The 122007-nt window shown below is 45.2% G+C and overlaps 1 protein-coding gene across 5 annotated transcripts; it reads right to left on the bottom strand.

The window, feature by feature from the left end:
• Positions 1 to 483: 483 nt before the first annotated feature.
• On the bottom strand, positions 484 to 73549 carry SEPTIN6 (septin 6). 5 transcript variants are annotated; one of them, XM_037069150.1, is made up of 11 exons: positions 67734 to 67816; positions 58652 to 58766; positions 49836 to 50031; positions 34792 to 34978; positions 30850 to 31011; positions 21439 to 21535; positions 17183 to 17351; positions 14142 to 14274; positions 11131 to 11321; positions 8900 to 8944; positions 4171 to 4890 (listed from the first exon to the last, which is right to left on the bottom strand). In XM_037069150.1, exons 1-10 carry the CDS (start codon positions 67791 to 67793, stop codon positions 8941 to 8943), a joined length of 1314 nt encoding a protein of 437 aa, XP_036925045.1. In that variant the 5' UTR covers positions 67794 to 67816; the 3' UTR covers positions 4171 to 4890; positions 8900 to 8940. The 5 variants fall into 5 exon arrangements, with proteins under 5 accessions (XP_036925044.1, XP_036925046.1, XP_036925042.1 ...); XM_037069149.1 differs by lacking the exons at positions 4171 to 4890; positions 8900 to 8944 and adding an exon at positions 484 to 1525 and having other exon boundaries at positions 67734 to 67817; XM_037069151.1 differs by lacking the exons at positions 4171 to 4890; positions 8900 to 8944; positions 67734 to 67816 and adding exons at positions 2037 to 3627; positions 73278 to 73549.
• Between the last annotated feature and the right edge of the window lie 48458 nt (positions 73550 to 122007).

Below are 122007 nucleotides of genomic sequence, written 5' to 3'. Positions count from 1 at the left end.
CATACACTGATATTTCTCTCCTTCTCTCCTTCCCTTCCCCTCTAAAGATAAATAAAATCTTTTAAAAAAGAAAGAAATAGAGCCTTTATTTTTTAAAAAAGATTTTTTTTAAAAGAATGCCTTTTGAGTCGTAAAGAACAGCCAGTCATGAATTTCCGGGATGCTTACATCACAGGATTAAATGGGAGGAGAATCTTGTTTTGTGGGATCTGATACGCTCCTTCTTCCATCTATTATCCATGCTAATAACGGAAAAGTAGAGGAACTTCCTGTCCATCTCCACCTCACACGCCCATCCAGGAGAATTTCAAGCTCAGATGGAGGGAGGAGGGGACAGGACAGCCCACCTAGGAAGGTTGCATACCGGCTGAAGGTGCCTCCCTGAGACCCTCAAATCATCCACTTGGAAGGTAGCCACCCGCTCCTAAAACAAACCGTGATGAGTTGCATCACCTAATGGTTTAAGATCAGATCACACAGCCATTGAGCATTTCTTTGAATTTTATTGAAAATTGACATGGACATTAGAAAGGTATCAAGCTAAACAGTGCTGGCTTTGGGATGTTTCTCCTGGCGAATGGAAGCCCCGGAGGGGCAGTGAGTGATCACACCTTTCAGCAAAAAGAAAGGAGAAGAAAGAAAAAACAACACAGATTCTGGAAAACATGCAAAGAGGCTCTCTCAAGAGACACTGGACAATGGGATGGTGATGGCTGTAGGGATATACGGGAATGAGCACACTCACATGGTATTCTGATGCAAGTTAAACCAATGGATTCAAGGCAGATTTTCAACAGGAAAGCTCTCCAGCCAGATCCCAGGTTGAGCAGAAACCTCTCTCAAAACTTCAACTGGCTTTAGAAGGTTGAATGGATTAATTTTTCTCACTAAACTTAACCCCCCTCCCATCTTTCCTTTCCCCACTGAGTGTTAGTGGATCCATTGTCACCCTTGCTGGGGGTCAGCAGGAGGTCTGTGAATGCTGAGGAAGATACAGATGTCGCTCGACTTTCCCTTCCATATTCAGAAATGTTTAATAGTGGCTGTAGAGAGTCAACCCACTGAACTGGAGAATTCGTGTTTAAAAAGAAAAACAAAAAAATTCAACTGAAAACTTGAGAACAGCACTTCCACACCCACAGCTGAGGTCTCCTGCCCCAGTCACTTACACTTGGGTGAGTTATCCTGTGGTTGTCTCTCTGAGGTTACACTTGGTCCATTCTCCAGCTCTGTTGGTTCTTTTCCTGCCTTGTTAGGTTAGGACAAGACACTTCCGTTTAAAATACCATGTAAGTCAGGAGAGAGCTTCTTGCCTGGACACAGGGACATATGAACACTTGCTGAGTGTGTAGAGTGTGTAGTGTGTGTGTGTGTGTGTGTGTGTGTGTGTGTGTGCGCGCGCAGTTTGGGGGAAGAGGGGATTGATTGGTTTCTGGCTTGAAACAATGTGGAACCCTAACTCTTCCATAATGGCAGTCTTCTCCTTTAGATTTAATGCAGCTGCTGAAGACAAGATTAAAAAAAGCTGGAGAGGGAGAGAGAAAGAGAAAGAAAACACGGAATTAGCCATAGAAAAAGAACATTCAAAGTAAGACAGGGCGATGGGAGGGGGCAGTGTGAGTTAGAACAGATTATACTTGCAGAAGACAGGTTAGAAACGGGGTCACTGATGGACCATCACCACTGGGAAATAGGCTGAGAAGGTTTTAAGAACACCACACACCGGTTTGAAGCTTCTTGTTTTAATTAAAAACAAGCACATATTAACAGCCACATGGGAGTGCCAGATGATTAAAAGAGGAAACAAAAACAAAAAAAAAAGTGATATGCACTGAGGCTAGGAAAAGCAAACTTCTTGGCTTAAGAGAAACCAGGTATGTGTGTGTGCGCGTGCATGTGTGCGTGTGTGCATGTGTGTGTGTACACATGGGGATTTTTCAGGAAAGCTATTTCATTCCAGTCTGGAAAAATAAAAGCACAGACCATTTCTAATGACTGGTTTTGTTTCACCAGAACTAAACAGAGTAGTTAGGATATTTTTTTTTTAAAGCAACAACCGTACTCATTAGAAAGCCTTTTCACCAAAGGGAAAGGGGAATCTTTCTCTCTACAGCAAGAAAACTACCACTAACCAATGTCACCCCAATAATAGATGTAATAAAATAAAGAAAGAAACTACCCAATAACATAACAATTTTAATTCTTTTCCATAGTGTGGATCAACTTCCTAAAGGCCTTAAGCTCACTCACAGGTTAGATTTTCGTTTACCAAACTTTCTTGATTATAAGGATCATCTAGGGCCCCTGTTAAGCAAAGCATGCCTGGGCCCCATTCCAGACTTCCAGGAAAGCTGGCCAGGCTCACGGCTGCTGGTGACCCCTACTGGCAGCAGAGGCAATCAGTTCAGGAGCTGGTCTGAAGTCTTCTGCTTTGCCCGCCCCTACCCACTCATCCTTGGATATTTTTCTATGGGGAAAAATGTAAGAGGCCTCTAATACTAACTCTTCAGGTTCTCTGAGCATCAGAAGACCTTGTCTCTAAGAACACACAGGAATGAACAGACTGAATCCCTTAACGAGGTGGATCAGGGGTCGGGAGATACTGAGCTTGGCTTGGCTTCTGCCACAAAACAGCCCTGGGACCTCTGGCAAGTCCCTTCACTTCTCTAGGCCTCGATTTTCTCTTACAAAAAAAATGTGGGTCATCTCTGTCTTGCGAACCAAAAGTTCTCATTTAATACAAAATTCCTGCCTCGTCTCTGAAGGTCTCTCAAAGGCTGCGTGGCTCTAAAACTTTTGAAGTTTTCAGAGCTGCGGAAGCCTCGAGTACTTAATCCGTAAACACATGCAAATGAGGGGGCTGTGTTTGAGATGCAAATAATTACCCTGGGGGAGGAAGACTGGTTGGTTGTTTTATGTTTGGGATTTTGGGGAAGCAGCTGTGAAACTGGACCTGGAAACTTCAAAGCTGCAAACAAGACGCCTTTCCCCAGAAGGCTGGCCAGCCCTAACTTAGCATCTCTCTGAGCTACTGGATGAGTGTCCAAGTTTGTGTTTTAAAAGAAAAAAAAAAAAACCCTGGAAGGCATAGGGTCTGCTAAAATGTTCTGCTATGAAACTTGGATTTGGCAGCAAGCCCTTCATACTTGCCTGTGCCACTAACAAGTCCGCTCACCCAACAACAACGTATCAAAACTGCACTCTTGCTTTACCAACGTGAAAAGATCAAGAGTGTGCATGTGTTTGATGTTCATTTTCTGTACATTTCACCTCTTATTATTATGATCTATTACTGAAGAGAGAAACTCTTCCCATTCACAATGCTTCAAAAAAGCCTGAATATTTGGCATAGCCTTGACAAACAGTGTTTTGAAAGAAATTAACCCCCCCCCAAAAAAAACCTTCAAAAATTAAAAAGAAGTTGTTCACAGTCAGTGCCAATGAGACTGGGAAGCAGAACTCAAAAGGAGGGAGGAAGTAGGAAGTACATGGCAAGGGCGAGGGGCCCAGCTTCCCGGCACCCTGCAGGAAAGCTGTCAGTTAAAATTGGAACCTTGGTTTAAAAGGCTAAATGGAGTCCAGTCCAGCTGTAGCAGGGGATACTATTCAGTACACAGCCATGGATTACTGCAAAGGAAGGGCAGAGAAAGGGCATGTTAGCCACAGATTATTGCCAGCTCACCTCCAGCTCTCACTCTCTCACTGGCCGCACACCAAAGGCCAGGGCGCCTGACAATGGAGGCCTCTCTAGTTCCAAGGATTTCCCAAAGCCATTATCGGATAGCCCCCTTGATCTAAATTAGGACGGGGATATTTATAAACCAAATCTGGAGACTGGAGACAAAGTTAGGGAGCTCCCGAGGAATAACACTCATCCTCTCCAGTTGATAATCTCACCTCTTCTTATTGGGAGAAGCCAGTCTGTATGCAAAATACAGATTAAAACTCATCATCACATTGCCCAAATAGACTGGAAGACTCATCAAAGCAAAATTGAAAACACTGATTCTTTGACGGCTCATTTCGGCAGTTTGTGACATGGAGTTATTATACCCACTATTCCACTGACCCTGCCTTTGGGGAATGGTGTGGAGCCCTAAGGGAGATTACAGAGGAGATGCCGAGACACCTCAGAAGAATTCCTTAAACCTATCATTCAAGACACTAGGCTGGTAATAACATTCAGGTTTATTTCCCTTCCTGCATCTGTGGGGTATCCAGAATTATAGAGAGAGGGAATTTATGCCATTTTCTTCAGCAGTCATAGCAGTCATGTTTTCTGGGAGGGGCTTGCTGTAGATAAACTTATTCTGGAATTTACACACAGCTTGAGTACAGTTACTTTGAGCAAATCAAAACCGGGAAGGGCTGGGCTGAGAGGCCTAAAGGAAAAGGCGGCAAGGATCTCCTTCTAGAGCCTTCTGAGAAGGAGCTGTGGCTCTGCTGGGAGGCGGCAGGTACTCAGGGAAGCCCAATGACTAGGCACTAAGGGGGAAAGCCTTGTCGACTGGTGCTTGCTTACCCAGCCACAGTGGAGGCAAATACCTCAGGGAAGCGAGCAGCCATCAGAGTGCGAACAAGGAAACTGGTGGTGGAGAGCAGCAGACGGGAGCCCTGAACATGGTACAGTCTGGCAAAAATGGAGATGGGAAGTGGCTGGTGGGAAGTACTGGGAGGGGAAGCGGGATGCATGATGCATGTCTAAGCCACATGGCTGCTGGCTTCCTGACCAGAGGCCAGACACCATCCTCAGACTCTCCGGCTTCTATGAACTTTGGCAGGAAGAGAGTGAGGGGCACCGGTCGTGCGCCCGACTCATGTTAAGGGGTAATTAGAGAAAGGGAGGCCCAGGTCTGTTGTGCAGGAAAGGGCGTCTACCGGAAGCGCAAACTGAAAATAAAAAGAGAAGTTGGGTTAATGAATGGATGGATTAATGTACGAAAAAACAGGTTAGAAGAAAACTGTTTCTCATAATGACTAATGGATAAATTAGACTATATGGCTATGTTAGATGATCTTAAGGTCCTATATTGCATTAGCTCCTGGGAACATGCTTTCTTGCTTGTGGTAGCAGTAGTGGTATTAGCTAGCAAAATAATTATCAACTGTCTCAAGAATACTTTCTTCTTGCCCTGGCTGGCGTAGCTCAGTGGATTGAGCGCGGGCCTGCAAAGCAAAGGATTGCGGTTCGATTCCCAGTCAGGGCACATGCGTGGGTCGTAGGCCAGTTCCCAGTGGGGGACACATGAGAGGCAACCACATATTGATATTTCTCTCCCTCTCTCCTTCTCTTCCCCTCTCTCTGAAAAAAAAAAACTTTCTTCTTAATTACTAGGTCCTGACTAATGCCCCCCAACCAGGCACCTTGTACAGAAATAGCTTCAGGAAATCTCCAGGGGGTCTCAGGCCACTGGACAGAGCACCATGCTCTCAGCTACCGACTGCCTTATACTACAGGGAAAGCACATAGTTCAGGTTTCACCTCAGGTAGCCTTTGGAACAGCCTTTCAGCTAAATAGGTACTCTGGGGCAAGAGCTGTCCTAATCAGCTAAGTAGCACCCTGGGGCAATAATTGTTTGGGAAGTGTCTGTTTCAGAACAGTCACCTGAAAACCTGAACTATGGAAATCTATTACTGGTTTGTGTTCACCTGGCACTTTGACCTTTCCTTCAGTTAAACTTCATCTTTGTGACATAAACAGGGCACGGAGTATCCATCCCCACTTCATATATGAGGAGACTGACAAACACAGGGAAATCAACTGTCTTGCCCACTCATAAAGAAAAAGACAACCAGAATCAGAGCCTGAATTCCTTGGCTGTTTAATTATACCACAGTGTCCCTGAGAATGCCTTGGCTGTGGATCTAAGCCCCTGTTTTTTACCTGAAGACTACATTTATCTCACTAAATAAAGACTATTAGATATTTGGGAGGGATAGTTAAAAGCATTATGCATATGTATGTTTTTGTACAGTTACTTCCTCAGAGTGAATACATCCATACACCTACACACACACGTTGAACGGCAATTTATACCAAAAAGACGAGTTCTGCCCTGGCTGCTGTGACGCAGTGGATTGAGCACAGGACTGGGAACCAAAGGGTTGCCAGTTCGATCCCAGTCAGGTCACCTGGCCAGGTCCCCAGTAGGGGGCGAGCAAGAGGCAACCACACATTGATGTTTCTCTCCCTCTCTTTCTCTCTCCCTTCCCCTCTCTCTAAAAATAAATAAAATCTTTAAAAAAAAAAGAATAAGAGTTCTACATTCTTGTTCCAGTCCTGCCACTAACTCACTGTGTGATCCTTGGTTAAGTCTCTTAAATTCCTCCTCCGTGTACTCATCAACTGAAGATTATTCCTTCCTTGCCTCACAGGATTGTTGTAAAGGCGAAGTGAGATACCATAGGAAAAAACACTTTGAAAAGTATTAGGATGTTACATGAATGCTCATCTCTTATTTAATTTTTTGGTCTACTTCCCAAAAGAAGGGAAACCTAAACAACACTGCAATAGCCTATGTCCTGGACTTCACAGGAAGGCTGACGTATTTTGATACATGTACACTGTTGCATATACCATGCAGCCTCCAAGAGACGAGGGCCAGTAACCACTGAGACACAGTTATCTACAACTGTGTACAGGTCACAGAAGAATTGTTTGTCTCACAGTTTCAGACAACCACAAGTAGTGTCTCAAGCAATTTCAAGGCCAGTAAGGAACAGTAAGCCTCACTCTCCCTACTGAGAGGTGGCCTTTGTGATCCGCCCCAGGAATGACGGCTTTGGGGAGGGAACAGGCTGCCTTTGCTGCTTTCAGGGCCCACAGAGCCAAGGCCTCCCTCCCTTATTTGGTTTGGAACTGCTTTTGTGGTCTTCTGGGGAGAAGCCTGCCAGGAAAAAACTCAACCTACTTGGGTTGAGGTTGGCTGTTCCTGCTGTTTGCTAATTGCCTCTCACTTATAAAGTAAGGCTTTAATTATAGTTTTGCCAGAATCCATTTCAGTAATGGCCACTAACAATGATTTACTCATTGGAAATGTAAACCAAATTGCGTCAAACTGTATTAATTCAGCCTCAGTAACTGAGATCTAACTTACCAGAATAAATCATTTCTACTCTCCTCATTAAAATGGGGGAACAAAGAGGACACACGTGAACTGAGCTTCTACAGGTTATCAGACACACTGCAAGGCACTGGGACCACCACAGAGGACAGTCTAGGAAGTGATGGTCTTCCTGAATGGAAATCTGCTGCTCAACTCCAGTCAACTAACAGGGGCTCTAAAGATTTGCCATTAGGCTAGACGATAAATCATTTCATTGTTCTTTTAGGGTTGTTTCCTTTGGCCCAGTTTCATGGGCCTTATGTTTCTGATGCCTCTACAGACTTCCTCTCTGGGACTTGCTTGAAAATAGGATGTTTTGCCAGCTGCCTAAAGTCCCCAGTGCAATAGCTGCAGCTCTGTTTGGTGATGAACAGTGGGCTCTCCATTTAAATCATAAGCTGCATTAGTAAGTGGGGAGAAACCCTTAATATTTTATATTCCTCGATCCAAACAAACCAAATGCGAAGGCATTTATGAGACAAGTGGGGTATTCTGAACACTATATATATGTTAATGAATTGTTAATTTTGTAGGTGGCCTTGTGGTTATGTTTCCTTTTAAGATTTTATTTATTTACTCTTAGAGAGGAAGGGATGGAGAAAAAGAGGCGGAGACACATCTCTATGAGAGAGAAACATCGATCAGTTGCCTCTCTCAAGCCCTCCACTGGGGACCTGGCCCACAACCCAGGCATGTGTCCTGACTGGGAATCGAACCGGTGACCTTTCGGTTCACAGGACAGGGTTCAATCCACTGAGCCATGCCAGCCACGGCTGTTTGTTTTAAAGAGTCATTACCTCTTAAAAAATACATGCTGATGTATTTACAGATGAAATAATGTGAGTTTTGCTTTATAATAATCCAGCAGGGTTGGGGTAGTAGATGTAACAGGATCAGCCCCATGCTGACAGTTGTTCGGGGGCCGGGTTGTGGGCGACTGGGCTGCACTCTGCTGTCCTCTCTCTCCTTGTGTTCCTGTTTGAAAGTTTCTTTGGTAAAGTGTAAACAAGAGTAATAAGCGTAATTGTGTGAAATTGAACGTATTTATGTTCCCTCACTATCTACTACCTGAGCCTCATAGAACAGGTGCTTCATCATTGCTATAGTCCACCTACAAATGACGTGATGCCAGGACCTGCTTTATTCCCTTCTGTAGGCACAACGCATAGCACTAAGGAACCCATCTCACCAAAGGGAGGTGTTCATGAAACTGGTACCTTGTAGAATTAAATGTAAGGAATTCTATATATAATATCTGAGAGCTCTGAGTTTCTTCCACTTTCACTATAGTTTTGGTGGGGGCGGGTACAGAGCCAAAAAAAAATGGGAGAACTTGAACCCTTCGGATAAGAAATTGCCCCCAGAGGGAATCGCTCAGAACACTCCCAAACCTGGGGGGCAATGCTGCTGTGACAGCTGCAAAGCAGGGCTGCTAAATCCAACCATTTCCCTCCTCATCACAGTCTAGTTAATTTTGAAAGTGATGCTTAAGGCTCTTGGAGAAAGAAATGGCCAAGACTGAACCTCAAATATTGATCCACCTATGCTACCCAGCTGTTCTCTCAGCAGAAGTCTGAAAACACCCCACTTTTAATCAGGCAGGGAAACATTCCACATGTGCACTTGAGACCACACCAGACTACTTCTTAATATTCTAAGTCACAGGAGGGAACCGGTTAGGACAATGAAGCAGCTTGTTTTATGATTAGATATGTGTGGTGAGAAGGGGTGGATTTGGGGAGACGTGTTCTAGAAGCCACCGCCAGTTCTATTTAGAGTTAATAAAGCTTACCAGGACCCTGGGTCTCATGCAGCATGCAGCAAACAGCAGAGTTAACTGTAAAACAGTAAGAGCTGATGAAGATGGAGTGAACTTGAGGAGAAATCAAATATTACGAGTTCACACAAACAATGAAGAGTTAGAGGTCAAAGGAGGTTAGGAGGAGTAGGAGGGGAGGTGGGGAGGGTGGGCTGGTAGGGATCCCTGAAACACAGGTACTCTTTCTTAACGGCTAAAGGCAGCCAAAGGAAATTCTAAGTACGTGACTCGATTATAGCCGACCACCACCTCTCAATTGGAAATGCCACTATCACCACTTCTACCCTCATACCCCACCACCGCCATCATCACGCTGGGACCACAGTGACACAGGTCTCACAATGGGTATTTCAGAAGTTAGATAAGTGCTTAAGGAATTATATAAGAGGCCCAGGTCTGGGGCCACTCAGACATCTGGAAGTATGAAGGAGGACAGCCTGTTCTGTCAGGTCCTTATTCCTAACATGAGGTGCCACATGCTAGTAAGGTTTTCACCCACTCAGAATTGGAAAAGGGTACCATCCCCAGCCCCAAACGTTCTCGGAGACTGTAGAGAGAGTCTTTTGCCTGGGGGGGGGTGGGGGGGTGGGAGGGCATCAAGTAATCTGAGGCAACTGGGGAAAAAACCTGGGAGAAACTTCCACTCACAGAGGAATAGAGAATATTTATAGTTTAGTGTCTGTCAGTGGGATTCGAACAAATGAATCTTCTAATTCCTGCAAGCAGGCTGTGAAACTACCCCAGGGATTGACTTAATGAAAGCCACAGGGCTATGAAGGCAGCAGGTTACAGCTGGAAGACCAATTTAGACTTTTCTGATCTTAAAAATAGGAATCCGTGCCTGCTGGCACAACTAACACACCATGACAGATCAGTTAATATACAGTGTTCCCAAAGAGGCATTTGTCCTGGCTAGTTGAACTTTAGCCATCATATAATACCAAAAAGAGTTCATTAATCAGTGAATTTTGACATATATGGTTATGGTTCAGTAACACAAATGTCTAGACTAACTGGTGAAAATGTTCAAATTATACTTTTGAATAAAGAATGATCAGGTTGCAAAACGGAGTGCCTTCAAATATAAAATATGTTCATACTGCACAAAAGTCACTATTTTCTTCCTAAGGGATAAGCCAGGCACAAAGGAAAGGAAGAGGTTTCCTTCTTTTGCCAAATATCTGATAATTGAGTCAGGAACAAGTGGCTAAGAACAGAGGGCGATGACTACGGCATCTTTCAGATCCCCAAGCCCCTTTGCGAAGGACATTGTCTAACGCTCCATCTGAGGGCTTCCCGAGTCCCACTGCACAACCACAAGGGACCAGTGGGTCTTTTCCTGCTGTTGTATAGGTCTCATCAGATATATGCTTTTCTCTTCTCTGGTTCTGGGGATGAGGAATGAGATGGGTGAGGAAAACGGGCCCCCATGGTAATCAGGAGCCCATGCTATCCTGCCTTACCAAACACCAGGGAAGAGAGGCAGACTGTAACATCATTCCCCAGGTGGAAGATGGGGCACCCAGAGTACACCAGCACCTGAGGGATCCCCACCAAGGTCTCAGTGCCCCAGGCCAGAAACAACTCAACAGTCAAGAGGGTGGACAGCAAGGGGATGAGAAACCGGAACTGGGCTACAGCCTTCGACAGCAGCAGTTAAACTGCAGGCTGCAGCTAGTGAGAACTAGGCAGAGAGAGGGTTGGCCTGCAAACACAGAGAGGCAAACACCTCAGGCATCGGAGGAGAAAGCAGGCCTGTAAGCCCAATGGGCTCCAACCTCTCAAGGAGAGCGTACCCAAAGGTTTCTGTGAAGACTCTCCCACTACCCTGTCTGCCCCCTTTTGTTCATCTCTTTCTTAGAACTTTGCGGCACTCATTGTTTCCTCCCTTCTTTCTACCCTCTCACAGTCCTTTTGCTTTTCCTCTCCTTTCCCTCCCTCTCTTCCTACCTGACTCTGCAGGACTTTCCTAAGCAGGCCAAACAAAGGGCCTGGGCCTCTATGACTTACTCTCAGTTCCCCAAATTCAGGGATCCGAAGGTCCTGCGGGGACACTGAGACCAGTTATAGGTGCCCAAACTAGTTGAAGTCCACAGCTCACCTCTGCTCACCATCCCTGAGGCCTCTTCAGCCTCCAGGCCCCACCCTGAGGGGATGAGCAGGAGGAGAAAGAAGCCACCACTCCACAGCAGCCTCCCACTTACTTTTTCTTCTCTTTGTCCCTTTTCAGAGTCTGCGAGCCTCCAGCCTGGGAGCCCTGGGACTGGAGCAGCTCAGCCGCCGTCTTTCTCTGTTTGAAAGCATTCACTTCATCATCCAGGGATTTCTTCTTATCCTCCAGCTTCTTCTTCTCGTCCTGGTGTAGTTTCTTCAGACGGTCAAACTTCTCGTGCAGCTGGCAAGAAAGCACAGGGAGGTTGGGGGAGTCCCCCGTAAGCAGCTCCCAGCTGAGCTGAGCACAGACTGACTGGGTACTTCCAACCCTGTAGGACCCTGAGACCTCAAGAGACACTTCTGCTAGAGACAGCTCTGATGGCACCAAAGGCCACTGTGCTCTGGAGAGTCTCCTCCTGCCATTTTACTTCCAAGTTTCTGCTCCTAAACATAGTCAAGGAAGTGTGCATTCTGTTTAATCAAACGTTTTAGTTAAAAGAGTTACCACATGTACCCTGGAGGGTATGGCTCAGCTGGTTGGAGCATCATCCTATAAACTGAAAGATCAAGGGTTTGATTTCCAACCGGGGCACACGCCTGGGTTTCGGGTTCAGTCCCTGGTTGGGGTGCATGTAAGGCAACTGATTGATGTTTTGCTCTCACATCAATGTTTCTCTCCCTCTTTTTCTCCCTCCCTTTTCCTCTCTCTAAAAATCAGTAAAAATGTCCTCAAGTGAAGATAAAAAAATAAAATGAGTTAGCACATGCTTAGTAATACCAATTATAATAGTATAACATTTATTGAGTGCTTATTGTAGACCAGGCACTGACTTTTATAAAAACTTTGTATATATTAATTCATTTAATCATCACAACACTCCTAGGAGGTAGGTTCTTTTGTTATCTGCATTTTATGAGGAAACAGAAGGTGAGAGAAGTTAAGGAATTTGCCCAACCAAGGTCCATCCATTCTACAGATTATTGGATAGTGAGATCTCCCAATGTGTTAGGGGCCCCTGGCATTTTTCATCCCCTCCAGTCAGGGAGGATCAGCATGGATTGCAAAGCAAACTTCAACAAATGCCAAAGCTGGTCGAAGGACATACTTGTTCTTAGACATGGAAAGAGATTTTTTTTTAAAGTTTTACAAACTGGAAGGAGTGTGAAAACCTCCGGCTTGACCAAGGGAGGTTTAATTAGCCCTGAATAGAGTCAGACACCAGCAAGAATATTCTGGCAAGCCATTGTAGTAAGTGATCAAGAGGTATAGGTGATGTGGTTCTGAACTGAACCGCAACTGACCAATGTGGTTCAGTTGGTTGGGGGACATCCCTTAAAGCAAAAGTTCATTCAACTGATTCCTAGTCAGGGCATGTGCCTGGGTTGTGTGTTAAGTCCCCTGTTGCGGTACAGACAAGAGGCAATTGGTCAATGTTTCTCTCTTTCTCCCTCCCTCTCTGTCTCTCTAATAATGAATAAATAAAATCTCTTTTAACAAGAGGTCCTGGTGGTACCAAACTAGAATGAGATAAACTACCTTAAACAGTAATAGACCAAGCATAATTTCACTTTTTAAAAAAGATTTTATTTATTTATTTTTAGACAGAGGGGAAGGGAGGGAGAAAGAGAGGGAGAGAAACACCAATGTGTGGTTGGCTCTTGCTCGCTCCCCTACAGGGGACCTGGCCCGAAACCCAGGCACGTACCCTGACTGGAAATCAAACCAGCAACCCTTTGGTTCACAGGCCCGCGCTCAATCCACTGAGCCACACCGGGCAGGGCCAATTTTTTGGGGGGGATTCAAAAGAGAATTTAGGATTCTGTAGCACTTGCAGCATGCCGTGAGGGAGGTCAGGTCTCCAGGTCCTAGAGGTATTTGGGACCATCATTTAGTAAAAGGTGGTGGATGACAGGCCTGCAGCATAAACCAACTTTCACTAGTTCCTTAGCGGAAGGTAGTAGAAGCTCAGCTGATCAGTTGCCTTAACCTGGCTTTTGTCCATTGGCTTTTCATCCATCTCTCTTCAAGCTCCCCTTACCTCTCCTCCTTAAAGGCCTAGGTGACATTTGTTTTTGAAAAATGAAACTGAAATAAAATCAATACCCTTATTCTGGGCTTCAGTGATAACCCTAGAGAGTCACAGCAGGTTACCAGGAAAGAGACCTGGGAAGTCATTAAGTGCTTCCATCCATCATGGGTCTTGGGCCCAGAGAGGTGAAGCAGTTGTTCATGTGACTGGACTGTAGTTGAGGCCACTGTATTGGGCAGCAGTGGGTGAAGTGGTAGGGGGACCTGGGACGCAAGGCCACAGTTAGAGGATTAACTGTACTCTATCAGGCCCGGTTTGAGTGATGAAAACCCCAGAGGGACCATTAAACTATAGTTTAAAAACTTGCTAGAGCCACACAGATGTTTCTTTAATGTCACCATGAAATGGAACAGAATATCCGAATGGCTAGGAAAGTGCCCCAGCTGTTACTGTTTTAGGTTTCAACAAGGCAACCAGGAATGCCTGGAACCATCTTTCCCCATGGCCATCAGCGCAGTTGGGATGGGGCAGGGTGGCCTAGAAAGTCATCAATTATCACGACTGAGCTCCAAAGTCCCAGGAAGAGAGAAAAGAAAAGTTCTTTTGAAGGCAATGGAAATGTTCTGTATCTGTGCTGTCCAGTACAATAGCCACTAGTCACACGAGGATTGAGCGTTTGAAATGTGGCTAATGTGACTGAGGAACTGAGTTTTACATTTTATTTAATTTTAATTAATTTCAATTTCAATAGTCACATGTGCCTAGTGGCTACATGATGGACTGCACTGCTCTAAAGAATTCAGTAACACAGAACGAGAAAACACCCTGGCTTTGGGGAATGAGGAACCAAGAAAACACAGATGTCCCGCAGCTCCCCCTGTGCCAGCCAAGGCAGGGCTACACGCACTGTGTCCTGTTCTTGCCCCGAGGCTGCAAGGCTCTGGCTGGCTGTGCTTTCAGGGCAGAAGCCCCTGCCGTGCCCAAGCTCAGCCTATTTTCCCTTCCCACCTACCACCTAGGCTCACATTTACCTCTTTCTCTGCCTCTTTGAGTTCAGCTTCTTTCTCTTTGACTCTCTGAACAAACATCTGTCTCATCTCCTCTTCTTTTTTCTGGAGCTCTCCTAGGAACTCGTTCCTTTTGGCCTCATATGTCTCCTGTAAACTACAAATACCGTCAGGTTAATTCCACTGTCTTTGGAGTGGCTCCTGGTTGATGAACACTGACCCCAATGATCTTCCCTGGGTTCTCCTCCCCTCCTTCCCCGGTTTTGGGACAGGTGCAAAAACAGCACCACAAAGCTGTGGGCAGCTGGCTTCGCATGTGACAGCGGAATCACAGGGCTGCTTGAGGGTAACGGCATAGCCCTGGGGACCTTGAGAGATATTTAGAACTGGCAGTGACTTAGAACACTTGCTCCTATACTCTTATTTTACAGGTGAGCAAACAGGCCCAGAAAGGTGAGGTGACCTGCTCAAGACCACAAGCTAGTTAGAATCAGAGGTGGAACCAGAAACTGGGTCTTTTGTCCTTTACTGTGGGTCTACCCACTCTACTTGGCTGCCAGGTCCTACCTCTGAACTGAGCGCATTAATGAACTCTTGTAATAAACACTTGGTGAGACTCCACCATGTGCTAGACACAAGACCAAGTGACACTAATGCTAGTCATTCAACACCTACAGCCAAGAGCCACTGTGCCTGCCATCAGAGAACTCACAGTTGAGTGGGAGACGCCTAGGCTAAGTCTCCCTGCCTCAGGCCTGGACTTGGTTTTAAACAAACAGGTGTTAATCTGGTGAAAAAGAAAAGGAATTGTGCTCCGAGGAGAGCAGCGTGTGGAAAAGCACGTGTGGACAGAGACCGGCCTACTTGAGGAGCCCCGCGCAGTCCAACATGGCTGGAGTAAGCTGTGGAGCGGTGGGACGTGAAGTTCCTCAGTCTGGCGAGAGAAAGCAGATGCTGGAGGCCATACAACACTTGGACATTTATCCATGGCAAGGTTTTAAGCAGAAGGACCGACTGGATTCACTTTGAAAATGAAAAAGACCACTCTGGCTGTTGCACAAAGGACAGAGTTCCCAACAATCCAAGTAAGAAATAGCAGGATCTTACTGTTAAGAGCTGAGAAGGAATGGGGGATGTGAGATACCTGCAGGAACAGTAAGGGGACAGAACTCCCAGGACTTAGGAGGATTCAAAGATTATTCAGGTTTTTTTTTTGGCTTGGGCAAAACAGGCGAATGAATGATGGTGCCATGAGCCATGACAGGGAACACTGGAGAAGAAGTATGGTTAAGAGGGAAGAAGGTGACTTAAATTTTAAACAACCCGAGTTTCAAGAGCATTACCTATGGAATGTCTGAGTGAAAACATCCAGGGTATAGTTAGATCAATGGGTTTAGAGCTGAAACAGAAGATTTTAGCTTGGGATTCACCTATTTCTAGGTGCTAATTACGGCTGTGAGAGGAGAAATAACCAGCTACAAAGAGAATAGAGAGTGAAAGGACCAGAGACTCTAGGAAAAGAATCCTGGGGCACAACGTTTAAAGAAGTAAGCTTAAGAAAATGAGCCCGCCAATGAAGCTGAGAAGGAGTAGCAAGAGACAGAGGACTAAAACCAGCCAAACCAGTGATAGAAAAGCCAAAGGCAGAGAGAGCTTTGGGAGGGAGGCAACTGGAGCAGTATCAAATGCTGACATAAAAAAAAGAGAGAGAAAGCGACACACACAGAGAGAGATGGGACTTAGAGGCTATGGTGTAACTGGCCATGAGCGTATGATTGCTGACCTTGGAGGGAGGCATTTCAGTGGCATGGTGGGGTCAGAAGTCAATAAATACAGAGCAACTCTTTCTCTTTCCTGTAAGAACAGAATTTCTTGACAGGACAGAGGCTGGTGAGGAGGAGCAGTTAAGGGCGAGTTTCTTTAGGATGAGAATATTTGCATGCAACATGAACCAGCAGAGGAGTGCAGAGGGTATTGGGTGGGTGGGATGGAGCAAAGGAGATGGGGAGGGGGCTAGAAGAACAGCTAGAGGCACACCTATTCTTCCACAGATGCAGATTGAAGCTGGTGGAGGGGAAGGATAGAGAAAACTAAGGAAGCGCCCAATGGAGTGACAAGCACACCTTCCTCCAACCCCGGGAGCTCCAGTGGCTTCTGTCCATGAAGGGGACTGCCTGCCCCTCCAGAATGAGGCAACCCTGAAGGACTGGCTATGCTTTACCCCCAGGCTGGGTTTCCACTGCGAGCAGGTACCCTGGATCTCAAAGGCCATGTGACAGCCTTCTTAGCCCAAAGTCTCCCCATGACTTGCTTATCAAGTCCTGACATTTTGTGAAAGGAGACAAAGCTCTGGTAAATAGCAACACACGATCTTTCAAAATGTGAGACTTCTATCAGGTATCATGCATACAAATCAGACACTTATACTTTACACATTGCTCCTATTAGCAGAGTAAACTGCTTTCAAAACCATTCCTCTTCTCTGGAAGCATCTTAGATTCTGATTTGAGAAGTATGAGAAAAAGAAGTATATCAATGATGATTAACATCCTCTGCTCAAAACAAAACTTGCACTTGACAGTGAATGAAAAGCCTCAAGTTCATCGATATACATACAATGACTACTACTTGATCCCATCTGGTTTTGATAATGGGCTGGAGGGTAAAGAACACACTGGATACCAGACAGAGCAGCAGGAGCCTGATGAAGAAAGTGGGGCACAGGCCAGGCACGAGCTGCCGCACTGGGGAAGAAGGCCCCAGCTCAGGGTCCCCCTTCCGTAGAGCTGGCTGCAGCTGCTGTGTGTACACACCGTAGCAGTGAGACCATTGACCTTGCTGGGCCTATGGGCCTCCTGCCTGACCCAGTGCTCACCAAGCTCGCCTGGCCACAACTCTGCCGGGAAGGCAGAGAGGGACTTGCAGGTAAAATTGGCAAGTGACTGAGTTCTGCTGCTCTAGGTCTCAGCACCTGTGTGCTAATCCCCTGTGGATGCTCCAGGGCAAAGCTTCCACATACCCTGGGTTGGCTGGGCTGAGTTGGGCTGAACTGGTGTGAGACATACCTGAAGGGTTTGCTATCCGGGTCAGTGTCCTTGAAGCCCATCTCCTCCAGCTTGCAGCGGCGGTACAGTTCATAGTGCCGGCTGTGGGTCTGCTCCCGGAGGTCCTCCATGTTGACCCGAATTAGCATCTCCCGCAGCTTCACAAAGTCGCAGTGGGCCTCGTTTTCAACTGCATAGCAGGGGTTGGGAGATTAATAGTATATTGAAAGGAAGGCCAGAAGAAGCAGAAATGGTGAAATGAGAGACGGAACGTCTTACAGCAACATCACCTTTCTCACTGTATACAGACCTTGCAAATTTGACTGACTCCCGATTTACTTTTCTACTGATAAGGCAAATGAAAAGTTACAAACAAGAATGATGGTAACGGAAAACTGCAAAACCACAAAAAAGTCTCCCCAGACATTCAGGAGCACCTCAACCCCAATTCACCAATCAGATACTCACAGGAGTGCTTGCCGTGCACCACTTTTAGTACAACGGAATGTGCACATTCGGCAACCTGTCCAATAAAAGCTTGTGGACTCTTTGTTCCCAGTACTGCATGAGGTACTGGGAATTCAGAAACAAAGTCACGGAGTCTTGTCCTCAGAAGTTTAGTGGAAGAACGAGCACAAACAGATAAATTCAATACAATACAAAAATTACAAAAACAGAGGTAGATAGCCCAGGTGCAATAAAATCCCAGAAGAGGAGGGGACCCAAGAACTCATGGGAGAGTGAAGGCTTCACCAGAGAGGCAACCACTACGATGACTCTTGAAGAAAGAATAGAAATTTATCAGGCAGAGGAGGGAATATGTTTTGCAAGGTCTCAATGAGATTAGGCAAGGTTACACAGTTAGTGAATTGCAGGGTTAGGATTCCAATCCAGGTCATATAAAGCAGGGCAAAGGCAATGACCCGGTGCCAAAGTCCCCAAAATCTATGGGGAAAGAACTAAGAAATCAATAGCTGACAGTGACAAGCGGGGGTATGGGACCATCTGGACGGGAGAAGCGTCAAAGGAGGTGTTTTTTAGAGGGTGGATAATGGCCTGATAGGAGCAATAGTGACTGGGACGAACAAATTGGGCCCCACTTTGTAGCCTGAGTGGACAAGCCCCCTCCTCAAGAGTGTGGCAGAGGTCTGCATTTGGGGCAGTAGCTAAGAAGGACAGAGATGTGGACCAAATCGTAGCGATGTGGACCAAATCATATCAATGTGGACTTCCAGGGAAAACACAAGGTTGTGAGCAGTGCTCTGGCACGTGACTCCAAGTACAGCTCCACTGTGTCGGAGTGGGAGTGTCTAGCCTGACCATGTAGGGACGGTGAGGTCTGAGATGATGAACAGGCCTAGTCACCCCAGTTTCTGTCTTGCAGGGTGTGGGAGAAGGTAGTGGGGGCAGGGAGAGGTCTGGGATGACAGGGTGGGCACAGTCACAAGTCAGCAATCTTCCAAAGCCCAAATTAGCTTATATAACCCCTCTGCTCAAGGCCCGTTGCCTTTGGGATAAAACCCCTCATGTCATATAACAGAAGCTAATATCACAACAATTGCTTCAGTCAGGCAACTTTTCAGGACCATCTCTTCCTCCATCTCCGGGCAGTGATCCCTGGTCGTCAGTTAGAAGGAGTGATTCTAATGCCCCTACAGGCTGCTCAAACAATACACAGCTTCTTCCTCACCCGAATACAACAGTGAACTCTGGCTTACAAGAAAAAAACGTTCAAAAACTGTTTTTCATTAGGTGTGCAGTAGTCTAAGTTGGAGGAAGTCATTGGAAGAACCACACCTGCTGGCTTCTCATGTCACCTCAGGTTCCTGTCTCTTCGACCACAAATTCATCCCCTGTGTTGGACTATTGCTTCAGCAACCACTTGCAAATGTTCCCAGTGGAGCATCCCCAGCCACAAATAGCAGAAAAGTCCAAAATCTAGCACAACTCTACCAACCAGTCTCATTTTACCCATGGAAAATTCCAGTAGCGCTGGAGGGTCTCTGGTGTGCCCTAAAGCATGCCGGCCTTTGGACAAGATGTGGCCAACTTCCCACCTGCTTTCACTTGTTTGTGGAGTGTCAGGGAGGAGTCTGCAGTGAACCAGCCGCCCTGTCACACACGGTGCCTCGGCAATCCCAGCTCTAGCTTACAGCCGCAGACTCGGAGGTCCAGGCACCCCTTCTAGCCATGGCAGAGTCCTCGGCCTTGTTTTATCCACTGAATGGACTAGTCCAAGTGGAATTTAATACACGTCAGGAAGACCACATAAGGAACATTCTTGGCTATATATACAATTAAGTTTGTTTTAAAATTACAAAATAATCATGCATACAAAAGAGTGCATGAAATGTGCAATTTAAATGATTTTCATAAATGAACAAAGGCAGAAAATCAATAGAATAATAAGCAGATACACAGATTAGCTAGCTCTTCAGTATGCACAGCTGCTGATGGGAAGAGCCTTTGAAAGGTGGCTGAGGGAGATGAGACGGCTATGTGTGGCTCAAGAGGCAACATATCCACGAGTCCAGTGAAACATTACCAGCACCTTAGAAGAGTTTCAGATTTATCATTCGTTTCTTTGGTTTATAATTTTACAACTTACGTATCAATTTCTAAAGAAATATATATATATCTTTATATATACTACATACATAATTTAGTTCTACTTTTGAAATTCATGCAAATGGAATCATACAACATGTACTCTTCTATGACTTATTTAGCTCAACATTTCTGAGATGGATTCATGTAGATGTAACTGTAACCCATTCATTCTTGTTGCAGTATAGTATCTCATTGCATGTTGCAGACCACTCTGCCTGGTTTTAGGAATTGTATCTCGACCCCTCGTGGCTAAGGGCAAGGGACGACCTTTGGAATAAGAGCCGCAGGAGACAAAGCCTGTCTCTGGTAGCAAATGCTGCCTCAGTTTCCTCTCCCTGCCCCCAAAGCTTGGTTGGAAGTCAATGATGGGTAAGACCCCTCACAGTGGGGGCAACCTAAGCCAGACTCAATCATGTGGGAGGCCATCATGGAAGGGAGGGCAGGAGGGCTGCAACAAAGAGGGAGCAATAGACTCCCCCCCTTCCCGCTTTGTCAAAGCCTGAGTCCCCATGTCCTCTGGGAGAAACACTTCTTGGCTCTAATCCCCTTAAGCCTGAATACCTGTTGGGGAGAGGTGCAGCTCCTTGCCTTGCTAGAGCATGTCCTGGGGAAAAATCTGGCATCACAAAGACTTGCTGATAAACCTGTGAAATCTGCTCTGCTGAGAATGCTTTCATTCATATGATAAGGGTCCAAGAGGAAATGAGTATGTCTCCCAAAGTTTCTGCAACTCTCTTCCTGACAGACACTGACTCAGACTCTGAAGCCCTCAGATATCTTTGAAATGTTATCTACTGTCTGATCCTTGCTGCCCTGCATTCCTGTGTATTACCACCCAATAAAAGGCTATGGAGCAGGGGGCTCGGGGCCATTTTCTCCTTGGAGAAACTGGCCGCTGCTGGCCTTTGTCTCCCCTGAGAAACTGGCCACAGCCCACTCCTCCTCCCCAAGCAGATCCAGCATGTCTCAGCCACATTCACTTTTGTCTGTGGCACCTGGGGGGACTCGCGAGAGAAGTTGCCCCCACAATTACATGATCATCTTGCAATTCATCTAATTTACTTATTTTTTATTTATTTTACTTTTTAAAATATTTTATTTATTTATTTTTTAGAGAGCGGGGAGGGAAAGGAGAAACAGTGGGAGGGAAACATCAATGTGTGGTTGCCTCTCATGTGTCCCCTACTGAGGACCTGGCCTGCAACCCAAGCATGTGCCCTGACTAGGAATCGAACTGGCGACCCTTTGCTTCACAGGCCTGTGCTCAATCCACTGAGCTACACCAGCCAGGTCTCATTTAATTTATGTTTAATGGATATCTGAGTTGTTTCTAATTATTCACTATTAGGAGCAACACTGCTTTGAACACTGTTGTAAGTCCCCTGGTGCACTCAGGCAAGTACACATGCTCTCTCACACACTCCTTCCCACCTTGCTCCAGGTATATTTGTTTTGGTTTTAGGAATGCTTCTTCCATGGGAGACAGACAGCCTACTCATGGCAGAGAATCTGGGAACAAGTTTGCCTACTGGCAACTCCTATAGCTGTTCGAGGCTCAAGCCAAAAGAGTAGAGACTGGGGATGAGTTAGGGACTGGTTCCCCAATGACTGGGGTCAAGCAATGCGACAGACAAAAGGGGATCCCTGTCTCTTGGAAACTCACTCACCCTGCACGGTGCCCCAAGGATACTGCCGGGCCTTCATCATCTTGTTGCCTATCTTCAGTTCTTCTGTGCTGCCAATGACAGCAAAAGGCAGGTGGGCCTGAAATAGAAGGCAAACAAAAGCTGATAACTCAAGGAGAAAGGTACAGCTCCTACAATGCAACTGCTGCTCATCTCCTGGGCCTCAGGCCCTCAACACTACAGTGTAGCTCACTCTTGCCAATGTCAAGAGGCATTTCTTAAGCTCCCAAGCTGTCTGGGGATAAGAGGTCTAGTCCAGGCTTCTGCTATTCAGAAACTCACAAGAAAAGGTAACAATGACATAGTTGAATACATAGGGAACAGACAAAGACAGAAAATCAATAGAATAATAAGCAGATACACAGATTAGCTGGCTCTTCAACGTTCATAGTTGCTGAGGGGAAGAGCCTTTGAAAGGTGGCTGAGTGGGATGAGAGGGGCTACGTGTGGCTCAAGAGGCTAAAGGAGAACAAGAGTACTGGGAGTGCTGGCCCTCCCCCTTTCTCAGAGTGTGAGCCCTGAGAATAGGTATATACTGAAGTCGAACTGCTGACTGAGCTGTATGCTCCTTGTTCTCTTCCTTCCCTGGAGCAAGAGCTCACACTAAACTCTCAAGCCTAGAAGTCAAGTCCATAAATATTCATCCACATGCCCATGACCATTCTGGGTTCTGTTTTAGGTGCTATAAGGGAGACAGGACTTCCAGCCAAGATGGAGGTATAGGTGGAAACACTGTGCCTCTTCGCACAACCAAGTTTAAAGACAACAAAATTTTAGTAATAAAAATGCAACCGAAACACAGAAAATTGAACTGCATGGAAGTCCAACAACAACGAACCATTCAGCCAGGCCGGTAAGAGGGGCAGAGTCAGCAACTGGTGGAGCGGGGTCGGGCAGGGAAAAGCGGCCAGGCAGACAGGCGCGCAGGCAGCGGTTGGCAGGTCCCAGGTGTGGGGTGGCGACAGGCGGACTCAGTGAGGGCGCGAGGCAGCTGGCTGACCGCGGTCACACATTCATGCGCAGATAAACTAAGCCAAGGAGCGAGCAGTGAGACAGACCGCCCAAACCAGGGACTCAGCACCAGGAATTAAAGCCTAAAAGCACCAATTGAAAACACTTTCGGAGTTCAAGGTGCTGGGAGAGGCTCCCAGGCTCAAAGAGAGTTCGTTGGAGAGACCCACAGGGTCCTGGAGGGTACACAGGCTCACATACCCGGGAACCAGCACCAGAGGGGCCCAATTTGCTTGTGGGAAGCAGCAGAGGGAACCGAAATCTGAGAGACAGCAGGGCAAGCGCCATTGCCCCTCTCTGACCCCGCCCCCACATACAGCGTCACAACCCAGCAACTGGGTCACCCCGCCCTGATGAACACCTAGGGCTCCGCCCCTCATACCTAACAGGTGTGAACAGACCAAGACATTATGGCTCAAGCAGAAGAACAGCTCAAAGCCCCAGAACCAATACTTCTGAGTGACCAAGAGATAGCCAACCTATCAGATGCACAGTTCAAAACACTGGTGATCAGGATGCTCACAGAACTCATTGATTTTAGTCACAAATTAGAGGAACAAATGAAGGCTACACTAATTGAAATGAAAGGAAATGCACAGGGAACCAATAGTGATGGAAAGGAAACTGGGACTCAAATCAAGGGAGTGGACCAGAAGGAAGAAAAAAATGACCAAACAGAAAAAATGAAGAAACAAGAATTCAAAAAAATGAGGAGAGTTCCACCAAGATGGAGGCATAGGTGGAAACACTGTGCCTCCTTTCACAACCAAGTTTAAAGTCAACAAAGTTTCAGTAACAAAAATGCAGCCAAAACACAGAAAATTGAACTATACGGAAGTCCGACAACAACGAATCTTTCAGCCACACCGGTAAGAGGGGCAGAGCCAGCAGTGGAGCAGGGTCGAGCAGAAAAGATCTCTCGACCCAGGTGCACAGGCAGCCATGGGTGGGTCCCAGGTGTGGGGTAGCAACAGGTGAACCTAGTGAGGGTGCAAGACAGCAGGCTGACCGTGGTCACACATTCGCACACAGATAAACCAGCAAAGAAGCAAGCAGTGAGACAGACTGCACAGGCCCCAGCAGCGGGCAGCAGCAGTGATCAGAGGAAGCAGAGGGGACCGCCATTGCCCCTCTTGGACCCCGCCCCCACACACAGCGTCACAACCCAGCAACTGAGTTGCCCCGCCCTGGTGAACACCTAGGGCTCTGCTCCTCATATGTAACAGGTGCAAACAGACCAAAACATGGCTCAACTCAAAGCCCTAGAGCCAATAACTCTAAGTGACCAAGAAATAGCCAACCTCTCAGATGCACAGTTCAAAACACTGGTGATCAGGATGCTCACAGAACCGGTCGATTTTAGTCACAAATTAGAGGAACATATGAAGGCTAAACTAATTGAAATGAAGGGAAGTGCACAGGAAACCAATAGTGATAGAAAGGAAACTGAGACTCAAATCAAGGGAGTGGACCAGAAGGAAGAAAAAAATGACCAAACAGAAAAGTATGAAAAACAAGAATTAAAAAAAAATGAGGAGAGGATTAGGAACCTCCAGGACATCTTTAAACCCTCCAACAGATGAATTATAGGAGTACCAGAAGGGGAAGAGGAACAGCCAGGAGTGGAAAACTTATTTCAACAAATAATAAAGGAGAACTTCCCCAGTCTGACAAAGTAAATAGACTTCCAGGAAATCCAGGAAGCTCAGAGAGTCCCAAAGAAGTTGGACCCAAGAAGGAACACACCAAGGCACATCATAATTACATTAGCCAAGATTCAAATGAAGGAGAGAATCCTAGAAGCAGCAAGAGATAAGGGGACGGTCACCTACAAAGGAGTTCCTATCAGACTGTCAGCAGATTTCTCAAAAGAGACCTTACAGGCAAGAAGGGGCTGGAAAGAAGTATTCCAAGTCATGAAATCCAAAGACCTACAGCCAAGATTGCTTTATCCAGCAAAGCTTTCATTTAAAATGGAAGGGCAGATAAAGTGCTTCTCGGATAAGTTCAAATTCACGGAGTTCATCATCACCAAGCCCTTATTATATGAAATGTTAAAGGGACTTATCTAAGAAAAAGAAGATAAAAAATATGAACAGTGAAAGGACAGCAAACTCACAGTTATTAACAACCACACCTAAAACAAAAGCAAACTAAGAGGACAGCTAGATCAGGAGTAGAGCCACAAAAATGGAGATCACATGGAGGGTTAGCAACAGGGAAGTGGGAGGAGGAGAGTGGGGGAAAAGGTACAGAGAAAAAGTAGCATAGAGGATAGGTAGAAAATAGACAGGGGGAAGGCAAGAATAGTATGGGAAATGTAGAATCTAAAGAACTTGTGACATGTGGACATAAACTAAAGGGGAGGAATGGTGGGGGAAAGGGTGTGCAGGGTGGAGAGGAATGAAGGGGGGAAGTGGGACTACTGTAATGGCATAATCAATAAAATATATTTTTTAAAAAGAAGTAGAAGACATACTCCCTCACCCTCTGGGAGCTTACAATCCTACTGGGGCTGTTAGATTTACATATTTCAAAATATATAAGACAGAATATGCCCAAAGGCTCAAATGCATGCTCTGGTGCCCTCCACACAGTAGGTGCTTCATAAAATACTTCTTGAATGTCAGTGGCCATGAAAATAGTAGAGAAGAAAGACCAAGTATAAACAAGGGTCTGAGCTGGGTGCTTACAGAACCTGATGAGGAGGGAGGCCTGGCTAATGAAGGCTTCGTGGGGTCAGAGAAGCGGCAGCTGCCCCCAGTTGGCAGTGTGGGGCCTGGGAAAGCAGCCCTTCTGCAGGGAACAGCCCAGGTCATAAGTGCTGAGTGATCACTGGCCAAATGGAACCACTGAATAACTACTGGTTACAACCCAGGTGATTCTGGGCAGGGCTTTACCTAAAAGGACTTTGTGAGGACAAGTGAAAAAAAAAAAAAGTCCACTGGAACTTTCTTAGCCTGCTTGGAGAAACAGGCCTCGGTTTGTAGGCTCATCTTTCCATTCTATAAATATTTACTGAGCTCTCGCTATGTGCTAGGCATTAAAAAAAAATACAACATTGAAAAAGTTCAGCGCCTGCCCACGGAGAGCGCACAGTCTGGTAAGGGACAGACATGCCAACAATAATACTAGACTAAGGTCCAGATTTTAAACAGAGGCTCAAGGGCTGGAGGAACATGGAGGAGGGAGCAGCTAACTTCATGGGAAGTCAAAGCAGGCTGCACGGAGTAGGCAGCAGCAATTATACTAGTAGTATTGTAGCTAAAGAACTGATATTAGCAGCAGCAATTCACTCAACTCCAGGGACTCCATAGCAGGTGCGCTACATTACATTACCGCATTGAACCTTTACAACAATGCTTGAAGTAGATGTTTTATTATCCCATTTTATAGAAGAGGAAACCGAGGCCCAGCAGGGCTAAGTGACTTGCCAACAAGCACACAGGAGTATGGGGCAGAGCAAGGGGTGGTCTCTCTGACTTGAGGGGCCTGCCGGTCTGCCACGCCCATTTAGAGATTAGAGCGGCAGAGGAGGCGAGTGCTCCAAACCCTAGGGTGAACTGGTTGTGCAAGGTCAGATTGTAAGTGGCAGTTCAATTCTAGGAAACTTGAAGCAAATGTTTTTTGTTTACTTAATCTGTGCACTGATCTCACAGCCAATCCTTCCTCTCTATTCTCTTCTAGCTCTGCACGCCAAGAATGTTTATAGGAGTGGAAAACACAGGACTTAATCAGGAGCTCAGCTCCAGGACATCCGCTCATCCCCCGAGGTACTTGGCCGTCCAGGTGAAGTGGCTGTCCCTCATCCTCTCTCAGCTTCTCTCAGAGTGCCATCGGTTCATCCCTTCCTACTCCACTGACCTTCCCTGAAACAGGAACATAGGAAATAGGGAAAGAGGAGGCCATGGATACAGAAAGTGGGCAAAGGGTGAAGGTGGGAAATATTTTATCAGCCCTACTAGGGCAACGAATCATCAAGAGGGCCATCGCACATGTGACTCAATGGGGTAGGTACTAGGGGTGTACTGAAATCTTGAAAACCCTGCCCAAGAGCCAGTGATCTCTGACTTCTGCCAGCAGTCTTTGCCAGGGGGTCATCCGGGCACAATTTGTTCCCACTCAGGGACCCAAGACATGTTGGGAGCCTCAAAAAGCACCCTGAAACCTTTTCTGGGAAAATATTGTCTTTCCTACAGAAACTGCAAAGCTTTGGCCACATGACACAAGGGGCGTCGGTGGCAGAGGGCTAGACCAAGGGAGGAGGTAAGAAAGAGAAACCACATTGTATCGTCCTCGCACATCGTGGGCTCTCAACTGAAAGTGATGGAGGAGGAGGCTATGTGGAGTGGAAAGTATTTCTCTGGGCTCAAGAGAACAGGAGGGGGTAAAAACAAAAAGAGAATAAAGGAACAAAAAATGTCAATATTCTCTTGGGCCTGTTACTGCCAAGAGACATTGTTAGAATGACAGGGTCACTTACTTCCCCTCTTCCTTAAACTGCTGTCATATTGTCCCTCCCCATTCTAAAAAGGCACAGCTCCTACCCAGGCAACTTCAGAGAGCTACAGAGACCTCCCACGGCACACTCTTTTACACCTGGCACCGAGTTCTATTCTGGGAAGCCTAGGCAAGTATAGCATTTCCCAGTGCTCCCAGGCAGATATCATTTGATTCTCACAACAGCCTTACAGGGCGGTTATGATCAACCCCATTTGTGATTTTGGGGGATTGGCATACAGAAAGGTTAAATGAGAGTTAGGTCCTTAACTCTCATGCCCAAATCTTCCCAGTAAGTAGTGAGGACACCACATTTTATTTTTTTAATGTCTTTTAAAAAAAATATTTAATTTATTTATTTTTAGGCAGAGGGGAAGGGAAGGAGAAAGAGAAATATCAATGTGTAGTTGCCTCTCCTGCGCCCCCTACTGGGGAGGGGGGGCACCCAACCTGGTCCGGAACCCAGGCATGTGACCTGATTGGGAATGGAACCGGGGACTCTTTGGTTTGCACGCCAGTGCTCAATCCACTGAGCCACACCAGCCAGAGCAGGACACCAGGCTTTAGATGCCAGCCTCCCCATGTCACTCAGGGTGGCCTGTGTTCTGCCTCCCGGCTAAACGCATTTGCTGGAAGTCAGCTAACTGTGAATGGCAGAAAGTCATGGGGCCAGGCTCCAGCCCTCATTCTGCCGCTCTTGAAAGACTGATGGCTATGACAACCAAAATAGAATCAAGAAGAGCAGAGAGAAGGTACCCCCAATCGTACTCCCAGGGGCGACACTTGGTATATGTGGAGCCAGGGCAGAGACTCTGACAGAGGCAAGACAGTGCTGCTACTGAAACAGTGACAGGCTCCTACGGGGAGTCTGTGGAACTCTCTCACCCAGAAGACCTCGGGTGAGATGCCTCAGTCTCAGAAAATTTCAACAAGAGCCCTGGCTGGTGTGGCTCACTGGATTGAGCACCTGCCTGAGAACCAAAAGGTTTCCTGTTTGATTTCTGGTCAGGACACAAGCCTGGGTTGCAGGCAGGTCCCCAGTTGGGGGCGTGTGAGAGGCAACTGATTGATGTTTCTCTCACACATCAACGTTTCTCTCCATCTCTGTCTCCCTTCCACCCGTGTCTTTGAAAATAAATTAAAATCTTTAAAAAAAACTTCAACAAGAGATGGCCTCAAGCTTTATCTTATGAGTCTAGTCCCAGATTCACTACCTTTCCTGCCTCGTGTCTACCTAAAATTCTTCTTGGCACGTTGTAAAATTTTTGATGATCCAATTGGCATGAATTATTCTATTCTGTTTCCACTACATCCATTATACTTTGGGAGGGCACATGATCATTCCTCTCAGCCCAGTGAAATAATGACTGTCAGGGCCCTTTTCTCCTCGTCTGACAATATTCCCATTGGGCGCGGCTTCCTCCCAGGGTGGACAGGATTTCCCAGTCATGCTGCTGGTTTTCCTCACCCTCATTTCAGGCCCCTACTGGCAACTGAACGAGAGCGTGCCTGATTCTCTCCCAAGTCGACCCTTGGTGATTCCACAAAAGTTTGTACAAACAACAGAAATGGCACTGCTGCCTCAAGAGAAGGGGCAGGCTTGTGCCTGTGGGTCTCCCTGTGACCCTACAGGTCACCCATGTGACCAAATACCTTTAGGAGGGTCAAACCCAAGACCTCACAGGTGACCAATCAAGTGAGCCAAATAGCGTAATTGAGCTAGTTGCCTAGTCCCTGGCCATGGTTTGAGCTACTCAAAGGACAACAATGGATTTGAACAACACAGCAATTTTTAATATTAAAGTCTACAAACTTGAGAATTATTAGAGCATGGGTTGAAAGTAGAATGCCACAAGATCTTTCACAACATTGTCTTGCCCCCGCAATCTGAAATCAGCATTTTCAGAGCCACCCATCAGTCAAGGGGGAGGCTGAGACTTCATCGCTTTTATTTCCTGCCATGGAAATCCTTAGTGATGAGCAGCAAGATGGCTGTACGGTCTTCTTCACTTAGGCAAGAGGCTTCTACTACTTCTTCCAATCCAGTTCTCATGGTCATTGGCTAGGGGCTGAGGCTGGGGGGCTGGAGTCAAATCCAGAATTGAAAAGCCGGCACCCACTCCTCCTACCACCCAAGCCCCGTTCCCTGATAATGCAATTCTGCATGCCACGGCTGATCCGAAGACCCTGGGGACTTTCCACACAATTGAACAGTGGTAGGCAGGCTAAGCAATCTTCTGTATATATTTTTAGCAGCATCCCCCATCCTGTTGCCCATCACAACACACATAACACATGGCATTCCCAGGCATGCCCCCTTCCCACGACCATGCCCAACCCCAGGCACACTAGCTGGAGGCCAGCCCTGTCTTTCCCACTCAGAAAAGCAGGGTGAAATGCCAGGGAATGCACGATGACTGATGTTTTTATAGAAATAACCCTAAATTCACTCAACTTTCAGTTGTAAAATAATAATGAGTCATACAGATGTAATATACAGCATAAGAAAAATAATCAATATTATTTTAATAACTTTGTATAGTGACAGATGGTTACTAGATTTATCGCGGTGATCACATCATGAGGAATATAACTGTTGAATCATTATGTACGTTATACACCTGAAACTAATATAAAATGGTATGTCCACTTTCGTTTTAAAAAAGGAAAAATATTTCATTTTTCAAAGTGAAATACTAGCAAACTTTGGACTACTGACTCCAACATCCTGACTTCTTGAGAGAATAAGCAGCAATCTTTTTCTCCTGCTCACGACTGGTCAGAGGTGTAATTCTACCTACCACAGGCCACACAGCCTTCCTCTCGGACCAGACTTGTCAAAGATGAGGAGGGATTTCTAACAATATGTCTCAAGTGTACTACTGATAAGTGGAAAGTCAGGCGAGACAATGACTTGCTGCCCTGGCTATGCAAATTTGTTGGCCAATTCATAAGAGGTGGCCACTGGCGCTGGAATGATAACTTGCTGGGCAGCAGCAGCAGGAAGTTTCTAAAAATGGCTTTTATTACCAGGCTTTCCTGAGTTGGGCTATACCCAGGCATTATGTCATTAGGAAAAACTGATGCCTCTCAGGAGGAAAAAAGAAATCTGTTCCCAAAGCAGAGGCTTTCTGAAAGCTATTAGCTGTCTCCTTGAAATCATAACATTGAAGATTTCACAGCAACAGCATCAACACATTGTAAAGAAGCATGAGGAGATGTTTGACTCTCTGCCTTCTTCATTACTCATTCCTGTAGTGGGGGAGGAGTGAGGGAGGAGAGGCAAGATGGCAAGTTGCTTTTTCAAAAAGTCATTCACACTTAAAAAGCCAAAGCACAACCCTGAAACATACAAAACACCATTTTTTCTAATCACCAGAAAAATCGGAAGCCATATATCATTGTTCCTCCCAGGGGCAGAAAGCTTGATTATCGGAGTACAGATTATCCTTGAGTCTCCAAAGCCAGCCAACTTGTTTTAGCCTTTCCTTCATTCGCCGACATCAATGGTCATGGCACTTTGTTTCTGTTACAAAGAACGTTTGCCCTTCCAGCAGTCCCCGGGGGGGGGGGGGGGGGGGGCTGCCCGGCCTAGACCAGAGCAGCACCAAAGAGGAGGATGGAAGGAGAGGTCTGAATCCCCTGCTCCAGACTCTTCCCGGACTCAGTCTTTCCCTCCTTCAACCTCTGCTCTGCTTTGAAGCGGCCACCCTGAGGATCGCGGAGCTATTTCACTCTGCATTCTCTCTCACAAATACCTGAGACTCAGATAACCAAGAACTGACTACAGTAAAATGGATGGTGAAGATGTCTGACAGCTATTTGGTGAAATAAAATAAAGAACAAATGGTCAGCACATTGAACCCCTGTGCTCCCACTCACGTTCATGGTTCCATTGATCTCTGCCACCGACTCGTCATCTGTAGGAAACTGGTAGATCTGGACCCCGTTGCTGACAAGCTCACTGGTTATTTTGATTTTGAACTTCGTTAGCTCACTCTTAGAAATGGCATCCGACTTGGCAATGATGGGGATTATGTTCACCTGTGGAAGAAAGGCGCCATGTGGGAACATTGTTGATAATCTGCAACTGACGGCAGCATGGTTTAGGATTTCCAACTGGCTGCCAGAGGGCGCAGCTCAACCCAGTGGTCTAGGACTGGCCACCTCTGTAACCAAACAATATAATCAATCACAATGAGTGCTTATGAGGAAGTAAGTGCTTTACAGAGATTAACACAATCCTGATAATAACCCTCCCGGGAGGTATCATTACCACTATTCTACCCATGAGAAGCTGAGGCATAGAGAAGTTAAATAACTTGTCCAAGCCCACCTAGCAGGTAAGTAGCAGAACTGGGATTCAAATCCAAGTTTAGCCTTATTCCTCGGTCTACAGTCTTAACCACGAGCCGTCTACCAGCTCAGATCCAAATCGATGAGTTGTGTGACATTTTCACATCAAGGTCACTGGCTCCAGTGATTTGAATCAGAAGATGGCAGTTGGAAATCTTTGGTCGACAAGGGGAGAGATGGGCACTCCTTGCTAACAATAAACTGTCCCAACCCACCCAGTGCATGCTGGCCCCAGCCAGTGGAACGGAGACCCACATGGGAGATGGCAGGAAGTGGGAGCAGCGGGGAGCTCAGTGACAATGCACACATGGCCCTCTTTTTGGCAGCAAACACTGATGAACAAACACAGTTAAATGAAGAAGATCTTCTCAGTTACCAATTTGATCTGAGACATATTCAAAGAGTTACATTGCCTGAATCTCGTGGTTAATTTCTGCATAAAGGAAGCAAGCATAAATGCCCAACTTCAAACAGCAGGATAAAGGCTTACTGCTGCCCCCAAACTCAAGCCACCTGAACCCCTGAGATGATCTTTGATATTCCTCCAAGAAGGGGCGAGGCTTTTATTGCCAGAAGGTTAAGAAACTTGAAATGCACACGGCTTAGTGAGAGAGAGTGCCCTCAAGCTCAGATGTACACGGAGAGCACAGTCATTTCTGCCAACAGCCTCCAAAGGGATGCATGGGTGGTGCTGGGGCACTGAAAAGAATTTGAAAGGGGGTCTGAGAACTTTGGACTTGGAAGACAAACTCTGTCCCCCTTGCACTTTGCCTCAGTACCACCTCTAAAGACTGGACCTTGGAGGCACCTCCCTTGAAGTCTTTTTTTGGGAGGGTTGGGGACCAAAGCCTTGCTGAGGGGGAACAGCAGGAAGAGCCAATTTTTCTCTTCGCTCTTCACCATGTCTCCATCCACACACTCTAAACATATGGCAAAGACTGCTTACTTTACCTGCCCACTCACCAGGCCACCAGCCACGTGGATCTCTGCTGCCCTAGGCCATGCAGGGTGTGGTGACATTTCCAGAGCAGCTTGTTACTCATGAGTGGTGAGCTCATTGCTTCAAAAAATGAAAAATTGCTTCTATTCTGATTATAGCTAAAATTCTGTTTTTATAATGGACATGCTACTAAATAAATGCACATCAGTTAGATTTTTGTAAACAACAACAACAACAAAAACTTGGAGTCGGGGAGATTTCAGTCTGAATCCCAGATCCGTGAGAAGTTGTCTAACACTGACCAAGATTTTTGACTCTCTGTGCCTCTGTTTCCTCACACACAAAATGGGAATAATAATAGTGCCCACCACACTGAATGACTAGAAAGCTGAAATAATTCGTTTTTCTTTTTTCTCTTTCTTTTTTTATTTAACTTTTGTTCAAGTACAGTTTTCTTTCTTGTATTCCCAGCCCTGCCCCCCCCAGTGCTCCCCACCCCCCTCCCATCTCCGCCCCCCGTCTTAGTTATTGTCCATGTGTCCTTCATACTTATTCATGTGAGTCCATCCCCTTTTCCCCTGTGCTTCTCTCCCCTCTACCCTCTGGACCCTGTCAGCACCTTCTGTATTTCAGTGTCTTTGGTTACATTTTGCTTGCTTATTTGTTTTGTTGTTTAGATTCCTGTTAAAGGTGAGATCATATGGTATTTGTCTTTCACTGTGAAATAATTAGTTTTTCTAAAGAATTCTGCGGTCAGTTCTTTTTTTTTAAAGATTTATTTATTTATTTATCTTTAGAGGGGAAGGGAAGGAGAGGAGAGAAATATCAATGTGTGGTTGCTGTTGAGGGCAAAGGGGAACTAGCCAGAACATAGCTGTAAGGAAGCAAAAGGTGTTTTACTAACTAACACAAAGAGGCTCCGGGACACACCCGAAGAGCAGCGTGTGTTCCAGGATGTGGTGTAAGAGCAACAAGGTTAGTCAGGCAGATAGCCATCTGGACAGTTACTAGGGAGGGAAATTTTACCCCTGTGCACAAGCTCAACTGACCAATCAGGTAAAGGAGCACGAGCCAGTGCACGCCCCTGTACACGAGCTCAACTGACCAATCAAGTAAAGGAGCACAAGCCAGTGCACGAGTTAACTCACCAATAATCAGTAACCCTATTGTGCCCCTGAGCCAACCGCTAACCGCCACATCTGCTTCTGTATCTTGCTTGCTTGTGCGCCTCCTTAAAACCCTAAGCCTGTAAGCGTTTGGCGCGACTCTCATTTGCAGCCCTTGCAGGCACCGTGTCTCCGGACACTTTGGAGAGTTCGCCCCTGCGCAGGTTAAACTTGGCCAATAAAGTAACATCTTTGGAACCCCGAAAGTCTCCGACATTTGTTCTCGCGGTTGGTGAATGCAACAGTTGCCTCTTGTGAGTCCCCTGCTGGGAACTGGCCTGCAACCCAGGCATGTGCCCTGGCTGGGAATCGAACCACGATCATGTGGTTCGCAGGCCCATGCTCAATCCACTGAGCTACGCCAGCCAGGGCTTCTTCGGTCAGTTATTTTATCCAGCAAATAATCTTTCTTTTAAAGATTTTATTTACTTATTTATTTCTACAGAGTGGAGAACAGAGGGAGAAAGGGAGGAAGAGAAACATCAGTGTGTGGTTGCCTCTCATGTGCCCTGTACTGGGGACCTGGCCTGCAACCCAGGCATGCACCCTGACCGGGAACTGAACCAACCACCCCCTGGTTCACAGGCACACACTCAATCCACTGAGCCACACTAGCTGGGGCCAGAAAATAATCTTTTAACATGAAGAATTACCGTCTAATTTATATCTGGAGTGGGATTTGCAGGTTTCATTTTCTCTTAAAGCAGGACATGCCTGATTCCCACAGCCATCTTTCTCCAGAAGGGAGACAAAAGAACTTGGTGCCACAGATCTGAATTTGAATCTAGACTCTGCCAATAGCCAGCTACATGACAATGGGCAAGTCACTTAACCTCTCGGAGCCTCAGTTTTCTCCCCTGTAAAATGGGGGATAAGAACAGTGTTTGACTAATAGGGTTGTTAGGAGGATTCAATGAGATGCTCTGTGGTGTACTTAGCACAATGGTGGCACATGAGAGTGTAACACATGTTAGCTGCAATTATAAAAATAAGTATTGATAATAAGAATAATAACTTTCAAAGCCTAGTTTGAATGTTTGATTTTTGTACAGACCAGTTAACATGGAAACAAAAAAACCACCTTGCCAAAGCCTGAACCCCTAGACCAGGGCATCCTTGCATGTACCCTTACGCCCAAGAGGAATCAGGGCAGAAAGATAACTCAGGGCAAACCTGTGCCCTATGCTGGGAAAACACAGTATTTAGCGCAGAATCTGGATCAATAGCCCCATCTTTATGGAGTAAGAGGGAATAAAAGAGAAGATGAAGAAACCTTAAGACCTCTCCTGGAACCTGGCCTCTACTTTGTACAAGAGACCAGTAAGAATGACGCAGCTTACCCAGCTGCCCCTGCTGCCATACCTTACTATCCAGCTTCTTCATTGTCACTAGGTCCAGAGACTTCAGGGAATGACCTGTAGGGGCGATGAAGTACAAGCAGGCGTGGATGCGAGAGTCATGGTAGGTGTGCAGTACCCTGCGGATCTTCAGTTCCTCCTGCAGGTAGGCTTCGAACTGGGCATCGATAAATTCCACGATGGGCTTGTAGCTAAAGGGGAGAGTAAGAAAATGGCCCGGACACTTCAAAATGGTCACCTCCTTGGTCCCCACATGAGCCAACTTATGCCCATCTGCGTGTCTTCATTCTGGAATGCCCATTTCTCTCTTCTCATCCCAATCCTGTTCTTTTAGACCTCAGGGCCCAGTTGAATGACCACCTCATCCATACAGCCTTTGCCAATTATGCCAGAAATTCCTTCTGTGCTGGCTACTCAGTGGAGGCCAGGACCTTGCTGCTAGGAAATCCTGTAAGAACGCACCGGGTTCTGCTCAGCCTTGCAAGGTTTGGTGGCATTCCCCACTTGGCTCTCCTCAGGTCCAGATACTGTTCCACTTCTCATTTCCTCCAAGATTGTGACTTTAAAATCTAAGTACCTGAGCAAATTTGATAAAGATACTACCCTCACCACAGCCTTCAGATATACACACATACCCAAGCTCACAGTCTCCACGCACAGCCACCCTTTGCAGACCTCAGGACTTACTGGGACTTCTTTTTCTTTTTTAACTTTTTTAAAAAAATATCTTTTCAAATATTTTATTTATTTATCTTTAGAGGGGAAAGGAATGAGAGAGGGAGAAAAATATCAATGTATGGTTGCCTCTCGTGAGCCCCCTGCTGGGAACTGGCCTGCAACCCAGGCATGTGCCCTGACTGGGAATCGAACCATGATCGTGTGGTTCGCAGGCCCATGCTCAATCCCCTGAGCTACGCCAGCCAGGGTCTTTTTTAACTTTTTAAAAAAGATTTTACTTCTTTATTTCTAGTGAGAAGGGAAGGGAGAATCAGTGGGAATCAAACCTTCGACCCCTGGTTCTGCAGTAAGTTGCCCAATCAACTGAGCCACACCAGTCAGGGATTTACTGGAACTTCTTAAACAATAGTCACTCCTCAGCTCCTCCCTGTCCTTGGAAGCTTCTCACCCCCACCCCCACCATTCCAGCAGCCCCTGGAGCCTCACCTTTTTCTGATCTTCCCCATCTTCCCGCGTCAGCTTCACTGCAGCCCTACCTCTGTGCTCACCTCCCCATCACCTGCTGCCTCTCCTTCTGGGGCTTCCTCCCTTCAGGCTAGAAGAGGCCTGGGGCAGTGAGTTCGAAGATACCATGTTCAAACATGATCAAAGGAGAAGCAGGGCCCAGACAGTGCCTCCTACCTGCAGCAGCCCCCAACCTGAGCCCTTTTGAAAGATTCCCCTTTTAGAAAAGGTAAAAACAGATTTAAAAAAATAATCACAGAATCCTAGATTCTGGGAGCCACATACAGAGGAGAGATCCAGGCAGAGGGTACCGCTGCAGCCCTAGACAAAAATCTACAAATACAGTCCTTTCTTTCTTCTTTTGATCCCTCCGAACCATTGCTCTGAAGGGCAATCACATCTAAGAATCTTTTTGTTGCAGAGATACTCAGAAGGATTCTGAAGAATGAGGAGTGAGGGTAGGGGATGCATCCCTTAGACAGGTCTAATTAATTTTTGGATGATTGGCCGGTTTGAATTATCTAATCATGGCATTGCTTCACTTTTTCTCCACTACGTAAGTTTTATACTTCAGTTTTTTCTCTACAAAAGGGATCAAAAGAGGAAAGAAACATGTGTGGTTTTCCTTTTTTCCCCTTGAATATCTAGTGATAGATACCCTGGGCCTATCTGTCTACTGCTGACCCTAGCTCTTAGGGTCTTGTGAAGAAGTGTATGAATCAAACCAGCCAAACTAGCCAATACCAACAAAATTTGGTTCTGTTTAATCCTAAATCGGTGATTCATTTTCGTGTCCTCAGTGTCCAGCATGTAATCAGGAATGTGGTAAGGGTTTCACTCCCATCCCCAATGGCTCCTCCTCTCTCCCTCCGCACTCTGTTGTGCTCACTGGATCCCAGTCCCTGGTAAGTTCTGTACTCCCATAAGCAACCTCTTCACAAAATCTTCCTTCCTCCAAGTAATACCCATCTCCTCTTCAGAGAAGTTGCTTCTCTCATATTCTTCTCAACTGGAAATTACTACTACTTTGACACCCAAGTTCCATGGGTGTGAGGGCTAGAGAGGGAACTTTCTCCTAGCTAGTTATTCCCTGGCTTACTATCACCTTTTCCAGCTCCAACATACTCTACCCCTCCTCATAACTACTGTTTATCTTTCACTTTTTAGGGTAGGAGTTCTTTTTCTAAAGGATACTTATTTTTAGAGGGAGAAGAAGGGAGGGAGAAAAAAAGGGAGAGAAACATCAATGTGTGACATACATCCATTGGTTGCCTCTCACATGCCCCAAACTGGGGACATGGTCCGCAACCCAGGCACGTGCCCTGACCCGGGGAGTTGAGCCAGCAACCTTTCAGTGTGCGGGATGATACCCAACCCACTGAGCTACACCAGTGAGGGCAAGGGTAGGAGCTCTTAAACTGCAGTCCACAGACCTCTAAGGTCTGTCGATAGAATTCATAGCACCCATGAGCTGGGACAAAAATAAATGTTTTTCACTAAGTTGTAAACTAAAGTTTAGCATTTTCTTCAGGTATAAACAGAGGTAACAATCTAGAGTCATTTTAGCAGTACCCAAGACTTTATAACCTACAGAAATCATGGCTATTTTTTTGCTTTATTTTACAGTTTAACTAATATCTCAAAATAGCATTTATACTCATCAAACTTTTAAATTATGATAGTTATTAGACCTGTCTACAAGTATGGTTATGTCAGGAATTATTAGAGACATATAAGAATTCCTAAATCACAATTTTAAAATATTTCAGTATTAACTATATTTAGTAAAATGGTGTGTTTTAGGCATTTAAAAACCATATGATTTCACTCATATGTGGAATCTAATGAAGAAACAACGTACAAGGAAAATGGGGACAGACTCATAGATGGAGAGCAGGAGGACCACGGGGGGGCGAGGGAGTAGAAGGATGGCGCAAACAGGAAAAAGGATATGGACATGGACAACAGTGCAGTGATTGCAGAAGGGTGTAAGGGGACTAAATGGTGATGGAAGCAATACAATCAATGTTAAATCAAAAAATAAATACAAACCTTATTCTGAATGAGCTCATAGGTATCACTAGATTGCTAAAGGGTTGAAAGGCACAAACAGCATCCGCTCTAAACACTACTTCTTACTAGTTTCAATTAGTGAGACATACTATGAAGACAATAAAATGGGATGACGGGCCCTGGCTGGTGTAGCTCAGTGGATTGAGCTCAGGCCTGTGAACCAAAGGATCGCGGTTCGATTCCCAGTCAGGGCACATGCCTGGGTTGCAGGCCAGTTCCCGGCAGGGGACCCACGAGAGGCAACCATACATTGATATTTCTCTCCCTCTCTCCTTCCCTTCCCCTCTAAAGATAAACAAATAAAATCTTTAAAAAATGGGATGATGGGATAACATGCGACTTAGGGTTCAGCTACTTCAAATATAGTGACTGGGGAAGGCTTCTCTGAGGATGTGACATGTGAGCTGCAAAGATGAGAATGAGAGAACCACGGAGGATCCGGGAGAAGAGTATTTCAGGCAGAAGAATAGCAGATGTAATGGTTCTGAGGCAAGTTGGAACAATAGGAAGAGTGCAAGGCAGCTGGGAGTTGGTGAACAGAGGAAGAACAATAAACTATTCACAATAACCAAAAAGGTGAAAACAACCCAAATGTCCATCCGCTGATGACTGGAAAAACAAAATGTGGAATATCTATACAATGGACTATCACTCCATCATTTAAAAGAAGAAAGTTCTGATACATGTTGCCACATGAATGAAGCTTGAAAACACCATAAGTCAAAGAAGCCAGTCACCAAAGGACAAATATTGTATGATTCCATTTATCTGAGGTTCAAGAATATGTAAATTCACAGGGACAAAAAAACAGAATAGTGGTTACCAGTGGCCGAGGGGAAGGGAAAATAGGGAGTTGTTAGTGGATTTCCTTTTGGGGTGATGAGAATATTTTGGAATTAGACAGAGGTTGGTGGTTGTACAACCTTGTGAATATATCCAATGCTACTTAATTGTTCACTTTAAAATAGTTAACTTTATGCTATGTGAATTTCACCTCAATAAAAGCAAGAATAATAAGAGATGAAGCAAGTAAGCAGCACGGGACAGATCACATACGGTCTTGTAGGTAGAGTATAGTAAGGGGTTATTTTTTTGCTGTCAATGGGGTCTTCTGCATAATGTTTCTAATTGGTTATTGTTAGTTGATAAAAAGTGTATGCCTTTCTGCATGTTTATTTTGAAATTGGCTTCCTTACTGAACAATTGTTCATAGCATTGGTTTTCAGTCGATTTGCTTGGGTTTACTAAACTGACACATTATAGAAAAACAGTAATTTTATCTCTCAGTGAACACTTCAATTGTTATCTTTTTAAAATCTTTTCTCAGTTTTAAAAAACTCTCCATCATCACTTACCCACCTATACCCTCTTCCACTTCCACCCAACCCCTCCTTGCCTCCACAATTACCACATTATTGTCCATGTCCATGAGTTTCATTTTTAGGGATAATGTTGACCAGTCCCTTCTTGAAACACTGTCCTCTGTCTTCACTGCCACCATTATACCCTACCTCTGTAACTATCACTCGCCCCACATCAGTCAACTCGTGGCTCGTTTCTGAGGTTCCACATTGGACCTCCTTCTGTTGTCCTACGCATTCCATGCATCTTATCCCTGGGCGGTCTCCCTTACTCCCACGGCCTCATGTATTATCGCCTTCCTATCACACTTCCTGGACACCTGGAGGTCATCCTACTCTCCTTCCTCCTTCGTGTGCCAGTCCGTGTGCCAGCACAGCCATCAGAGCCTCCCTGCTGGACACCTACAAGACCAGATCACAGACACTGTATGTGGACACCACTATCTCAGACACCAAAGCCAGGATGCCACAAGGTCACGCCTACTGGAATAAAAGTGACAACAGCTAACTTGCTCTACCACCATGCTTCTAGTCACCTCTTCTTCCTTCTACACACATCCTTATTCTGCTCTGTCCATCATGGACTTCTCCTGCTGCAGCTCTCATCCTTCAAAGACATTTCCACTATGCCCTCTGAAACCCCTGTACCATGATAAACAAAGCTGCCTCCATCTTTGCCACTCAAGAGGTCAAGAGTGTGGTCTTGGACCAGTAGCATTGAGAACTTATTAGAAATGCAAAATCCCCCATTTCCAACCCAGACCCACAGGATCAGAATCTGCATTTGATTAAGAGCCCCCAAGGCTTGGGTGCAACATTAAACCTTGAGAAGTGCTGGCCTATATCATCCTTCTTTTTACAGAACTTGCCTACCTCCTTTTCTTAATGGTAACTTCATTTTCCCTTTCCAGGGTTGGAGATACCACAACCCTGAAGACACCAATACCTACAATACAGGGCAGGCATCTCATTTTCCCACAGCCGGTGTACCTTGGGGTCAGTGGAGTGGGCACTCACATAGACCCTCAGAGGCACTTTTAGACTGTTCCTCCTCTACGTCAGTATAAAACCTTTTACTCGTTTGAGATCTCTTCCATCCTTTTCTGGCAGCACCTGACCCACAGTCTTTCTCCCCACTCTGGGTGATTGCAATGTGCTTTGAACAACCCATCAACCTGCAGCCTCTTTCTTCCTTGATTGTCTCAACTTCACAACCTTTAGCTCCCTCTACTTCAGTGACCTCCACACCTTACCACTAGCCAGACCAGTTTCACCCAAGACATCCTGTAACACCTCACTACCTAACCATAATCTCCCATTTCTCCAGCTCTCTTTTGCCTTCAGCCCTCATAAACCTGGCCTTTCATCCCATCAAGTCCTCTGGTACCTTTACCTCTCCTTTATCTCACAGCGTATCAGCCTTTTCCTGGCCTCATCTCCTTCTCAGCTCAAGTTCAACTCCATAATTGATGACCGGAACCACTTTCTTACCAACAGCCTCATTCCCATTGCACTCTTGCCTTCTACCCCACTTACCTAGCAAAACTGCTGTGCTGAATAAATTTCAGGATGTGCTCTCTGCTCCTACACCACTACTCCTGAAACGGGCTAGAAGCAATCACAAAATTACAGGTGTTGGCATCACTACAGATTCATGGCCTCTGACCTCATATGGACATTTAGAGCAACATGTCAACCCCTTTATTCAGCTTTGAGTGGCTTCCTTCCCATGGCCTTCATTGACCAATCCAAACTTTTACTACTTTCTTCAACCTCCAGAACTTAACTCTTCCTGGTTTCTCTCTAGTCTCTGAGGATGAAGTGTCCCTTATCCTGTCCAAGGGCCATCGCCTCGGTGCACTTGATCTCATTCCTTTCAGGCTCTTAGAACCTTGCTTCTCTCACCTTCTACTGACTCCTTCCTCTCAATTTATAAACCTACTTAAGTCCTCCCTCATCTCAAAAAAAAAATCTTTCCTCAACCTAATCCTCCTCAATCACACATTTCTCCCTAACTACTCCACTATGTTTTCTTTTCCTTTAACAGTCAAGTTTGTCTTCTGCATCTACCACAGGGCTTGGCCTATAACAGGTACTCAATAAATATTGGGTAGATGGAAATGTTTTTTAAAAGAATTAATTTATTCTTTTTAAAAATTTACTTCTCGCCGTGGCTGGTGTGGCTCAGTAGATTGAGCGCCAGTCTGCGAATTAAAGGATTGCTTATTCAATTCCCAGTCAGAGCACATGCCTGGGTTGCAGGCCAGGTCCCCAGTAGGGGGCACATGAGAGGCAACCACAATTGATGTTTCTCTCCCTCTCTTTCTCCCTCCCTTCCCGTGTCTCTAAAAATAAATGTTTTTTAAAAATTTACTTCTCATTCACTGCTGAATACATTATAAATGTTTTCTGCCTTTACCTGGTTAACACATTCATTGGATACTTTAGGTTTTGAGTGCCGAAAATGTAGAGGTATCCTTTTTAGTGTTTTTTTCCCAATGTATACATTTTCCCCAATGTATCTATCATTCATTCATTCATGCATGCACTAACAAATATATAGTGAATACTCACTATATGCCAGTTGACTACCTTACACTCACCCTACAAAACTTCAGGACTTAGTTCAGCCATTCCTGATCACCTCCTCTCAACTCTGAGCAACCTCCGCACTACACTGCCACCACCAGGCTTGGCCAATTGCTACTCTTCCTATTATTCCCACAACCTCCTTATATATGTCTCTGTTATTATACTTACCAAATTATGTAGAATTTGTATATGTACTTATCCCCTCTTCTAAACTGCAAGCTCCTTAACTAAAGACCGTCTTATTTGTCTTAAGACCGTCTTTGTCTTATTTCTTAGTATCCCTGGCATTTGACATTGTACCTGGCACACAGTTTGCATTTAGGGTCTTTCTCTCACATCAGGCATGTGCCCTGACTGGGAATCAAACCAGAGACCCCTTGGTTCACAGGGCCACACTCAATCCACTGAGCCACACCAACCAGGGCATCTGTTTTATTTTTAATTATGCAAACTTATTCGCTGCTCCTCAGAGGTAACTACTATTTTCAGTTTGTTGACTATCCTTGCATACCTTCTTTATGCATAAACACACACATATACGGAGAGAAAGAGAGAAAGAAATGTTTGTTGTTGTATTGGGAAGGGGCAGATTTACACAAATGGTATCATGGTCATATCATTCTGCAACTTCTTTTTTCATTTAACAACATGTCTATATGAATACACATAGATCTTCCTCATTATTTTAAACTGCCAGATGTAATTCTATGGTATGGTTTTACCATAGCTCATTTAGTTGTTCTATTGGTGGAAATTTAGACTGTTTAATTTTTTAAAATTCCATAACGAATGATACAGTGAACATCTTTTCTATAAGCTTTTCATGAACATGGGCAATTGTTTCTCTAGGCTGTTCACCTAAAAGTAGAACTGCTGGATCATAAGGTATACTGCCAAATTTGCCCTAAAAAAAAATCTGCATCAGCCCTGGCTGGTATGGCTCAGTGGATTGAGCGCGGGCCTGCGAACCACACGATCGCGGTTCGACTCCCAGTCAGGGCACATGCCTGGGTTGCGGGCCGGTTCCCAGCGGGGGACACACATTGATGTTTCTCTCCCTCTCTCCTTCCCTTCCCCTCTGAAGATAAATAAAATCTTTTAAAAAAGTCTGCATCAACCCTGGCTAGTGTGGCTCAGTGGACTGAGTGCCAGCCTGTGAACCCAAGGGTCACAGGTTCGATTCCCAGCCAGGGCACATGCCTGGGTTGGGGGCCATGTTCTGGGTAGGGGGCATGCATGAGGCAACCATTCGTTGATGTTTCTCTCCCTCCCTTCCCCTCTCTAAAAATAAAGAAAATAATTTTTTTAAAAAATCTGCATCAATTTACACTCAGAGCAAAATGAATGAAATTATCTGGTGACAGTGGATATATTTTTATCTTTAATTTTTGCAAATCTAATGGATAAAAAATTTTTCAGTGTTTCATTTTGCATTTCCCTATTCACTGATGAAGTCAAATGAGCATTATTTCATGTTGATTGGCCATTTATAGTTCCCTTCTGGCAATGATCAGTTAATTTCTTATTGAATCACAGAAACATTTTTACATTTTAGAGGAAATCCTTTGTGATATAGGTTGCAAATGTTTTGTCCCCATCTGTAATTTGTTTTTAGTTTTGTTTATGTCATCTTTCCATATACAAAGGGCTTTTTTTTCTTTTAATGAATTTAAATTTGTCAGTCTTTTCTTCTACAACTTTTGAATTTGGTGGTACAATTAGAAAAGCCTTATAAACTCCCAAAGTTAAAAAAACTCCCCTATGTTTTCTCCTTATATTTTTAGAAGTTGTTTTTATTCCAACTGGAATCTATTTTTGTTAATGGTATTTGTGTGGGAGGGTCTGTCTTATTTTTTCCTAACGGATGGCCTATTTTCCCAGCACATTTTCTTTAATAGTCAATTCTTTCCCTTCTGATTTATTTATGCTAAATTCCCATAGAAACATGACTTTGATCTTGGGTTCATTTTTCTATTCTAGTATTCTTTTTGTCATTTTGGTGCCTTCACTTCCTCACCCCATTCACTTGAGGCAATCTAGCTTCTACCAACAATTTCTCTGGAATTATTATTCCTAAATATGTTAATGACCTTCTGTTGCCAAACCCAATGGCTATTTTTTGGTCTCTATCATCCTGGATACCATTTATCATTTCCTCCCATACACTATGTGATACAACTCTCCCTTGATTGTTCTACCAATAAGTCATGATCATAACAATATGTTCAGTTCATTAGTTACTCTGTGCCAGGCACTGTTTAAGCTTTTCTTAAAAAAAAAATTGTTGCCCTGGCTGGTGTAGCTCAGTGGATTAAGCACGGGCCTGTGAAGCAAAGGGTCACCGGTTTGATTCCCAGTCAGGGCACATGCCTGGGTTGCAGGCCAGGTCCCAAGTAGGGGATACGTGAGAAGCAACCACACATTGATGTTTCTCTCCCTCTCTTTCTCCTTCCCTTCCCCTCTTTCTAAAAATAAATAAAATATTTTTAAATAAATAAATAAAAAATAAAAATAAAATTGTTATTCTACTACAGTTGTCCCAATTTTTCCCCCTTTGCCCTCCTCCACCCAGCCCAGCCCAGCCCACCCCCAGGCTCCCACAGTCAATTCCCACACTGTTGTCCATGTAAGCTTTTCTTTTTTTAAAAGATCTTATTTATTTATTTTTAGAGGGAAAGGAAAGGAGGGAGAAAGGGGAGCGAAGCATCCCCCGACAGGACCAGCAACCTTTCATTTTTGTGGGATGATGCCCAAAAAACGGAGCCACAGGGGTAAGACCTGTTTAAGCCTTTCATATGCCACGCATATCAACTGTGACTCACCACAACCCTCTAGGGTAGATAGTAGTATTATCATCACCCCCAGTTTACAGATGTGAAAACTGAAGCATAGAGACTTTGTGTTATTGTAGTGTAAGCCCTGACTGTTCCATTTTGTCTTTCTCATCAGTCAAGTGCCTGGCCTAAGCTTCTATTGCCAAAGCATCCACTCCAAAGAGGCATTCACTTGAAAGTCAGCCGTCTGAATAAAGCACATCACCAGCTACTTGAAGAATCAGAATCCCCCTCACCCCCACCCCAAGCTCCTTTGTTTCAGGGTTCTTGGTTGATTTCCATAACTGAACTTTCGGACCACTAGTTTTTCCCCCTTCCCCCACTTGGAATTCTTGCCTTTGTGTTTTAAATTCACCAATAAAGAGAGAGCCCACAAAACCTTAGCCCCGCAGCTTCTACCTAATAGAAGCAGAACTCCAGGCCAAGGGGCTGTCTCTGCTTTACCTGTGATCTGTGTCATATGCTTCCCAGGACCTGTGAATAATAAACCTTCCCCACCCCTGCCAAAGTTGCCTAGTGGTTAGAGCTCAGGGTGCCTTTCAATCGTAAGAACCACAAGGGCCAATCCAGCCACACTGGTGCTAAGACTGGCACAAAAAGACTTGTCCAAGTTCCCTGGCTCATAGAGGCAAGATAGGATTTTAACCAGATCTGTCTGAGACCAAAGCCTAAGTTCCTGAGTCCCCTTCCTGCCAGTCCTTCTGTCTCCCTCTTGGAATCCTTTTGCTCCAACATCCTTTCAGTGGTGGCTTTCTTCGGGATATGTCCTTCATCACTGCTCTTCCCAGTTGTGCACTGGGAGTAAAGCAGGTGTTCTAATGCTCTCTTTCCATGTAGCTGCACTGGCATCGTTTTATGCCCAAATGGCCCTGTCAGTATAGAGGAAACTCTTGTTTTTTTGGTTGGTTTTTTTTTTGTTTGTTTTTTTTTTACAAATCCCTGAAGCTTACTCTTACCTCTGCTCCCAAGCCCAGTTTTAGGGAGGCTTTCCATTTCTACTTATTTGAGTTCTTATTACAGTAGTTCCCCTACATCCCCAGGGAATCCATCCCCAAACCCCAGTGGATGCTTGAATCCACAGACAGTCCCGAACCTTACATAGACTATGTGTTTTCCTACACGGACATACCTGTGATAAAGTTTAATTTATAAATTAAGCACAGGAAAAGATTAACAGTTAATAATAAAATGGAACAATTATATTATACTATAATAAAAGTTATGTGAATGTGATGTCCCTCTCTCAAAATATCTTCCAATACTGTATATACTGTACTCACATTTTCTCTTAAAATCACCTTACAGCTTCTCTTTGGCATATCCAAATTGCCAGCATCCCTATTCTTGTGTTTTGGGGTCACTATTAAGTAAAATAAGGATTACTTGAACATAAGCATGGCGATACTGTGATACTCAATTTCATCACCAAGACAGAGACAGTTACTAAGTAACAAATACGAGCGTAATGAGTACAACATAGATGTCCTGGACAAAGGAATGATGTAATCCGGGCAGCACAGAGTGGAGTAATGCAAGAGTCTATCATGGTACTGAGAACAGTGTGCAATTTCAAAATGTGAATTGCACCCTGGCTGGTATAGCTTATTGGTTTAAGCACTGGCCTGTGAACTAAAAAGTTGTCAGTTCGAGTCTAGTAGGGGCACATGTCTGGGTTGCAGGCCAGGTCCAAGATATTTCTCTCCCTCTTTTTCTCCCTCCCTTCTTCCCTCTAAAAATAAATAAAATCTTTAAAAACTTATGAATTGATTATTTCTGGAATTTTCTATTTAATATTTTCAGACCGTGGTCGACTGCAGGCAACTGAAACCGTTGGAAAGCAAAACAATAGATAAGGGAGACCACCGTATTTTATTTTCTATGAATATATATCATATTTATAATGAGGAAAAACAGTAAGGATGTTACCAATATAATGGGAGTAAATTAGCCTCTAAGAGGCTGTGTGTCAGTTCAGTCCCAAACTACCATCAAGGTGTTTTCCAATTTTATATATGCTGAATGTATATAACTGAAAACTGAGACAAATTTAACTGAGGAGATCCTGAGCAATATGCAATTCAGACTAGGAACTCATATTGTGACCCAAATATCTCCTTCCCTAAGGGTCTAACTCATTCTCCACCAAGTAAGATTAGAACAAAAAAAACCCCAGCACCGGGAGGGGAGGGATGGGGGAGGAAAGGAAGCTGTACTTGAACAATAAAATTCAAAAAAGTATTTTAAAAAAAACAGCATGGATAGAACTGGAGAGCATTATGCCAAGTGAAATAAGCCAGGTGGTAAAAGACAAATACCATATGATCTCATCTATAAGCGGAACCTAGTCAACAAGACAAACAAGTGAGCAAAATAGAACCAGAAATAAAGAGCAATATAGAACACGGGAATAAAGAACAGACTGACAGTAACCAGAGAGGAGGAGGGAGGGGGGAAAGGCTGGAAAAGGGGGAGGGACTAGTCAAAGAACATGTGTGAATGACCCACGGACATGGACAACACGGCGGGGATTCACTATAGGAGCAGGGAAAGGGTGGGCTGAGAGGACGAGGGCAAAGAGGGAAAAATGGGGACAACGGTAATAGATTAACAATAAGATAGTTTAGGCCCTGGCTGGTGCAGCTCAGTGGATTGAGCACAGGCCTGCGAACCACACGATCGAGGTTCGATTCCCAGTCAGGGCACATGCCTGGGTTGCAGGCTGATTCCCTGCAGGCCAACTCCCAGCAGGGGATGCAGGAAAGGCAACCATACATTGATGTTTCTCTCCCTCTCTCCTTCCCCTCTAAAGATAAATAAATAAAACTTAAAAAAAAACAATAAGATAGTTTAAAAAACAAGCTCATAAAAAGCAGAGGTGTTCTTTGTTTAGAATTTCAAATGGAAGACAGAAATAAGTTCAACTTTTAAGAAGCTAAATATATTCATTATATGGAAATGAGTACGGCTATTGTAACTTCAAGGGAAAATAAGATAATTTGGGATAGAGTCCATCTAAGAAGCAAGAGAATCCTCAGAGAATGAGCAGATACTTCACTCAAAATGATGAATGGCTTTTTTCTGGATGAGCATGTGTGGTAACCACGTGACTTCCAGTTAAGTGCAGATGGAGCCTGACCCTCACCCCATCCCTATCCCTGGCCCCAGCCCACATCCCATCCTAATCCCTGAGCTCTCTTTGCCCACCATTCATTCACACACAATTCTCAAACACTTCAGACCTCCTCCTACCTCTCTGCTTACTCCTCTCTGCTGTTCCATCTCTTTAGCATGTCTTTTCCTCTTATTGCTGACCTAGCATCACAAGGTTTTTGTCTTTCGCTTAGCGTTCATCTTGCTCAGCTCTGATGTCTCGGTGATCTTACCCGTGTCAATGGTTGGGACTTAATCACCCACACCTTCTTAACCCAACTATTTCCCTCCCAGACCCTTTCCTGACCTGTAACCCTGTATATTCAGTTGCATCTCTCTGAAGGTCATCATGCCTCTGGATGGTCCATAGACAACTCAAACTCAACATGTTCAAAACAGAGCTGATTCCTGTCAAAGCTGGTTTTCTTATCCTCTCTTACTGAATGCCACCACCATTAGTCTATTCTCCAAAGCTGAAAATACGGGCCTCACTGCAGATTTTTCTGAGCTTTCATAACCCTAGTCCAAGTCTTGTTGATTCTACCTACTTAATATTTATCAAATCTGTCTCCTCACCCTTACCTCAGCACCTGATTTACCGGTGGCCTAGTCCAATTGGTCTAATAGTCTCCCAAATTGATCTTCCTACTCCTCAGTCTATCTCAAAGTACCTTCTTCAGCCCTGGCTGGTATAGCTCAGTGGACTGAGCACAGGCCTGCGAACCAGAAGATTGCAGTTTGATTCCCAGTCAGGGCACATGCCTGGGTTGCAGGCCAATTCCCTGCAGGTCAGTTCCCAACAGGGGATGCACGAAAGGCAGCCATACATTGATGTTTCTCTCCCTCTCTCCTTCCCCTCTAAAGATAAATAAATAAAATCTTTTTAAAAAAGTACCTTCTTCAAAAGCCAATCAGATGATAAGATTCTCCTCTTGAAACCTTTCAGTGTCTCCACACTTGCACGTTCTATAAATCCCTCCAGGGGTTGGCTCTTGCTACCTTTTGGGGATCATCTTCCCCACTTTTCCTGCAGCTTACACCAAGCACTAGTTCAGGGGCAGACCCAGGTTTTGTGAAGTGTTAAGCTTACACAATCTGAAGGACCCTCCAAGAAAGATAATATAACATTATAACTAAAAATTTGTTACAGGGCCTTGAAAGAGGCCTGTGAAAGTGAACACTAAGGCTTAACTTTCATTAGATTCACAGTAATTCTGCCCCTGGTCTGGCTAAACGGAGCAACCTTCTGTTCCCTAGAACATGCCATAATCCTCCACATCTCCTCGCCTTTGTACAACCAGTTACCCCTGCCTGGAATTCCCTTCCCTCTCTGCCCTTCAAGGGCCAGCTCAGTGGACGCCTCCTCTGTGAAGGCTTCCCTGACTTCCCCACATGGAATCAAGTGACCTCTCCTTTATGTTCTCATTGTAATCTGTCCTCTATGTCTTTGTACTCTGCCCTTTACAGAGCATATCACTCTCAATGGAACTGATTTGTTTAAAACTAGTTTTTCCTGTAAGCATGTGAAGGGCAGAGACAAAGTCATTCCTTTTCAGATCGTCAGAGCACAGCAGCACCTGACACAAGGCAGGAGCTCAATGAATGTCTGCTGAATGCAATGGAGACCTCACGGGTATATACTGGAAAGATATGCCTGCTTTTGGCAAAACATGTAGAACAGTTGCTTTAGATAGGGATCCTGGGTGGAAGTGGCATTTATAAGGGATCTGCTGTTTGCTCTCACCATCTTGAGAGGTCTAGGCAGGACCTTGACATCTATGGTCTCTCCAAGATCGTTGTGGTGAGCTATTCCCCATGGCCTCCCACCAGCCTCCCCACCCTACCACCTCCCTTACCTGTCCTCCTTGTTGATCTGGTCCCCAAAGCCAACTGTGCTTACGATTGTGAGCTTTAGCCCCACATTGCTCTCTTGGAGGTCATAGGTATTAGACCGAAGCTGGACACCTGGCTGTGTGTGGGTGGCTGGCTCCCCCTCGAACTTGGTGTTGAACAGGGTGTCCATGAGGGTGGACTTACCCAAACCGGTCTCTCCTGAAAAGCAAAAGGATAAATTATGGTCCATTCACACAGTGGCCGTGAAACCATTCCACATCATGTTTTAGATGCATATTCATTGACGTGGAAAATGTACATGATAAGACACTAAGTGAAGAGCATATAGAAATATGGACTGTTTGATCTCAGTTAAGTGAAAAAATGGAAAGGAACTGCACCAACATATTAGCAATAATCATCCCAGGATCATGGAATGGGGGGGAATTTTCCTTTTATTCCTCTTTTCTTGTTATTTGAAAATTTAGTATGCATTGGGGTTTTTTTGCAATTTTATTTAATCTGTATTGTATTTTTCCATTAGCTTTTAGTCCCCTTATACCCCCTTCCCCCCTCAGCAATCACCACACCGTTGTCCATGTCTACGAGTCCTTTTTCCTTTTGCATTGTGTTTATAGTTAGAGAAAGAAAGTGTTACAGGCAATGATGGAGAGGTAGAGTTATGCCTAGAAAAGGCCTGAAAAGAAAACAATACAGTGCCACCAACAATTGTGTCAGAGTGGTGGGGTTATCTGTGCTTTTCATTTCTTTCTTTGTGCTTTTGTGTATTTTCCAAATTTTCTATGAGGAACATGAATAGCTTTTGTAATGAAAATTAAAAGCTCATTTTAAATTTTAAAAGCAGGGGGCAGCAGTCTGTCACCAAATAAATATCCCCTCAGTCCCTCTGTCTCCTCGCCTCGATGCCAGGACCAGACAGGGCTCTGCAGATGCCTGAATGCTGTCCCAGCAGGGAGCCAATGTGGCTCTTGGCTTGTCCTCCCAGGGGCCTGAGCAGTTAGTGAGACCATTTTTAGCTAATAAGGAGGGAATTTAGCAGGCCGCAAATGATTCTTCCCCTTAAATTTCAAACAAACCAGTCACTTGTTTGTTTAACTAGCAGGCTGCAGGGTGCCAATAAATTAAACCATTGGAATTCCAAAAGTCTTAACTTTCACACCAAGGAGACAAGTGGAGAAAGGGCTGTGGGGCACCGGTGAGGGTGTGGGGAGGTTATTTCTGAAAGATCTAAGGGAGGCCAAGCCACTGCCATAAGCCATGGAGTGTTCAGAGAATGAAGAGCCTGGAGGGAAGCTGGGGGCACCGGACTCAACCACCAGATGTGAGCTGGGCTGGGCACTGTAGCCACTTACATTTTCCTCAGATCCACACTGTATCTGGGTCCTCGTCCCACCCCAAGGGATTCAGGAATACAAGGTTCAGCAGTGAATTACTTTGAATTGCCCTTTGAATACCTAGACTACCCTGCCATTCTTCTATTATCACCTCTCTTCACCCTCCCCCTCCCAACCCTTCAGACGTGAGTGTCAACTGTCTTTACAGCCAAGAGCATGGGTTTGCACTGGGCAAATCCTGACCTGGCAGATACCCTTGTGACTGACAACACACATCCGCAACCTAGGCCTGGGGCTAGAGCTTCACAACCAGTAACTGCAAATGGTCTGTCTGCTCTCCACCCTCTGGGTGTGTCTAGCTTTGAATGTCCCACGCCTCTTTTCTCTCAAAAAATGAGCTATGAATGCAGGAGGTGCTTTTAAAAATATCTGGTGATGACGGAGCTCCTGTGTGTGGAGAGACTGCTGAGAGAGAACAAGGAGAACATTCAATTCTGCCAGCTACCGGCCCCCCAGCCCAAGTCCATAGCCAGGTTTGACTAATGGGGTTGACTGTCAAGGTGAAGAAATATGGTTCCTCTCACAGATCATGTTTCCAGCCAGGGTCTGTGATACCTATCAGCAGCAAAGATTCTCCCAGAAGAGGCCCCTTCGTTCCTCTCTAAAGAACAGGAAGCATTTGGGTCCCAAGAAAAATTTGGTGAGGTGAGGCCTTTGCAATGGGAAGTGACAGACTTGGCCAAGGAACGGAATGTATCACCCGCTCCTCGCCCAAGGTGGGGCTGCAGCTAACTGCAAAAGGGGGCCAGCATTTTTAAGGTGGAAACACAAGGGTGGTTCCCTCACCCTGACCCGCCTTCCCTCTGGGCACTGAAGTTCCAGCTACATTTTAGCCTGCCTTTGAAGACACCGAATGAATTTTCCTGGTGCATTCCCATCTCTGCCCACTCTTCTGGTTGTGTGAGTTCTTTGCTGAATGTCCTGCAGCAACTAGAGAGTGGCGAGCCCTGCCTCCCCAGCACCTAGACCTGGCTGCCTGGCTCTGTGATCCTGAGGATTCTCAGACACCAGGGGAGGGGACAGCTTCCTGTACTCCAGAGAGTGCCCAGGACAAGCTTACACAGGCCTCAGGAGCAGGACTGCAGGGCGAAAGGCCCACCCTGTTTGCACAGCTGAAGAACTAGCAGCCCGCCTGCAGGGCAGGGCAGTAAGGAAAATGACCATCCAAATGCCTGCCAGCAGAAAAGGGCTGTGGAAACTAGATGTCCAATGACAAACGTCTGGACGCAAAGAACCTGTGGGTGTCTAGGGAATTGTGACAAACACAAAGTGAGAAGAGGGCAAAAAATCAAGTGAGCTCATCCAATGGCTACTGAGCGCTGCCATTCCAGCTCCCCATCTATGTGGAGCCTAGGGGGCGGGGGCTGTAAGGTGGGCACTCTCTCTCTCAATGGCTGGCACAGGCTCAGCCAGAGCCTAGGGTGCTATCCCCCACCCATGCTGTCCCAGGCCCAGTATTGAGTGGGAGGGCGGGCACCTGTAGCCTAATTCAGATCAGGTCAGCAGATTCCACTCGCCTGCAGGAAGGTGGGGGCTTGGTAATTAGATTCCAGCAGGAAACCTGAGGAGTCCCTAGGGGTCAATTTCTCTCCACCCTCCTCCTCACAAGGAGCAGGGTTCCTTAACCCTTTTTAAGTCATCACCACCAGCCAGGAGGATTTCGACTCACTGTGCTTAACGCAGAGAGCATTCTGGAAACATCGGATTACTTAAAATAATAATTTCAATTTAAAACATGTACTATAAAATACACCTTCCCAAAATACACTCCCTGGGATAGTCCAGTGTTGACCTCTGTACCCTGAGTTAAAAATCACTGTAACAGCTCTGGCTGGTGTTGCTTGGAGGGTGGAGCTCCGGCCTGTGAACCAAAGGGTCGCTGGTTCAATTCCCCGTCAGGGCACATACATGCCTGGGTTGCCAGACAGGTCCCCAGTAGGGGGCGCGTGAGAGGCAACCACACCTTGATGCTTCTCTTCCTTTCTCTCTCCCTTCCCCTCTCTCTAAAAGTAAATGTTTTTTATTTTAAAAATTATTTAATTGTTGTTCAATTACAGTTGTCTGCATTTTCCCCTCACCCCAGCCAAATCCACCTCCCTCCCTTGCCTCCACTCCGCCCCTTGCTTTTGTCCACGTGTCCTTTATAGTTGCTCCTGAAAACCCTTCCCCCCCATTACCCCCTTTCCCCTCCCCTCTGGTTACTGTCAGATTGTTCTTAATTTCAACGTCTCTGGTTATATTTTGCTTGCTTTTTTCTTTTATTGATTAGGATCCTGTTAAAGGTGAGATAAATAAAATCTTTTTTAAAAATCACTATAACAAAGAAAAGCTTAGCCCTCTTCCTCACCTGCTGTTGATATTAGTGTTCTCTGGACCCTTATGCAATGAAGTTCTTGCAGTGATGAAATGTAGAGTGACAGTCAGGTTATCACCAAATGACTGTGTGACGTGAGCAGAGCCCTTTCCCCTCTCTGGGGCCCAGTCTCTTTTGCCATAAAATGAGCAGGTTAGAATAACAATAATAATAGCTATCATTTGTGCAGCACTTACTAGGTACCAGGCACTGCTGTAAATACTTCATATTTCCTTATTTAACTCCCCAAATAAGCCTAAGAGGTAGTAGAAACCACGATTTGTTCTTAATTTACAGATACGTTAACCAAGCCACTTCCTAGCTGTGTGCATTTGCTCCCGTTCTCAACCTCGCTGCACCTTACCTTCCTTATCTATATAATGTAAATGAAGTAATTGGTCAAGTAGTAAGTGGCAGAGTCAGCATGTGAATCAAGGCAGTTTGACATCGGAACCCCTGCTAATAATCAATATGCTCTAGAGCATCCCACGGGCATGATATGTTGGTTCGTTTGGTCATTCAGCAAATATTTACAAAGCCTTTAATAGGAGCCAGGCACAGTTTTAGGGGTTGGGGATACAGCAGTAAACAAGACAGCCCCAATCCCTGTTCACATGGTACAGTCCACAGTCACATGGAGCTAAAGTCTCTTGCAGCTCCAAATGGTGGAATAAACCCAAGAGCAATGTCCAAGTTCAAAAGGGAGGTGTCCAAAAGGAAACTCACCAGGAACTCCAGTTGACCAAGGGAACCTATGGACAGGGACAAGGTCGTGTCTGGCTCGGTGACCTTGCCTTCTCTTTCCTGATCTTGCAGATCCCTGGTGCACTACTGTGCTGAATCTGGCTCGCCCAGCTTCCTGCAGCTCTTCCCAAGCCCATGTGCAGTGACATCAGGTTGGCAGCAAAAAGCCGGCTATGGTGGAAGCAATGACACTACGGATATCAGCAACTTGCAAACCAGGGCAATTTTTCTCCTGAGCGCAGGTTTTGAGACACTGACCAGCACACCAGCACTGTTGGCAGCCTGTCTTAGGTGAGCAGCTGCCTTTCCCAATCGACCCCTGACCTTGATAGAATGTTTAGCTGCCCTTCCCGTCCTCGTTTAGTGAACCTCAATCCTGCTTCTCTTGTATGGTTTTTTCCAAGTTCAACAGAGCCCAGTTGCGCCTGGAATCCCGAGCAGCTTCAAAGTAAATATTATCATTATGACCCTTTGTGCTCCTCACAGGAATCGCTGTTGCTGGCACATCTGAAAAGCTGAGTCTCTTTGGGGCTCTTGCACAGCAGAGCACTTGCACTGCCAACTCTGGTGGCTCCTCTGACGCCTCCTGTACTGTATCTAGGATGACCGTGAGATCCTAGCAATTTCCAAAGCCAAGCAACGAGTAAATACTTTTATGGGGGGAGGGGAACCTCACCCTACTCAGTAATTATTGTCAACCCTAGAGAATCTAGGCTATTGAAGAGGAGTCATAATATGCTCACACCCATGTGCTAGCCCTCTACACACAATCATTGCGGGTTCCATTTATTGGCTCCCTGACATATCAATGCGGCTCTGGATTCATAAAAATCCCCTCTCCCGATCCCAACACGCACATAGGCAAACATGTACATACACACACCAGGCACCCAGTGTGCTGGGCTTGAGCCTGATGCTCAGCAGGCCAGCACCAAGAGAAATGATACTGTGCCAAAAGTAGCCTAGGCCTCTTAATAATGGAAGCTAGTGCTACCATAATTTTACACTTAAAAATGCCCTATTAGAGAACAAAAGAAAGTTCCTTCAGGGAACATATTCTATGCCCAAACAGTCATTAATGGAGTAAACCTGACAGTTATGCACAGGCGGTAGACCGGCATGAAACCATGGTCACTGAAAATCCTGGGAGAGAAAAGATCACCTTCAGCAGCCAAGCTCCGAACCCTTCGCCAAGTCAGCAGCAGGACCGAGCCTATAGCCGCGCCAAGATTGCAGCCTTCGAGCCACTCTAAACTGCTTGTCACCTTCGCCCAAATTGTGGGCTCTCTGAGCAATGACAGGGTCGAAAGCACAGACAGAGAGTAGAAAGAATGCATGACCTGTAGGCTTTTTTGGATCAGGGATGAAGAATGAAATTAAACCGGTCCAGGCTACTGCATTGAATGGCTGTATTTACAGGGCTAAGAGGGGAGCTACCAGGGCAGCCACTTTCTGAACTTGACATGACAGGAAAGAAAGAGACAGGGCGACTGTTTGGGGATGAGAGTCTCCTTCCTAGCCCTCCCCTGTTGGGGGGTCTTTCCCAGGCAGCAGAGCAAGGCCATCCCAGCAGGTACACACCAGAGCAGTCATAGCTGTACGCTGCCTGGGCGGGCGCTCAAGGACAGGGCTTCACTATTTCTCCCACTTGCTTTGCCGTGAGCTTGGCTGCCCCTTCCTCTGGTCCAGAGGGGAGCCCGTGACCTGCATGTCCAATTACCCCACAGGCCTGCCTTCAGAGAGCTATTCTAATTTACATGGCCCCCTCCTAACACTTTACTGACCCATGTAATTGGTCGAAAGGTTGCTTGGTGTGAGTGTCTCATTTCACTTCTCATCTCCTTAACTCCACTGTAGGTCATAGAGAGCTCTGGGAGGAATGCCAACAGAATCCAATATCTTTGTGTGGAAATTTTCAGTAATCAAATATTATGTAAAATAAGTTGGCCACCAGCCAAAGATTGGAGAGATTTGGCAGTGCTGATATTAGATGTAATAGCATTTGATCTTGATGTCAATCACCAGGACTTCTATTTATTTTGTATCCTTCTCCTAATGGCAACTAACCATAATCATCAGAGGATTTCTGGCATTTGATGAATTAAACAACCTAGATCTGGACTCTTTAAGTCCCATGATACGAAATTCTGTGAAGCACAGACTGGGCTGGCCAAAAAGTTCGTTCATATTTTTCTGGCCGATGGCTCTAGTAGCACTTAGTTGTCTTAAACTGTATTCCAAACAACTTTGTTAGATCGTAGTACTGTGACAGCTGTCATATCAGCATGCATGCGTTTTTAAAAAACATGAGAATTGGTGAATTTCTGTGTAGCTATTTTAATACTGAAGATGGAAGAAAATAAGGCACATTTTTGGCATATTGTGCTTTATTATTTCAAGAAAGTTCAAAACACACAAAAAAAGATTTGTGCAGGGTAAAGAGAAGGAGCTGTGACTAATCGAACATGTCAGAAATGCTTTGCAAATTTTCCTGCTGGAGATTTCTCGCTGGACGATGCTCCACAGTCAGGCAGATCAATTGAAGTTGATAGCGATCGAATTGAGACATTAATTGAGGACAATCATGTCATACCACGTGGGAGACAGCCGACGTACTCAAAATATCCAAATCAATAACGCTATTGGTGAAAATGAAAAATGCATCTTTCATTTTATGGAAAAAACTGAACAGACTTTTTGGCCAACTCAGTATTTTCGTTTCATAGGTTCCAAAGCTAGTGTGTGGAAGTGAGTCACTCAACTACTGAGTGGGCCTAGCTGACTGCCTGCCACCCATGTTTGGAAGTGACTTTGTTGTGCCCTACCTGCCCTTAAGTGTGCAGTTATTCTCCTACAGAAAATGATGTGGAAGTGCTGGGGATGGAGAAGAAAAAATAGAGTCCAAGAAAAGGAATGACATCATTTAGAAAACAGAACTTTAGACTACATTAAAGAGTAAAATATCCCGTTCAGGAGTGGCTCAGATCCTCAACATGAATGACTTCCCCATGTGCTCTATACAAAAATAAGATGAGAAAATTAGCAGAAGTAGTCCAACCAGCGTGAAAACTGGCTTCATTATGGTATTATACAATTATTAAAGGTCTGGAAGTAGATCAATGAAAATATGCAGATATGCTTTACAGCGGTGTGTAGTGAAAATTATATGTTATGATCATGTTTGCAAATTTGGGATTTTTTAAGGTCTAAGGAGAGATTCTTAAAGAATGGGAAGGAACTTTTGTTCCTCGTATTTGGTTGGTGCTTGAGTTTCCAAAATGCTTTTGTGTTCTCAAGACACGTTGCTAGCGGCAGTTAGAAAAGCAGAGGGATGAACAAAGGGTCAGCCAGACCTGGGTCCTTCTCATGGCTCTAGTACTTATTCTGTGTTGCCTCAGATAAGTCCCTTACCCTCCCTAAGTTTCTGGGCCTCCATCTGTTCGATGAGGATACAAATGCTATTCACTCTGCTCACTTTGCAAAGCCCTAGTAAGGACCCAAATTGCTAATATGGAAAAGTGTTTGAGAAGCATAAGTGGTTCATGTGGGGCATGTATTTTGCTGTGGATAATGCACACTGCTTTGCCCAAATTTTTGAGGGAAAAATAAGGATGTGCATTGTACAAGGGTATAATGATTATATACCATGGGGATAATAGTGGGTATAATAATCCTGTGTATAACACGCACAAAAACGTGGGTGCGCATTATACACAGCAAAATACGGTAACTCGTTCATTCCTTTCACGAGCATCATTGAACTCTCTTTGTGCTATGATTAGTATATCAGAGGTGACTAAGATGTGTTTCCTACATTTGAGACTGAAGTCCAGAGATACACATAAAGGGAATAAAAGAACTTGGCACACAGCTGTGTGATCCTTGCACTTGATCTTGAACTGTACCTAGCATAGCGGGGCTGCAGAGGAAACTGACAGAACCAATTCACTGGCCACAGCTGGTGGGCAGGCACCTTTCTGCAGCCATTACCATCCTCCCAGTTCTACCGTGGCTCCTGTTTTCTGCAGTCAAAATGAACCTGACAGCAATAGCTGAGCCAGCCAGCTCCCTTGCAAAATTTCCACTGGGTAACACACAGCTCAGTTTCCCCCAAGGTATGACCACATATTCTTGTCTAACCGGGGAAAATATCATTACAGCCAGCTGTTTACAAAAACAAGCAGAAGGATAAAAGAAGAAAGAGGGGGAAACACTCTTATAAGTAGATCAGAATGACATGCTATTTAACCTAATTACCTGCAAAGCCACATCCAGCCATTAAGGATCCATTTGCTCTAATAGAATTTTCTGCTATGGAAATACTCACCCACACACAGGATGTTAAAGCAGAAGCCCTGGCTGACTGACTTATTCACCAGCTGGTCAGGCAAGCTGTCAAACCCCACATGTCCAGCCAGGGGGGCAGTTCGGCAACCTTCACCCTAATTTGGAAGAGGAAGGGGGAGAGAAAATAAAAATGTGCTTACAAGCAATCTGGGCCTCACTTCTCCATCCAAATAATCTCCACACTAGGAAGTAACACCCACCCAGGCCTCATAACAAATGTCACCATAGTTCCAGACAAAGCAAACTACAGAGGGGCTTATAAAGGGCAGAAGGGAAGGGTCAGGGGATGAGACTGCTAGTGCCAGAGGTTCACAGACTTGGGTTAACTCTCAACTCAAATCATTTAAAAGCTGGGTAACCTCTCAGGGCCTCCATTTCCTTCTCCATCTATCATAGGAGATATTACTTTTCTTACAGGTAATTGGGAGACTTAAATGTGCCCATACATATAACAAACTTAGAACAATGCCTGGTACATGCGTAAGTGTTCAGTAAGTATTACAAAGGGACTTCAATTACCCTTCTCTCTAGGGCATTTTGGAGATCTCCAATGGTGGTCCTGTGTAGATGTTAAGAGACTAGGCTTTGACAAGATATGGAAGCAGCCCAAGTGCCCATCAGTAGATAAATGGATAAAAAAGCTGTGGTACATTCACACAATGGCACACTACTCAGCCATAAGAAAAGAAGGGAATCATACTTTTTGAGACAACATGGATGGACATGCAGAGTATTATGCTAAAGGAAATAGGCCGGTCAGGGAAAGACAAATACCATATGTTTTCACTCATATGTGAAATCTAATGAAATAAACTAACAAACAAAACAGAAATAGACTCACAGACACAGAGAACAGACAGTTGTCAGAGGAGGGGGTTTGGGGCTGGATGAAAAAGGCGAAGGCATTAAACAGTACAGTTTGGTAGTTACAGAAGAGTCACAGAGACGTGGGTTACAGCATAGGGAACATGGTCAAGAATATCGTGATAACTGCGTGTGGAGCCAGGAGGGTATTTGAAGCAGTGGGGGGACTGCTTGTGTGAAGTATATGATTTTCCAACCACTTTATGCTGTACATCTGAAACTAAAACAGAATAATACCGAATGTAAACTGTAATTGGAAAAAAGAGTGTAAAAAAAGAAACTAAACTTAGAAATCAGGCAGGTCTGAATTACAGTACCATCTCCTCTACCTCCTGACCTTGGACAAGTTGCTTCACTTCTCAAAGTGTCCCCACCTGTAAAATCAGGAACCAGTATTACTACCTCACAGGACTGTGAGGGTTAGGTAGGGTAATACTCCTCAAGCACCGAGCACGTGGTGAGCATCCCATCAACAGGAGCTGCTGTTCTTATCACACCTGGAGGTTATCCTTGCACTCAGACTCCCCCAGTAACATGTGACGCCACAGCACACTTGCTGCAGCTCACTCCGGTGAGAGACCTGCCTCCTTGCTTCCACTGGTCCCCTTGTCTCCATCAGGGTCAGCCTAACCATTCACAGCCCTAGAAGGCAGGCAGCCTTTGCTTCGCAGGCAATTCCCAAAGCTTCTTCCTGTCAATGGTTTTACAAAACAGGGGGAACCTCAAACTGGGGCAGGCTTCCAAGGAGCCAGGGGCAGGGACAAAAGGGGGCTGCATGTACTCAAAAGAATGTGTTAACTGCCAATAGCAGCGAGGGAAGGGAAAAGGAAAGAGAAGGAAAGCTGGAGACAGCCAAGCTAGACAAGAGGGGTGGGCTAGGTAAACAGTCAGTTTCTGTTGGGTGGGGCTACACCAAGCTTTCCATAACCAGAAAGGTGCCAAGAGTAATCCAAGAAGGACATGGTTAGTGCCAAGAAGCCTATGCCAATATCCCAGGCTGTTAGCCTGCTTTTAGACTAGGTCCATAATAAAGGCATACTTTCACACTGAGAGGGATGCGCTGCATTGGTGGGGAACCTCATAGCAGCTGAGAGTGTCGGCACTGGTTTCCCAGATAGCCACTTCACCCAGTTTGGGATCCCACTTCCATTGGTTTCATCGGATACTCCAAGAATGAGACACAGGGCTAAGTGCCAGTGACTGCTGCCTGGCAAGTTCATTACCCTGACACATCTCACCCCACACACACACCCAGTGGAGTATTCTTGAAACACAACCATCTGCCATCCTTCAGACCAGGCTGGGGTTCTCTGGGCCCCAGTGGGGCACCTGAAGACAGCTGGGTTTCGTGAGTGGCCCACATCACGCAGGGTTTGTTCGACATTCACCCTTTTTCACCTCCCTTCACCCCTTTCTCCTTATTCTTTTTATTAAAGCAAACAAAAAAGATGTAAGTTTCCCACTGTTCATTCTTGGTCCTCAACGCAGCAGGGAGACAAGACTTATGAGCTAAATCTACTTTCTCGATGGAGCCTCCTGCATAGCAGGCATCGGAAATTGGGAGGGACTCAGAGCTGAGGTTTCCTGAACCATATTTTATCGCCCCTGGATGCCTCTTCCTGTCTCCAACTGCAGCACCATGAGACTTCAAGTGCTCCAAGGTCTCTGGTCCAAGTGCCAAAAGACGAGGAAATGGAATTTTCAAACTGAATACAGTGGAGGGCAATGGGGAGTATACCATACCTTGTCCTTAAAGATTTACTTCATTGGCAAAGGCTTACCAAGCACCTCCCATGTGCCCACCTATTGCCTCCCACTTAGCACAGTACTGAAAAGAGCTCTAAACAGCAAAAAGAAAAAGGTCTGGGGGGCATTTTGAGTGTTTTGAGCAGGGAGGGCCACTCGAGTTGCGTTTTCGAAAGATCGTGCCAGAGGCAGGTTGCTGAAGTGATTGAAGGAGAGAAAGGGCAGGAAGACACATTAGCAGATGACTCCAATAACGTGGAAGTGGTAGAGTGGGATCCAGGCACTCTAATAATATAAGCTGTGAAGTGAACTGATTTGACTTGAGACTCAGGAAGGAGAAACAGATTTGAGAGATGTCCTACCGAAGGGAGGAGGGAGGAGACTCAATGAGTGATTGGGCAGAGGGAATGAGGGAGAAATCAAATCTCTAAGGCTGCAATGGTCTAAGCCTGGGAGCTTGGATTGACGGCACCATGGCCAGAAAGAAGGAAGCCAAGAAACGGGCACCTTTAGTGGGGATGTCAAGGAGTCTGGTTTTAAATAAGCTACTAAAAGAAAATACACTTGTCAAGTTGTTTTTTTTATTTTACAAAAGTAATCAATGTTCACTGTAGATATTTTAGAACATGGAAAATTGTGAAGGAGAAAATCACAATCACCCATAATATCACTCTCCAGAAATAAACACTGTTAATGTTTACATGTATTTCCCTCCAGTCTGTACATCTTTTTTCTGACAAAAAAGGGATCATTCGGTATATTCCTTTTCACAAACTGACTTAATAATCTGACACTCAATATAGTATGGATGTCTTCTTGAGTATTTAAGTATATTTCCTTTCAACTTTTTATTTTTCAATTACAGTTGACATTCAACATTATTATACATTTGTTTCAGGTGTACAGCATAGCATTATTAATATTAAGCACACTTAATATAAATCTGTCAGATTAAGTAAACTTCCAAAACATTACTTTTATCGGCACCCAGCATCCCTTTGCAGGAGTTTACCAAATTTTCTTAACCAGTCTTCCACTGCTGGACATTTAGCATGCTTCCATGTTTTCAACAACATAAATGATAATTCTTGTTCTTATAGATTAGCGTATCTGATTATTTCCTTAGGTGAAATTCCTAGAACTGAAGCCCATTGGACCAAAGGGCACACACATTTGAAAGATTTTGGTACACACTGAGAATCAGTCAACAAAGAATAATACAAATGTCTGTTCCCACCACCAATATACAAGAGTATGTGTTTACCCACACATAGACCGACACTGAGTTTCTGAGGCTTTTTAGCTATTGTGAATTGAGTCACTGAAAAAGTCATCATGTCATTTCATTCACATTTTATTATTACTTTTATTGTTTGATATATGTATGTTGTTATATATACCTATATGTGAGTTGTCTGTACATGTCCTTGCCCATTTTTTAAATGGGTGTTTGTCTTTTAAATGGGAATTCGTAAAAGATTTTTATATATTCATGAAAATAAGATAGTTTTGATTTTATGTGAGACATCCAAGAAAAGAAATTCAATAAGTACTTAGTAGCATGGGATTATGGGCTCCAGGGAAATTCAGGACTGGGATATAAATTTAGGAGTCAGAGGCATGAAACTGGGTATGTTCTCCAAGGGATAGTACAGGGAGAAAAGAGCTAAAGATTGAATATAGGAAATACCCACAAGTAAGGAATGGGAAGATGAAGAGGATTTTTTCAAAAGGAGGAAATGATCAGGTAAGAGATGACCCAATAGTTTTTTATCCCTGGAGGCCAAGGTTAAAGCCAGGAAGAGTTACAGAGAAATAAATAACCATTGATCTGGGTTTGGTGAAGGTCACTGGTGATGTTTGGAATCCTTATTTCTTCTATATTTTTTACCCAGTGTCCAATATACCTAAATTAACTGAAAAGTTCAGGGACTAGGGAACATAGAATCTAGTTAATGTGGGGTTTTGTTTGTTTGTTTGAGCAGCAAACTTTTTGTTTCAATGCTTGTTGAGAAGGCTTCAAAAATGTATTATTTGTATATATAGTTCCTGCTTTAGGAAATCCTGTCTAGTGAGTACCATTCACTTTCACTTTGATGAATCTTATAAAATGTGAAGGTCACCTTTATGAATATCAGCCCTCATTGTTCAGAGCTAAATATGTAGAAGTAAAAAGGACAGGACACTGACCTCAATGTACACTGGTCCCAGAACAGCCCCTGGAAGTTTCTTCCCCTCCCCCTCACTAAACCTCTGGTACCTTCTCTCTTTCCTCTTTCTGCATAAGGTGGCCTGATTAATTGAGGTCTTCATTACTTTGACTGTAATTAATTGAACGCTCCCTGGATTACAATGTTTATAAGAGGAGATAGAACTAGCAACTTGGCCCAGCACGTCCAACACTAAAACCTCAAGTTATCATTTTGAGTAGCAAGTGGTGTTCAAGACTTGAACTGAGATGCTAGAAAGGCCACAGTAACCAATAAATAGGTTCAATGACCCACCTCTGGGGGCCCTGAAACTTCCCCTGGGAATCTATTCTACAGAAACTCATGTCTGTACAAAGATCCATGTACTACAAGGACATTGATATGACTTTTTTTATAATACTAAAAAAAAAACTAGGAAAAAGCATAAATGTCCAATAGGAAAATATTTCATGAAATTGTGGTACATGCCTATTCTGGAATGCTCTGTAGCAGTTAGGAAGAATGCAGTAGGTCTATAGGTACTATTATGTGACTATCTCCAAGATGTATTATCATGTAGATCAAATAAGTTCTAGAACAATAAGCACAGTAGGAGCCCGTGTATGCAAAAAAAACCCCTAAATATGGGCGTTTGCACATAAACGTATGGGAGTGTCTAGAAAGGGGCCTGAAAAGACACCTCCAAACCTAGAGCCGTGGCTACTTCAGGGGAGGGGAATGGAAACAGGAGCTTACTCAGGGGAGCAGTCAGTAGGCTTCCATATTGTTTGATTCTTCTACAGCCTGAATGTATTCACACATTACCTATGTAATTTTAAAACATTTTTAATACAGAGAAAGAGCGGTCTCCCCCAGCTTTGCAGCAGGGGCGATTAAGAGGCACAGTCCGAGAGGAGCTAAAAGGAAGGCAAAATGAAAGAGCGCCCCTGAGAACTGGGAGCCCCCGCACTCCCCTCCCCAATTACATTTCCTGTTTTCTCTTCATCTGCAGTCACTTGCGGTTTTGAAATCCGTTATACCACATTTCATATCACAGGCAGAAACACCACTCTCTTTCTCTTCCTCCTCCTCTCCCCCCCCCCCCCCAGGACACACCAATTTCATTTTTTAATTGAGTAGTCAGAGGCTCATGTTATGAATAATGAGTTACGGTGGTTCCAGCTGTGCACCTTTCTCTCATTACAGTTATTCTGGAAACGGAGTCCCTTGAGCACCGAGTGGGCGAACTCTGTGCCCCTCAACCTCCAGCCCCTCTCCGACCTTTGTGGTCTAGTAAGCAAGCAGTATTTGGGGCCTGTGGGAACTGAGTGTGCATCTGTGTCAACCGGGAATTTCCTGCCTCCCTTTAAAACTGAGGTGGATAAGTTAGTAGCTGTCATTTGGAAGGATCAGACCAAAGCAAAAAGTTTGCAGCTCACTGCTGATGACTGGGCTTTCCCTAAACTTTCTCCTCCTCCAGTCTTTGCATGTAGATGTTAGGAAAGGACACAAACACTGAAGGTTTGGGCCATGTGTCACTTACTGCTGGGCCTGATCTCTCATACCTTCCCTTTCTCCATGTCTGTTCCCAGCCTTGAAGACCAATCTCTGATAGACCCTGAAAATATTCAGAATGATCAAAAATCAATGAATAATTCAATGACACACAGTGGAATATTAAGCCATTGATAAAAATATTTTCTAAGAATATTTAACAATATGGGAAAATAATGACCAAACACTGTTGGGTGGCAGAACCTGTATATACTTCAGGGGAGTATATACAGGATCATTCCAATCATGAAGGAAAAGTATACATGCATTTTTAAAAATGTAAAAGACCTTAAAAAAATGTAAAAGACCTTAATAAGATGGTGACAATGGCTACATTGGGTGGAGGAGCTGTAAGTGTTGTTGCTTTTCTGTGTTTTTAAATTTCCTACAGTAAGCATTATTTTACTTTTATTTTTAAAGGGCTTTATTTATTTATTTTTTGAGAGAGGGGAGGGAGGAAGAGAGGGAGAAAAATGTCAATGTGTGGTTGCTTCTCACACCCGCCCCCCCACTGGGGACCTGGCCTGCAACCCAGGCTTGTGCCCTGACTGGGTAGCAAGCTGCCAACACCGGCTCCCCAGCTCCCGGCTCCCCAGCTCCCGGCTCCCCAGCTCCCGGCTCCCACCACCTGCACCCCACCCCCACCCCCACCCCCACCCCTGGCCATTTGCAGGCTGGCACTCAATCCACTGAGTAACTCCAGCCAGGGCTATATTTTACTTTTATAATTCAAATACAAACGTTTTGTAAAAAAGTTCTATGATGATTCTTTTTTAGGTGGAAAAGTGGCCTCAGGCATTGCAGCAACATCTTCAGCGACAACAAAAAAGGCGCTTTAAATACAAATAATCAGAAAATTCAGGTGAGTATTCAGCTTTCAGGCAGCGTTACTGTAATATTAAAATATTTATTTTACTAATAGTATAATAAAACCCTACTATTATCCTTGCTATAACATTATTATTATACATAACATTATCATACAGCATAACTTATTATAAATATTTATGTGCAAAAAAATATTTATGTGCATATTTATAATAAGTAAAATCACATATCCTGAAATATGTGCCAAAAAGTCTTAAAACATGGAGGTGGGTGACAGCCCTATCTGCTGCCTCCACTGCTGTCAAGGCCGCGGAGGCCACCATTATAATCAGCCATAAGAGCCATGAAAACACTGATAAGTTCCCAGAGGTGAAAAAAAAAGAACCCCAGTGTGCCTCACACATCAAATGTCAGGATTTCCCTTGGGCTGATTAAGCCAGGCAAAGAGGAAACGGACAGTAGTAGCAATGCCCTGGACTGGAAGAGAGCAATTTGGGAGCTTTGCCAAAGAGAAATAAAGCCTGCAAAAGCTGGCGGCAACCCTTTAGGGGCCTCAGAAATGTGGTTCGGTGGGGGAGCAGCTTAGGGTACCCTGGTGATGCACAAAGAAGACTATCCCCTCACCATACAGGCAGAACGCCCATTTTTGGCAAATCCAGTAGATGAAACTCTAGGTTTTAACTCACCAGATCAATTCCAGAGTAGCTTTTCATTCTATTAAAGGATTCACAGCAGGATTCCATTAAATAGCCAGCTCTCCTTATGCATTTAAAATGGGACTCAACCTGCAAAACTTCAGCTCTCTTGTACCTTTTTATAAGAAGACAAAGGCAGCCCTGGATGGTGTGGCTCAGTGGATTGAGCGCAGGCCTCTGAATCAAAGGGTTGCTGGTTCGATTCCCAGTCAGGGCACATCCCCAGGGGGGACGTGAGAGGCAACCACACATTGATGTTTCTCTTTCTCCTTCCCCTCTCTCTAAAAATAAATAATACACCTACAGGAACTGACAATGTCTGAAGGGTTGTTTCCAGTCCACTTACCACTCCACTTACCACTTACAGACCCTGGTAAGCTAAAAGCCCAGATTTGCCTTCTCTCCAACTCTCTCCCCACCCAACTCAAGGAGTCTAAGCAAGGAAGGGGTGGAGTAGCATTCTGCCACCTCATTCAGAAGCAGAAGCAGGCAAAGAACTAAACAAAATTAGGCTGGAAAACCAGGAAACATAAGAACCGTACAATATTTGAACTGGTAACACCCTTAAAGATCACCTAGTCCAACCCGCTCGTTTTACAAAAGGGGAAACAGAGACTCAAAGACAGGAAATGGCTTGTCCCGAGTCAGAGTGATTTAGTGTCGGAGTGGTGCCAGGATCCAGGGACCTGTCAAGCAGACTGGAAAAGCTGCTTCAACTGGGAGATACCGCTTTTTATGCTGTTAAAATCCCGGGACTTTGGATTTACAGCTTGATGCTTAGTTGGAGGGAAAAGGGCCATGGAACATGACCTGGAAGCCTATGGGCTCACCAAGGCGGCTAATGGCCCACCGAAGGCAACTGCCACAGGGGGTATCATGGAGGGGTTTTTCCCCTTATTCTGCATTCTCTCGCCCATTTCCCTCTCTTCTGACTCCGACCGAAGCCTGAGCCTGGCCAATAGCCTAGCTCTGCTCAAGAACCACAGGGCTACCTAACCCAACAAGCCAAATTCTCAAGCAAAATCACCTCCACCTCAGTCTAGGGGCGACCCCCTGCTCAGAGTGGGTCAACATTCCCACAAAAGCCAGATAGGTTCCCTTCAAGCTAGGCTATTTAAACAGAGTTTTCTAGGTGTATCTGGACATTGTAATCTCCAATCTGTTAAAAAAAAAAAAGTTTACTCACAGGCCTCTGGAAGAATGCCCAACTGTCCTCTGGGGAGCCTGAATTTGCCTCTGCCTCCATCTGGTCTCATTTAAAGGGGATCTGAAAAAACCTAGTTCCTGCCTCTGCGCCAGTGCTCAGAGCTAGGGGCCTCTGCTGTGAAAGGAAACCCAAGGCTGCCTCACACTTCATCAAAGGCTGAAAGCAGAGTTCTGCCCGTTACCCCAGGGCCTTCATTAGGGGTCACAGAGGGCCGTGGCAGCAAAAACCTGAGCCCTGCGTCCTGTCCCTGAGAAGACCTGCAAATCTGTTCCCCAGTCACCTTTGAGTGGAACGGATGACCCAACTCCGGGGCCAGCTAAGAGCACACTGCATAATTCAGCAGATGGCTGCTTCTAATGAGAAGACACTGAAGGAGAGGATAACATTATGTCTAACCCTCCTGAACATGTGGCCTCCTTCCTCTGTGCAAGAAACAGAGAAACCCACGGCTTCAAATCCCACACCGCAGCAGCAGAAGCCTCCTCCTGCCAAACCGAAGACGAAGGGTCTGTGTTTCTAATTTATTCTGCCCCCTTCCAGTTGTTACTTAAAATAATCCATCATTACATGGCTGGTGGCTCCAGGAATTTTATTTAAAGCAATATGGAGAAAAAAAAAAAGAAAGAAAAACTCACGACTGCTATCTGGATTTAAGTTGAGAATGTTTTTAACATCAAGAGTCTTCGAAGCACTCAAGTGTATTCTCCTCTGACCCCCATGAGTGTGTCATGAGGGGGCGGTACAGTGAAAGAGGAAGAAGAGAGGACATGGCAGAATTTTATTTCTCAGAACCATGAAAAGACAAGTGTTTTTTTTAAATGAATCTGTGTCATCTGGTAGGTGTGTTGTTGTTTTATCCACTGACCAGCAATAACACTTTGGACCAATTCACTTTAAAGAAGGCAATAATACTTGTCCAGGAAGCTGTTGGGGGAAATGAAATCATACAGATGGAAGCATTTTGAGATCGTTGGAAGAAGCATGTTACACTTATCCATGGTACCCGTTTTCTTTTCTCCCTCTTTCTTTCTTGAATGTGGTTTTAATGTTCACGTAACAGAAGCCCTTCTCGATTGTTCACGTTGACACAAAACCCCAACTCTGACAGTCCAGGAGCCCACGCAAAGTCCAGAAATCAGTCCTGTTTCACTCTGGAATACCTTTTTCCAGGGGAATTAGCCATCTAATTAGATTTGTTAGTGAACCCGCTAATACACCTGGTTCACTCCCTTCAGCACACAAAGGGAGGGGCCATGCTGAGTAACAAAGCCAGCAATTAATAGAAAATTTACAGCAGAGACTCCACAAAGTAAATGCTATGCACGTGACTGCAGATCAAAATCTCATTATACTATACAGACAAATTACACTCAGCTGTAATGCAGTTATGGAATAAGAAATGGAATAAGAACATCACTAACATATATTTCTGGGATTTAGGATAGGGAAAGGAAGCGGCTTATTTCTGCCTCTCGTCAGGAAGCTGTAAGAGGGCAGCATCCTATTTGCCTTGACCACACTAGATCCCCAGCACCTGGCATAGGGCCTGGCAGACTCACTGCCCAATAAACACGCATTGAAGAAATGAATGAAAATAAATGTGTGTGAATTAACAAAGGAAATGTTCCCGGCCCAGTAGCAGAAGTGAGATCTCACCCATCTTCACACCTACCCTTTCCCTAGTTGAAGCCCTCAGGAAGCCTGTCTCCTCACACACCACCTCCATCCACTGCCGGATTAGGTCTTCTCATAATAAATTTGCATAGCAGGCACTAGGTCTCCTGTGCAGCACTTACCACAAGGTAATTATATAGCTATTGGTGTCTGCGTCTCCTACCAGAATGTAAACTCCCGGAGGGAAGGGGCCATGGGGGTGTGCATTGTAATTTCCTCTTCAACTTTTTTTTGAAGCCTCAAACACACAGAAGAGTTGGGAAATAGTACAATGGTCATCCGTATACACCTAACTTAGATTCACGAGGTTGGAATATTTGGAGCCACGTAAATTCTTCAGTGCTATATCCCCAGTATAGGTATGGGTGAATATTGGGGTTTGTTCTCCCTGTTTAAGATAAAATATTACTTTTACTGTGAGATAGTGGAAATGGCCAAGGCAGGGAGCTTCAAGGCAAATTAAGGACAGCAGGCCCAGAGCACAGCCGTTTGTTAGGCAGTTGCCCTAACACAGTCGCCCCCAGGCCAACCCTAGGGAGGGCAAACTTAGGCCCTGTAAGCTCTTCATTAGGGAGAAAAGCTCTTCATTAGGGAGAAAAGCTACTGGAAGAAAGCATCATTGCTTCTTTTTCTTACAGATTTTACTTATTTGTAGACAGAGGGGAAGGGAGGGAGAAAGAGAGGGAGAGACACATCAATGTGTGGTTGCTTCTCACATGCCCCCTGCTGGGGACCTGGTCTGCAGCCCAGGCATGTGCCCTGACTGGGAATCAAATCTGTGGCCCTTTGGTTACCAGGCCAGTGCTCAATCTACTAAGCCACACACCAGCCAGGACTCAAGGGTCTTTCTATGAGCCAGCACTTACAGTCCATAATTCAAAATGTAACACTGAAGCAGCTTATTGCAAAAAAGAAAGAAAGAAAAGAAAAGAAACAGGTTATTGCAAGAGCCAAGAATGCAGCCTCTGGGACCTTACACTGTGCCTGGCCAGGTTACCTTGGCCAAGTCATGTCTCCCTTCACAGTATGTATACATTACTAGCAGCCAAGCCACCTCACAAACAGGGGTTGGAGGTGCAAACATCCAAAGAACCTGCTGTAGTTCTGTGATTATTGTGTCCACAATTTGTCTTCCCAACTAGACTGTAAGCTTAAAAGCCAGGAATGATGGCTACTACTTTTTGTAGAGTTGACCAGGGCCAGCCATCATGCTAGGCACTTAGCAGTCAATCAAATAAACACTTGTGGTCACAATAGAGGAATTCTTTTGTCATGCAGAATCCTTGTAGTGTTCATTCAAATGGGATGGGATTGTATTATGCAGAGGAAAACTGAACTTGCAAATTGCATGCATACCCAAATAAGGGCCCTACCCAACATCTCTAGGGCCTGTTTTAGTCTAGCCAGAGTGACCCACAACTGACTCTGAAAAGGACACACACACACACACACACACACACCAGCACTACTTGCATGACACCATGTCTCAAAGCTCACTAAACAGAACTTTTAAGCTAGGCACACTTAGGTTTATTCTCCAATGTTCTCTTCCCAACCTCTGGATACATGTTCCCTGGAAGAAAGAAGCTGCAAGCAGATGTCCAAGGTCTCCTGAGTTAATTCCATCTTTCCCTGGTGAATTACAACTTCTTGCAGACACAAAGAACGGCAGAGAGACAAATGACACATTAAACAACAGCTTCACTGGCTGGGGGAGGGGGACATGGAGAGTGACGTCAGTTTTCCCAGAAACCCATTTATCACGATAACAAGGTCTCAAGTGCTCAGGCTGCTCTTTGAGCTTCAGAATCTGGCTTGCAATTATTGTTCTTCATCCTACAGTGTGGCAAGGCCGGCCAGAGCAAACTAGAACCAGGCAAAGCAAACCAGGTGGCCCTAGCCAACCCCCATCCCCCCCCCACCCTGCACCAATCTGCAGAACAAAGGGGATCTCCGGGTTGCCAGAGTTGTTCTGAGGTGAAACACAACCTTCTAGAAGGTTTCCCTTTGCAACATCTGCCCTGCAATCCTAATCCAGCAGACAAGTCAATGCAAATTAATTAGCTGACCAGAAAAATCATTGGCATCCTTTTTGGTCACGAAGGATGGGGAAGTGTAATCCAGGAGAGGAATTCTTCTACTTAAGCCATGCCATCTCTAAAATGTGGGCAATGAGGAGAAAAGCACTCTGGAAACCCTCAAAACTCTAAAGTAATAAGTATTAGTGCCAATCTTGGGGAGAAGAGAATTCTCTCAAATTCCATTATGCCAGTGCATCCTACCTACTGAGTCCTTCCACATGGTGAATAGCTGAAGTGCTGCGATCTGCAGGAGTTGCAGGGAGATTCCAAAGAAATCATCTGCCCTTCCCAACAGGGACAAGAGGGCGGAATAAATTCATATGTATCTTGTAGAGAAAATACTTGGATTCTAGATTCAAATTTTGAAAACAAATCAATTTCAATTATAACAAATACCCAGAGGCTACTTTTTTTTTTGCACTGGAATTGCACTGCACACACCATTTCCCTTAATAAGCAAACCACAAGGTTTTAAAATGTGTGTGTGTGTGTGTGTGTGTGTGTGTGTGTGTTGAGATTTTCATCAAGTAGTATTTGGTGTCATGGGATTTGACCTACCTCTCCTTCACTCTCCTTCCTGGCCTCTGGGTGCTAGTAATTGTGGGCTTTTGAAAATTCCAGAAACCCACAGATAAATAGAAAGGCTTGGTTGTTTCCCCAAATGGAATCATCCCTTCCCTTTGCAACCAAACTTCTTGTCTAAAATAACAAACGCGGAGCCTCAGGTCACTTCAACATTATTTCTCTGTTCATTTCAGGCTGGAAAACTTCAGTTCTTTAAATGAAGATTTTTTTCCCCAGAGTCTATCGCCAACGAAAAGAGAGACGGGCACCACTTTTGCAAACCTCACAATTATTTTCCTGAGTCCCCACAGAAAGAAGCCAGCTCCACAAGTTTTGGCACACAAACCCAGGTACAATGAACGCTCACCATTACAGACCCCCAGAGGCGCGCACAACACTGGTCAGGTGCTCAGAAACCTGCCAAAATACGTAGCCAAGCACCTACAGACCAGTGCACTGCACCCCACATGGACGCACAAATGGGACCCAGAGGTACGCAGCACAAGCGGAGAGGCCGTCTGCACACACCCTGGAGGTGAGCACACTCAGAAACTGGCAGACTCATCTAGGGTCAGACAGCAGCCAGGCGGCGGCGCCCGCTCAGGAGGCACGAGTGCGCGCGCGTGCACTCAGACGCACACAGAGCCACACATTCACAGACGCAGTCACATATGTAATGCATATGGAGAACCCCTCCCCCCGCCAGTTACCTCTCCGTCCCCCTCACCACTCATGGCCTTCTGCCTCCGGCTAACCCTAGCCCCGCGCCCTTCTTTCTAAGGGAGCCGGGTCGCAACGGGCAGCTGCACTAAGGGGCGCGGCCCGGCGGTCTAGGAAGCCAGACCAGGGTGCCTCAGACTCGGAGGGCTTGGTGACTCGTACGGCCATTCATTCGGCAACGCCCCAGCGGCGGGAACGCTGCTGCAACGAGGGAAGCGTCGGCACTTACTGCAGAGCTTGGGCAGTTCAAGTTCAGCCGCCGGCCCACAGCCTTGGCCAAGCCCCCCAACCGCCCGCCTCCCCTGCGGTTCTCGGGGACATGCTGCGGGAGTGAGCCGCTGATCCCGGGAGCAGGAGTCCCACTGCGCCTTGGCTCCTGAATGTTGCCCACCGCCCTTTTTGTGGTGGCTGTGGCAGAGGCAAGGTCTCCTCCGCCCGGCGCAGGCCCCTGGAGCGGGTGCTGGCACCTGAGCCCTGTACTCACCACCTGGCGAGCTATGTCGGTCGCTGCCATCGCTCCTGCGTCCGCCAGGGCTGCCACGGGCGCCGCCGCAACAGGGAGCTCCAGCACAGGAAACAGTGGAGCTCCTCCGACAAAGAGAAAGTGTTACACTTCGGGCGCGACCAAGTCCGGTGGGGGGAGGTGCAAGGGAGGAGCCCCCCTCGTCACTGCTCCAACCCCAACTTCCCCTCTATCGCCCACCCCCTCAAAAGTGGGATCTGGGAAGGGGATGGATTTAACGCGCCGCTTCCCCCCGCCAGTCGGGTTCCAATTCTCCCCACAACCTCAGTCTCTGGCCTTTGCGAAGAGGGGCGGGGGCTCCCCTTGGTGACCACGTCCTGGCCCCCCCCCGCCACTGGGCTCCGTGGTACGTCCCGACCTCTGCTGAATTGTCACACCCCCTGCTCTCCCCACACATCCCTTAGTCCCCAGACCCCGGAGGCTGGAGGGGAGCCCCCGCCCCTCCCCCTCCCGCGCACAGCTAGGAGGCTGAGCTCTGCAGTCCTAGTTTCCCTCCTCCAGTCCCTGGACCCCCCTCCTCATCTCCACCGAGATATCAGGGAGCTAGGGTTCAAGCCCCTGCCGCGGGGGTCTCGTTGCTCCACACCACCCTCCGTGGGCCGGAGTGCTGCTAAGGCCGGGGCGGGGGGGTGGGGTGAGGGAAGGAGCAGCTGCCGCACCTGCCGCCCCACGGCGGAGTTTAGAAAGGGGGCGGTGAGGGGAGCCGCACTGCGGCCCCAAAACTGAGCTGTGCCATGCAGAGTCTGAGGCCAGCAGTCCTGAAACGAAGCACCCCTTCTGCCCTAGGGTTTCTAAACCTCTGGTGCCATGGGCTGTAATTTCGTAGAGCCGACCCACGACTGTGGGTACTTAACCCTCCTCTCCCCACCCAGCCCTAGATAATCAGTTTGGGAGCTGAGGTTCGGTCCAACCCGCCCCCTCTCTAGCCCGAACCGTAGGGAAGTCAGAGGAGGGACTTGGGGTGAAGACCCCTCAGCTCCATGGAGCTGGATAATGGGGAGTGAGGGGGAGCTGCCGCCGGTAGCTCTGCCCCGCACCCTGTTTGTTCCTTAACCTTCAATGAGCCCTGGACTAGGCAGCGGGCAGTGCACAGAGGGGAGAGCCTCCTATGGCAGAGGTTCTGCCTAATTTCCTTTTCCTCCTGGCCAGCTCGCGCCGTGTGTCCCCTCCTTTGCTTTCCTCACCTCTGCACCTCTCCAGCCCTCCTCCCCACGGAGTGCCTCTTGCAAGTTCCCTGGGACTGGTGAACCCTGGCAGATTCGTAGGGCCTGAGGCCCGAAAGGGCGGGACACTCCACTCCTCAGAAGGGCAGGCCCCCTGGTCTCAAAAGGGGACCCAGACCTTAAAGTGGCACCTGGGACCGCGTGGGGGAGGCAGGCCTGAGGGCGAAAAACAGGTCCGTAGGGTGTCCAGGATGGGGGGATCGAGGAAATTGGTGTAGCAGCTGCCCAAGGCGGGGAGAGAGGGGGGCGGTGCGGGCTGAGGGGGAGGCAAAAGGGAGAAAAAGCAGAAAAACAGGAACCAGTGAGAGAGAGGGAGAAGGAACCTAAGGGAGTGTCCTGGACCTGGGGAAAGGAAGGAAGGCAGAGAAATGGGGTGGCCACATAAAGCTCTTTTCTACCACTTGATCCCACCTGCCAGGATAGTCCTTCTTATCCCTGTCTCGGGGAATTCCTTATGTGCACCTGGAGAACAAGAATTCGCACAAAGCACCCTCAGTGCGTAGCTTGGGGCCTGGCACTCAGGAAGGGACCAATTAAGTGAGTCCTGAACAGGAGGGCAGAAGATTTGGACGTGTGCTTGTTGGGATTAGAGAGGTGTAGTACAGAAGAAAGAGGAGACACAACAAGGCTGTATAGCAGGAACCACTTTAAGGCTGGACCAAGACCAGATAAGGGTGGGGAGTCAGAGTTGACCCGCAGCTTCCACAATGGGAGGGAGACTGGGAAGAAGACAGGTCTTCACTGGAAAAGCCTGGGCGTGGTAGACAGGGAAGGGACCAAGGTTATTGCCTCTATTATGGATGTGGGGTTTGGGTGGTGGCGGGACAAGAAGCATGCATTTGAAATCCAGAGCTGAAAGCTGATACCTGGAGCTGGAAGGTGGGGTGAGGACACTCAGCTCCGGAGAACCCTGTCTGCTTCCAGGTGTAGTACCCTCCCACCTTAGCGCTCCGCACTGACCAAATCTCCGAACATTTCAGCCCAGCGCCTTAGCCCCCATCCTTGGTGGCCCGCTAGCGTGCTCCACTTTTATCGTCTATTCCTAGGGACCCTCAGAACCTCGGGAACTCCTCCTCCTCCCAAACACTGGACCTCTCAGGCTGGAACCAAGTGTGTAATTCAAGTCTTATGCAAACCTTTCTTCCTTCTCAGACCTGCTTCCTGCATCTGCAAGCTTTCCTGGGGCCTGGGCCTCCCAGTTTCTGTGAAGTGTAGGTTGGTGTTGATGTGTGAGTCGGTGTGCCTGTCTGCTGTGTGTTTCAGTATGTATCTATGTGTGTGTATTAGCATGTGTTTACTCCTATGTTTATATTTGTGTATGTCAGCCAGTGTGTGTGTGTGTTTTGGTGTGTCTGTGTTGGTGTGTATGTCAGTGTGTATTTTCAGTGTGTGTCGATATTTATGTAAGGGTGTATACCCCAGTGTTCTGTGTTGATGTGCACCAGTATGTACATGTTCATGTGTGTTGGTGTATGTGTTATTGTGTGTCTCAGTGTGTTATGTCAGTGTGGATGGGGTATGTGTAAAAAGGTTTTAGCTCACTATGTTCTGGGCTTCACATACCTTATCTCACTCAACACAGTGGGACAAAAACTGACAGGTGTGGATTATAATGCTTATTTCAGGAGAGGTTTGGAAACTCACTGGGTTTGTGTCTCCTGGTTTTCCATGCTGGGCAGACAGGAGGGCTCCCACGAGTGGTCAGTTTCTTCCTTCAATGTCTGTCCCCCCTTGGTAAGTGGGGCCAAACGATCCCCTTCATAGAGGCCTTGTGGACCCTTAGGCACAGTCATGAACATTTGTACATGTTCTATGTATCCTGCCAGAGTCCCTTGGGCCCAACACACTGTCTGGTAGGTGCTCAATGAAAGTTTGTTGAGTGAGTAAATAAAAGGAAGCACGTAAATGTGATGTTTCGCTGTCCTTAAGGAAGACGAAGCAAGCAGCAGACTTCTCCGAGCCAGCAAGTGACTGTCATTAGCATGCTGATGTTGTTTGTGGAACCAGACTCCCCAGGGAGGGGAAATGGGACCCCTGCTAGATGGAAGTGAGCCCTGAATGGAGCCAAGCTTTAAGAGGCTCATTCTGACTCGTGGGGTAAGAGGTACCAAGGCTGAATGGGGGTAGCAGGGAGGGGGAAGAGGACAATGAAATGGAAGAGCTCAGGAAAAGACTTTGTCCTGAAACTGTGCCTTTATGCAAGGAGAAAGAGAAGGATAGTCAAGTTGGTCTAAAATGAAGAAATTCGGACCAATCTGAAAAGTAAGATCAGAAAGTGGGAGGCGGGGGACAAGGTGAAGCAGAAGGAAAATGATCTGGGATTAACCGAATCCAGACCATTGCTGATAGAATCTGCAATGCACTCAAGGGGCTAAGTCAAGATGAATCAAGGATTCCTTGGTGCGCTCTTACCTGCTGCCCTTGCTTTCTTTCACGTTTGTTTATTCCAGTGGTTCTCAAAATGTGGTCTCTGGATCCACAGCAGTGGCATCACTTGAGATGTTATTTATTACAAGTGTAAATTCTCAGCCCCCCTCACACCAACCTACTGAATCAAAACTTCCAGGACTAGGACCCAGCAATCTGTGTTTGAACAAGTCCTCTAGGGAATTCTAATTTATGTTAAGGTTTGAGAAATACTGGTTTATCTGAAATATAGTCTCAGAGGGATGAGACACAGGACTGGTAAGGTTTGGTAGGATATCAAGGGGAAAGTTGGAAGCCTGGGCTGTAGTAATAATGGATGGCCCTGGTGGGTTTCCACAGTGGGTGGCATGAGGGTACAGAGTACCTGGGGCTGGGGAAGGGGCACAAAAAAGAGGGAGACTCCCACAAGGGGAGTTGTGGAGTTCTCAAGGTAAACTTTGCCTCCGATGCAATTTTACTCATTTATTTCGCAAATATGCACCGAGTCCCTACTGCACATCAGCCACTGTGCTAAGTGTCAGAGAACTCAAGAAAAAAATGGGTGACAAGAACCCCTACCGTGGTCTGACAAAGCTCCCAGGCCAGTTGCCAGATAGCTCCACAAACAACCGGTTATGTGATAAGTGACATAATCAGGCAGGTGCAAGGCCTTGGGGAGGTAGGAACCCAGAAGGTGAAGGAAGGCACCTTGAAAAAGAATCATTTGGGTTGAGTCTTGAAGTATGAGTGGTAGTTTATCTGGCCAGCAAGAGAGTCGTGGATGGGGGATTGTAGAAGACCACCACATGTAAAATCACAAAAAACAAAGAAAAAAAAACAGGGAATTCCAAGTCTTGGCCAGCCAGAGAGAGTGGTAGCGGGGAGGACAGTGGCTGTAAATGAGGATGGAAGACAAGATGGGGTCAGATCTGAAAGGATCTCGTTGGTCATGCCACAGAGCTCAGATTTTATGTCCTAGAGCCCGGGCTCTCAGGCTGTGCTCTCCAGGGACAATGCCTGCCCCGTCTGGAACCATGCCCAGTGCAAATGGGATGGATGCCCACAGTGAAAAAAAAATCAGTTAATGGACAGAAATTTCTCTATTTTAACATGGAACCATAAATTTTTCCTAAATCTTTGACAGATGCTCCTGCTTATCTGCTAGCAAGCAACAAAACGAATGAACGAGTAGCAAATGAATTTTAAACAGACAATACCCAGTACTGATCATGCTTAATTCAACAGTTTATTTTTCGTAGACATCTGTGCTTGTGGCTATGGTTTTATATTGCACACACGCATGATGCAGATATATTTTCTACTAGCAGAGTACCCTTTTGAAAAGTGGTTTATTTCATATGGCGTGATTTAATAAATCAATTCTTTCATGGCATTCCGGAAAGAGCACCATGACATCCAGATGCTGTCCCACCTGAACTAGTTGCAGAAACGAACTGTCCCTTACACGGTGAGGAACCACTGAAAGGCTTTGATCAGGGAAGTGATGGGAACTATTTGCAATTCTGAAAGGTCACTTGGCTCCAGCTTGGGGAAAAGATTGGCACAGAGAGCAATTAAAAGCAGTTAGAACTTGGGAGTCAGAACAACGTTGTACCTAATCAGGCTAGAAATGATGGTGACAGTGGCATGGGAGTGGGGTGGCATAGAGGACACAGATTCAGCATTAAAAGGGGCTACCAGTAAGGAGGAGCTTGTGCACCATGCTAAAGATGCTGAAGTTTCAGCCTTTAGGGAACAAAGATTCTTTGCATCCGTGTTTCTTAATGCATGGTGCACGAGCCAACTGCAAGAGAACCACCCATAGTGCTTCTTATGGAAGCAGAGGCCTCGACCCCATCTCAGCCCTGCTGAACCAGAATCTTTTGTATGGGAGGAGTATAATTTTGTACAAGCTTTCCAGGTGGTTCTGAGGCGCATCACAGCTGAGAACCCATACATGAATGGTTTTTGAACAGTGCCATGACACAGCAAGATACATGTTTACGAAAATGACTTGAGTCATCACATGAAAAACCGATTGAATGAGAGCAAACTAGAGAAAGGAAACCAGTTAGGAGGCTACTGAGATAATCCTAGGCCAGCTTTATACGCTGGGCAAGAGCCAAAACTCAAAGGAGATCTGGCTTACCGCCCACATTATGATACACTAGTTATCCTTATCCCCTGATTTACACACACCGATTTAGACAAATGATACAACTTTATGTTTTCTCAAACAATTCGTATTTGCCAAAATGAGTCTTCAGAGGTCTTTCCAGAGTCACAGAGTTAATCTAAGATGTATAATTATGTAAAATGCATTGCATACCAACTATACCTAGGGGATGGCACTAGGCACTGCGGAAGGTACAAAGAAATAAGCATGGCTTCCATCCTCAAGGTCCCTACTGTTTAAGTGGGGAGATTAGATATACATGCATGAAAAGTCAAGTAGTTAATACCAGGTGTGCCATAAGGCGGTATCCAGCATACTGGATAGACAATAAGTACCAACGTTCTTTCTTTACGGGGTGGTGGCCACATGAGTGTTTGCTTTGTAACTAGTGATCTTTGCTGTCTTCTTATGCTTTAGGAATTCTTTTGGATGTGTTACATTTCACAAGATAAAGTAAGCTTAAAAAAGTCTAAGTACTGTGAGTTGAAGGACATCAACTAACAGCCCATAGACTTGCTGCAGAATCTAGAGAAACAAGGTCTCTACCTTGCCATCCTCTACAGATGAACCACAAGTCCTGTGAAAAGATTGAAATAAGACACAGGGAGATAAAATATGGTAATGACACCTTGGTGAGATACTGGCTTCGCCATCATCACCACTAGTCATTGATTAAAATAAAGTCTTCATTTGTATCAATCTCTCCACACTCTGCATTTAGATTCTGATTTATCTTTGTCTCCATACACACGTGCATATGAACATGAGGGTGTACACACATACACACATCTATACACACACTCACCCAGCATCTTATTCCAAAACAGATTTTATGGTTCAGTATAGTAGGAATAGAATATCAGGATCAAAAGAGAATTCGAAAAATTCTATTTCTAGTGGGTTAACATAATTGCTGTGATTAAGCTTTTCTAAAGGACTATTTAATGATTTTATTTATTTTTAGAGAGAAGAAACAGGAGGGAGAAAATATCGACATGCAGAGAAACATCAATCTCCAGCCGGAGACCCAGCTTGCAACCCAGACATGCGCTCCAACTAGGAATCGAACCCGCGCCACTTCCATCTACAGGATGACACTCAACCCACTGTACCACACCAGCCAGGGCTGTGATTAAGGTTTAAATATGATCCTTGGCTTCCTGGTAGCCATAACAAAAGGATCAAATAGTAGCTGGCTTACTTTTATGTGTTTTCTATACATAAGGATCCCTGAGTGATTTATTAATCCCACAAATATCGAGTACCTACTGTGTGCCAAGTCTTAGACTATGTTTGAGGATTAATGCTGAGCAAGAACAGACTTGGCCCTTGCCTTCATGGAGCTTATGGTTTGGTGGGAATGACAGACAATAATCAAATAATCACACACATAAATACAAAAATAGAACTGCAATAAGAGCAACTAGGGAGATATTTACTGTGCCCTGAGCCCCTATAATGGCAGCAGGTGGTGGTGACAATTTGACTCAGTCTAGCATGTCAGTATAGGAGACTTCGTGGAGGAAGTGATGTATGAAGTGAGATCTGAAGATTGATAGGACTGTAATGAAGCTTATATGTAACAATTGATAATTTAAGTTTTCTTTTGTGTCATTCAGTATAAAGCTGTCTGATTTGAAAAAATGTAGGTTATGAAAAATAAAGATTTAGGCACTACTTAAAAAAAGATTAAATAGGAGTCACCAAGGGGAACAGAAGATGAAGTAGGAAGAACATTGTGAAGGCTCTGTTCAAGAAATAGTGAGAGGTGCTGGCTGGTGTGGCTCAATGGATTGAGGTCCGGGCCATGAACCAAAAGGTTGCAAGTTCAGTTCCCAGTCAGAGCACATGCCTGGGTTGCAGCCCAGGTTCCCAGCTAGGGGCATGCAAGAGTCAGTCAGTTAATGTATCTCTCACAGATTGCTGTTTCTCTTCCCCTCTTTTTCTTTCCATCCCCCTCTCTCTAAACGTAAACAAATAAAAACTTTTCTAAAAAAGGAAACAATAAGAAAGCTGGTGTGGCTGGAGTACAGAGGGACTGGAGTGGTATAAAATGAAGGTGAAGACATGGGCATAGAGCCACATAATTTAGGGCCCTAGGCCATTGTCAGAAGGTGGGGTTTTTTCCTAAGCAATAGGGAGCCACAGGGGGGTTTAAGAGAGAGGAGTGTGATGTGGTAAGACTCATGTTTTGAAAAGTTCCCATGACTTGAGTGTGGAGAACGTATTAAAGGGGAGAAAGGGGAGGCAAAACAACTAGTTAGGAGGCTATTGCAGTAATCCAACTGAAAGATCATGGACTAGCTTGAAGTAGGATGCTGGAAGTGGAGATGGAGACAAGATAACATATGTGAGAGACTTAGAAGGTAAAGATAACCCAGATTTGGTGATGTGAGAGATGAGGAGGACAGTGATGCCAAATTGAGGCCTAAGTTTCTGGCTTCCATGGTAATGCATTTTATTGAGATGAGGAACACTGCAGAACCTGTGGCTTGAGGAAAGAAAAAAGTCTTTGGCCCCAGTTTGGGAACTGTTGAACTTGAGATGCTTCTGAGACATTGATTGGGAAGTTGTCAAGTAGGCACCTGGAGCTCAGAGGATATAGGCCAGGGCTGGTGAGCCAAATCTAAAAGTCATTGGTGTATAGGTAATGTTTAAAGCCATAGGGATGAGTGAAATTAGCTAGGGAGAGAGTAGAGGATAGGAGGACTCAAGACTAATCCCTGAAATATGCCAATATTTACAGGTGGGAAATGGGAAGAAGAAGGGAACTGAAAAGGAGAAGCTAGAGCAGTTGCAGGAAAACCAACATCGTGAAGCCCAAGGCACGAGGAGTTCAAGAAGGTAATGATAAACAGAATAGAATGTTGTCGAGAGGTCAAGGAAAGTAAGGAAAAACCGTCCAAAGAATTAGGGTTTACAGAAGTTATTGAGCTCAGCAAAAGCTGTTTGAAGGGTGTGGTGGTGGCCAAAATAATGGCTTAAGTGTGTTGAAGGATGATCAGGAAATGAGTAAATGGATTCAGCAAGTATAATTAAATTGTTGAAGAGGATAGCTGTGAAAGAAAAAAAGAAATAATATGGTAACTGGAGAAGGATGTAGGGGTTAGAGTTTCTTTAAAGATGACAAAGGCCCTGGCTGGTGTAGCTCAGTGGATTGAGCGCGGGCCTGCGAACCGCGAACTGGACGATTGCGGTTCAATTCCCAGTCAGGGCACATGCCTGGGTTGCAGGCCAGTTCCCAGCAGGGGACTCACGAGAGGCAACCATACATTGATATTTCTCTCCTTCTCTCCTTCCCTTCCCCTCTAAAGATGAATAAATAAATTTTTTAAAAAGATGACAAAGAAGACTTGAGAATGTTTCATTGTTTAAAATATTTTACTTATTTCTTTTTAGGGAGGAAGAGAGGGAGAGAAACACCAATGTGTGGTTTTCCTCTGTTACACCCCACACTGGGGGCCTGGGCCACAACCCAGGAATGTGCCCTGACTGGGAATCGAACCAGCGATCCTTTGGTTTGTAGGCTGGCACTCAATCCACGGAGCCACACCAGCCAAGACTGTGCTATTGTAGTTGGGAAGGATCCAAGTGAGAGCGGGTGTGTGCTGGTAAAAAATTAACAACTGGCTTTCCAAGAAGAAAAAAGAAAAGCGTTATGCAGCACCTGTTGATTTCTGTGGTGTAAATATTCTCACCGTGACAGATTTCAAAGCTATCAATATGACATCTCAAGTAGGCTCTGGCACACCACCAACAGGAGAAAGGATTGAAATGTTCAGTTTTCAGCCAACTATTTTTTCTTTTATGAATTTCCTGTACATGTCCTTTGCCCACTTTTATATTGAAACACTCTTCTTCTTCTTGCTAATTCATATGAGCTCTTTATACAATATGGACATTAACCCTTTATCATTAACTTTATTTATGATAGATTTTTGTGTAAAGAAGTTTAAGATATTTATGCAGTCAAAATTCATCAATATTTGTCTTTAAGAAATTTTTTCTTTGTGTTCTACAATTCTTTGTGAATTAGTAAATTGGCAGTCTGCTTTGATTAATGTGAATCTTGCTATCATGAATTAGTTTTATTGAGGCTGAGGTGTTTTAAATTGCAAAGGTGAAGATCAGACTGTGGATCTTAGTAAATTCACCAAAATACTCATCTTGTGAGTTCATCTTGGTGGCCAGGTAACACTTCCAACCTCATCTTCTCAACTAATTATTTCAAACATAATAGTAGGAAAAAGACACTTGCCAACAGTTTGCCCTCTCTTTTTAAATTTCTATTCCAATAACTTGAATCTGCATTTCAATCACCTGAACAGATAATTCCCTTACCATGGGAAATAAACATCGGGGACATTTAGTAACCTGCTTGACACGATTCTATTCTCATCTGTCAAGAAGGACCTCAAAAGAAACCTGTCCTGGTATTTTGTCACACTCCCATCAGCAGTGTGAACCCTGAAAAGAAAAATATCTGCCAAGAAGGACTTCTTTTGGTTAACTTGGCCCAAATTCATAACGAGTGACTAGCAGCCATTGCTGGCAGAAGCATCTCATGCACTCTGCATGTCAGAGAAAAAGACAGACTGAGCTTTCAATTTCCTGTACTATACTCCTGCCAGTCTATAATGATGGAGCTCCTGCTTTTGTTTTTCAACCAATGGACTGAGACCTGCCCCATGCAGTCAGAACTGGACAATTCTATCTTCATTCATATCTAAACCAACTAATTAGAACTGCCATATAGCAACCAACCAGCCCTGGATGGTGTGGCTCAGTGGATTGAGTGCTGTCCTGTGAACCAAAGGGTTGCTGGTTCGATTCCCAGTCAAGGCACATGCTTGGGTTGCAGATTAGGTCACCAGTAGGGCACATGTGAAAAGCAAGCACATATTGATATTTCTGTCCCTTTTTTTCTGCCCCTTCCTCTCTCTCAAAAAATAATAAATTAATTAAATCTTTAAAAAAAGAAAAATACAGCCAAAAAATAATCATATTTGTATGGAACCACAAAACACCCTGAATAACCAAAGCAATCCTGAGAAAAAAGAACGAAGCTGGAGGTATCACACTACCTGACTTTAAATTATACAACACAGCTACAGTAATCAAAAAAGCATGGTATTGGCAAAAGAAAACAGACACACAGACCAATGGAACGGAACTGACAGCACAGAAGGAAAACCACATATTTATGAGCAACTAATTTTAAACAAAGGAGCCAAAAACATACAATGGAGAAGAGAAAACCTCTTCAAAATGGTGCTGGGAAAATTGGAAAGCCACATGCGAAAGAATAAAACTAGATTACAGTTTGTCCCCATGTAAAAAAATTAATTCAGCCCTGGCCGGTGCAGCTCAGTGGACTGAGTGCCAGCCTGGGAACCAAAAGTTCACCAGTTTGATTCCCAGACAGGGCATATGCTTGGGTTGCAGACCAGGGCCCCAGATAGGGGCATGGGAGAGGCAACTGATCATGTATCTGTCACACATTGATGTTTCTGTCCCTCTCTTTCCCCCCCTTCTTCTCTCTCTAAAAATAAATAAATAAAATCTCTTTAAAAAAATCTCTTCTTGGCCTTTGAGCAAAGATCAAGTGTAAAAAATGGGGAAAAAGGAAATGTATACCTGAAACCTATATAATCTTATTAACCAATATCACCCAAATAAACATAATTTAAAAGATGCTCAACATCACTAATCATCCGAGAAATGCAAATGAAAACCACAATGAGCCCTGGCTGGTGTAGCTCAGTGGCTGAGTTCCAATCTGTAAACCAAAGGGTTGCTGGCTCGATTTCCGGTCAGGGTACATGCCTGGGTAGTGGGCCAGGTCTCCAGTTGGGGGAACATGACATGCAACCACACATTGATGTTTCTCTCCCTCCCTTCCCCTCTCTTTAGAAATAAATAAATAAAATCTTCTTTAAAATATAAAAAATAAAATAAAACCACAACGAGATACTGTCTCACACCTGTCAGAATGGCTATCATCAATACATCAGCAAACAAGCGCTGGTGAGGATAAAGAAAGGGGAACCCTTTTGCACCATTGGTGGAAATGCAGCCTGGTGCAGCCACTGTGGAAGTCAGTATGGAGATACCTCAAAAAATTAAAAATGGAGCTGCCTTGCCCTGGCTGGTGTAGCTCAGTGGTTGAGCGCGGGCCTGCGAACCACACGATCGCAGTTCGATTCTCAGTCAGGGCACATGCCTGGGTTGCGGGCCAGTTCCCAGCGGGGGACTCACGAGAGGCAACCATACATTGATGTTTCTATCCCTCTCTCCTTCCCTTCCCCTCTAAAGATAAATAAATAAATAAATAAATAAATAAATAAATAAATTTTAAAAAATTAAAAAAAAATGGAGCTGCCTTATGACTCCGTGGTCCCATTTCTGGGTATACATCCAAAGGAACCCTAAACAGTAATTTGAAAAGATGTATGCACCCAAGTGCCCATCAATAGATGAGTGGATAAAAAAGCAGTGATACATATACACAATGGAATATCACTTGGCCATAAAAAAGAATGAAATCTTACCATTTGCAACAGTATGGATATGGATGGACCTAAAGGGTATTATGCTAAGTGAAATAATTCAGAGTAAGACAGATACTGCATATTTTCACTTAAAAGTGGAATCTAAAAAACAAAATAAATCAACGAAATTGAAACAGACTCAGACACAGAGACTGATGGTTGCCAGAGGGGAGGAGGTTTTGCGGACTGGGTGAAAAAGGTGAAGGGATAAAGAAGTATAAGTTGGTAGCTACAGAACAGTCATGGGAGATGTAAAGTGCAACATAGGGAATTTAGTCAACAATATTCTAATAACTATGTATGGTGCCAGGTGGTTACTGGAAATACGGGGAGAACACTTTGCAAAGTATATGATTGTCTAGCTACTGTGCTGTGCACCTGAAACTGATACAAAATAATACAGAGCCCTGATCAGGCTGGGCATCGTTCCACAAGGTGAAAAGTCTCCAGTTTGATTCCCGGTCAGGGCACATGCCTGGGTTGTGGGCCAGGTTCCTGGTTGGGGGCACGGGAGGGGAAACTGATTGATGTTTCTCTCCCACATGGATATTTCTCTCTCTCTCTCTCTCTCTTTCTGTCTTCTTTCCCTTCTCTCTGAAAATAAATAAACAAATAAAATCTTTAAAAATAATATTGAATGTAAATTATAATTTAAAAAATAACATTATCTGTAACATTAAATAAGAACCGAGTTAGAAGACAAGTTCTGACATTAATTCATAATGAGTATTTATGGCTTTTTTTTCAGATTATACTTGTTTGCTGCCCTATTTTTAAAAAGAACTGTACAAATTTGGAAACTTCATTTGTATGACATTGGACCAATTGGAAACCTGAGCAAGAACTTTCTGTATAAAAGAAAGCCTCTCCTTTGTGTGGGTGGAACATACTTTGTTTCCACCCATGCTGTTTTCCCAGTTTGCAAACTGTTCACCTGAATAAAGTTTCTCCTCCTCACCTCTTTGCAAATTTTTGTTGACAGAAGTGATTAAGGTAAATTGTAACCATTGACCTTAGCACATATTTTCTGTACTCAATTGGTCAATATTTTTTATAATTTTTTATTTTTTTAAATGACACTGCTGTCATTTTTTAAAATATTTTATTTACTTATCTTTAGAGGGGAAGGGAAGGAGAGAGGGAGAGAAACATCAATGTATGATTGCTTCTCGTGCATCCCCTGCTGGGAACTGGCCTGCAACCCAGGCATGTGCCCTGACTGGGAATCGAACCGCGTTCGTCTGGTTCGCAGGCCCGCGCTCAATCCACTGAGCTACACCAGCCAGGGCCTCAATTGGTCAATATTAAATAACTTTATAAAGTAGGTTTAGTCACCTGGAGGCATATTGACTTGCAGCTAATTCAACCAAGCCAGTGCATGGGGAAGTCACATGACTGAAAATGAGGCATTCCATAGCATTGGTCTCCAGCTGAGGGAATCAAGGAAAGGATACAGCTGGGATTTCAAAGGATGGGCAAACCAGTGAAATTAATTCACTTATTCGTCTATTCACTAAAGGTTTGTGGAGCACTGTTGGGCACTGTACGTAACACTGGGAATAAGGCAGTGAACAAGTGCTACTATGGAATTTACATTCTAGGTGGGAATGGTAGGAAAGAAAGGTATACAGGCTATTATTCTAGAGTTATGAAGTGAACAGTGGGATGCTCCAGGGCCCTAGAAGGGAATGGGGACCTGATTCAGACTCAGAAAACTAAGTAAGACTCTCCAGAGGTGGTGATAACTAAACTGAGGCCTGAATGGCACTCGGAGTTGGATGTGTGACCAAGACAAAAGAAATTATCTTACCAGGATGAGACCTGATAATAAAACACTAGCAACGAGAAATGAATTGAGAAACGCCAGTCAACAACGGCTCAGGGTTGGATTCCGATGATGTGAGTCCATTATGTTGAACTGAAGTCAAAAACTGAGGGTGAGCATGGATGGATGTGTATACAGGCGTAGGGGTAGCTTCCAAAATGAAGAACCTTTAAGGTCTCCCTGCAGAGACATGAAGTACCAAGTACAGGGACTTTGGAGAGATCTCTGAAGTAAGCAAAGCCAAAATAACCATGCTTCAAGTGCAGATGGGATCTTATCAGAAAGGAGGGCAAACACCTTTTATTGAAGCTTGCTTTCATATGGTATTCCCCAATGCAACTCCCCGAAGTGGGGCCGGTAAAGCCTATGTGGCCTTTACTGAGTTGCAATAATATTGAGGAGTTTTTTTTATGACCATGGCAGGTTATTGATTAATGCCATGTTGTGGATCTCAGGGACTCAACAGAGTGCAATTTGACATGTTAGCAAATAGTCAAAACTGCTTCCTGAGGAAGACCTGGGTTTCACTGTAAGTAGTTTCGTGGCCCACCTTCAGAGGTTCTATGACCTTCCATTATGTGACACCAGAGGCCAAGCTTCTCAATTTTCATAACAATATATTTAACAACCACAACCTCTATTGGTTTTCAAAATAAATAGATTAGCCCTCCATAAATAATAGAGATATAATACCAGCTTTCTAAGCCCTTATCACAGATTCCAGGTTTAAATGACCTTCCAGCCTTGGCTGGTGTGGCTCAGTGGATTGAGCGCTGGCCTTCAAACCAAAGGGTTGCTGGTTGGATTCCTGGTCAGGGCACATGTCTGGGTTGCAGGCCCGGTCCCCAGCTGGGGGGCGCATGAGAGGCAACCACACATTGATATTTCTCTCCCACTCTTTCTCCCTCCCTTCCCCTCTGTCTAAAAATACATAAATAAAATCTTTTTAAAAATAAAAGAAAGTAAATGACCTTACATATTGTTCTGATCACAAATCTAAACAAGAGAATTGAAATTTTAGGAAAGTTTGTTTAAGGTAAGGTATGCACATTTTTCCAATTGTAGGCCACGTAATAAAAGATGTAGGTATGTACAGACCACATAAATTGATAGTAATAGTTGAATACGGCTTGTTGGCTATTTATCAATATGGATTGCAGAAACAACAATACAAAAGCATTCAAAAAGTTTTAACTGTATTTACTCAAAAGTGCATATTTATAGGCCTATTGTTGGGCATTGGTCAATTTTGATGGATTCAATGAGAGTAGAACATGAGTATTTAACAAAATGAACTACAACAGTGGGAGCTATTCAGTCTGGGTGGGTCTCATGCTGACTCCAGAGACACGCTCCTAATGGAACTTCAGTTTTGGCAAATTTAAGAAAGAAAACACACTTTCAGCTGCATCAGGGAGACTTTAGCCTTGTCTAGAGCTTGGCCATCCTGACCCAGAGGTTGGGATAATGTTTACCTGAAAAATTCTTGGTGGACCCACTTAACACAATAGTAGTGGCTCTGATAATTTTGTCCTAGGCAGAGTATAAGTAAATCAATGACAGCCTAATATTTGTCTTCTCAAGCCATCTGTAAAATGTCCTTTAAATTACATTTTGTGTATTGATGAAAATAAAGGACTGTTTGTACTCATCAAAACCTGTAAACCAGCCCTGGCTGGTGTGTCTTAGTGGACTGAGTGCCAGCCTGAGAATCAAAGGGTCACCAGTTTGATGCCCAGTCAAGGCACATGCGTGGGTTGGGGGGTCAGGTCCTCAGTTGGGGGCACGCAAGAAACAACCACACATTGATGTTTCCCTCTCTCCCTCCTTTCTCTTCTCTCTAAAAATAAATAAATGTCTAAACAATACTAAAAAAAAAACCCCTGTGAACCACATGAATTTTGTGACATGTAGATTATATTTCAATAAAACTGTTTTATTAGGGAAGAATAGCCTATTAACCTGACCATTGCATCACCGTACCTTAAACTCAGCTGAGCCCTCTGCACACTAGGACGGCTGCTACACCGCAGGGCAATCAGCCATGCCCGGCCCCAGCCAAGTATGGCTCAGGCCTACGAGCTGCCTCTGCCCCTGTTGTTATAGCTCTGGTTTTTGGGTTACAGATTCCTGGCTCTGCATGGCTAGCCTAAGGTAAGAAACTCCATCCTCCAGTCCTGGGCTCCTGGGATCTTGTTATCTGAACTCTCCTCTGCACCCCTCCCCCCACATATAGGGAAGGGAATTCTAGCACAACTGTAACTTATTTTCCACCAGACTTAGTGCAGCATGCTTCAAAATCTGTGAGTGCATCAAAGTCAAGACAGCTCAGCAATGGAAAACGAGCAGTTTCCTGTCACCATCTGCCCAGTCCACATATCCAGGTGGAGTCTGCATTTCCTGAAAGGAATCAACAAAGCTTTCGTTTGTCCCTTGCAATTCCAAGTGCAGTGTGTTCAGATGTCTCGTCACATCCTTAAGAAAATATAATCCTGTGAATCACTGGAGGAATAACAAACTGGATTTGGGGACTCTTTTATTCCAAGAAGTCCTTGATTGGAGATGGCAGCTCAGTAAATCTCCATACTTGGGATCAATCTCTTCTAAATAGCTCATAAACTGCTCATGATTAAAGACATGAGCACAGAGAAAATTCATTGCTTTCTCCATCACATCTTGTGGTGAACTGAACTTGCAAAATTCATGGCATGAGGCATGAGGCAATGACAGCTGGCCCCACCAAATTTCTCCTGGCTTGAATACATTATTTAAATCTTGTTTGCCTTTCAAAGAAGATGCTCCATATATAGCAAGTGAACTTTTCCATGGTGAACTTTTTTAAGTCCTTACTTTGATCTGGTCAGAAGCTCCTAATTCATGTGGGCTGGCATTAAAAAAGCACAGGCTCTGGAGCCATACCCCTTAGGTTTTAAATCTCAGTATGCCTCTTGCTAGCTATGTGATCTTAGGCAAAATGCTTAACATCTTTGTGTCCCAGATCCTTCTTATTGTGTAAGATTCAGACAATGATAATAAGAGTACCTAGATTATGGTGTTGTTATAAAGATTGAATGTATTTCATTTGTAAAATGTTTACAACAGTACTGGCGTATGAACAGTACTTGCAGTGAGTGCTGCAAGTATTAGTTGTTAAGTAAATTAGGTTAGTTATTTTTGCTAAAAAAAAATCTCAGGCAGGCACGAGCACTTCCTCTCCTTTTCCCAGGCTGTGTGTGGGTCTGCAGGCTTCATGTTAGACACACTGGATAAGGCATATACAAGCCATACCCTCTCCTAGGTACTCTAAGCTCTATTCTTCAGCTTGACCACTTGAAACCTGTATATTTGGTAGACTTTTCAGGACCACCTTCCCTGAGTTTTAATTCAAATGTTATGCCTTCAACTTTTTTCAAAGATCACTACAATGTGTCATGTGACAAGCTCTTCTGCTGACTATTTTAAATGTTTTTGAAGATTATATCCAATATAGCACATATTTGTACCCATGGGCCAAAGCCCTTCCCTGAGCTCCAGCCTCATGTATCCAACTGCCCATCTAGCATCTTCATTTGCATAATTCAAAAGAAACTAACTCGACACCTCTGAGAAAAAACACATCATCTCCTCCCCACTCTTGACCTGCAATCTGATTTTCACCTAGTGTTCCACCTCTCAGAGGATGGCACCACCATCTATCCCGTCCAGATCTCAGAATCACAGGAGTCCTCCTTGATCCATTCCTAGATATGCACCCAGAAGAAAGGAAAACATATGCTCACCCAAAGACTTGTACATGCATGACTGATACTTGTACATGCATGCATTAATTGGTCTTAATCTTAAATGCCAAGGGAAATCATTGAGGAGTTTAAAGCAGGAAGATGACATGATCATATTTGTAGTACAAAAAGATCACTGTAGCTCCTGTGTAGAGAACAGACTGACAGGGGCCATGAGTGGATGTGGGTAGATTATCCAAGAGGGCAGTAGTTGAGACGAGTAATTGGCAGTGGCAGCTGCTCATAGCAGTATTAATCATAATAGCCAACAAGTGGAAACAACCCACATGTTCATGAATGGATGAATGAATAAAATGTGGTATGTCTATACAATGAAATATTATTCTGCAATAGAAAGAAATGAAGTTTTCCTGGCTGGTGTAGCTCAGTGGATTGAGCACAGGCCTGTGAACCAGAGGATCACGGTTCGATTCCCAGTCAGGGCACATGCCTGGGTTGCAGGCCAGTTCCCTGCAGGCCAACTCCCAGCAGGGGACGCACAAACGACAACCATACATTGATGTTTCCCTCCCTCTCTCCTTCCTCTCTAAAGATAAATAAATAAATAAAATCTTTAAAAAAAGGAATGAAGTTCTGATACATGCTACAACATGAATGAACCTTGAAAACACGATGCTGACTTCCACCAAGATGGAGGCGTAGGTGGAAACACTGTGCCTTCTCCACAACCAAGTTTGAATACAACAAAGGTTTGGAGAACAAAGATGCAGCCAAAGAACAGAAAATTAAACTATACGGAAGTCCAACAACAGCGAACCGTTCTACTGGACAGGTAAGGGGGGCAGAGCCAGCAGCGGAGCAGGAAGGATCCCCTGACCCCAGGGGCCCAGGCAGCTGGGGTAGCCTCAGACGGACCCAGTGAGGGCTCAGGATGGTGACAGTGAGAAGTGAGACAGACCGCGTAGCCCCCAACAACAAACCCAGCAGCGGCTGACCGCGGTCGCACCTTCGCGAGCAGTGGGACAAATCGCGCAGCCCACGGTGGCGGCGGGAGGAAGCAAAGGGTGCCCGCCATTGCTTTCCTTTGGCCCCGCCCCCCCCATATAGCATCACAACCCAGCTACTGGGTCGCCGGGCCCTGGTGAACACCTAGGGCTCTGCTCGTCATACGTAACAGGCACGAACAGTCCACATTATGGCTCAAGAAGAACTCAAAGCCCCAGAGCTGATAACTCTAAGTGACCAGGAAATAGCAAACCTCTCAGATGCACAATTCAAGACACTGGTGATCAGGATGCTCACGGAACTGGTTGATTTTAGCCACAAATTAGAGGAACATATGAAGGCTAAACTAATTGAAATGAAGGGAAATGCACAGGAAACCAATAGTGATGGAAAGGAAACTGGGACTCAAATCAAGGGGGTGGACCAGAATGAAGTAAGAAATGCCCAAACAGAAAAAAGTGAAGTTACAAGAATTCAAAAAATGAGGAGAGGATTAGGAACCTCCAGGGGATCTTTAAACGTTCCAACATCCAAATTATAGGGGTACCAGGAGGGGAAAAGAAACAGCCAGGAGTGGAAAATTTATTTGAACAAATAATACAGGAGAACTTCCCCAGTCTGGCAAAGGAAATAGACTTCCAAGAAATCCAGGCAGCACAGAGAGTCCCAAAGAAGCTGGACCCAAGAAGGAACACACCAAGGCACATCATAATTACATTAGCCAAGGTGAAAATGAAGGAGAGAATCCTAGAAGCAGTAAGAGATAAGGGGACAGTTACCTACAAAGGAGTTCCCATCAGACTGTCAGCGGATTTCTCAAAAGAGACCTTACAGGCAAGAAGGGGCTGGAAGGAAGTATTCCAAGTCATGAAATCCAAAGACCTACATCCAAGACTGCTCTATCCAGCAAAGCTTTCATTTAGAATGGAAGGGCAGACAAAGTGCTTCTCAGATAAGATCAAATTCAAGGAGTTCATCATCACCAAGCCCTTATTATATGAAATGTTAAAGGGACTTATCTAAGAAAAAGAAGATGAAAAATATGAACAGTGAAAAGACAGCAAACTCACAGTTACTAACAACCACACCTAAAACAAAAGCAAACCAAGAGGACAGCTAGATCAGGAGCGGAACCATAGAAATGAAGAATACATGGAGGGTTAGCAACAGGGGAGTGGGAGGAGGAGAAGGGGGGAGAAGATACAGAAAATAAGTAGCATAGACAGTAGGTAAAAAATAGATAGGGGGAGGGCAAGAATAGTAGGGGAAATATAGAATCTAAAGAACTTGAGACATGTGGTCATAAGCTAAAGGGGGGAAGGGTGTGCAGGGTGGAGGGGAATGAAGGAGGGAATAGAACAACTGTAATGGTATAATCAATAAAATATATTTTAAAAAGAAAACTCGATGCTAAGTGAAAGAAGCAAGTTATCAGAGATCATATATATTTTTTTAATATAATTTTTATTTAATTCTTGTTCAAGTACAGGTTTCTGTCTTATATTCCCAACCCTGCCCGCCCCCCGCCCCATGCTCCCCGCCTCCCTCCCCTTTCCACCCCCCACCCTTAGTTATTGTCCATGTGTCTTTTATACTTGTTCATGTGAGTCCATTCCCTTTTCCCCTATGATTCTCTCCCCTCTCCCCTCTGGGCCCTGACAGCCTGTTCCATATTTGAGTGTCACTGGTATTTTGCTTGCTTGTTTGGTTTGTTTAGATTCCTGTTAACGGTGAGATCATATGATATTTGTCTTTCACCGCCTGGCTTATTTCGCTCAGCATAATGCTTTCCAGTTCCATCCATGATGTTGCAAAGGGTAGTAGTTCCTTCTTCCTTTCTGCAGCATAGAATTCCATTGTGTAAATGTACCATAGTTTTTTGATCCAGTCATTGACCGATGGGCATCTAGGTTGCTTCCAACTCTTGGCTATCGTAAATTGTGCTGCTATGAACATCGGGGTGCATAGGTTCAGAGACCATATATTGTATGATTCTAACTTTAGGAAATGTCCAGAATAGAGTAATCTATAAAGAAAGTAGATTAGTGTTTGCATGGAGCTGGGCGGGTCGGAAGAGAATGAGGAGTGACTGCCAAAGGCCATAGGGCTTCTTTTTGAGGTGATGAAAATGCTCTAAAATCAGAGTGATGATAGTTGCGCACAGCCATGAAATGCTAGAAGCCATTGAATCATACCTCCTAAAAAGGTAAATTGTAAGGTATTGAAATATATTTCAATAAAGCTGTTACTGAGAAAACTTTCTGTGGTAATAGGTGCAGAAAAGAAACTGGAGCCAGTAAGACTGGAGACCACAGAAGTGACTGGGACTTGGTCTGGGTGGAGAGGACAAAGCCTGAGCTGGAACAGGATTTATGGAATACATTCAAAGGAGATTCTGGATGGAGACAGGCCAGGACGTGGTGATGTTTCATTTTTGCTTGATTCTTGGTTCCAAGTATTTGTCTTGATACTACCAGCATTTGTATCCATGCATTGCTCTCCAGCTAAAAAACGACCTCACTGCTTCAAGCTGCCACTGCCATTACTCATCTCAACTACTGCCCTCTTGGATAATCTACCCACATCCACTCATGGCCCCTGTCAGTCTGTTCTCTACACAGGAGCTACAGTGATCTTTTTGTACTACAAATATGATCATGTCATCTTCCTGCTTTAAACTCCTCAATGATTTCCCTTGGCATTTAAGATTAAGACCAATGCCTTAACCTACTCGACCAGCCTGAATGTCTTGGCCCCTGCCTATCCCTTTGACCTGTCACTCCCTCTTTCTGCTCTGAGTCCACTGGACTGCTTTCACATGCCTCACCACGCTCCCTCCTACCACTGGGGCTTTGCACATGCTGTTCCCTTTATGGAAAGCTTCCTTCCATGCTTCACCTGGTGACTCCAACTCTCCCTTCAGTTACCAGCTTGATCATTCCTTCTTCAGGAAAGCCTTCCCTGGTAGCTCAAGTCCCCTATTTTATGCTCTCAGAGCTCTTCGTACTTCTCCTTCATGATTTTTATCACAGTTGCAGTTTTATTCTTTTAATGGTATCTTTTCATTAATACCTGTCTCTTTCATTATATTGTAGGCTCCATAAGACCGACAGTCATTTTTGTTCACTCTTATATCTCTGGTGCCTCATACAGCGTCTGGCACATAGTAGATCTTTAATTATATTTGTTAAATAAATGATTAAACCTCAGGAACAATTTTAAATGCTAATTAAAGCAACAATGATCTACCCTATTGTGCCCATAGATTTGGCAAAGGCTCAAAAGATTTCAAATCTTCAGCATGGACCAGGGTTGAGAAAATGAGCATTCTCATACTCTGGCCAATGGGTGTGTAGATTGCTATGTCTTTCGTGGAGGGCAACTAGACCTTCAAATGTTCACACTGTTGGGCCCCACAATTCTGCCTTGAAAACATATTCCAAGAAAATGACCATTCATGTGCAGAATGGCATGCACAAGAGGTTGTTTATTGAAGCATTATTTGTCATAGGAGAAGGTTGCAAACTAGCTAAGTGTTCAATAATAGGATATTAATTAAATCATGAGGCAAATGATCATGTAAATTGTATTCATTTTAAAATATATTTTATTGATTATGCCATTACAGTTGTCCCATTTTCCCCACTTCATTCCCTTTCCCCCTTCACACCCCCTCCCCCCACATCCTCCCTTTTAGTTCATATCCATGTGTTATAAGTTCTTTAGCTTCTACATTTCCCACACTACTCTTGCCCTCCCCCTGTCTATTTTCTCCCCACTATCCATGCTTATTCTCTGTACCTTCTCCCCCTCTCTCCTCCTTAAACTCCCCTGTTGCTAAACCTCCATGTGATCTCCATTTCTGTGACTTTGCCCCTGATCTAGCTGTCCACTTAGTTTGCTTTAGTTTTAGGTGTGGTTGTTAATAACTGTGAGTTTGCTGTCCTTTCACTGTTCATACTTTTCAACTCCTTTTTTTAGATAAGTCCCTTTAATATTTCATTTAATAAGGGCTTGGTGATGATGAACTCCTTGAACTTGACCTTATCTGAGAAGCACTTTATCTGTCCTTCCATTCTAAATGAAAGCTTTGCTGGATAAAGCAATCTTGGCTGTAGGTCTTTGGATTTCATGACTTGGAATACTTCTCTCCAGCCCCTTCTTGCCTGGAAGGTCTCTTTGAGAAATCAGCTGACAGTCTGATGGGAACTCCTTTGTAGGTGACTGTCCCCTTATCTCTTGCTGCTTCTAGGATTCTCTCCTTCGTTTTAGTCTTGGCTAATGTAATGATGATGTGCCTTGGTGTGTTCCTTCTTGGGTCCAACTTCTTTGGGACTCTCTGGGCTTCCTGGATTTTCTGGAAGTCTATTTCCTTGCCAGATTTGGGAAGGTCTCCTTTATTATTTGTTCAAATAAATTTTCCACTTGTTCCTCTTCCTCGTCCCCTTCTGGTACCCCTATAATTTGGATGTTGGAGCATTTAAAGATGTCCTGGAGGTTCCTAAGCCTCTCCTCATTTTTTTGAATTCTTGTTTCTTCCTTCTTTTCTGTTTGGTTGTTTCTTTCTTCTTTCTGGCCCATTTCATTGATTTGAGTCCCAGTTTCCTTTCCACCACTATTGGTTCCCTATGCATTTCCCTTCATTTCACTTAGTGTAGCCTTCATTTTTTCATCTAATTTGCGACCAAAATCAACCAGTTCTGTGAGCATCCTGATCACCAGTATTTTGAACTGTGCATCTGATAGGTTCAATATCTCTTTGTCGCTTAGAAGTATTGACTCTGGGGTTTTGAGCTGTTCTTCTTCTTGAGCCATAATATTTTGGTCTATTTGTGCTTGTTATGTATGAGGGGCGGAGCCTTAGGTGTTCACCAGGGTGGGGCAACCCAGTTGCTGGGTTGTGATGCTGTATGTGGGGGTGAGGTCAGAGAGGGGCAATGGCCCTTGTCCCACTCTCTCTTGGATTTCAGTCCCTTCTGCCGCTTCCCACAAGCAACCCGGGCCCTTCTGGTGCTGATTCCCAGGTGGGTGGGCTTGTGTATGTTCTAGGACCCTGTGGGTCTCTCCAACAAACTCTCCTGTGAGGCTGGGAGCCTCTCCCGGCACCTCAACCCCTGGAAGTTTTCCAATTAGTGCTTTTAGGCTTTATTTCCTGGCGTGGGGACCTGGGTTGTGTGGTCTGTCTCACTGCCTTTTTTTTTTGCCTGGTTTATCTGCACAAGAATGTGTGTCCTCCATCACGCAACCGCCTTGCATGCCTCATTTCCTCCCTGTACCCAGTTCTGCTAACCACCCCCTCCTCCCGCCAGCCGCCGACTCCACTCCTCTTATCAGTCTGGATGAATGGTTCGTTGTTGTTAATCTTCAGTACAGTTCAATTTTCTGTCTGTTCTGGTTGTGATTTTGTTTCTAAATCTTTGTTGTCCTTAAATTTGGTTGTGCAAAGAGGTACAGTATTTCCACCTATGCCTCCATCTTGGCCGGAAATGTAAATTGTATTTATTAACATGAGTAAGATGTTCGTGATAGAATCTTTAGTAAAAAATAAGAAGTTACTAAAAAGTGTGGTGGAAAGATCTTAGGTTTTCTATTTTAATTAGTATAATCTATAGATATCTAAATTCATAGAAAAAGAACTGCAAAGATAAATACAAAGCTATTTACTATGGGTTGCTTCTGGGGCCTTTCACATTGAACCCTATATAATTCTATATTGTGTTAAAATATTTTATGAAATTTACTCATGTATCATTTGCATAATTGAAGAAGTTTCAAATAAAAAAGAAAAATAGAGGAAAAGATTCATTCTTTTTTAAATTTTTAAAATTTTGTTTGTGTATTTTTTAGAGAACAGAAGGGAGGGAGAATGACAGGGAGAGAGCCCAGGCTGGTATGGTTCAGTGGATTGGGTACTGGTCTATGGGCCGAAAGGTCGCCGGTTTGATTCCCAATCAGGGCACATGCCTGGGTTGCAGGCTGAGTCCCAGGTGAGGAGCCCATGAGAGGAAACTACACATGAATGTTTCTCTCCCTCTCTTTCTCTCTTACTTCCCCTCTGTGTAAAATAAATAAATAAAATTTTTAAAAAAGAGAGAAAGAGGGAGAGAGACATCAATGTGTGGTTGCCTCTTGCGCGGCCCCTACTGGGGACCTGGCCCACAACTCAGGCACGTGCCCTGACTGGGAATCGAACTAGAGACCCTGGTTTGCAGGGTGGCATTCAATCCACTGGGCCACACAAGCCAGGGGAAAAGATTGATTCTTATTCGTTCATTTTAGAACTATTTATCAAGAAGCTGCTATGTATTCAGCAGTGTGGTAGTAACTGGGGACAGAGCTGAGAAGGACTGACACCATCCAGCCCTTATGGAATGAACACTCTAGTAGAAGTCAACAATTAACAACCACATACAGACATGTAAAATTACAACCAAAATCAAGTCTAGAAAGGAGAATTAGCTGAGGATGTATAACAGAAGGAATGTTCAGGTCTTTTCTAACGCTGTGATCATTGCACTGGGATTGAAGAGATAAATAGGTGTCAACTAGGCAAAGAGTGGAAAAAGACTCCTTTCAAGAAAAGGGACAGTATGTGTAAAGGTGTTGTGGTGGAAGGCTGCTGGCCATCCATGAAGCATGTCAGTGAAACCAGTCCTGAGAGCAAGGGTTACCAAGGGTGATGACAGGAGAAAGGAAGCAGAGCCAGACCTCATAGGGCCTCAGAAACCATTCCAAGCACAGTGACCTCTATTTTAAGAGAAAGAGAAACCATCGAAGTATTTTATTTTATTTTTTATTTGTTTAAAGATTTTATTTATTTATCTTTAGAGGGGAAGGGAAGGAGAGAGGGAGAGAAATAAATATCAATGTATGGTTGCCTCTGGTGTGTCCCCTGCTGGGAACTGGCCTGCAACCCAGACATGTGCCCAGACTGGGAATCGAACCGCGATCACCTGGTTCGCAGGCCTGTGCTCTATCCACTGAGCTACACCAGCCAGGGCCATTGAAGTATTTTAGACAGGGGTCAGAGGAAATAGGGAACCAATTAGACAACTATCCAGGATTCCAGTCTGAAAGATGAAGATAATGGTGACAGTGGGGATGGAGGGAAGTGGACAAACTTTGGAGACATGAAGAACATCCACAGCCACAGAACTCGGTGGTGGGTTACACAGAGGGGACAAAAGAAGGCAGTGGATATGTGGAATACTGGAAGAGAAGAGGGCCAAGAGGTCTGGAAAGGAGCTCATGTCGAGTTGGAGAGTCCTTTGTTTTGTTTTTTTAATTTATTTATTTATCTTTAGAGGGGAAGGAGAGAGGGAGAGAACCATCAATGTATGGTTGCCTTTTGTGCGTCCCCTGCTGGGAGTTGGCCTGCAGGGAACTGGACTACAACCCAGGCATGTGCCCTGACTGGGACTCGAACCTCGATCCTCTGGTTCGCAGGCCCGCGCTCAATCCACTGAGCTATACCAGCCAGGGCTGGAGAGTCCTTTGAAACCTTCAGGTTGAGATGACCAAGATGCAGGTAGATACATGGCCTGGAGTTCAGAGGCATGTTTGGGCTAGCTGTGCAAATTTGGGAGTCATTGGCACGTAGATGGTATTGGCACTTGGAAGAGTAGAGAGAAAGAGTGAAGACAGAAGAGTACAGAGAAGAGAAGAGATGCTCAGGACCAAGGTTTTGGGCACACCTACATTTAATGGTCAGGGAGAGAACACTGAGCCTGCCAAAGAGACAGAGGAGGAGCAAGCAAAGAGGTGGGATGTGACGTTACAGAAGCCAAGGATGTCAGCAGTGTCAACATCTGAAAATTCAGAAGTGAGCTGAAAAAATCACCTCTGGGAATGGTGATGTGGAGACCGTTTGTGACCTTCCCGGATCCCTGTTTCTGGGGCATGGCAGTGGCAGGAGCCAGGTTGGCATGGGTGGAGGCAGACAGGAGAGGGGAAGAAATGGAGGTAGTGAGTAAGTCCTCAACTTATGGTGGGGCTGCGGCCTGATAAATCCATCTTAAATTGAGAATATCATAAAATAGAAAAGAAAATATGGTATGTTGAAAATTCAGCCCTGGCTGGTGTGGCTCAGTGGATTGAGTGCTGGCCTGAGAATCAAAGGGTCACTGGTTCGATTCCCAGTCAGGGCACATGCTTGGATTGCAGGCCAGGTCTCCCAGTAGGGGGCATGTGAGAGGCAACCACCCATGGATGTTTTCTTCCTCTCTTTCTCCCTCCTTTCCCCTCTGTCTCAAATAAGTAAGTAAATAAAATCTTTTAAAAAATGCATTTAATACACCTAACCTATCGAACACCATGGCTTAGCCTAGCCTACTTCAACCTTGCTCAGAGCACTTCCCTTAGTCTACTACAGTTGGGAAAATTATCTATCACAAATATCTCATGTAATTTATTATGTGTACTGCTTTTTCACCATCATGAAGCCCACAAATCATAGGTTGAACTATGATTCATAACTTGGGGACTGTCTGGATAAACAACCTAAGAAATGTGGTTATAATGGGGAAGAGAGAAAATGGCAGTGGCTGGAGAGGGCTGAAGTAGGGTCAAAGCAGGGATTGTTTTGTTTTTCATGAGAATTTTGAGCAGGGTGTGATGCAAGCTTGCTTGGATGGTGGAAAAAGCTTGGGCTGACTTAAATCCCATCTCTGTCTGATGGAATGGAAGTTAGAGCTAAGGCTCAGGAGCTACACTGTCTGAACTCTAACCCCAGCACCTCACTTAGACTTCATGGTGGGAATTTGGGCCAGTTACTCCTTACACCTCAGTTTCCCTTTCTGTCAAACGGGTATAATAATAGTACTCACTCCATAGGATTGCTGTAAGAAATGGGATAATTAATGGGAAGCACTTAGAACAGTGAGTGCTTGGTACATACTTAGTGCTTGCTACACGTTAGCTGCTATTATTGTTGTTAGCTATTTAGCCCTATCCATGTCATTAAGGTCTCGTCTGTCACTCAACCTCTTCTTTAACTTCTTGTAATTGCTCTCTAAGGGTTCAAAGTGCCTGGCACATAATAGATATTCAATAACAGTCAGTTGTCTTGGTTGTTTTTATACTAATACTAATATTTAACATATAAACACTTACTATATGCTGAGCATTTTACCTATTACTTTATTTTTTTAAATATTTTATTTATATACTTTTAGAGAGAGGGGATGGGAAGGAGAAAGAGTGGGAGAGAAACATCAATGTGTGGTTGCCTCTCATGTGTTCCCTACTGGGGACCTGGCCTGCAACCCAGGCATGTGCCCTGACCGGGAATCGAACCAGCAACCCTTTGCTTCACGGGCCCGTGCTCAATCCACTGAGCTACACCAGCCAGGGCATTTTACCTATTACTTTAATTATCTCACTTAACTATTAAGAGAACCATATGAGGAAGGTGTGATATTGGGAAGCAGGTATCCTTAGTTTACAGGTAAGTAACTCGAAGGTCAAATACATTGCAACAGGCTCAGGGCATATACTAAGTTCCTAAGCTGAGATTAAACTCTTTTTTTTTTTCTTCAAATATTGACACTGGAATGGGTGGTGGCCAGCTGTTTGCGGATTCAGTGGCTGCCCTTCATTGCTGTATGGCTTAAGACTGATTCCTATTACTGGCTGGTGAGGACAGAAGTTCCTGCCTTGCTCTAGGAGTAGGAACACTTTACTGCCCCCTTGTGACCCACCAAGTGGATCCCCAGGATCCACTTTATTGGGGAAAAAAGAAATGTAACCATCTTTTTCATTACAATAATGTTGCTCTAGGAAAGGTGTTGCCTTGGAAGAAGCAACAAAAACAGATGACTGGGGTTGATGGGGGGTGCCTTTTTTAATATAAAGAAGAAAATACGGATGTCTCATAACACCAATCAAATGGGGTCCCAGAGGTATTTCCCGCAGGGGGGGGGGGGGGGGGGGGGGGGGGGGGGGGGGGGGGGGGNCTGGAGGGAGTGTTCTGACAGTCCGTTCTGGCTGGGTTTCTCTAGGCGAGACTCCCATTTTCCATCCCCCTGGAAATGTCTTTTCCCCCTCTCCCTATGTCTCAGTTCCCCCCAAAATTGATACTAGTGCCCCATCTGCTCCTGACCCTCACAGGCAGCACCTGGGGTTCGGTGGGAGGGCTGCTCCAGATTCGGGTTCTGCCCACAGTTGCTTTGTTTATCCATGGGGGACCCTAGCCTGCCAAGCACATTTGTACCTGTGAATGGGGGCAGCATGGGGAGGCCTAGGCAGAGCCAGGTCCTCCAGTCTGGTGTGGACACACGACTGTCAGCCATTCATGGAATTAAGACAGTGGGCAGACATCTGTTACAATATGAAGAAGCCCCTGGGATGAAATGGAAGGCACAGAATGATTCCATTCATGTATTTCACATATGCACGTACAGGTATATATTGTTTCATATACACACATGCACATGTACTGATAACTACATACATATCAGAGGAAATTATGTCAAAAGATTACAATGTTTAGCCCTGGCTGGTGTAGCTCAGTGGATTGAGCGCGGGCCTGTGAACCAGACGATCACGGTTCAATTCCCAGTCAGGGCACATGCCTGGGTTACAGGCCAGTTCCCTGCAGGGGCCAGTTCCCAGCAGGGGATGCGCGAGAAGCAATCATACATTGATGAAAAAAATTACAATGTTTAGCATCTAGGATGTAGGATCCTGGATGGGTTTCTCTGTACTTGCCTATACAGTGTCTTCTAAATATCCTCTAGTAATATACTTGTATGTTCTTGGTCACATTCACCCTAACAGAAACCTAAGCAGCTATAGGTCCTGCATGTGATATATTTCAAAAATTTAGTCTTGTTATGTCTAAAACACATGATAAAACTAGTCAGTTAGTTGTTACTAATTTTGGAGTTTGGAAACTCCAAAAGGAGTTTGGAGGTCATTGTGACTGAAAAGTTACCACTTGTTTCTCTAGAAAGCTTGGGCAAGGAGGCAAGGTGTTGACATGAGTCTGAAGAACAGGGGGACTTGGACAGTGAGGAGCACCCTGAGGACATCTGCAGGAAAAGAGACGGTTCTTTCTTTCCCTCCTTCCTACTTCCTTCCCTCGTCTGTGGGCTCATTTATTCATTCAGTCAGCATTCCTTTAGCAAATATTTACTTCAGGCTGTGCAAGGACTGGACTAGGCCTTAGGGAAACAGGAGAAGAGGACATGGTATCTGTCTCCAGGAAGATCACAGTTTACTGGGGAAGACAGACAGAAAAATCACACGACAGTCAAGCATTAACGGAGGCACGTACAGGATGCTGCAGGGTCACCAAGGGACAACTGGCTAACTCTACCTGCGGGCGTGGGGCTCACCAAGGTGGTGACAGTTGGGTCAGGCCTTGAAGGATGAGCAAGAGTTTTCCAGGCAGACTAGGAGGAGAAGAGCCTTCCAAGCAGAGGGAAGAGCAGGGGCAAAGGCACAGAGACATGAGGGAGCATTGTAGGGTTTTTAGCTGCGAGAGCAACATGATCAGATTGAGTCATTCCTTGCCTCAACATATGTGTTCTGTGCACTACACTGGTGGGGGGGTGACGGCAGGGAAGAAACCAATTCCCTCAACTCACGGAGCTTACACTGTGGTTGGAGAGATCCACACAGTGAAGGGATACAAATAAAGCAGGGTGTGACAACAGAGAGGGAGCAGAGGGTGGTTTAGACAAGGGTGGCCAGAGAAGAGGCCTTTCTGCCCAGGGGACATGTGAGCAGACTGAAGTGAGGGGGCAGGCCTTGCTAATGAATGGGGAAAGGTGACACCAGGCAGCAGGAACTGCAGGTGCAAAGGCCCTGGGGTGGGAACGTGTTTGGTGTGACAGAGGAACAAGCAGGTGGGATTGGGAAGTACTGGAGCAGCACGAGGGGGTCGGGTGGGGGGTGAAGTCGGTAGGAGATGGGGTGGGTGAGGTACAGAAAGACCCAGTCAAGTAGGGCCATGTGGGCCACAGCAAGGGGTAGAGATCTCACTGTGGATGGGATGGGGAGTGTTTGCTGAGACTGCGTGTTTCGGTATGAGAGGAAAGTGAGGTGCTAGGATGATGCCAGCATTTTCACCCAAGCAACTGGAAGGATGGAGATGCTGTTAAGCAAGGTGGAAGAGACGGGGAGCAGGAAGATGAGGAGGACCCCAGTTTGGACGTGCTGCGTGAGAGACCCATTCGATGTCTAAAACTGGAGCTTTGAGAAGGCAGCTGGATCTGTCTGCATGGAGCCTGAGCAGGGGCCAGGGCAGCAGTGCTGGTGCATAGCGGGCAGTTAAAGACCTGAGGTGGGATGTGATCCTGGAGGGAGGGAGTGCACAGACAGAAGCGGTCCAAGGCCCAAACGCTGTGGCTCTCCAACCCCAGACTCTAGAGCACAGGTGGCAAACACAAGGCCTGCAGGCTGAATCCGACCCTCCACCTTGTTTTATCTGGCCTAGCACCTTGTTTCTACCCAGTGGCAGCACGGAGCCCCTTGCCCCTACTTCTTAACTAGAAGTAGTTACATTTGTACAGTCCTAAAATCACATTCGGCCCTTTGAAGGCAACCGCAAGGCTGATGTGGCCCCTGCTGAAAACGAGTTGGACACCTCTGCTCTAGAGGATAAAGAGAGCAGGAGCCAGCAGAAGGCACTGACTGATTGTGTAGTGAGATTAAAGGAAAACCAACAGAGCCTGGTGTCCCAGAAGCCAAGGGAAGAAGAGTTACAAGATGATCGACTATGTGAAATGCTGCCTAGAGACCCAGTAAGGTAAGGTCTCACCATGGATTTGACAGAAGGAAGGGAGGGAATGGAAGACCTTGGCACGCTCCCATTGTATGGGCATGCAGCCTGTGCAGTCCAACAGGGCCCTGGTTTCAGCAGGGTCCTATGCCAACTTAATGCTCTTCTGTGACCATCTGAAATTTTTTTTTAAAAAAAAGATTGTATTTATTTATTTTCAGAGAGAGGGAAAGGGAAACAGAAAGAGAGGGAGAGAAACGTCGAGGTGTGATGCCTCTCACACACCCCCATCTGGGGACCTGGCCAGGCAGACATGTGCCGTGACTGGGAATTGAACTGGCGACCTTTCAGTTCACAGGTCAGCACTCACTGAGTCACACCAGCCATGGCTTAAAATTCTTAAATAACTTTTTGTAGTGGGTTGAATGATGACCTGTCTCCCAAAGATAGAGCCGCTTAAAATGTGACCTTATTTGTAAAAGGGGTCTTTGAAGATGTTATCAAGGTAAAGATCAATGACAGGTGTGCTAATGAGCGAAGCGTACAAAAAGACACAAAGAAAAGGTGGTGTGAAGATGGAGGCAGGGAAAAGAGTGTTGTAAGGGGAGCAGAGTTTTGCCACCCTAAATATGCTTTTTGGGGGTATTGGTTATTTTCAGCTGGTTATTTTTAAGAAACAAAAGACTCAGACAAAACCCTTATTATATAAAATGTTAAAGGGACTTATCTAAGCAATTGAAGATCAAAAGCCATGAACAGTAAAATGACAAGAAACTCACAACTATCAACAAATGAACCTAAAAGAAAAGAAAAAGAATGAAAACAAAAACTAAGCAAACAACTAGGACAGGAATAGAATCAGAGAAATGGACATCACATGGAGGGTTTTCAATGGGGAGGAGAAGGGGAGGAATGGGGGGGGGAGGGACAGGGAATAAGAAGCAAAATTGGTAAGCATAAAATAGACGGGGAGAGGTCAAAAAACAGTATAGGAGCCCTGGCTGGCATAGCTCAGTGGATGGAGTGTGGGCCTGTGAACCAAAGGATCACGGTTCAATTCCCAGTCAGGGCACATGCCTGGGTTGCAGGCCAGTTTCCAGCAGGGAACATATGAGAGGCAATCATACATTGATATTTCTCTCCCTCCCTCCCTTCTTCCCTTCCCCTCTAAAGATAAATAAAATATTTTTTAAAAATTTAAAAAAACGTGGCTGGTGTAGCTCAGTGGATTGAGCGCGGGCCTGTGACTCAGACGATCGAGGTTCGATTCTCAGTCAGGGCACATGCCTGGGTTGCAGGCCAGTTCCCTGCAGGCCAGTTCCCAGCAGGGGACGCACGAAAGGCAACCACACATTGTTGTTTCTCTCCCTCTCTCCTTCCCTTCCCCTCTAAAGATAAATAAATAAAATCTTTTAAAAAAATAAATAAATAAAATTTAAAAAACGGTATAGGACACAGAGAACTAAAAAATCTTGTAAGTACAACCCATGGACATGAACTAAGAGGTGGGGGGAATGCTGGAGGGTTAGGGGATGCAGGGCAGAGAGGGGATTAAGGGGGGAAAATTGGAAAAACTGTAATAGCATCATCAATAAAATATACTTTAAAAAACAAAGACTCAGGAAAAAAACCTTTGCCTTTCCCCTAACTGCATAAAAGAACCTACTCCAGGAAGAAAGCTATCTTCATAAATAACTAGTTTAATATGAGCTAGTGTGTGAGAGGCAGGGAGGAACCTAGCAAAGCCGGTGTGATTAAAGTCCCCTCTGTGTCCTATTGTCAAAGATGGCCCAGCAAACATTTATTTACCAACCCTCCATGTGAATTGCCTTCCTGCCCTTTGAAGTCCCAAACCGCTACCCCTCCCGTTCTCCTTAGTTCAAGACGGCATGTGAGACTTAACTACCCAATTTTTTCCAGGATCTCATATTCTTATGGAGTCCTGTATATACATGTACATATGGAATACATTTGGCAAATTTCTCCTGTTAATCTGTCTCATGTCACTTTGATGATTAGAGCAGCCAGAAGAACTTAGAAGGGTAGAAGCAAATTTCATTTTCCTCCATCACAGATGCATCTACAAGCCAAGGAACACCAAGAATTGCCTGTAGCTATCAGAAGTTAGGAGGGAGTCGCGGAATAGTTTCTCTTTCAAATCCTCCAGAAGGAACACGCCCTGATGACACCATGATTTTAGACTCCCAGCCTCCAGAACTGGGACAGAATCAATTTCTGTTGTTTTGAATCCACTCAGTGTGTGGTGATTCGTGACAATACCTCTAGGGAACAAATATACTTTTGAACAAGGGGCTCCACATTTTCATTTTGCACTGGGCGCTGTAAATGATGTAGTCAGTCATGCCTTGGCAAGTGTGAGTGCTGAGGCTTTAGTGCGGTGTGAACTGTATTGGAATGTGTTCAAGGCACAATGGGAGGCAAGGAAGTAGAGACCACCAGAAAAGACAAGTTGAATCCCAGGGAGTCTTACTGCCAAGAGGAGCACGGAAACGGGGTGGCGGGTAGTTGGGAATTTGGGGTCAAGAAGGTTGTAGTCTAGCCCTGGCTGGTGTGGCTCAGTGGATTCAGCACTGGCCTGCGAACAGAAGGGTCGCCGGTTGGCTTCCCAGTCAGGGCACATGCCCGGGTTGTGGGCTGGGTCCCCGGTGGGGGGTGCGCAGGAGGCAACCCCGCGTTGGTGTTTCTCTCCTTCTCTTTCTCCCTCCTTCCCCTCTGTCTAAAAACGGATAAATAAAATCTTTTTAAAAATTAATAAAAAATTTTAAAAAAGAAGGTTGTAGTCTGTTTAAAGAGAAGAAACATTACAGTATTCTTGGATGCAGACGGCAATCCTCTGTTGGCGGGGAGAGGTGTTGGAGTTGCAGGAACAGGAGGGGACACTTGGTCGAGCAAAGTCCTTCTGAGGGGAATAAATGGCAAATTTTATCTTTCCCGCCCCCAAATCCTCCTTTTATGTATTACTTGAAATGCTGCGCCCACACCCCATACAGCAAGTAGCAACAGCGGCATCTCTTTTCACCAATATATTTATCAAGAGTGTTTGCATTCGTGACCTCATTTGATCCTAACAGAAGGCCTGCGAGGTAATAAAATAATTTCTTTCATGTTCATTTTTCAGATAAAAATAGAAACTCAAAGAGGTTGCGATGGGCCAAGGCCACAGCAGCTGGCGACCGGCAGACCTAGGGCTCCAGCCAGCCACAGTAAGGTCTTCCCCTCTCTTCTTGGCTGCCTGTTGAAGCCAGGTTTCAAAGTGCAAGGAGTGGAGGTAGGAAATTTGTGAGGCATGTCCACTCATGAGTGTTGAAACCAATATCTCTATGGGGGGTATTGGCTGATTCTCTCAGAACAGTGAGAGAATCAAGGCCAGCCCTTGGCAGGACTCCCTCACCAGAGTCGGCTTCAGAGTGGGCCAGCTGTCAAGGAGCCAAGCTCATGAAGAGCTTCTGCTTGGAGCCAAGAGCCCCGTGAAGGGCACTGCAGGGACATGGGATCCAACAAGCTTAGGCTGTGTGCTTCTGCCCCGGAAAAGACAAGGGTACTGAGGCGGGATAGGGCCGCAGTCAAGAGCTGCCACGAGAACCACGGGAATCCTCCCTGTGGCTGCTGAGCAGGGACCGGCCAATGGGCACAGACTGCAGGGTGCCCAGGGGCCCTGGCTATTGAATTGAGGTTGGATTAGGATGGCAGTTTGAGGCGCTGTTTGAAGGAGGGAAGTGGCAGGAGTGGGTGGGATGGCAGGACAGGCTCTGGAGAAAACAGCAGATGAACTCTTCTTTGTCAGAGTGTAACAGGGTGCAGCCAGGAGGGGGGCCCCCAAAAGAATTTGGAATGGGGTCCAGAACTCAAGGTGCCCAGGAAATATTAAAATGTCATCGCCCCCCCCCACCCCCAGGGGGAAGGGACAAATGGAGCAGGGCCATTGAGAGCTGCTTTGCATAGTAAGAGTTTTGCAGCTAACCTCAGGCATGGTATTTAACATATCTATAAGCTTTAACTGGTTCCATAGATATGTTAAATAGCTGTGGACATGCTTTTGAGCCAGGGAGTGACTTCTACCCAGGGTGTAACTGGGGGCTGGTCCCCCAGTTACAGCACCTGCCTGAGAGCTTGGAATTGATTGGTTCCAAGCTCTGCCATATGGGACCTGCCCAGACTCACCATGGCAGCCCAGTAAAGCTGGGAGGATATGGGAGTCCTGGCAGGTGTCAGTGATTGTGGGAGGAGTGGGAAATGGGGTTGCAAAGGAGGACTGGTGCGGGGATTTAAACACAGACACGGCAGCCATTGGGAGGAGAGCCACGTGGTTTGGGCAGAGTGAGGACCTCTCAGCCATGTAGAAGAGAGCCATGCAGTTTTGAGCAAAGTTAGGACCCCCTCTTGCCCAGGTGAAGAAGAAAGCCACACTCTTTTGTGGCTTTCTTCCCGGACCCCTGCAGCTCTGGTAGACGAGGCCCACGCGGCTTTGGGGTGCTCCCTTTGCCCATGTGGCCTGGGGAGCAGGAGAGACTTTGCCTGGAAGAAGGGTGAAAGAACTATTTCCAGTGGGCCATGGGAAGGTGCCACATGGCTTTGGATTAATTGGAGATCCTGCCTGGATGGCAACACAGCTGACAGTGCCAGCAGCCTGAAACACAGACCTGTGCTGCTTTTCCTGAGATACGGTACCCCGAATTAGGGCAGAGGGGAAGGAAGCCCTGTGGGCGTCTGTGGTTATCCTAAAGGACTTTGATATTTTTATGGGGACATAGAGTCACTGCTTTAAGTCTGTATAGCTTCGACTAAACCTTTCCTTTCAGAAGGTTTAGTCAAACCTTTCCTTTGACTAAACCTTTCCTTTCCTTTTCACAAATCTCTGGCATTGAGAGATGTCTTTCCTCTGGCAGTAGACAGACCAGCCCAGTAGGTATTTGTAGACTGTCCTTAGGAGGGGCCCCTGTTTTCTGTAACAGTTTTTGCCATCCCCTCAGTGGGCCAAGTACTGCCCTCCCTTGGACCTCTGTTCTGTAATCAGGGTACACTGAGCAGAGCACCTGCACACCTGGAAATGGGCAGGGAGGCACGACAGTGATTCTTATTGCAGCCTCCTCCTCACCTCAGAGCTGAGGCTGCAGGGCAAGGTAGGTGGGCTTGTGCCATCTCACCAACATTGTGATAAACAGACCCAGCATTCAGTGTTTATTCAGCAATGTCAAGACAAGGAGCCCCAAATCTCATTCCCAGTGGAGCTGAGTGATGCTAAAAGAGGGGGGGGTGGGCAGAGGATGGACAGGGCCAGCACATGTCCTGCGGGGTACCTGCCACATCCTATCAGGCAGGAGCCAAGGGAAGTAAGGAAGCTGATGAGTGGCTCTGTTTGCAGGAGGGAAGGGCTGGATGCTGCTCTCTAAATGATAGCTAAAGAAAACAAGCCCCAGGGAGAGGACAGAGAAGCCCCAGGTCAGGCAGGGAGGCAACAGCCTAATCAGGATCAGAAAACAAAACCAAATCCAGCTCTTATTCCCTGAGGTTTGCCATGGGCCAGGTATTGTGCTATGTGCTGTCTTTGAAAGAGTTATTTCAATTCTTCGGACACTACTGGGGGGCAGGTGTAATTAATATCACCCCCATTTCCTAGATGAGGAAGCTGAGGCACAGGGCAGTGCTATGCCTTACAAAGGTCACATACTTAAGTCTCCAAGTTGGGATTCAAACCAGGTCTGTCTGACTCCAAAGCCGGTTCTGTTAAGTCTCCCTTGTAGGGCTGGTATAACCATTAAGTGAAATAAAATAGCAGTAAGATTACTATGTGTCAGACATTGTTCCAAGAGGTCTTACAGGCAATAAAGGGCTGTCTATTTGTCACTACAACCTCAACAGCAGGCATTATCATTGTTATCATCCTCCTCTACAAATGAGGAAACTCATTTGCCTACAATGAGGCAGAGGGCCCAGGTTTCGCGAAATGCCCGAGGGCTTCCCGATGCAAACTCCTCACCAGAAAGACCCAGCCATGACTAGAAACTTGGAATTTTCAGCCTCACTCTTCATTCTCCAGAGAGAAGAGAGGGGCTGAGAATTGAATTAATAATTGACCATGGCTATGTGAAGGAGCCTTCATAAAATCCCAAATGGTAGGGGGTTTGCAGAGCTTCCACGCTGGTGAGCACAGCCACACCGGGTGACACACCCAACTCCACAGAGACAGAAGCTCCCTCACTCAGGACCTTCCCAGACCTCACCCTAGGTATCTCTTTATCTGGCTGTTCATCTTTACCCTTTACTATGTGCTTTCATAAACTGGCAAACCTAGGGAAGTGTTTCCCTGGGTTCTGTCAGCCGCTCTAGGAAATTAATCAAACCGAAGGAGAGGATCATTGTAACTTCTGAGCTACAGCCAGTTGGTCAGAAGCACAAGTGATAATCTGGGCTTGTGACTGTGTCTGAAATCGGGGTGGGCAAGGCAGTCTTGTGGGAGAGAGCTCATTACCTGTGAGATCCAATGCTATTTCCAGAAAGATAATGTCTAAATGGAGTGAAATTGCAGGACACTCAGCTGGTGTGGCAGAAAATTGTTTGATGTAAGAAAAAATGTCCACACATTTGACCAGAAATGAAGTGTTTTGGATTCTACAGTTGCATAATTCAAATCTTCAACTTACAGAGACCTGGTTGAGCAGCTGGGGGCTCTGGCTCCCCCACCAGAAAGTCAACTCTGTGGGGAAAAGGGCTCTCTTTGTCTGTCTATCCCCAGTTCTTAGATTAAGGGTAGGAGCTATGTAGGCATCCTGCATGATGTTCCTGGGGTGTGGGGAATAAAGGAGAAGGGTTGGGGGGAATGTAGTCCTGGAGATTATCAGCTGGCCCCTGCCCTAAGAATGGCTTTTAGCACGTACAGAATCCTTCAAACTCTCTGTTCACTTTATCAAAACTGTTGCAACCTATCATTTTCTTTCTTTCTTCCTTCCTTCCTTCCTTCCTCCCTCCCTCCCTCCCTCTCTCTCTCTCTCTCTCTTCCTTTCTTTCTTTCTTTCTTTCTTTCTTTCTTTCTTTCTTTCTTTCTTTCTTTCTTTGAGAGAGAGATCCATGTGAGAGAAATATTGATCAGTTGCACCCCACAAGCACCCCAACCAGGTGTGGAACCCGCAACCTAGGTATGTGCACTGACCAGGAATTGAACCTGCAACCTTTTGGTGTACAGGACGATGCTCCAACCAAGTGAGAAACGTGGTCAAGGTTCATTTTTATTTCTTTGAAATCTCACAGAAGTAATACAGAAATACATTTTCCTCAGGGGAAAAAAGAAAACTTTTCAGATATGACTAAAGTCTCCTTTAACACCCCTTCCCCATCCCAAGGCCCCTGGGAATAACCCTAGCCATAACCACCGTTATCTCTTTGGTGTGATCTTTCCAGAGGCTATTGCTGCACTTATAACCATATACACATATATGAATAGACATAGAGTGGTGTTTTGTGGTTGCTCTCTTACATAACTTAGATCACACTAATTCTTGTTCTGCAACTTGTATTTGTCACTTACCCGTCCGTCTGGGAGATTAATAAACATTTTTCAAAGCTAGAGAGACTTTGGTGAATAACACAAAAATCCCTGCCCTCGTTTGAGAGGCAGTCAGTAATAAATAAAATACGTGAGTAAAGCATACAGTACAGAAGGTGTTTTGTTGCGGGGTGGGGGGAGCAAAATTATGCTCAGAGACTGAGTTTGTTTTTTCTAGCATTTTATTTAACATTACAGGAATTAGAGTAATTTCACAAGCCAATAGCATACAGGGCAATGTCCCTTAATAAGCCAAAAAAGAAATAACATAATTCAAACCAATGATAGATTAATCCCACTATTGTTCTAGTTAAGAGAAGATGAAAGGAATAAAGTTCAAATTTAGTTGAGGTGGGCCCTTATACAAGTACTTAGGAGAGATAGCTTGGCTCACTGAGAGCCAGAGTCCAGCCGCTAGCATACGTATCCTTAGCTGCTAAGGCACACTGCTATGGAATGATGGTGCTGTGTTGACGATGGGCGAGGTGTTCTCCTTCTCAAGGCTTTTGATGCTGCTGCTGGTAACAGAATTGCTGTTACCACAGCAGGAGCTCATGTCCCAAAAGTCTTTAGAGAGCTACTTACATCAGCAAAGAGCAGCCTTGGCCAGACCAGACATTCTCAGATAGTCCTTATAAATTCTGGGTATTGGTATCCTATCAGGGGCATCCAACCTGTGGCCTGTAGGCTGCAAGCAGCTCAGGATGGCTGTGAATGTGGCCCAACACAAAACTGTAAATTTACTTAAAACATTATGAGATTTTTGTCTGTGATTATGTGCCACAATGTATTGAATGTGTGGCCCCAGAGATGCTAAAAGTTTGGACAACCCTGGAAATGCTTGCTTGCCATAGTTGTCTCTTCATTATGTTCTTTTCTATAAGCCCCAGCCTTGCCCCTCTGCATCTGAGCTACTGAGTGCTTATCAGTGACAACAACTGAGATGATGACGTCCTAATACAGTTTACCTCTTATAGGGAAACTTCACCTTCGTAAGCCATATATATATATATATATGGCTAATCACTATGTTGTACACCTGAAAGTAATATAGTACAGTATATCAAATTAAATGAAAGATACATTTTAAAATAGCTTTAGCCTGGCTGGTATAGCTCAGTGGATTGAGCACAGGCCTAAGAGCCAGGGGGTCACTGGTTCGATTCCCAGTCAGGGCACATGCCTGGGTTGCAGGCCAGGTCTCCAGTGGGGGCCATGTGAAAGGTAACCACACATTGATGATTCTCTCCTTCCCTTCCCTCTCTATAAATAAAGTAAAATCTTTTAAAAATAACTTTACTTACAATAGCTTCATTCTTAGATCACAACAACTTAAATTTTTGTCATAAACAAATAGGTTGAAAGCATATGAAACTGATATGCAACAGAAAGAGTTCAGAATGAGCAGGTGTTCAGTAATCAGAAGTTTCCCCTGCCTGCCCTGGCTGGTGTAGCTCAGTGGATTGAGCGTGGGCCTGCAAGTCACACGATCGCGGTTCGATTCCCAGCCAGGGCACATGCCCGGGTTGCAGGCCAGTTCCCAGCAGGGGACGCACAAGAAGCAACCATACATTGATATTTCTCTCCCTCTCTCCTTCCCTTCCCCTCTAAAGATAAATAAATATAATCTTTTTTAAAAAGTTTCCCCTGCCCTATAGAAAGGTCAGAGAGTTATTTCTGGTAACATCTCTTATGAGCAAGGCCTCCAGTTTAAGTCCATGGGGTCTTGGTTGCCTTCAGCTCAAAAGGATTCAGATGCCTAAGTGGCACATCTTGGGGAGGCTGGTTCTGAACCCCTACAGGCCTCACCAACTGAAAGAGGTGAGCGAGAAGGCCAACCACATATTGGAAAACAGCATCCCAAACCAGGAGCTTGGCTGGTACATTGGAGGAATAGGAAGGAGGTCAGCTGATTCCTATGGCAGGTGAGTGACGGGGCAAATAGTTGGAGCTGAGGACTTTGGCTTTTGCTGGATAAGGTGGAGGCAGGTGCAGTTCTGAGCAGAGAAGTGACATCATCTGACTTATGTTTTACCAAGAAGTGAGAAGTGGCTGAGTTCTGGATATATGAGGGGGGACTCAAAAACCCTGGAATTATCTTCTGATGGGCAGGCCCCTTGTAGTACAGGCTTCTCCCTCTAGGTGAGTGTTCTAGGAACCCATCTGTATCAGTGTACCAGTTGGCATTGTTGTGAAAGGCTGTGTTGAACTTCAGGGAATATTTTTTTTGAAGACCCTCAATGCATTTGCGCATTCCATGATGGGTGATTTATGAGCTCACCTGCCCACACTATACTGAATGTTCAGCAGTTTCTGATGAAAAAACAGCATGACCCCATGCCCCACCCTCCCTGTTCACCTGTTCTTGCCCCGAGCAACTTTTTTTTGTTTCCCCAGATGAAAGAAGTCCTCAAAGGGAAACATTTTGCCGATGTGGGAGAGGGGAAACAAAGGACAGCCGAAGCACTAAAAGGCATCAAAATGGACGAGTTCAAAAACTTTTGAACAGTGAAAAAACATCTTGATAGGTGCATTGCATCAAATGGAGAGTACTTTGAAGGTGACTGAGTTTAAACATGTACAAATAAATACACACTTTTTTATAAATAAACTGTTTTGGGGGGTACCCCTTTGTATGCTGAAGATAGAGCCGACAGGATTTGCTGATGTGGGGTGTGAGATGACCCCACGTTTCTGGCTTAAGTGACTAAAAGCATGCAGTCACCATTTCTCAAATGAGGAAGATTATGGGTGGAGCAGATTTGGGGGGAAAGGTATCAAGAATTTGGTGTTGAGCCTATTAAATATGACATGGCAATTAGACATCCAGGTGGTGATGTCAAGGAGGCCATTGGTTATACACATGTGGGGGTCAAGACAGTGGTGCTGGCTGGAGTTATGAATGTGGGAATTGTCTAATAGATACAGACAAGAACCATGTCCAGTGTGGTATTTAAAGCCACGGGTCTGGATGAGACCCAGAAACACTAGAAAAGAAAAGAGATCTGCAGACACCGCCCTGGGGCATTCCACCATTTAGAAGTCAGGAGGTGAGGAGAACCCCGCCAAGGGGAATGAGAACCAGTGAAGTAGGAGAAGAGCCAGGAGAGTAGCGTTCTAGAGTAGAAGGGAGAGGTCCACTTTATTAGTTATGCAGACCGGACAGGTCGGAGGAAGAAGGAAAAAATTGATCCTTGGATTTGGCAGCATGTAAGTTGATGTAGAGAAAATCCTGTTTTTTTCCTTCCTATGTAGGGAAGAACCCAGTTCTTTTCTACCGTGTGTGTCTGTCCTGCATGTCTCCTTTGCTTGTACTGAAAAAGCTTTCCGTCTGACACCCTGGTTACCAAATGTGTGGAGCTTTTCTGCCACACCGACAAGCAATTCTTAGACACTAGCAATTCCACAAGACTGCCCTCCGCATTTCAGATACAGCTGTAAGTAAGCCCAGATTGTCACCTGTGCTTCTGACCAACTGGCTTAATTCAGAGGTTCCAACTGACAGGGGACTCAAGAGTTGGAAAATTTTAGTTTAAGGTAAATAGTTTTAAGCCTAGTGAGTAATGAATATGTTGAAGCTTTTGTTTCAGAAACTACAGATAAGGCCCATCCTGGCTCCTGGGAGAGACAGCCGACCTCCTGGGGCACAGCGAAAGATCACTGCCTGGGGACAAGTGGAGGCATCCGGGCTATTATGTTCCTTGGAGGGACAGATGGCCACCCACCTCTGGGAACAGCTAACTTCCCAGGGCAAGAATGATGCAGCTTCTTTCACCAAGCTTTCCTTGAATTTCAACACCCCTCACTGCACCTTGCTTTTTCTGTTATAAAAGGCTGGCTTGGAAAGAAAATGTTGAGACAATTTATTTTTAGGGTATGAACCCACCGTCTTCTCAGATCGCCAGCCATCTGAATAAAGTGCCCATAAAGATTCAATCCCTGGCTCTGCTTATTGGCTTTAGTACGTGACAGGTGGCACGAAAGGCAGTGTCTTTTCCAGTTTCAAAACGATCCTCTCCTTCGGTTTGATTAATTTCCTAGAGCGGCTGACAGAACCCAGGGAAACACTTCCCTAGGTTTGCCAGCTTATGAAAGCACATAGTAAAGGGTAAAGATGAACAGCCAGATACAGAGATACCTAGGGTGAGGTCTGGGACGGTCCTGAGTGAGGGAGCTTCTGTCTCTGTGGAGTTGGGTGTGTCACCCGGTGTGGCTGTGCTCACCAGCCTGGAAGCTCTGCAAACCCCCTACCATTTGGGATTTTATGAAGGCTCCTTCACAGGAGCAATTTTTAAAAAATATATTTTATTCCTGTCTGGTGTAGCTCAGTGGATTGAGCACGGGCCTGCGAACCAGAGGATCGTGGTTCGATTCCCAGCCAGGGCACATGCCTGGGTTGCAGGCCTGTTCCCTGCAGGCCAACTCTCAGCAGGGGACACACGAAAGGCAACCATAAATTGATGTTTCTCTCCCTCTCTCCTTCCCCTCTGAAGATAAATAAATAAATAAATAAATAAAATCTTTAAATATATATATATTTTATTGATTATGCTATTACAGTTGTCCCAATATTCCCCCTTAGCCACACTCTACCCAGTAATCCCCTTCCCTCCAGCATTCCTCTCCTTTAGTTCATGTCCACAGATCATGCATATAAGTTCTTTGGCTTCTCCATTTCCTATACTATTCTTAACACCCCCTGCCTATTTTTTTAAAGAATAATTTTTTTAAGATTTTATTTGTTTATCTTTAGAGGGGAAGGGAAGGAGAGAAGGAGAGAAACATCAATGTGTGGTTGCCTCTCATGAGTCCCCTGCTGGGAACTGGCCTGCAACCCAGGCATGTGCCCTGACTGGGAATCGAACCACGATCGTGTGGTTCACAGGCCCGCGCTCAATCCACTGAACTACACCAGCCAGGGCCCCCTGCCTATTTTGTACCCACCAATTTGCACTTCTTTTTTTTTTAAGCTCAGTCTCTTTTTATTTTTTTAAATATATTTTATTGATTATACCTTTACAGTTGTTCTATTCCCCCCCTTCATTCCCCTCCACCCGCACACTCCCTCCCCCACCATTTTCCCCCCCTTAGTTTATAACCACATGTCTCAAGTTCTTTAGATTCTATATTTCCCCCACTATTCTTGCCCTCCCCCCTATCTATTTTCTACCTACCGTCTATGCTATTTTCTGTGCCTTCTCCCCCCTTCTCCTCCTCCCGCTCCCCTGTTGCTAACCCTCCATGTGTTCTTCATTTCTATGGTTCCACTCCTGATCTAGCTGTCCTCTTGGTTTGCTTTTGTTTTAGGTGTGGTTGTTAATAACTGCGACTTTGCTGTCCTTTCACTGTTCATATTTTTCATCTTCTTTTTTTTATATAAGTAAGTCCCTTTAGCATTTCATATAAAAAGGGCTTGGTGATGATGAACTCCTTGAATTTGATCTTATCTGAGAAGCACTTTATCTGTCCTTCCATTCTAAATGAAAGTTTTGCTGGATAAAGCAATCTTGGCTGTAGGTCTTTGGATTTCATGACTTGGAATACTTCTTTCCAGCCCCTTCTTGCCTGGAAGGTCTCTTTTGAGAAATCCGCTGACAGTCTGATGGGTACTCCTTTGTAGGTGACTGTCCCCTTATCTCTTGCTGCTTCTAGGATTCTCTCCTTCATTTTCATCTTGGCAAATGTAATGATGATGTGCCTTGGTGTGTTCCTTCTTGGGTCCAACTTCTTTGGGACTCTCTGAGCTTCCTGGATTTCCTGGAAGTCTATTTCCTTTGCCAGACTGGGGAAGTTCTCCTTTAGTATTTGTTCAAATACGTTTTCCACTCGTGGCTGTTTCTTTCCCCCTTCTGGTACCCCTATAATTTGGATGTTGGAACGTTTAAAGATGTCCTGGAGGTTCCTAATCCTCTCCTCATTTTTTTGAATTCTCATTTCTTCATTCCTTTCTGGTTGGATGTTTTGTTCTTCCTTCTGGTCCACTCCATTGATTTGAGTCCCAGTTTCCTTTCCATCGTTATTGGTTTCCAGGACATCTCCCTTCATTTCAATTAGTTTAGCCTTCATATGTTCCTCTAATTTGTGACTATAATCAACCAGTTCTGTGAGCATCCTGATAAACAGTGTCTTGAATTGTGCTTCTGAGAGGCTGGCAATTTCTCGTTCACTTAGAATTATCGGCTCTGGGACTTTGAGTTCTTCTTTCGCCATCTTTTGGCCTGTTCGTGCCTGTTCCATAGCAGGATCTGAGCCCTAAGGTGTTCACTAGAGCAGGGCAACTAAGTCGCTGGGTTGTGACGCTGTATGTGGGGGCGGGGTCAAAGAGGAACAATGGCGTCCCATCTGCTGCCTGCCGCCCCGGCCCCCACCAGCGCCGCAGCCGCCACTGTCACCAGTCCCACGCGTTTCATTCCACTGCACACGAGTGTGCCACCGCCGTCAGCCCTCGTCCCCTGGGGCCTGCGTGGTCCCTCTCACTGTGCGCGAATGTGCGACCGAGGTCAGTCTGCCCCACACCCTGACTGGTTCCGGGCTGCCTGCGTACCTAGGTCGGGGGATCTGTCCTGCCAACCCTGCTCCGCTGCTGGCTCCACCCCTCTTACCGTCCCCGTTGAACGGTTCGTCGTTGTCGGGACTTCCGTATAATTCAATTTTCTGGTCTTTGAGTGTGTCTTTGTTCTCCAAACCTTTGTTGTATTCAAACTTGGCTGTGGGAGAAGGCACAGTGTTTCTACCTATGCCTCCATCTTGGCGGAAGTCCCCAATTTGCACTTCTTAATACCTGCACCTTTCCCCCCCATTCTCCCCTTCCCCCGCCCAGCTGATAACTCTCCAAATGATCTTCATATCTATGATTCTGTCTCTGTTCTTGTTAGTTTAGTTTGTATTTTAGTTTCACTTGTGAATCTGTTGCCATTTTAATGTTCATAGTTTTGATCTTCTTCTTTTTCTTATATAATTCCCTTTAACATTTCATATAATAATGGCTTGGTGGTGATAAACTCGTTTAGCTTTACCTTGTCTGGGAAGCATTTTGTCTCCCTTCCATTCCAAATGATAGCTTTGCTGGATAGAGTAACCTAGGTTGTAGGTCCTTGCTTTTCATCACTTTGAATACTTGTTGCCAGTCCCTTTTAGCTTGCAAAGTTGCTTTTGAGAAATCAGCTGACAGTCTTATGGGAACTCCTTTGTAGGTAACTCTCTGCTTTTCTCTTGCTGCTTTTGTGATTCTCTCTTTATTTTTAACGTTTGGCACTTTAATTATGATTGTGTCTTGGAATGGGCCTATTTGGGTCCTTCTTGTTTGGGACTCTCTGTGCTCCCTGGACTTGTATGTCTGTATCCTTCACCAAATTAGGGAAGTTTTCTTTCATTATTTTTTCAAATAAGTTTTCAACTTCTTGCTCTTCCTTTTCTCCTTCTGGCATCCCTATCATTCAGATATTAGTATGTTTGAAGATGTTCCAGAGGATTCTTAGCCTATCCTCAGCAGGGGCAGGGGGTGTTAAATTCTTTTTTCTTCTTGCTATTCTGACTGAATGTTTTTTTTCTTCCATGTGTTCCAAATTATTTATGTGATTCTTGGCTTTATCCCCTCCACTGTTGGTTCTCTGTAGATTTTCCTTTATTCCACTTAATATAAACTTTAGTTCTGCCTGAATCTTTTTTATGCTGTTGAAGTACCAAAGAGTTCCTTGAGCAGCCTAAGAACCAGTATTTTGAACCCTACATCTGATAGGTTGCTTATCTCCATTTTGTTTAGTTCTTTTTCTGGGGTTTTATTCTATTCTTTCATTAGAGCCATATTTCTTTGTCTCCTCATTTTGGCAGCTTCCCTGTGTTTGTTTCTATGTATTAAGTAGAGCTGTTTTGACTCCTTGTCTTAGTAGCATGGCCTATTGTAGAAAAGTGCACAGGTAAGTTGTAAGGGGCGGAGCCTTAGGTAACTGCCAGGGCAGGGCAACCTGTATCACTGCTCTGTGGCTCTGTGTTGGGCAGGGCTGAGAGAGGGGACAGTGCTGCTGCCTGGCTTCTGGAATTTTGCCAGAGAAGAAGCTGTGTCCTGGCACTCACCCTGTTGCCAATCACTTCAATTTCTCCCCATATGCCACTGGTGCCCTTCCAGCTGTTGCCCTGGTGCTGAATCTCAGGAGTAAGTCTGCGTAAGTCCTAAGTCTATTGCAGGCCCTTTATGAGAAGTGTCCTGAGAATCCTGCTGTTTCTTCCCCTGCCTCAACCCCTCACTGATATTTATGGGGATTTACCTTCCTGGTGCGGAAACCCTGGTCTGGGTGGTCTGGTCTGGATCTGGGATCCTTTGCTCCCGAGGTATCCCTCCCGATTTTTATCCACCACACATGGATGTGGGACCACTCATTCCACAACTCCACACTTCTGCATGCCTGTCCACCTCTCTGAGCTTCTCTACTGTCTCTGCGTTATCCAAGGCCTCCAAGCCTTGGCTTCAATGTTTCAGTGGCCTTCGTATGTGTTTGAGTTCACCTGAACATTTTTCCAACTCAAATGAGCAGAACCTAGTGAGATCTCCACTTGAAGCATTTTTGGTTGTACTTGGTGTCGAACCTCATTGGCATTTGTTCTGTTTCTGGAGATCAGAAAATAGGACCTGTGATTTAATTGGCATTGAGTCTGTCATTGTCATCTGCACATTCTGTGGCCTTGGGCAAACTACCTTCTTTCTCTGCTTTCACCTGTCAGTTAGTGCAGATGTGGGCAGTCACTCACAATTGGTCTTCTAAAGAGCATGATCCCTTCGATGGGAATTAACCAGTTCATCAACACCGGAGATGTTCAAGTGGAGGCTGGACCTTCGTTTCTGTCCCTCCTATCCCCTGTGTGGATGAATGTGGCTTTTTAAAATCCTTGGTTGCCAGACTTCCATACAGCTCAATTTTCTGACAGTTCAGGGTGATATTTGTTGTATAGTCTAGTTGTAATCTTCACTGTAGTTGTGGGAGGAGGTGAGACATATTTACCTATGCCTCCATCTCGAGCAGAAGTTCCACATGATCAATTATTAACTCCACTTCAAGCCCCTCTCCCCTCTCTGTAGTATAAAGGGTGAGGCCGAAAATTCCCAGTTTCTAATCATGGCTTTCTGGTGACCAGTTTACATACAGGAGCCCACTAAGAACAATAGTCACCTCAGTAGAACAAAAGATGTGCTCAAGAACTCTTATCACTTAGGAATTTACAAGGTTTTTAGCTCTGCTCCAGGAACAGGATCAAAGACAAATAGGAATGTATAAGGGCTTTAGTAGCTCTGTGCCAGGGACCAGGGGAAGAAACCAATACGTATTTTTCATTATCTTACAATGATCTTAAGAATAATTTTGGTGGAGTGGTGGGAATAAAAGCCAGATCAGAGAATGTAAAAGAGAAGGATAGCGGACAAAGATGAGGTGGCAAATACAGATGGCTCTTTTGAACAACTTAGACAAAAGGAAGAACAGAAATGGG

This window comes from Sturnira hondurensis, unplaced genomic scaffold (assembly GCF_014824575.4).
Source record: "Sturnira hondurensis isolate 20B ecotype Veracruz unplaced genomic scaffold, ASM1482457v3 Scaffold0018484, whole genome shotgun sequence".
Taxonomy (NCBI): domain Eukaryota; kingdom Metazoa; phylum Chordata; class Mammalia; order Chiroptera; family Phyllostomidae; genus Sturnira; species Sturnira hondurensis.
The sequence above is the reverse complement of the archived record's forward strand: the minus strand, read 5'-3'. Positions and strand labels throughout refer to the sequence as shown.

Coding starts and splice junctions, on each gene's coding strand:
- SEPTIN6 (XM_037069147.1), bottom strand. CDS start 67,793: ATGGAGGCAGAGGCAAATTCAGGCTCCCCAGAGGACAGTTGGGCATTC. Junction 34,979..49,835: donor CAGATCAACAAGGAGGACAG/GTAAGGGAGGTG, acceptor TCTCCCCTTTAG/CTACAAGCCCATCGTGGAAT. Junction 31,012..34,791: donor TGAAGAAGCTGGATAGTAAG/GTATGGCAGCAG, acceptor TTTCTTCCACAG/GTGAACATAATCCCCATCAT.